General features: G+C 36.0%; 3 protein-coding genes and 7 long non-coding RNA genes across 14 annotated transcripts; 6 read left to right on the top strand and 4 right to left on the bottom strand.

Moving 5' to 3' along the window:
• Positions 1 to 4,531: 4,531 nt before the first annotated feature.
• LOC125384671 lies at positions 4,532 to 5,546 on the bottom strand. Its single transcript, XR_007223312.1, has 3 exons — positions 5,105 to 5,546; positions 4,838 to 4,885; positions 4,532 to 4,763 (listed from the first exon to the last, which is right to left on the bottom strand). It is a non-coding gene; the product is annotated as an uncharacterized LOC125384671 (long non-coding RNA).
• A 9,033-nt stretch (positions 5,547 to 14,579) lies between these two features.
• Positions 14,580 to 16,554, top strand: LOC125384760. Its single transcript, XR_007223520.1, has 3 exons — positions 14,580 to 14,593; positions 14,729 to 16,380; positions 16,516 to 16,554. It is a non-coding gene; the product is annotated as an uncharacterized LOC125384760 (long non-coding RNA).
• Positions 16,555 to 16,688: 134 nt separating this feature from the next.
• LOC125384752 lies at positions 16,689 to 118,629 on the top strand. The gene is made up of 5 exons (XM_048404615.1): positions 16,689 to 16,723; positions 16,952 to 17,033; positions 114,544 to 114,708; positions 116,190 to 116,618; positions 118,267 to 118,629. Exons 3-5 carry the CDS (start codon positions 114,544 to 114,546, stop codon positions 118,483 to 118,485), a joined length of 813 nt encoding a protein of 270 aa, XP_048260572.1. The 5' UTR covers positions 16,689 to 16,723; positions 16,952 to 17,033; the 3' UTR covers positions 118,486 to 118,629.
• Positions 24,487 to 31,276, top strand: LOC125384754. Of its 2 annotated transcripts, XM_048404620.1 has the most exons (5): positions 24,487 to 24,843; positions 25,971 to 26,011; positions 27,047 to 27,350; positions 28,833 to 29,261; positions 30,914 to 31,276. In XM_048404620.1, exons 1-5 carry the CDS (start codon positions 24,604 to 24,606, stop codon positions 31,130 to 31,132), a joined length of 1,233 nt encoding a protein of 410 aa, XP_048260577.1. In that variant the 5' UTR covers positions 24,487 to 24,603; the 3' UTR covers positions 31,133 to 31,276. The 2 variants fall into 2 exon arrangements, 1 of the variants encoding a protein (XP_048260577.1); XR_007223514.1 differs by lacking the exons at positions 24,487 to 24,843; positions 25,971 to 26,011; positions 27,047 to 27,350; positions 28,833 to 29,261 and adding an exon at positions 30,654 to 30,795 and having other exon boundaries at positions 30,914 to 31,096.
• On the bottom strand, positions 35,451 to 37,197 carry LOC125384755. Its single transcript, XR_007223515.1, has 4 exons — positions 37,018 to 37,197; positions 36,241 to 36,365; positions 35,680 to 35,772; positions 35,451 to 35,526 (listed from the first exon to the last, which is right to left on the bottom strand). It is a non-coding gene; the product is annotated as an uncharacterized LOC125384755 (long non-coding RNA).
• LOC125384756 lies at positions 37,356 to 39,241 on the bottom strand. The gene is made up of 2 exons (XR_007223516.1): positions 39,107 to 39,241; positions 37,356 to 37,544 (listed from the first exon to the last, which is right to left on the bottom strand). It is a non-coding gene; the product is annotated as an uncharacterized LOC125384756 (long non-coding RNA).
• On the top strand, positions 39,264 to 41,045 carry LOC125384759. Its single transcript, XR_007223519.1, has 2 exons — positions 39,264 to 39,402; positions 39,596 to 41,045. It is a non-coding gene; the product is annotated as an uncharacterized LOC125384759 (long non-coding RNA).
• Positions 41,983 to 71,981, bottom strand: LOC125384753. 4 transcript variants are annotated; one of them, XM_048404617.1, is made up of 4 exons: positions 46,438 to 46,685; positions 45,995 to 46,349; positions 43,698 to 43,864; positions 41,983 to 42,777 (listed from the first exon to the last, which is right to left on the bottom strand). In XM_048404617.1, exons 2-4 carry the CDS (start codon positions 46,053 to 46,055, stop codon positions 42,508 to 42,510), a joined length of 498 nt encoding a protein of 165 aa, XP_048260574.1. In that variant the 5' UTR covers positions 46,056 to 46,349; positions 46,438 to 46,685; the 3' UTR covers positions 41,983 to 42,507. The 4 variants fall into 4 exon arrangements, with proteins under 4 accessions (XP_048260574.1, XP_048260575.1, XP_048260576.1 ...); XM_048404618.1 differs by lacking the exons at positions 45,995 to 46,349; positions 46,438 to 46,685 and adding an exon at positions 71,843 to 71,981; XM_048404619.1 differs by lacking the exons at positions 45,995 to 46,349; positions 46,438 to 46,685 and adding an exon at positions 56,459 to 56,489.
• Positions 65,736 to 66,633, top strand: LOC125384757. The gene is made up of 3 exons (XR_007223517.1): positions 65,736 to 66,053; positions 66,130 to 66,416; positions 66,584 to 66,633. It is a non-coding gene; the product is annotated as an uncharacterized LOC125384757 (long non-coding RNA).
• LOC125384758 lies at positions 114,709 to 115,302 on the top strand. Its single transcript, XR_007223518.1, has 2 exons — positions 114,709 to 114,847; positions 114,980 to 115,302. It is a non-coding gene; the product is annotated as an uncharacterized LOC125384758 (long non-coding RNA).
• Positions 118,630 to 121,896: the final 3,267 nt, after the last annotated feature.

Here is a 121,896-nt window from a genome sequence, read left to right on the forward strand (position 1 = left end):
AGTATTTCCATATCTCGTATAACGTTGTGCATTATTACAATATAACGTATAACGATATATACTATTACGTAACAACGTATAACGTTATATAGTACTATCATATAACGTATAACGTTGTATAGTGTTACGTAATAACGTTTGACGTTATATAGTATTACCATATTACGTATAACGTTATATAGGATTACCATATTACGTATAACGTTATATAGTGTTACCATATAACGTATCACGTTATATACTATTACGTAATAACGTATCACGTTATATACTATTACGTAATAACGTATAACGTTATATACTATTCCGAAATAACGCATAACGTTATGTACTATTACCTATTAACGTATCACGTTATATACTATTACGTAATAACGTATAACGATATACACTATTACGTTATAACGTATAACGTTATGTGGTATTACCATATTACGTATAACGTTGTATATTATTACCATATAACGTATAACGTTATATACTATTACGTAATAACGTATCACGTTATATAGTATCACTATATCACGCATAACGTTGTATATTAGTACCATATAACGTATAACGTTATGTATTATTACCATATAAGGTATAACGGTATATACTATTACGTAATAACGTATCACGTTATATACTATTTCGTAATAACGTATAGCGTTATGTAGTATTACCATATCACGTATAACGTTGTATATTATAACCATATAACGTATAACGTTATATACTATTACGTAATAACGTATAACGTTATATAGTATTACCATATTACGTATAACGTTATATAGTATTACAATATAACGTAAAATGATATATACTATTACGTAATAACGTATAACGTTATATAGTATCACTATATCACGTATAACGTTGTATATTATTACCATATAACGTATATCGTTATATACTACGACGTAATAACGTATAACGTTATGTATTATTACTATATAAGGCATAACGGTATATACTATTACGTAATAACGTATAACGTTATATAGTACTACCATATGACGTATAACGTTGTATACTGTTACGTAGTAACGTATCACGTTATATACTATTACGTAATAACGTTTAACGTTATATAGTATTACCATATTACGTATAACGATATATAGTATTACCATATAACGTATAACGATATATACTATTACGTATTAACGTATAACGTAAAATTCGTGAAGAGGCAGGACTCTCAGTTTTCCTATTGTTCCAAGAGGGTTTAGGTGGTCCGTTATTAACCATGTGCATCAGTCAATTATGCACTTGGGTTGGGATAAGACGCTCGAGAAACTGTACGAGTATTATTGGTTCGAAGGAATGGCGAAGTACGTTCGCAAGTTCGTAGAGAACTGCCATGCTTGTAGAGTTTCGAAGGCTAGTTCAGGTAAGATACAAGCCGAACTATATCCCATATCTAAGGCCAGCATACCTTGGCATACGGTCCACATGGATATAACGGGCAAGCTGAGCGGTAAAAGCGATTCGAAGGAGTACGTCATTGTGTTGATCGACGCCTTCACTAAATTCGTATTCCTGCATCATACTCGTAGGATAGATTCTCTTAACACCATTAAAGCGCTTAAATCCGCTATATTTTTATTCGGGAGTCCCTGTCGGATAATAGCGGACCAGGGAAGATGTTTTACGGGTAAAGGATTTCGCGAGTTCTGCGAAAGCAAACGAATTAAAGTTCACTTGATAGCGACTGGTGCCAGTAGGGCTAACGGACAAGTAGAACGTGTTATGGGCACGTTGAAAAACATGTTCACGACAGTAGAGACGACCGGGCGGCCGTGGCAAGACGCGATTGGGGAAATGCAGCTAGCGTTGAACTGCACCGTCAACCGCGTGACTAATTCGAGCCCTTTACAACTACTAATCGGTAGATCGGCGAGACCGTATGACCTATTGCTACCCGACAATATCGAAGAAAAAGAAGTCGATATCTCCGATGTAAGACAGCAGGCCGTACAGAACATAGAAAGTAACGCCCAATACGACAAAGAAAGATTTGATAGGAACAAAGCTAAAGTGGTTAAGTTTAACCTCGGCGACTTCGTACTACGCAAGAACGAGGAAAGAAACCAAACCAAGCTAGAGCCGAAATTCAAGGGTCCATTCGTAATAACCGAGATTTTGGAAGGAGATAGATATATTTTAAAAACGTTAGACGGCAAACGATCGTATAAAGACAGTCACGACATGTCACGACAGGACATTGTCACGTCCCGCGTTCCGCACGTGACGCCACGAATCAATAACTTATGAATAATTAAACACGACCAATAATAATAAATTAACTAATAACTAACCAATCAAAATAAAAAGAATTATACGACAGACAATCAAAATGAAATAAATGAATCAATAAGAAGAAACACTACAACCAATCAGCAATGACATAGAAAATACAAATAAAATGAAATAATTAAATGAACCAATAAATAAAACAAGCCGCGAATCAAATGTATGAGATTTCTCTGCGAAAACACATGTATATACACACACGTGTATGCATATCTGTGTGTGTGACCTACTTCGTGAATCTGAATAATTGGTAATCTAATAAAATAAATAAAAGAAATAAAATATACTACACTACATCAGCATTCTAATAAAAGTGAAAATTGTATAGAAGATTGCTCTGCGACACACACATATATAGATATACACATGCGTACGCGTATCTTTCGGAAAAATTCATTATATATATATATGTATGTATGTATACGTTATTACGCCATTAAAACGCAAAGAAATAAATATATAGAATTACATTTCTACGAACCTAGAGAATTATATACGAAATCCACATTATGGAATATTCAACCAATTAACGATCCGAGAAACAATGAGAATAACAATACACGCACATATACATATGCATATATATATTTTACATAATGGAAAATTACATTGTGAAATGTATATATATATATATGTCAGGTTGGCGTTACGATTAGAGTTAGGGTTAAGGGCGTAAACGAATCCCTATTGACACTAGACGTGATCACTATGCAATAGAGGAGATATTTACTAGTGCAAACATGACCATGTTGGAATTGGACAAGTAATCGCGATAAATTGATACTCGAGAAGCTAATGACAATGATCCTAGGCTCAATAACGAATCCACGGTCAACGGAATGACGAACTCTACTCTTCTTTAGCGTCTAAGTTGTACTCAATGTTAATGCGTGGGGCAATCACTACGTATCCGAGAGTTGCTTGAATCGTCGTCGAGATCGTACCGGAGAGTAACTCTCCGTCTCGACGATACCGTCGAGGAAAACTATAATGGATGGGTCTAAGGACATGAGATCCTCGGATTCGTCAAAGAAAGCTTTCGTTCCAAAGGTGAGGGAAATTAGCGCTATTGCTAATTGGTCGATCTCCATATCGGCGTTTTGAAAGAGATGCTGGCCGCCCTTGAGGGGAGGTTGTTGACGGGGGGCAACGCTCGTGGAGGATAGGTTTCTCCTATCTTCCCGTAGTTGCAACAAAGTCTATTTGACGGACTTCGCTTGACTAAATCTTAAGATCTATAGCGGGTCCTCACGTTAGCTAAACATACGCCACAAAGGCATGCCGACACCCGGCGATCATCTTACCCGGAGGACAAAATCTGCGTGTGGCGGGCCGCGGGATAGAAACTATTGAAGTATTTACTGCCACGTGTCGCTACGACTATTTCTTTTAAGGAGAGGTATAGAGTTACTCTGTGCCTTTGTTAGATAGAACGTTCATCCCTTTGACCGCGGCTACGTTCGGCGACTGATTGTCGCCTCGAGCCCAAGCTCATGATCATAAATCTCGAACAATCGGAGCGGCATTTGTTTAATCCAAGTTACAGAGTTGCGATATTCCCGCGAATCCAAGGAGGAGCTCCGGCGTTCTTTCATCTCCGACACATATATACACATATTATTATATCGAACAGCTACTCATCTAATATACAAAACCACCTTGTAAAAATTACATTACTGAACATTCAACTAAACCAACTGAAGATTTAATATAATAATATATAATAATATAATAATATATATATATATACATAGATATGTGAAATAGCGTTGTATATAACCAGAAACAATACAAATGTCACACGACTTCTTCAACAACTTCGACTCTTCGTTCCTGCCGACAACACCTCACACGATGACTGCGTCTTCTAGGGCCACTTACGGATTCTTTACAATTCTTCTTCTTCTTGCACTGAAATATCATATGCAGTGAATAAAACACGAAAGAAGCAGGATGAACTAAATAAAAGAAATCATAACAAGATACACACCGAGACAGTCCGCATGGAAACCTCTGACAAAGATACCTCCGTATCTATCATTAAACGCATAATAATCAAGATGCACAAACCTCATTTGGAAGTCGACACCACTCACAGCGTGCCAATGCAAGGGAGGAAAACGAATGAAATTGTATTTCGTGAAGACGTTTCACTACTTTCCATAGATCAGAAACTGGAGTTACACAACTAATAACCTAATAACAAGAAAGTAATATAAAATATACACGATTTAATATATAACAAATATGGACATATAAATCTACAAGGAGCAAAATATATCTCATATTGTCAAATAAAACCAAATTGTCAAAAGATCATCAGGACACGACGCCAACGAAGGTGCCACTGTGCCTACTTGGGTGGAAAACCGCCACTTCAGCATCATCCTTCGCACATATTCACACACGCACGTCGATCACGTCATCTTGTACCATTCACATATCTTCCTCCTCTTGCGCTAAAACAAATTCACAAGTTTAAGGAAACAAACAACATGCGAAACGAGATAGAATACTAAAAACACATACTCACACAGTTCGCACAGGCGCGGACGCTTTTGTGTCCATGACTCAACATAACCTGTAATCACCAAAAGAAGATAAAAACCCCAATAAACTAAAATACCGAAATAGCGATCGCATATTAAAAATCACTGATCGAGATTCATATAACCAAAGTTCATAGCACGCCATTGTGAATACAAGATAACCTCAAAATATAAAACTATACAACTTTATAATTAAATCAAACCCTCACGATCACACTACAACGACTTCAAAATGATATATTAAAACTTACCATTATGTAAAAATATTTTATTGGAAGAAACAAGAAATAACGCGTGCTACACATACAAAAGCCACGGCGGAACTGCGAGATGACCACCGCTATGAAGGGTTACAAGAGCATCGCAGATGCAACTTCGGCAAAGACACGTTGCTACACGCGTATGGAAAGTCCTTGCAATTTTGACAAAACGGATTGCACGTGCCTTGATCGTTCCCATTGGCATCAGCAGGAAAGGATTCGGAAGGACTGCAGACGCAATCTCGACGAAAGACAAACCACTGCAATATCTATATTTTATCACGTATTTTGAGTGTTTCCATCAGCATCGAAAAGGTATAAGAGAAATCAAGACACGGCGTGGGATGAAGCAAACAAGACATCAGCAATCATCAAAATCCACGTTCTCTCATGGAAACTCTAAAAAACCTGCAGCATTGCGATTCCCACCGGAACGAACTGTCACATGACTGTCATCCCATTGGGGATGTCATTATAAAAAACGTAGCGACACAATTCAAATCAGATTAATTGTTAGCGTTCGGGAGAATTTAGCGAAAATAAGGAGAGTAATTGTTAGTGGTTCAGTTAGAATAAAGAAGAGTAATTGTGAAAAGAGAGTAACTGTCATTAGTTGGTTCAGTTAGAATAGAGTAAGAGTAATTGTTAGCGTTCGGGAGAATTTAGCGAAAATAGAGTAAGAGTAATTGTTAGCTGTTCGGGAGATTTTGGCGAAATTACAGAAGAGTAATCGTTATCAGTTAGAATAAAGAAATTGTTAGCGGTTCAGTTGAATAAGAGAATAATCAGAGTCAGAGAAATTGTTAGCGTTCCGGAGAATTTAACGAAATTAAAAAGGAGTAATTGTGATCAGTTGATTCAGTTAGAATAAAGAAATAGAATAGAGTAATTGTGATTAGTTGGTTCAGTAGAATAATTTAGTTAAAATAAAGAAGAATAATTGTTATCAGTTAGAATAAGAAATAGTTAAATAAAGATTAAAACAAAAAAAAAATTATACAAGTGTCAATCTTTGTAAAACCGGAATCACCCCAGCGGCCTGCCCGTTCATCAGCGGAGGCCAACGTCAGGTGAGTCAACTTTTAATCATTATTAATAATTAATAACTAAAATAATAAATAATATTAATAATTAGTATAATTCGTCATTAATTCCGCCAGTAATAATTGTTTATAATATAATTGTTTATTCCAAACAATCCTCTCCCGTGCTAGTGCTAGTATTCCTGCGCATAGCAGGTTAGCCGAAACGTGGAGATTGTTGACCAGTGGCCTAAACTCCAATCAACGCTGCTTAATCTAACAAGAAATATCTAATTGAAACAGTCCTTAGACTGTTTCTGGTGGCAGCGACTACTATATTGTTTAAAGTTTGAAAATTTAACGATCCGAGAAACAATGAGAATAACAATACACGTACATATACATATGCATATATATATTTTACATAATGGAAAATTACATTGTGAAATGTATATATATATATATATTCACATATTATTATATCGACCAACTACTCATCTAATATACGAAACCACCTTGTGAAAATTACATTACTGAACATTCAACTAAACCAACTGAAGATTTAATATAATAATATATAATAATATAATAATATATATGTCGGATGCACGTCAGGATTGGGGGTGGGGGTGTTCGGTGAATCTTCGTTGAAATTAGCCATAGGTGCGGTGTAACAATAGTTGAGTTTATTGACACAAATTAGGGAGATTACAGCGTCGATAGATAATCGCAAGGTTTCGATATTCGCGGCACTATGACAATGGTCTCGGCTCCGGCAACGTTTCCGCGGTCAACGGATGCTGAACTTTACCCTTCGTTTGCGTCTAAGTTACACTGTATGTTAGAGCAAGGGGTAATTATTACGTATACGAAAGACAGGTCGATTACTGATGAGATCGCACTAGAGAGTGACTCTCCGTCGCGGTGACGCTGTCGAAGAAAACTATGATGGGTGTACCTAAGGGCACGAGATCATCGGATTCGCGGAGAAAAGTCTTCGTTCGAAGGGTGAGGGAAATTGACGTTGCTGTTAATTGGTCAATTTCCATGTTGGTGGTTAGAAAAAGATATTAGCTGTCCTTGGGGAAAGTTGCTAGCGAGAAGCGTCGTTCGTGGAAGAATAGATTTCTCTTATCTTCCCGTAGTTGAGGCACAGGCCATTTGTCTATTTGAGAGACTTTGTGTAATTGAAATTTAATATTCGTAGCTAATATTCGCCCAGCTAAACATATACTGTGAAGATGCGTTGGCATCTGGCAATCGTCTTACCCGAAGGACAAAGTCTGCGTGTGGCGAGCCACGGGACAGAAATCGTTGAAATGTTTACCGTCGTGCCCCGTCCCAAGTATTTCTTTTAAGGAAAGCTATAGAGTTACTTCATGCCTCTGTTAGATAGAACGTTCATCCCTTGACCGCGACTACGTTCGGCGACCGGTTGTCGCCTCGAGCCCGAGCTCACTATCATAAATTTCGAATAAGTACAGTCGGATCGAATTACAACAGTTTCTTAGTGCGGCTATGATGAAATCTGGATTACAGCACTAAGGGGGTCCTCCCACCGCTCCAAAGGGGAGGCTCCGGTGTTCTTTCATCTCCGACACGGCCATTCTGATTATCACACGTCCTCGGGTGGATCTAAAATATTGGGTTTTCCTAACATTAAACTTGATATAACTGGTATTTTGTTCCTTTATAGTTTAGCTAAATTATATTGTATGGGGACACTGAACACGAGTGCATTGTTGTAATAGGCGTGTATGGAGACACTGAATGCGAGTGCAGTGTATGGAGACACTGAACACGAGTGCATTGATGTAATAGGCGTGTATGGAGACACTGAATGCGAGTGCAGTGTATGGAGACACTGAACACGAGTGCATTGATGTAATAGGCGTGTATGGTGAGGTTGCCAGTATCACGTCGGAAACGCAAGAAATCACGAAACCGATAGATCGCCGGTGATCTTGTGACAACGACCATACCCAAATAAAATAAATAAATAAAAAAATCCTACAATGTTAATATTTATAATCTAATATTAAGATTATTATATTATATCGTATTAATTGTTATATTACAATAGGAAAATTAGAAATCAATCTGGAAATCTACGTGGAAGTTACAAGCGAAGCTCCAAAATAACAACTACGTTAAATATTTTTTGGCAGGAAAATCATTGGGTAGAAACTAGTTTTTATTTAAACGAAAGCCAGTTTTCAATTTCTCCAAAAGCGATACGATTCAAGAATTTTAATCGTTAATAATTCTGATTACGAATAATCATTACGAACGATTCGATTTGTTCCTCGGTCGCTCGATAATAATTTTAGATCATGGGAATTTAATTTGAAACAGTAATCAATGGAAGTGACCTGAATTTTTGTTCGGTTATCGAACAGTGTCCATTATCAAGGAAAACCGAATTTTGCTTTAGCTACCGATAACCATTATCGATGACGAAATTGATTTTCGATTATCGCCAAGCAATATCGATGAAAAAAATATTTTCTAGTCACATTCGCCTATCGTCGATATTTATTGACATTGCTGATAATCGGTTTTCACTGGCAACGTAAAGAAGCCTAATTATAAAACTGATATGTTTTATTAAGCAAACAAAAAGATACGAAAATGTACGAAACAAAGCATAAGATAAAAGATATCACGGCGCAACTGTTAATAAAAATATTCTACTGCGATATCTTTCATCTTATTCGTTTCATATATTTTCATATCTTTTTGTTTGCTCGATAAAACACACAAGTTTTATGAATAACTGCGAACACACGTACTATTGGCTTGTTAACTAGGTGATTGCGAGTTTTGTCATTAGATGATATTGACAAAATTCGCAATCACCTAGTTTCCAACCCAATAATTATCAGTGACGTTAATAACGATTGATAACATAGCCAGTGATAATTGACAATGTAGAGCAAATTTTTGCCATCGATAATGGTCATCGATAACCAAAATAAAATTTTCTCGCCACGGATAACAGTTACTCGTAACAGAAAAAAGAAAAAAAAAAAATATTTTAAAAATCCGGTCATTTATGTTGGTTATTGGTAACCAAAGTGAAATTTCTCTCGTCGATAACGATTACCAGCAATCAAAAAAACTTTAATCCGTTTTAACGGTTATTCGCGATCAAAAATTTTTTAATTAAAAACATCAACCTTCATATCGCAACTTTGGAAACTTCTCTTGTAACAGTTATGATGTCTTGTAATTGTAACATTTATGGCAAATATACATTTAGCGAAAAATTAGTATACAGCATGAATAGAAGTAGTCTTAAACATTACAACTGGTGATAAAGATCGTTTCGCTAAATATCGTGGCTTAACACAGCGAATAATTGACTGCTCAAATATTTTCATCGTCTTTGCGCGACGAATATTTTATGTAACTTCTGGATACGGTTTTGCAGAGAAATTAGAAATTTTAGAAATTTCATAATCACGTATAATCGTGGCTCGTCGTGCTGTTAATGAAGTTTCTAAATATTTCGTGTAATATAGGAAAAGTGAAAAGTTTCTAAGAGTCTTCGAGTATCTTCGTGCGTCTCTGTGTGCGTATAATCGAGCGTCTTTAGATCGCGAACGTAGATCGAGGAAGAAATTGCGCGTCTTTGACCGGTTAGGCGGAGCAAAATTGTACGTTAAGAGATTAAAGACTGACACTTGCCAGGGTTACGAGTCATCTAGAAAAATAAGCTCCCGTAGAATATCACCTGAACGCCAATTTTGTCTCCGACTACGAGCACACGTAGTCCTATTACGCTGTTCTCTAGGGGGAGACGAGTGGAGAGCGAAAGAGAAGGCAGAGAAGAGCTGTCCGAGGAGCATCATATTAGTTTGAGAATTTTCTCATAAAAACAGGCTGAAATTTAAAGTTGATTTGAAAGTAGAGATCGGTTTTAGAAAGGCTACCGGTTCGATTGGATCTCAGGCTGAAAGTTTCATCTACAATTATATCTCAAATATTTGTGCAATTTTATATCTTCTTGCGTGTATTGCGTATGCTAAAAATCCGCAATTTTAATTATCGCGTTTCGCACGAGACCAGCATTCGGGCAAATACTTACGAACGAGAATTTATTCAAACAGTATAAATCTTTCGCGTTAAAACTACCTAGAATTTATTTTATAATAATATGGCGTTAATTACCGTCGTTTCGGCACTTGCAATTTTTCGAGAAGAATCGCCTCATGGCGTTGCACAAACGATAAACAATTAACATTGTCGTTATCGAACTCAATTTGTTACGAACTGTCGTCGCATTCGTGCAATTTATATTTAGCATAAATCGTACGCTTAATACAACCTTACGGTTATTAGCAAATTCCTTGTTAGCATATTCCTTATTAACAATTATTTCTAGAAACGAGATAACATTTGCTTGCCGAACTTATCAGAATATTTGTCTCTCGTTCGTTTGCGTTTATTAGCTGAGCGTAATTCTCGCAGTGGTAACGCTTCTCCGGGTTCTCCAGTTGCTGTGTATGATATCGTATAAAAGATAAATGCTTCGGTTAAGAGTAAATTTCGAAAGAAACTATTCGTTAATTTGCCAAGGATTCGTATTCTTCTAATTACACTTGCTAGCCAAGTGTAACTACCACAATCGATGCCAATAGCCCAAGTTCGATCGTAACAGGCGGATCGTTTCTAACTAATTTTACGTAGAACGTTCTGATCGATATTATCGTCGTCCCACTGAACCAGTTGTTCGCGTTTATCGCGTCGCGTCTTAAAATCGGGCAATTGTCTGGTTTGCATGATTCGTTCGACGAACGGTAACGCAGCTGTACGCACAGAAACCGATAAATCGGCTCTACGAACTGATTAGACCTCTCGTATAGAAAGACGGTGTAAATGAACATAAACACGTTTGTACGCGAGAGCCCATAGAAAGGAAATTCCGCGTACGCCGGCAGAAACGACTAGCTTAATTTCAACGACAGCATCGTTTCTGAGAATTGAGCATTCATCGTTAAACATCAAAGCGTTGGCTTTCAGAGATGTACAAGTTTCTGTATGTCACGGTGTACACGTCAAACGTTCCTTGATTCGATGAAATGCAGCCTCTACTTTGCTCGATTTGTCACGGATTAGTTGCACCGTGCAAACAAGGTTTATACTTAGACTTCAAAGTACCAAACATAGATAAAACACAACGCAGGTACGTGTTCTAAACGATGACACGAGCTTCCAAGTTTCCCAAGGAAAAATTGTTTCCCGCTATTTGCGCGGTGGCTCGCGCTGCTATTCCAACGTTCGCAACGGAAAATTTTTTCCAAATGCGCATTACGCGACACTTTCCGAAAGTTTGTTAACGCTGTAACGAGACAGGAATCGCTGCGAGAATTATAACAGTGAAATTTGAAACGAAACCAACAATGCAGATGGAAATTACGTTATTCTGGACATTTACTTGCGAACGTAGTTTATTTAGTATTAGTGAAAAATTAGCACACGGTATGAACAGTAGTTTTAAACGCACTATTAGTCTCAAAAACGATCTCGCTATTTACCGTGGCTTATCGACGTAGCAAACAAAATTGGTTTTTCCAATAATTCGATGATCTTTTTCCCGATACTTGTGTGATACATTTTCAAATCTGTTCCACATTTTGCACGTATAATAATAATAATCAGCATAGTTTTGTCTCGTTACAGCGCCAGTGAAATTTCGAAATTCATCGGTGCGATATACCCAATGGCTTGAGAAAGCGTTCCAACGTTTATCACGGAATGTTTTCACGAATGTGCGATGCGTGTCATGCGAGATATTTGGAAATTTCGCTGGCGCTGTAACGAGACGCGAGTATTGTATTGGAAAAATTTGAAATGGATCGGAAAATGTATATGGAAGTTACAGGACCTTTCTCGAAAATTATCGACAGTTCAAATATCAGGTTGTACAACAAAAGAGTCTTTCGTTTTATAAGAAAATAATAGACGCACGACGTTTCTTGTTTCCTTTATTTTATCGAACTACGTACGTTCCATTTTGTTCTATTAAGGTAAAGACCACGACATTTGACAGATTAGCTGTCGTGTTTATATAAAGATGCATTGTCGTAAAAGACATATTCGTAGAGGAAAGACACTTTTGGGGCAACCTAATATTTGGCTGAACCTGACAAAACTGTACGCTTGTAATAAATAAAAAAAAAGCCTGCTACGCCCTTTCGATCATTTCAGGTCCAGTTATGTGTGGGTCGACCCAATTACGTTCTTACAACGTTAGAGAATACCTTCGTTTTGAAGAAAATGAAAAAAGATCGCACATTTTCGTTTCAATTTTCTTGATTAAACCTCTTCTCCCAACGTTACAAATATGTTTTATTATCGTTAAAATAGGGACAGACTCGAAAGTACAAAAATTGAAGAGTCGCAACTGATGTAACGAACATAATCACGATAGTCGTGTCTCGTTACAGCGTTAACGGGATTTCAAAATGTTTGGCATAATACGCGATCCTACGCAAAATTTCCGCCAGCTCAGTGAAGTTTCGGCTATCCGAGTCTCGTATTATACGATGTGTTTCCAGCTTTCTCCTAACTGCGCGTTTTTTTTTCGAAATTTTAACGCCGGCACCGCGCGAACAAAGTAAGTAGATTAATTGAACTTTTAATCGATCAAATAGTCAACTAAACTGAAACGCACGTACGATGTTAAGTTATCGAAATCAATTTTACGATTTTACCGTACGAACGCCGGTATCATCCGACCTTTCGGTATTTTCCGAGTTTTCTATTGTTCGTGTGATACGCGTCACCTCGGAACGATCAAGATTTTTCGAACACTTTCGCAAGCCATAATTAGATTACAGAAAAAAGTACTTTGCTGTGAATACACGTTTCATCGGAGGAATCGAAATTTGTACAGGACGAAGTAGCGTCGTTCGAACGAAGCTGCGATAGACTTAAAGTTGGGCTGTACAATTTCTAGATTTATATTAATACTATAGAACGAAAAGGCCCAGAGCTCTATGAACGTTCTAAGAGAACGGATCTCCTTCGGCGTAAATGGCGCTCCTTATCGGCGAACGGCTACAATATCCTGAATCTTTCTTTTCGACGGTTTCCACGTCGATCGAGAGAAACTATTCGTCGAAATGGACTATCCGTGGCTGATCTATTACGGTAGAAAGTGAAAAAGAACGTAAACGAAGGAAATGGCCGACATAAAGGACGATAACTGTTAATTTAAACGTAATAGAACGAAAGAATACGACGTATTCGTTAAAGGATATTTAAGACAATTTAAATTAAAATCGATTTTTACACGACGTTCTTCGATTTTTTCCAGAACCAGATTATATCTATGATAACGTTTCGATAATATCGTTTTATGCAAAAGAAAGCCAATTATATGATTGAAAGAAGAAATTTGGATCAACGTATGGATATCCTTCTATTTCGTTGCACGAGTTGCGAATAACCTGTCGAATAATGATAAAGATAGAAACGAATATGACAAAGGCATAACGAAGGAACTAATATTCAGAATTTCGTGCGTTTAATTCCTCGAAAATTGCACTTTTAAACGCATCGGTCTCGCAGTTCAACCTGCCGGGAACAAAGAATTTTATCGGAAACATCGTTCTAACATTTCAATTTTACAAACGTTTCGCTCTGCTTCGTTAAAAGCTGCGCGTATTTGGTAGATAGAAAATTATGCACATACGTTAAAACGTATAACGCGCAACAGGCAAGGATATACGCGTACGCGCTGCAAACGCGTTAAAAGCGAAAAATATCGCTGAAATTATTTTCCCATAATAAAGAAATCGTCGGGCCTCTTACGAATACAAAAGATAATTCGTTAAGATTATAGTGTCTATTAATTTTACCATAACGAGTTTAACAGAGCTTTCGAAACTAAAAGCTTTATCACAGACGATAAACCCTTTGAGTGCTGAATACTCACGGCCTATGTCGTCCATACGGACGACGCGTGTCTAGCGCTGACGATCGCTGTGGACGGAATACTTTTTCGTTAGACTGAACTCTGTTGATTAACTATTCAAAGCGCAAATCGTAATAAGTTATAGTAGTTTAAATGATTAAAATGAAAGAGATTAAATGATTCAAGAGCGTTATTTTTTAGTTATTTTTAATTATTTATTATAAACATTGAAATTTACAGTTAACTAGAATTTGGGTAATAAACTAGAAAACTAAATTTAGTAAATATGTAAAATCCCTAGAGTTCATGTAGGATAGGGATTCTTTTTGTTTTACGGGTAGCACGACAAGCTGTGTTTAACGGAGAGATCGATACGGACGAGCAGTTGAAGAAGTACGTGTTCCCCAGACGGACGGACAGAGAGTTACATTAGAGAGACAGACAAGGTTATAGAATAGTTGTTTAAGATTGTAAAGACTGAAGATTTAAGATTTAAAGACTGAAGAAGAAAGGTCGATAGCTCAGGACGTTCAGGTAAACATTGCACCAAAGACTTATAATTTCCCGTTTAGATAATCATCGTTATTGATTGTTATAGACGCATATTAATTGTTGTTCATTTTTGTATTTTATCAAATCATTTCATAATAAAAAAAACTCGATTTTCAGACTTCAGAATCGATCCCTGAATTATCCCATTATTGAACCTTATAAATCGATTTTCGCCACGTCATGCCGCTGAGAGTTAACCTACGCGTCGTCATGACCGAGAACGCGAAAGGGGAGAAGATAGAGAGTATAGAATCTATCAGAGGACCAAAAGACGAAATGTGCTATATTTTCCCCCCGGAATATCAAGAAAGAAAGTACCATCAACAATTATTCAGTTTACCAACAGTGAAAAAGACCGCAAACAGTCTAACCAAGGTAGGCCAATATAGAAATATTAAACTCACAATAGACGATGAGACAGCAGCACTGTATACCGATATGGATTCAAACTTCGTATTCCGAGACATTGTCTTAGAGGAAGCAGAAATAACCTCCACAAGAAAAACAAAGACGGAAATCGAGAAACTCAACCTGGACATGGAAAAACTTCTAGAGACCCTTCAAAGATGAGATAAGAGGGAAATAGAGGAAATAAACTTCAATATAGAACGATTTGAAGGAACTCAGAAAGCCACAAACTGGATATCAGAGTATGAAGAGGAATGCAAAAAATACAAAATGAAAAGCGATGAGGAAAAAGTCAAAGGTTTGAGAAAGTACCTAGGAAAAACAGCAAAAAGGTGGTACCAGACAAATCTATTGAAAGCTGGAGGACACAACTGGGAAGATTGGAAAGAAGCATTTCTCAAAGCCTTTAAGAATAAAGGTTGGCCGGCAATACGATATGCTTACAACTTTAAATACCTTTCAGATTCATTCGTAGAATATGCAATAGAGAAAGAACGACTAATATTGGAAGTACAAAGGGAAATGGATGAAGAGGTGAGGATACACCTGATTGTCATTGGATTACCTATCGAAGTCCAGGACAAAATCGAAAGGGAAAATATACAGACAACAAATGACCTAATAGGAATATATTTAAATATATTATGCAAACGTTGGACAACGTTATGTTTTGTTAAGCTAACAGGATACACTAAAAGTACATTATCAAGAAAGGGGATGTGGCCCGTAAGCAAGTATGTTCTTCTAGATATGACCAATCAGACAGTACCTGTGATGCGGTTATCTCGGAAGTATATTGCGGAGTCGGTAGAGAGCGTTTCCTGACCTCTCGCCAGGGAGACAATAGATGAGGATTTAAGGGTGTCGAATCGGGATCCATGCAACGCGAAGGCGACTCGTTCCTTCGCCCTTCCTCTTCCTCTTCGCCCGATGTGCTTTCCTCTATGACGATTTGAGGCTCGCCATAGTTTGCCACATTCACATTCGGCCTGTACCATTGTCTTCTCATCTTGATTTAGAAAACTCTCACTTGAACATAAATAAAACGTTTCTTCGTTGAAACCGTATCATAGTGGAGAACGATCGAACAGTACAAAAGAATGAATAAAAATAAGTCACATTTTTATTAATTTTCTTTTGTATCTAAAAACAAATCTGATAGATTCAAAGATACAAGATCTTCCGATCTTCCTTTATTGCACGGACGAGCAGTTGCAGAAGCACGTGTTCCCCAGACGGATGGACAGAGAATTACATTAGAGAGACATACAAGGTTATAGAATAGTTGTTTGAGATTGTGAAGACTGAAGATTTAAGATTTAAAGACTGAAGGAGAAAGATCGGTAGCTCAGGACGTTCAGGTAAACATTGCACCAAAGACTTATAATTTCCCGTTTAGGTAATCATCGTTATTGATTGTTATAGACGCATATTAATTGTTGTTTATTTTTATATTTTATCAAATCATTTCATAATAAAAAAAACTCGATTTTCAGACTTCAGAATCGATCCCTGAATTATCGCATTATTGAACCTTATAAATATAACACGAGTTAATAATTTAGTTGTGTGTGAAAAATTAAAAAAAACCCATACATGCGTCCTTAGTCCATGCCGAGCACTTACAGAAAACGCATATATATGTCCTTAGTCCACACCGATAGCTTTCGCCAGACACCTATATGCGCCCACAGCACTCAAAGGGTTAAAACACTGTTCTTTGTATCATTTCCCTATTTATAGTTGCGATATCGGGAATAACTTTAAACCGTTTTAAACGTCGTTTACTCGATTAAGTCGCGCGTAACGATATTTGTCGTGGAATCTCGCAAAGAACGTAAAGCACACGTAACGATTCATCGATAAATCGATTAACGACGTTGTTACGATTATCACGAATACACCCGTTAACGATATTTTTTCTATTTTCAGGTTGTTCGCGAACGAAAGGGAATCGTCTCGAGAAAGAAAAATCGCTTATAAGTATTTGAGCACATCGAACTTTCAACGCTCGGTAAGTATTCGTAAAATCCTACAAAAGTATTACAGCCATCTCGATCGTTTAATTCGATTAAAAACATTTTCGTTTTTAGAGAATTTATTCAACGGTAGTCGTTCGATGTACTAGGTTGTCCGAGAAGTTTCTTTCGTTTCATAAAATGGTAATAGTTGAGCAACAATTTCTATTTTATATCATTTTATCGAATTAGGTGCGATCCATTTCCTTATATCTCTATTATTATGTTCGTGCATAATTCGATAAACTAATATAAAAGAAAGGACATCGCGCGTCTATTATTTCTTTATAAAACGAACACAACGTATTAAGTTGCCCGAAAAGTGTCTTTCTTTCGCAAAAAGAATTTTTTACAACAGTGCACCTTCGTACAAACGTGAAAGTAAGTCTGTGAAATATCGCGGTGTTTATCTCAACAGAACAAAACGGATCGTACGTAATTCGACAAAATAATATAAAAGAAAGAACGTGCGTCTATTATTTCCTCATAAAACGAGAGAAACATTTCGGACAACCTAATAGTAGCGGTACAGCAAGAATAACCTTTCAGAGGCGAATCGTATAGAACGGATAAAAAGAAAAAATAGGAAACTAGGAAAGTAGAAAAAAGTCGGAGATTTCATGCGAAAACGGAGAAGCGCACTAGTGCGCGACGAGTTTTCCAAGCGTTTTATCTACGACAAATGCAAACACCATTTGGCTGAACATCTGACAGCACAGGCGGTATGACCCATGTTGAACCATGTTGATCGAAACGACGAAAGGTCACGCGTTAGCCTGCGTTGACAAAACGGTGCCACTTGAATGGAATCATGCGATTTCTCTTACCGTATCGTCGTTTGATCCTTCCGTCGATTCTAATGGAAAATTGAAATTTCATTTCTGTTGCTTCTTAACAACACGACATAACGAGAAATCGAACGACTCGTTGTTATTTCATTTCGCTCTATCTCCTCGTTTTATTTATACATCTTTTGAAAAGCTATCGTCGATAGCGTTTTTAAACAGTTAACCGCGTTTCATGAATTAAACACGTCGAGAAAAATGTTAATCTCGGTATGTTTCATCTGTCGTATAATATAAAACATTACCATTTACCATAAAAATTCCAAATTTTAGTAAGAAGCGCTAAGAATGTTATTTAGTGGTACGTTCGCTTTGTCAGTAAAACTGAAAAATTTGATTTGTTCCTTTGTTATATCGGTTATTCCCTGTACAACGTATTCCTTTTTATAAACTCAGTTGATTATTTTCACCGATATATCGGCTATGCCCGAATTGTTTACGCAATTTTGTCTGCTTGCAAATTGAGTGGATGTTTTACTGCGTGTGTCCGGTATTCCCCGATAACGATCGAAATATAATACAGAAAATATAATGCGATTCAGTTTTTTGGTCGAAGGTGTGTTGAATAAATTATCGAATATGCAATTCCACGAACACGAGCTTCGAAAGTTGCTCCACCATCTACGAGTTCAACCGTAAAACCTACGCTTCCTATCAAAAAACATTTCCCCAATTTTATACCAGTTATATCATTGATCGAATCCACTTCACGTTGCTGGTGTTAGATTTGCGAAGTGCCACTTTGTGCGATATTCTGTTTCGAGAAATACCACACTGGGAGGATCCACTGAATTTCTTCTATCTTTTCACATTTTTCTTGTTTACGAATTTTATTATTTTGTTACAATTTTAACATTTTATGTGGGAAATAATTCATTTTTTCGAAGAAAAATGTAAGCCATCGTCATTTTGGTTTAACGTCGTCGTAAAACTTATAACAGGAACACGTAACACATTTTCTTTGTGTTCGACGTGTATACTCGTCGTCGTTTATTTTTATTTGCATTTTATTCACGTTGATTTCTAAAACTAAATTCCACGGTTAACTGGTTAACAGTACATCGCGCTTCGTGAATATTTCAATTCACTCTTCTATGCTAAGGAATCGTACCAGTCATCTGATGCGTCATTCGTCTATCATGTGACACGGACGAAGAAAGGAAGAATTTCTCGAGATTTTACGCAGAACGAAAATTTGTTTTTCGATATACGCTACAATTTTCAGACACTCCTGCTCGGACAGCCGAGGAGGACGGACGTGTCTAGACGGTCGTCCTCTCCAGGTATAAGTGAATAGTGAAAAAGTGCTCCAAAGTAATAGTGCTGCAAAGTGATAGTGAGGAGGAAATAAAATAACAATGCAGATACCAACTATAAACATAGCAACAAAAGGAGAAACATATTATATAAAAACCAAACAAACCAACATGGAGACAGAAGAAACAAAAGAGCATCGGGGACAGGAAGATAGCAATTCAGAACATGAAGGATACTACCAGGATGAAAGCTGGAAGCCAGTGAAGGCTAGCAAAAAACGTAAAACAACCACAGACACAAGTGCCATAGGAAACCCAGTCACAGAAAAGCAGCGATGGCTGCAAGAATTACCACTAAGTAACTCCTTCAACTCACTAACTGAAGAAATAGACTCTGACCCCGTAAGTAAAACCATTACCCAAACAAACCATATTACAAAACCACCACCAATCTTTGTCGAGGCCCAAATAATAGACCCGCTCATTGATCTACTAAATAATCTAGAAGAGAAAAACAATTACACAATAAAGCAAACAAAATTGGATCAAGTAAAAATTCAAACAAACACACCAGAATCATTTAGGAAAGTTATAAAAACATTAAAAGAAAAAAATGCCATCTACCACACTTATCAGCTTAAAACTGAAAGGAGCTATAAAATTGTCATAAGAGGATTGCATCCTAAAACCAACGTACATAAACTAAGCGATGAGTTAGCTAAAATTGGACATCAAACTAGAACAATAAACAATATAACAAGATTCGACACTAAGCAACCCCTACCACTATTCTTAATAGAACTTGAACCCAGAATCAATAACAAGGAAATATATGATATCAAACAAATACTAAACACAATAGTAACAGTCGAACCACCACGACACAAAAAAGATATACCTCAATGCATGCGGTGTCAACAATACGGACACACTAAAAACTACTGCAACAGAAGCCCAGCCTGCGTCAAGTGCGCAAAAAATCACTTAACTGCACACTGCCCATATTCAGGAAAAATAGAAAAAGTTAAATGCTACAACTGTAACGGTAACCACCCAGCCAGCTATAAAGGCTGTGAAGTAAGAAAACAACTACAACGAAAACTGTTCCCGCCCCTACGAAGCAGGACAAGCACTAACCTGACAGCACAAAACCTGAAACATTACCAAATACAGAGCAAGCAATAAACACCAAACCTATCAGCACCAACACCATTGGTGGTCTAAGCTATGCTCAAGTAACCAGCCAACCAACACACACACATAACCAATACCACAGCAATAGTAACAACGACACTGCAGAAATCAAAGAACTGCTCAAACAATCCATAAAGAACACCGAAATGCTAACCAGAATGATAAGCGAACAAAATGCAGTACTCAAACAGCAAACCCAACAAATCACAGTCATGCTACAACTAATTACAAACGTGCTAAGCAAAAAATAAAAACGGACACTCTAAAAATAGCAGCCTGGAACTCAAACGGCCTACAACAACGGGCCCTCGAAACTAAAACATTCATATACAATAATAATATAGACATACTACTTGTCTCAGAAACACACTTCACTACAAAAAGCTATTTGAAAATACCATACTACACCATATATGATACCAAACACCCCTCAGGAAAAGCTCACGGAGGGACAGCAGTGATAGTCAGAAACGATATCAAACATTATCTTCACAGCCAAGTTAACAAAGAATATTTACAAGCAACCACTGTTACAGTTCAAACTAGCAGCAACTACTTCCAGTTGTCAGCAGTATACGTGCCTCCGCGACACAAAATAACAACACAAATGTGGGAAGAATACTTCCAGGACCTAGGGGACAAGTACATCGCAGCGGGAGACTACAACTCAAAGCACACGCTCTGGGGATCAAGAAACATTACACCTCGAGGTAGAACACTGGAAAAATACATTAGAAATAATAACCTCAATATATTATCCACAGGAACACCGACACATTGGCCGACTGACCTGAACAAAAAACCAGATCTTCTGGACTTTGCAGTTACAAGGGGACTAAACACAAATAAACTAAAAATAACACCCAACCTCGAGCTCAGCTCCGATCATACACCCATAATAATTGAATACAGAAACAAACCAATTCACTATAGCAAACCAGAAACACTATGCAATAAAACCACCAATTGGCAAACTTTCAAAGAAATAATAGAAAGCAAAATAAACTGCAACATCCCGTTAAAAACTCCTGAACACATAGAACAGGCAGTAGCAACATTGACAGCAACTATTCAGGAAGCAGCAAGGACAACCACTACTCCCGAACCAACCAGCAGACAAACAATAACAATCCCGCAAGAAATACTCGACAAAATCAAAGAAAAAAGAAAAGCAAAAGCAAAATGGCAAAAATACAGAACCCGAGAAAACAAAAAACACTTAAACAAACTTGCAAAGGAAATAAAAAACAAAATAAAGGAGCACAACGATAACGAATTCTCAAATTTCATAGGGACACTCTCCACACACGAGAACACCAACTATTCACTATGGAAAGCCACGAAAAAAATAAGGAAGCCAATAATACCCGTCCCGGCAATCAGAAAAGCAGATAACACATGGGCAAGAAGCAACGAAGAACAAGCTGAAGAATTCTCCAACCACCTCTACAACACATTCACACCACACATTACCAACAACAGCAACCTCAAAAGTCATACGGAGGAGGATCTACAAACCACTGCTACCACAGCCGACAAGGAATACACCATACCTAAAACATCGGCACAAGAAATTAGAAACATAATTGATAAAACAAAAAACAACAAAGCGCCAGGAATCGACCTAATCAATGGTAAAATCTTAAAAAACCTTCCGCCAAAAGCAATAAGACTAATAACAGTAATATTCAACGCAATTCTAAGAATTCAATACTTCCCCAAACCATGGAAATTAGCACAGATCAAAATGTTACATAAACCAGGCAAAGACCCGCACCAAACTGCATCTTACAGACCAATATCACTGCTTCCAGTATTTTCCAAAATACTGGAAAAGATAATATACGACCGCATAAAACCAATAATAGAGACAAAAAAACTAATACCGGATCACCAATTTGGTTTCAGAAACAAACACTCCACGATAGAGCAAATGCACAGGCTTATAAACGAAATAATAGTAGTACTAGAAAACAAGGAATACTGCACAGCCCTCTTCATAGACATAGAAAAAGCATTCGATAAAATTAACCATGAAAGTCTACTACAAACAATTAGGAAACAACTCCCGGAGCAAATACACCACTTAATAAAATCCTACCTAAGCTGCAGAACCTTCGTAATAAAAATCAAGGACACACATTCTCAAGTTAAAGACATCAAGGCCGGGGTACCACAAGGAAGCGTCCTAGGCCCAATACTATACACATTATACACGGCGAACATACCAACAACTACCAACAGCACAGTATTGACATTCGCGGACGACACAGCTATACTAGTCAGGCATACTAACCCAGAAACGGCAGTCAAAATACTACAAGAACACATCGTAAAAATAGAAAATTGGCTACGAGAAAAACAAATAAAAGCAAACCCCAATAAATGCAACCATATTACATTCACGCTACGGAAAAAGACACCACCAAACATCCTATTGAACGGCACGCATATAACGCAAACAAAGCATGTCAAATACCTAGGACTCCACTTAGATCAAAAACTCACCTGGAAACTACACATCAAATCAATAGTAGAAAAAATACAGAAAACAAGAAGACAAATGCATTGGCTAACAAGCCGAAAATCCAAACTAAGCACAGAAAACAAGTTAAAAATATATAAAACGATCATAAAACCAATCTGGACGTACGGAATACCACTATGGGGGACGGCAGCAATGAGCCATATAAACAAAATAGAGGTAATACAGGCTAAAATCCTCAGGACAATAGTAAACGGACCTTGGTACGTCAGAAACGAAGATATACGAAGGGACCTGGGAATGCCAACGGTCAAGGAAGAAATCAACAGATACTCCGAGAAATACAAATTAAGAATAGCAACACACATAAACCGGCTAGCTGCGGAAACATACAAAATCACAAATATGGACAGAAGACTAAAAAGGAAGCACCCAGCAGACCTTATAAAGGACATAACCTAAGAAACACGAGGATGGTACCCCGCTGGGGATAGCCACCAACATGCTAATTTAACCGTTAAAAAATTCCACCAAATGTCCAAATTGGACAAATTGTGAATTTTAATAAATAAATAAAAAAAAAAAAAAAAAAAAAAATAACGAGAGCGATTCGCAAAAGAAAATATCGACTCGCAACATTCGCTCTGGGCACGTGCTGCGTGAGCGCGTCTGCGTAATCCGTTTTTAACGGGCGAAAAAGTCAGTGTTATTGCTAAAGCGAACGTACTAAGAAAAAAGTAGCGAAGCGTAGAACTTTAAAAATAAAACAACATTTTTCCACGTTATATTCCTTCTGATATTTACGAAGCCTTCGTGTGCCAAAAGAATCTGACATTCTAATGTGACAATAAACAGGAAATCTTTTAAGCAAAAAGAAAAGAAAAATACATATATCTCGAGTTCTCATTGGGATTAGGGGCGTGTAACGAATCTTCATTTGGATTAACCATTGTTGTTATACGATATGGATGATATTTACTGGTACCGATATGATTACAGTACCGATATGGTACAGAGTTTGACAAGTAACCGTGGCAATTAGATACTCGAGATGCCAATGACAATGATCTTAGGTTCAATAACGAATCCACGGTCAAAGGGATAACAAATACGTCTTCTTCCAAAGTCTAAGTCGTACTGAGCTTACTTGTCCACAATTCAAGTGTAACTCAACTTACTTGTCTACAGTATAAGTAGAACTCCCTCAGTCCAAATGGAACTGCACTTATATACTCGTCTCTGTACCCCTCGGGTCAACTATATTTTTAAGGAGATCTATACAATTACTCCATAGCTTTGTTAGGTAAAAACGTCCATGCCATGACCGTGGCTACGTTTAGCGACCAGTTGTGTCACTTCGAGCCCAAGCCTACTGTCATAAATTTCGGGTAAACATAGTCGGATTAAATCATAAACAACTACTTCTGAGTTTTATTATTTAAGTGCAGCTATAATAAAAAGTCTAGACTAAAGTATTGGGGGTCTTCCCAAAAATTCCAAAAGAAAGGCCCCGATGTCCTTTTATCTCCAACATGTATATAGGAGAAATAAAATAGTATAGTAATTTTTTAATTGCACACTAAATTAGTATTAAATTCCATACGATATTTTCAAAGATCTTGTATCTTTGAATCTATCAGATTTGTTTTTAGATACAAAAGAAAATTAATAAAAATGTGACTTATTTTTATTCATTCTTTTGTACTGTTCGATCGTTCTCCACTATGATACGGTTTCAACGAAGAAACGTTTTATTTATGTTCAAGTGAGAGTTTTCTAAATCAAGATGAGAAGACAATGGTACAGCCCGAATGTGAATGTGGCAAACTATGGCGAGCCTCAAATCGTCATAGAGGAAAGCACATCGGGCGAAGAGGAAGAGGAAGGGCGAAGGAACGAGTCGCCTCCGCGTTGCATGGATCCCGATTCGACACCCTTAAATCCTCGTCTATTGTCTCCCTGGCGAGAGGTCAGGAAACGCTCTCTACCGACTCCGCAATGTACTTCCGGGATAACCGCATCACAGGTACTGTCTGATGGTCATATCTAGAAGAACATACTTGCTTACGGGCCACATCCCCTTTCTTGATAATGTATTTTTAGTGTATCCTGTTAGCTTAACAAAACATAACGTTGTCCAACGTTATTATATTATTGCATAATATATTTAAAGAAAAAGATTGATCGTACCTTCTGATCTGAAAAAATAGCTCTGTTTATACATTATACATTATATATGTGTATGGGAATTAACTAGTGTCTATATAGTTTCACACTGACAAAATAGTTTCGAGTTACTTGAATATAGTTGCTTGATTCAAGCAACTGTATGCGTTAACAAAATAGTTCCAACTTACTTGAAAATAGTTGCTTGATTCAAGCAACTGTACGCGTTAACAAAATAGCTTCAAGTTATTTGAAAATACTTGTTTCACTCAACTGCACACATTAATAAAATAGTTTCAAGTTACTTGAAAATAGTTGCTTGATTGAGGTAACTTGACCAATCTGAATCATCATAAAAACTTGGAAGGATATTTCAGGCAAAATTACAGGTTCACATTGGCAAAATGATTTTAACTTACTTGAAAATAGTTGCTTGATTCAAGCAACTGTACACGTTAACAAAATAGTTTCAAGTAACTTGAAATTAGTTGCTTGATTCAGGTAACTTGATCAGTCTGAATCATCATAAAAACTTGGAAGGATATTTCAAGTAAAATTACAGATTCACATTGGTAAAATAATAGGTTCACATTGACAAAATGGTTTCGAATTGCTTGAATTCAAATCGTTTGACGAAGCAACATGACTAATCTGAATAGTTTAATTGTCATCTTTATTCAAGACTCACATAGTCAATCGAGCCATTCGGAAATCACATTGACCAACTCCAAAATTGAAAAGTTGAGAAAAGTAATTACAAGTATCGCAAGTGGTGAGACAATATGCGATAAAAGTGAAAAGATGAGCGTGGCGTTAAGCTCTAAGGAACTAGAGGTTTTGTGAGAATCAATCGTGTACTTGGACGATGAAATTGCGAAATTATGAGATTGTCCAAAGATGAAGTTGGTCAATTTGACTTTCGCCAGGCTCGATTGTCACTACGACAGTTCTCGCGTAGCGAAACTATCTTGATGTTTGTGTGGACAGGTGAGACGAATGAGCGATCGTGGCGGAGAAGGATCAGGACTGTTACGCTGCGCAACACATCTGCAGTCCATCCCGCGCGGCGTGACAGCCAACGGTCTACGTGCCGTCCTTCGAACCTTCCATAGGCCTAAGGACCCACCATAAAGTGAAATCCTAACTGCATTGTTCGCACACATGGTTTGAGTCAATCTGACTGCCAGAAAAGACTTTCTAATTCCAGAAGTGTTTTCAGCTGGTTCTTTAGAAGGGTCCTTGGGTTTATTACGTGCTCTTAAGAATTGCGGAGAAAGCAGGTAGTGGCCTAACGAAAAAGGCGGAGATCTCCCTAACGGAAAATCCGAGTCTCCCCATAAACAATGTCGCCTAGGACCCAAGTTAGTAGGAGGCTTTTTCCTCCTATCTTCCTTCCCAACATTGGTCATAACCAATCAGCATCGCGGATCATTGCCCTCACTTTCCTAACTGAAAATGTAAGCAACGAATCCGCGTTCTTCGGTCAAAGGGCACACCCATACCGAGCTTTCCTCCGCATTCACATTAGAATAAAACTTTAGAGTTTGATCGTCTCTCACGGTGCCTAGAGTTCCTGCATTTCCTACAACTCTCACCGTTCCTACCTCTCTAAGAGTTTGATCGTCTCTCACGGTGTCTAGAGTTCCCATAATCCCTATAACTCTTACCGTTCCTATATCTTTCAGAGTTCCTTCATCATTTCCAAGGTGCCTACACGGCCTAGAGTCTCCTAAGGCTCTCACATTATCCAGAACTCCGACAGTTCCTATAATTCTCAAGGGCCTAAAGCGCCTATAGCTCTCCTTCTCTCATCCAAGACTAACCCTTCTCTCGTTATCTGTATCTTAATCAACGGCGTTACTACTTTGTGTGATTGTATAAAGTGTTGGAAATATACATTATTATAACTCAGTGACTACCAGTGTTATACCGCATCAACCACCCCGATTATCCTAACCGAAATACGGGGATCGAACTATTCGTGGTGTCGATTATTCTAATCGTAACGGGAATTTACGACTCCCGTTGACGCATATTCTAACGACCGCGTTTTCCCGCGATAGCTCGAAAATACAAGGACCATCGCCGAGGGAAGCTACTTTCCTGTCCACCCTCTCTCAAACATCGGCTCCTCAGCTAGGTGGCCGAAGACATTCGGTCGTTACGATTGAAAGAGTGTCACCGACTTTGTTTGGCCGTAATCGTCGCGAATCAATCGCCCGTTTTCCTTTTGGAGTCGTGACCAGAATATTACCGAGTCGTCGAGACCCAGAGTCTAGAATGTCCGCACCACCGAGCGGTAGAGGAAGTACGCACAATCTTCAGTTGGACATTATGGACGACATCGCAGACCTAAAAGCGAGGAAGGTAAGGATCTTTCGTTTATTTTAGCCGCTCTATCTCCGCTAGTTTGCAGACTAAAAAAAACCGAGTTTAAGGTTGACGAACTTCTATACGATCGTGCGAAGTTAAGATTTGAAAGAACCAAATATTCGTTGCTCTCCAGGTATACAATTTTCATCGTATTATTTATTATTTTATTCTTTGTAACTTATAATTATTTACACATCATATCGTTCTTTATAACAATGTACGCATACGTGGATTCATCAATTACTTTTTTTTTCTTCTTTTTTAGATGGAGTTAGAACAATTATTAAATAGGCGAAAATTAACAGTTAAAATTACGGACGAATCGAGTCGCTATGGTTTTCATTCCTTGTTCGTCAGGAGCCTCGCTAAGGAAGCACGTCTTCGTCGGTGAAGCTTATAGCATGGTCGCGAAGAAGCTTATTTTTCAATTGGAATCATAAATTATTAAGCAATAACATAGAAATTTGCTTCATTCCGCGCTCAATCGCCAGGGACGTGTCGTAAACTCGGTATCTCCGCAGGGTAATTTGGAATTATATTACAGCGGTACAAGTTGCCGAACTTCCTCACCCGCAGAGATATCGTGATCTTCTCGGAAAACTAACATCTCGTGTTAGTTCAAGTAGCGACCCATCTTTGCCAGTAGAAGGCGCGCCAAGAGCACGTGAAAGGCTGGTCATGACACTCGCGGCATTCACACCTCGAACACAGAAAAAGATACTTGTTAACGTTCAAGCGGTTCAGATATTGATCAACTTTCGCGCGACACAAACGTTGTTCAAACTTGGAACGCTACAGGCATTTTTCAACTCTGTTACGAGCAAACTTATACATATTCATTGAAGACATACGAAAGAATACGCGCTGTATTCGTTATCATGCGTTTTTTTTTATTAGAGTTCAGACTTTTATGGATCGTCATTATTGGAACAGCAAGCGTTCAGTTCTGTTCTTCCCTACGTGCTCATAATCTTGGCTGATAACCGCCATTCGCTATATACATCGTTGGTATCGACGTCAAAGGATTAATACAGACAAATACGTCCGTACAATCCGATTTGATTGATTTTAGATTTTGCATCAAACAGATCTCTATATAAACAGATAATTTCTGATTCTAAACATTTGTATTGCTTCTTCTTCCGCTTTGAAATCCTCTACAAACGCCTTTTATAGTCGTTCAACTTTTCAGCTTACAGAAAAGAACATTACGCGTATTCCTAGCAATCGCCCAAAGACTCGAACGTGTGCTTCGATAAAGCTCGCTTAACTTTCATCGACACATCGATAACTTTGCGTTCCAAGATGTTATTACGCCCTAGAATCCCTAACATAATTTTAGAACCAGAATTTCTGTGCAAAACAATTCCATCGCTTTGTCACGTTTAACGGCTCAATCATCGAAACATGTATCATAACGCACGAATTATGATAAAAAAGAAACTGTCTTTCGAATAAAAGCAATCCGTTTGCCAGGTGCGCTTAAGGATGTACAGGACGTCGACGGAGCAAGTGTACGAAATGCAGCCGCTGGAGGGTAACAGTTCTGTTCAACGTTACACTGAACAGCCGAAACAACGATTCTTTGAAATGCCTACTCTGTCGGTTTCGCCGACGTCTTCTCTCCGAAAGCGCGTCTCGGAACTGCCAAGAGCCGCGAGAACACCCGTTTTCGGTGCTGCGGGCATGGTCTGCTCTAATAGGGATCTGATATCGATCCTAAGCTCGGTAGGGTCTTCCGCGACGGAAATGTCGAAGAAGCCGGAAGATTTAGCAACGGCCAGTTCAAGTCTTAGGTTCGATGAATTGAAGGTAGTGAAGGCGATGAAGAAAATGTTCGGTAAAAAGTCCCCTAATAGCGAGGTCGTATGGGACAACACTAGTGGAACCAAAGTGGACGCTCAGGTAAGTTGTATTTCTCGTTACGATATCGTTTCTTGTTTAAGAGCCATCATAGGTGAAAGGAGGAATGAAAAAGAAAATCGTAAATCGTAAAATCTCTTCCAGAGAATGCACTTTATCGTAAAAATTAATAAAGTCAACAACAACGTGAAATTAAATAATTGTTGTTTGATATTCTGTATTATCGATATAGGTGAAACGTGGAGAAGATAATTTGCAATCATTGCGGACAATATCGCAGTGACATTATTATCAATCGGTAATATTAAAGATAAAATTCATATGGGATGAAAACAGAGCGTCAAAAGTGGTTATTTTTCGATCTTCTTGCGAAGGGAAAATTCCTGCAAAATGTTTAAGAACGGCTCTCAACAAGGAATAAAAAATGTTATTACAGTTCCATTTTCGTGTTCGTTTTTTTTTTTTTTTTCTACATGATCCATGTGAAATAATTCTTCAGATGCTCTGCTGGTAAATGAATCGACGTTTGTAATAGAGGAAATATGAAGTACAGCGAGATCGTTGTTGGCTATTGTTCTACACCGATATCGACAAAATAATTCTTCGACAACTCTATTGATAAATCAATTGTAGTTTGAAATCAAAAGAAGCTGAAGTACCATCAGTTTGTTGCTACGAGAAAAATAGCCACCAACGATCTCGCAGTAATTCGGATTCGTTCGATTTTAAACTTCAATTGTTTTACCGACAGAATCTCTGAATAATTATTTTGCTGGTAAATTCTGCTGGTATATCGATTAGAGTTTGGAATCGAGCAAATACGAAGTACAAGATGGCTATTGTTCTCACGTAGCAACAGTCTGATAGTATTTCAGATTCGCTTGATTTCAAACTTAGTTCCCTTGGTTTAATTACTGATTTATCAGCTGGATCAAAATTTAAAGAAAATGAAGATCAAGTGTAGCGCGTAAGTTTGACCTCTGCTTAATTTTTTCATCTCTACACTCATCTTTTTCAACTTCCATGTCACATTTCGTATAAATGCTAATAATTCTTTTTTTTTTTTTTTTTGATAAATTCTCTTAAACGTCGCACAAGAATTTTTCGTTCGCGAGGAGGTGCAAAAATGGCCACTTTTTGACTTAGGTCAAAATTTGCAAATTTGGGGTTAGCCCCAACTTAACCACACTTTTAATCCAACATGAATTTTATTTTAATATTACTGATCTCTGATGGTGGATCTGCGATACTGTACTTAATGATTGTAAACTATCTTATCGACCTCTCATCTATATTAATAATATAGGAATATTAAATAACAGTTAAATACTTGAATATATGTTATTTGATTTGTTTTAGAACGAAGCTCATTCTCTGGAGTGAAACTTTTAGTTTCTCTTTCTTACGCGATAAAGGAGAGGTGCAAGGATTTAAATATTTATAACATTATGACCTTTATTCTTTAAGCATGAAAATATTTTAAATACAAGCATATAAATATTACATATAAATATTTCTATTTACATATACATCAAGTAAATTTACATATACATTTTCATCTTGGTAAAAAGAGCATGTAAGTTATCGTATTTACTATTACGTATTTTAACGCGAAATCTCGTTTCATAAAAATTTTCATTCAAATACGTAAACACATAATATTCATAAATTTATAAGAACAATTTTGTCCGTAGGTATTTGGTAGCGCAATTGAGAAGATATTAACGGCGCAGAAGGGAAACGATACGGAGATACCGAGGGCTTCCGGGTCGAGCGGAAAGCCCTCGGTATCTTCGAACAAACCAATGTCAGGTGAAGTGACAAATTTGTTTTGGAATAGCAAGAACCAAAAGCAGACGGAATTCAGCGAACCGTCTCTCTGTTCTTCCCTAAAGGACCTATTCAAGAAGTAATGGGGAAGAACAAATACTAATAAATGTTAAGTGTCTCTAGTTTAATTAACACTTCTTTATCTAAGAATTTCTTCCCTAAAAGACCTATTCATTATGTAATGTAGAAGCACAAATACTAATAAATGCTAAGTTTCTCTCGTTTAATTAACACTTATTTATTTAAGAATTTATTCAGAGATTAACACGACCTAATAGATGACTGACAATCTGGTGTAATTCAAATTAACGAGCTATACTTTCCTTGTACTTTCTTATTGCTATACCTCTACAATATTCTTTTATCGTATCTGTCGATTTTAATCTCACACAAATATCTAATAAATGTGTATACAGTAGTTGACGAAAATATTAGATAGAAGATTTTTGCGAATATATATTATGTGTGTTAGTGTCTTTCTTCACTTCACTTCAATGTAACGAGACGTGTCTATCATGATTACACCGGTAAAAATTGAGACTAATTTGGAAATATATATATGGAAGCTAGAAGTTGCTTATTGCAGACGTACACATAGCAAAAAACTAATGTACAATGTAAAGAGTATTTTTAAACATATGATTGATTAGGTAGCAAAAATGCTCCTACTAAAAATATTGTGACTTATTTATACAATACATAATTAACTGTCCAAATACCGATGGTAATCAATAAGCATCTTATAATTCCTATTTACATTTGTTTCAAAAGTTTCTTTCGTTTCATAAGGAAATAATAGATGCACGACACTTTTTGTTTTATATTATTTTATCGATTTATGTATGAACTATTTTGTAGTAATAGAACAAAACGAAAGAAACTTTTGAGACAGCCTAATGCATCTTGAAATTCATGAAAAGCTTCAACAAAATATTCATGGAAAGTTTCTGTAAGCGTCCGAGTACTTTCGTGAGCCGTTATATGTATAATAATTCGTTACAATGTTAGTGATAGCTTGGAAAGTGAACTATTTTTATTATACATCTTTTTACTTTCCATATTACGCTCATAGATACTCTAAAACGCCGCGATACTAACTCTTATCTATCATGTTTACGAATGCCTATAATTTGTGAAACCGCTTCTGATTTTACGGAAATTTTGCAGTTGCTTGATGAATGAAACAGATTTGTTAAGAGAATCACATGTTATAGATACCTGAACTGTGATTTATTTAATATATCTTTCCTGATTTGTTATCCTGCAACATTTCCATGTTTTACGAAGCTTTAAATTAAATTTCACAAGTTTATTTTCCTTAAGCTAAAGACGATGCTCGTGAAATATTTATTTCTGAAGTAAAAAGTAAAAATATAGCTTACATATTGCTTGTATTTAATCATGTATTACGATTAATCCTGTTGCGATACTCGTATATTTCAGTTAGGCTCTGGTTTTAGTAAACAAGAAAGATTTATAATATCTTAAGAGGATGTTTAGCATGAAATCATGCTAATAAGAAGTTTTTCATGTTTTTCTTCAGGCTTAAAATATTTTTTAATGTTGTGAAAAAATTGGGTTGAAAATGAATAAAAGGGTGCAACAGGGTATTTAAATAACAAACTAATATCTCTTATATGAATAAGTCGAGTGATATGTTGTAAATTATTATCACAAAAAGACACCCATTTTTATTATTGTTTTCTAAACAAAATTCAATATGATTTGTTATACCTGTAATAGGAAGTTTCTTTAACTAACATTTAGTTATCGATCCTATTTTTATTGAAGTTTAACAATACTGTTCAATGTTAATAATTATTAATTTATAAGTGAAGGGTAATTCCAACGAAGAAAGATATCATTTGCAAACAAATAGCTTCCGATAAAATCAGCATTGGTACTGTAAATTTAAGATATTATAAATCTAATATGTATTGTATCGCAAAGCGGGATTCATGACGAAAAATTAAATATAAAAGTCCATGAAATTTCGCAAATTTAAACATCTCAGTTGATACAGCTTTAATAAATGTGGACAAAAGTTTAGTCTATCTCTATATTTAAATAACGCATGATATTTAATTCTACAGTATAATTAAACAAAGATTCGAAGCTGAAAATTTCGAAATATAATTGAACAATATATCGTACAATAAATGTTATATGATGTTCTGTAAAGGAGAATTGCATTTTTATGAAGAGGATCAAAGATAAAAGAGATTTTTGTTGAACGATACGACCGTTTCGAAATTCCATTTTGATTTTGTGTATGTATAGTGTATCTCGTACAAAAGATATTACAACAAGCGTCCAGTGATAATGTGAAACATTATTCAAAATTTCTAATCTCGAGTGTTTCAAGTCCTAGAATTCATCTTAATAAATATAAGAAGGACAGATTAAATTCAATTTGATTTTTCTAATTTTCTCGTTAATAATTAAATATGAGCATCAATCAATCAATAGTTCATAATGCACGGTATAATGCGTGTATAACATTTATCTGATTTCAATTAACTTACGTTTAAGCAAAATAATTATTCGAACTAGTTTATCATTCACATTATTACACATTTTAATTGTATATATATCTAGTACAACAGAAAAAGGATGTTTTAGGATTATGAGTATTCATTTAATTTTTAAGAAGAACAATAAGATTCAATACATGTACACAATAGTTAAAAATATGAAATCCAGTCGCTTTTACATTAAGTACCATTTCCTCGTAAATGAACATACAAAAGATAAATGTCAATAACTATAAATGCCTGTTTAATGTTTCTTTTTTGTTACGATTATATATGTAAAATTAGTTCTTGTAATGAATACTGCTTATAGAAATAAGGATTATTTTTCACTTGAAATAAGTTTGCTTTGATATTTTAAATGACTGAATAAAATGCGGACAAAATATTTTAACCATACACGTAAAGATTCAAGTACGTTACATACAATAACTATAAGAATATATTTTTAAAAACGTAAGAATTTGTACTTTAGATAGCAATGCGTTTAAAAGTTATTTTATGAATTCACTTTATTAATTACTGATTTAAAATCTCCAGCATTTTCAATAAAATGTCCAGAAAGTAGAAGAAAAGTACAACAAAAGTAGAAAACAGTTAATTTTGTAATATAAATTTATAGTCTACCGAATTAATACTCATATTTCTAAAACAGGGTCTATACACTTTCAAAATTTCAATCAAATCATATGCATAGTATTTCTTTTATCTCATATCCTAATTTCACCACATTGAATTCTCTAAAGGAAGATGAACTATTTATTTTAGATAACGCAAATCCTTTATTTTAGATATGCAAAGTCAAATATATTTTTGTCAATAAAGACACAAAAAATCTTAGATGTCAAAATGTCAGCTTTAAGAACAGTAGACTTGCCTGCCTTCAAACTTAAATGTCCTTTCCAGTAGTAAAACTTAAATAACATTAACAACGGCAGTAATATTTACGCCTACAGATGGAGGATATTAAACTTCGATTAAAATACAAGTAGCTCAATAAATATGTGTCTAAGTACGATGGTTAAAGAATAACGATTCGTCATTCTTTATTCCAGCGCTTAATGCTATCCATCTTTCAACAAATACAATCCTAGAACAATGCCGCTGAAGAGAAATGTTATGCGTGAATTTATTTGCCTTTGCGGGACGAAGGTTTATTAAATTATTAAATGAAAATGAAAGTTTATTAAATGATTGTAATATATTATATAAATATATATATATATATACATACATATATAAATATGTATAATTGTGTGTATAAAAATTGATATATGTATGTATGTATAAAATATATATATGTATGTATATATATATATATGTCGGTTTGGCGTTAAGATTAGAGTTAGGGTTAAGGGCGTGAAACGAATCCCTATTGGCGCTAGACGTGATCGTTATGCAATAGAGGAGATATTTACCAGTGCAAACATGACCATGATGGAATTGGACAAGTAATCGCGATAATTTGATACTCGAGAAGCTAATGACGATGATCCTAGGCTCAATAACGAATCCACGGTCAACGGAATGACGAACTCTACTCTTCTTTAGCGTCTAAGTTGTACTCAATGTTAATGCGTGGGGCAATCACTACGTATCCGATAGTTACTTGAATCGTCGTCGAGATCGTACCGGAGAGTAACTCTCCGTCTCGACGATGCCGTCGAGGAAAACTATAATGGGTGGGTCTAAGGACATGAGATCCTCGGATTCGTCAAAGAAAGCTTTTGTTCCAAAAGTGAGGGAAATGAGCGCTGTTGCTAATTGGTCGATCTCCATATCGGCGTTTTGAAAGAGATGCTGGCCGTCCTTGAGGGGAGGTTGTTGACGGGGGGCATCGTTCGTGGAAGATAGGTTTTTCCTATCTTCCCGTAGTTGCAACAAAGACAAGGGATCGTTCACGGTTGTCCAATTTAACAAAATGGAACTCGTTGCATTTTATCGATCTAAAACGTCATGCGCAGATATTTTGACCTATATAATTTATATACCATACACTGTACAGATAAGTAGAAAATAAAATAATTGACACTCGCATATGCGTATCTCAGATAGTTACTACTTTACTTAAATGATTTAATTTAATGGAAATCGCTTACCATACCGTCTCGTTTTTCCGCGTATAAAATCATTCGTACGATCACTAGAATCATGTTGGATTCGAGCGATGGATCCATGTAAATTGCACTGACCTAGGATTAAAATACGTACGAAAATGTAACAGGCGTTAAAACAGTATTACAGCCTTACAAATAAATTATTATTCAAAACTCTCGTAAATACATCGTATCTTATATAATTTTCCTAAAAAATTAATTTTATTCGTTATATTTATCTTAGGAAATGTACGTTATTAATCTCAACAGCATTGGAAAACCAATTACCGAATGGCTGAAATTAATCGATTACAAAATTCCATTACGGATAAATTATTCGCTGAACTTTTTAAAAGATACGTGTAAGCTTTGAACAATGTAAACAGAAAATACAGAGCTTCCATCCGAGTATACGATCGAGATGTTTGAAAGCAAGTAGCGTACCTTGAAAATACAGAGATACGCATAACTCTGCCCTATGTTTCCCGGTTGCTTGCGTACATATGTAGGAGGAGGTATTCTATATCTAAATATAATAACAGAATTTCGTTTGGTATTACTTACGATGTTTAAAAGAGCCAAGATATATTGTTGTACTCGAATTCCATGAAAATCTACCACGGAGTAATCAGCAGCTATTCCAAGCTCTAGCCATCGTGGCGGCGAATCCTTAGCAGCTGGTCTTTTCTCTAGAAATGACTTATCTTAGAAATCGACTTATCTTCCACGAAATTAGAAAGTCTACTCGACTCGACTTGATAGCTTAAACGCATGATTATTAAAAGCATAAATTAATATCTACGAGCAAGTATTCATGGAATAATTATTATGATATAAATAATTATTTCAAAAGTATAATTTCAAAAATATCAATTCGGTATCACCGTGAATTTCATCCTGCAAATTTCTTTAAAATTCTTGACAAATTTTGGTAAACGTATTCCTCCAGCAAATTTTTCTATTTTTCTATTTTTTTACATTAAATTAGGCAAGATAGATAAAGATTCGTGCAATGGACAATATACATATGTATAATAGACAGGGAATAATAAAATAAATTAAAAACAGCGAAATATAGATGAACGTGTAGAAGATCAAGCGAGAGTGGAACGCAATAGGGAGAATAATTGTAAACCGAGTTCCTTTTAAGGCTGAAGATAAGCTATTCTTATATTACATGCTGTTATTATTACTTTTGTACACGATAGATTGGAATATCAGTACAATTTCTTTCTTTCAGTAATATTCGATGATTCGTTAATTTATTAACCGCTATATTGTACGTGGTAAGTAGAAAAGCAACGATTGTACAAGAATGGCATTTGGAAAAATAATACTTACTTGATAATCTGTTCCTTTGCCATTTAGGACCAGAGAAGTATCCAATTTCCTCGGGATTTGTTATTTTATATAGGTTGGGGTTGATAATCAAGCTGATCCACTCGGATTGGTTATCACACCTTTTATTTTCTCTCTTATACAAAACACCAAATCACACAGCAAACGCCTAATCTTTCCCAATGCGTCTTAGCAATTAAGACGTGGTCGACTCCCAAGACAAAAGAGCGTCGTTAGGAGTCGTACCAACATAACCCTAGTAACCTTTTAGTAACTAGCGGTCATACCAACTGAGCATTTCTCAACAGGATTTACGTCGATCGATAATTCTTCCGCTATTGTATCGTTGTATTCTGTGGAGACATCGTCTTTTTCATCGTACAGAATCAATTTCTCAGCTTCTGGGTATTCCACGTCGAAGACGTCACCGGAAAGATTATAAAATCCCTGAAAATCGTGGCTTAAGGAATCGCGTTTGCTTCGTTTCCACTTTCTCTTACTTTCTTCAACTTCAAATTTATTCGATTTCCCTGTAACCGAATTATCAACGTTTTATCACATTTGCCTGTCTTATCTTCGCTATTCTCGTTACGGATAAAATGAAAAAATAGTTGCAAAATTTCTGAAATTGTAAATACGACCAGACTGGAACGTATCAACGACATATACGTTACATTGTCATGTAACGCCGTGTCATATAGACGCGGATGCGACGATACTCTCGCGTTCTAACATTTTCAATGTCTCGCGCTTTATCACGTAGCTCGCGCGGAAGTAATACGAAGATGAATCGTTGGTTTTAATACACAGGGTGTTGTTTAATCGATCGTATAATGGAGAAGGGAACGATTCTACGGTACACCAGAGATGAAATGAAATCATAGAATGCAGTGGTTTTGTAGGTAGTGCTTTATCGAAAAGATTAACCGTGAATATTTGCTCGACCTATTTATACCAAATTGATACAGAATCTTAAAATACAGACGAATCTTTCTCAATTTCCTTCGATCATCGTCTCTAGGCGTACGAAACTGCCTCGTTGAATTCGAACGTTTCTCGATTTCCTTCCACGTGTTTCTTCTTTTTTCTTCTTTTTTCAATCGCCGTTCGCTTTCTCAAAGCTGTCTTCGAACAGAATTCTTAGAACGACTTCCAATTCCTTTCGATTCGTCCAATCGTTTAGCTTTACGAAACTGTTTCGCTAAACTCCTTTTTCCACTGTACTTGCGTATCGTAACAAACTCGTCGGCGGTAACTCGCGTCGATTAACGATTCACCACCAGTGAAGTAACCGGGAATGCAGCAAACTAGTAGTCGATAGAACGAAGCGGAACGTAAGTGGAGCGAGCGATAAGAGCGATCGCGACAATCGCACGGCTCGCCGTGCGATTCCCACGCGAACGAATCATCAAATTCGAGCCAAAGATTCTCACTAACTCGAAGATTCGCGCCAGTATTTTCCACGCGCGCGTCACAGAAATTCGAACGACTTTCGCGAAAAGGACGGAAGGATAAGACGATCGAACGGATCTCGGGTCGATCGCGATACCCCCGGACAGAAGGTTTCGACGAAAAAGTGGAGTAGACGCGACGAAGGAGCGTCGTGCAGCAACTGGTGGCCAATTTATTCACCACGTGCCGTAGGAATTTAAAATTTTTCTTTCGCGCAAGAACGATCCACCATTGGAGAAAGTAGAATATAATTAATTTCGATCTCGTGTCGATCGCGACGTTCCGGATGGAACGTTTCGCCGAAGAGGTGGAATAAACGCGACGAAGGAGCGTCGTGCAGCAACCGGTGGCCAATTTTTCCATCACGTGGCACCACGTGGAAATTTAAACGTTTCCCATGAAAATGATGCACCATCGGTGAAAGTAAAATACGATAATTAATCGGTCGTCGAGTCGAACGTGATATTCCGGATAAAATTTTTCGATGAAAAAAGTGGAGTAAACGCGACGAACGAGCTTCGTGCTACGACTGGCAGCCACATGGACGGATGAACGCGGCTGGAAACGCACGCGATTGCAGCGGCGAATTGTGCGCAAGAGTAAGCGCGAACGCGAGACTGGAAAAAGCACCAGCGCTTACCGCTCACTGAAGTTCTAATAATGGCAGCTTTATGTGCAATCACCGAGAAACGAGGATGCTGGCGAACGCATTGTTCGACCCCGACCGAGACGATTTAACAAGGGCCGAGGATTTCATCTTGAACGTTGCTCTCGACCCCACCAGAATTCTTTGCTTTCCCTTGAACCGCGAACTCGAGAATATCGTATTCAGTAAGGCGACGAATCTAATGAACGGGAATTAAATCTGTTCCGACAGCTTCCTTTGCCTGGATGAAAGAATAAGTACGAGAGATAAATTATGTCAGATAATGCACAGTGAGTGATTGGCAGAAAAGTCATATCTACTTACGTGTATGAATTCTAAGTAAAATTTATATTAAACATTTCTTTTTTTGCCTATTACACACTTTTTTTTCTATTCTACGATATCTGTCACACGTTTACTCGTCTCGTCGATTAGAATTCAGTTTTATAAAATTACAGCATTTCTTCATCAAATTTTCTTCAGGGCTTTCGATATTTGCGATGCTGAGTGCGTGGTGGCTGTGCAGCTACAGCTAACAATATCCTGTATATCAGTATCTTTTATAATCTTATACAGTGGCTGTGAAAAGGTATTTATATGCGTTAGGTTGTCCCAAAAGTTTCTTTAGTTTTATAAGGAAATATAATGTTATTATTAATGAATTCTGTACGAATAAAATAAAATGGATTCTATTACTACAAAATAGATCATACATAATTCAATACAATAATATGATACAAAAAATGTACATTTATTATTTCCTCACAAAACGAAAGAAACTTTTATGCCAACCTAATGCTAATACTTACGGTATCTCTATCTTTTTCAATTTTTTTTCATCAGCCGTTACATTTCACTTTCAACTAGTGTCAATAGTTCGTAGTCATACGATAGTACTATCAAGTGACGCGAAATTTATCTGTCCATCTGCATAGTGGATGGTTTTCGACCAGTGACTTTAAGCGATTTTCCACTTTCTTCATATTTTTGCTTAGATTCCGCTTCGTTTAAAAAGATTCACATGTATCGATATGAAAATTATTGGAAGATATTCTAGCAACTTGCAAGAGTATTCAAGAATTTTTGAGCACAGTTTTTAAAACACGAGAACGTAAACAGATATTGCATGATCCTAAACGATCCAGCGTGTAAATGTCGGTAAGGCTTTTGCAGACAGAGGACAATTAATATGCTTTCAATTAATAGAATTGATTAACACGCTGGGATAAACACAATAGTAGAAATAATACAGAAATACTTTTTGTAGCCACTGTAAGTAGCTGTTGGGTACAGTATTGTTCAAAAGTAGACAGTCGCTCGATTACTTTTGGCAAAATGTACTTTACTCGCAAGATTATGCGTAAATGGACTGCAAAATTTCATAACAGTTAAACGTAAAACGGACAATAGCCTACGTTTTGTAAAATGGTTTATCGAAATTAGGAGATAAAGAATTTCAGATAAGTAAGAGTGTAAAAAAGAAGAGAAAGATGGTTTTAATATTAATTTTAAAAATATTAAAAGGGACATTTCTGATTTTCTTATCCGTTGATAAATTGTTGTTTGAATAATTGCTTCTTGGAATAAAAAATATTTCTTTCCATTTTATTTGCGTTTTACACGACGAGATGAATGGCAACGAACGAGATGCAAAATGAGAGATGCTTAGCATCGAGGCATTACGCGTGGGCGATAGATTAGTATGACTCTTTAGAAAGAAATTACATTACGCTTAACGACGATCGTTATTCTTTCCTGGAATGGTTTTATTTCCTCTTAACAAGGCGATGTCGTCTCACGTTTTCTACGAAAACAAAATAATTCCATTCTTTGCCTTAGTTTTCATTATATGCTATCGCACGATAAATCATATCCCTTTGTTCACGGATGTGGAAATTTAATTAAAACCGATTCCTAGAAACGAATATGCGTTTTCCATTGGAACAAAACCCTATATCCCGTTAGAACCTTCCAGGAATTCAAGAACTTTGTAATTTTCCGTTTGACGATGTCGGATCTACATTCAACCTAAGCTCTCTCGATTTCTACGAAAATGATAACACGCAGATTTCCAGGATGCTGTTGAAAGAACAGAATGCACGAGTATAAACTGAATGCTTTCATTTAGGCAGTGTAATTACGTTAATTGGTTACAGCTGTAAACGCGCTGGTATAAACTATATAGTTTAAGCGATTTAGTAGATACCTGATCTCGCGTTTCCTTGTTTCCAGCGAAATTTTAGTATTATAAACGGAATGCGGATGTTTGTGCGTTTGAGAGAAATGTGAGTGTGTATAAACGTCCAGGTTGTACACTCTTGTTCACGAGTATCGAAAAATATGCCGATCGTTAAAATTGTTCGCTTCCTGCAAAATAATCAAAATAATTGGAAACCAATCGGAGGATACTTAAAAATTAAAGTAAAATAAAAAGAAAATTAAGGTATAATTAATAAAAGAATATTGTACAGAGATCGTACGAAGGAATTTAAATAAAAGTTGTGTACAATTTTCTAATGTTATGTGTCCACGAGAAAATTCCCATTCTATTGGGTTTTCTCAAAAGTTTCTTTCGTTTTATAAGGAAGTGACAGATGCACATCATTTTTTGTTTTACATTATGATCCATTTTGTTCTATTAGTAGAAAACGGACCATACAAAATTCAATAAAATAATATAAAAGAAAAAATGTTGTGCATCTATTATTTTCTTATAAAACAGACAGAGACTTTTGGAACAACCTAATATGTTTCTCATTGACATCCTTGGGAATTAAGTAGAGGATAATGGAAAAATGGAAATCGATAAAAAGTATTTATTATTATATCGAGATTAATGAGTTTTTTTTTTAGAAAAGTTTGTCACTTTATACAATTTATTGGTAGTGTATTGCTATAACAATTTTTCTAAAATTTACAATTTAAATTACATTGGTTCGTTGAACGATCGAGTAATAACTTAGCAGTGTTTTAAATCTCATTCTCGTAGATTTGATTGTATTTGTAATTATTATAATTATGAATTATTATATTCTTAAGAACATCCCCTTTCTATATTGTCAATTGTTCTTTGATTTATCGACAGTAGAACGAGAACATCATTATTATTTTCTTATTTCTGAGCTTCGTATTATCGATATCGTCGTAATTTTATTGACTTATTAATCAATATTCATCGTAATATTATTATGAAACACATAAGGAATGAAACTCCATGTATACATTTACAAAATGAAAACAGCATTTTCATTGGTAATGCGACAAATCTTATGTATCGTGTTGTTGTGTAATATTACAGTATATGTTACAATGTACGTATAAACGCGTTAATGGAACCAATTATTCTCATCGGTGACTAAAATGATTCACGATCGTGTGTTATTTCGTCTGCAATGTCAGGACGGATACATGATAATTGTTAATGTAATTTGTAATATTAAAGCTAGAAACAGATCGATCCCTCTTATCGTCAAGTCGTTCGCAGCACCGGTACCGATATTGCAAAACGATTTCTCGCAGCAAGTGGTGCAAGCGGAGAGTTTTGTTCGTTCACCGACCACTATACATCCGGAGTCGCATTTGTTAGTACACTTTCTCTCCACCGACCAAGTTTGTGGACTAGACGTTGAATCTTCGGTGCTGGTAGTGTAAGAAAATCGCTTTACCTGAAGAGAAAGAAGCAAACGTGAAAGGAATATTTGCAGATTTTTAACTTTCACGATGTTCGTTATATGACATGTCCTAGCGGATCGCAAGAGACACTCGTACGCTAAAGTATAGTATTTCTTTTAATTTTGTCCGAGTACGAGCTCATTTTGGGCGGCATTAAACCACGAACTTGATAGTATCGAGCGAAAAGAGAAAAAAGAAGACTGAAAAGAAAAGATGAGAAAGAATTCTACATGTACGTAGAATGATTCTTGATACTAAAATTAAATTAATATTTGCAACAATTCCTTGTTTCACTCTGTATGACATTTCACATTGGAACTTGTAACGAACACGAGTGAGTGTGAACGTAACATATTTTTAGTCAAGGGAATATCAATTTTCCAGAATATCTCGCATCATTTCCAGAGAATACGACTCGTTCATTGTTAATTCGGTCGGTTAATATCGATTACGGATTTCGTAAAATTTTTGCCGTGTATGTGCAAATTGTACAATTATATCATATTCAATATCATTGTTGATTATCAATAAATAAGAAGAACAAACAAAAAATTGCATTTGCATATTCCCTCAAATGTGTACACCATGTACATATGTTCCTATAAAGCGGAAACAATTTCAATAAAGTACGTAATTATTATGAAACTGAATTGATCGACTATATTGAACATTTCCAAACACTAAAATCGCGTTATGAACTAAATGAAACTGTGAACTTGAACTTGAAACTTGAACAGTCTTCTTTCGCTCTCGTGTTGACGATAACTAATATCGCTTTTAGCTAGCTGTTTGCTATATTCTGTTTGCTTTAAAAGCACGCGATCAAAGCAAAATATCAAACATCTGCTGAAACACGTGCGTGACCTGTGTATAATCAACAAGCGTTTGAATCTCTGTTATCATTTGTCATTACCATACAGGTCCTTTTGTCACCAGTGCACTTGTGCCCGAAAGTGGTGAAGTTTCCGGTCAGATTGGCGCATCTCTCTCCATCTTCCATTGTATCACACTGATGACACCATAAATCGTTTGCTCGTTCCGACGCTGCGTGAGTTCGATGTTCCGTAGTTAACAGTTGGCCTGATCATCGGACACAATCAACCGACAAATACGTATTAATTAATAGAAATCGTGATTTATCCTAGATTTCTAAAGATTATTAAAATCGACGTAGGAATCGGACGTAAGACGTTGGGCAAATCGTTGTCTACTTTTTAATGCTTCGCATCTTTCTCTCTTTTATTTCTTAGAAATTACTTCCTTCTACTTCTTCCTTTCTTTCATTTTTCAAACAAATGTGTCGTGCTTTCATTAACGTCAGACTTTTGTACATTTTTGTAAAAATAAATAGATATTAGTCTTGACATTTACAGACACATCGGTGATATGCGTAAGATGAAATTTCGTCGCGTTCGTTGACAAGATTGCTAGGAAGATTGCGGAAAGGGATATCATCGAGGAAATCGTCTAATAAGGTGAAACATCGGTTTAGGTTTCTTATTTACAACGGAATTCTTCGGATGTTTAGCTTTTCCGTCGAATAGCGTCTCTAACGATATTTCGCCAAATTTTCCTGCTGTTCTTGCGATACGTCCGACGGTGAGACTTGGCAAGCAAAATATCGTAAACGTATCTGGAAATTACGAAAAATTTATTTCGATTTATTTCAATTAAACGTATTCCGAGAGCATTCAACGATTTCATTTTAAGGCATTATTAACGCTTATCCACTGACAGGTAATCAACGAAATCATACACGGGTACTTAAAAATACCTACAGTTATGAAAGATATTTCCAAGTTCGGAAAAACGCTTCCACGCAAGTTTGACCAATCGTACCAATCCTCTAGAGTTTCAGCTTCTTAACAGATTGGATCATCTCCGAAGACTAAACAGACGGTATACGACTACGTTTGCATCTATACGACAATTGGATCTACGCAAGACTGCAGATTCGATATCCACGAAATATTCTATGTATATTTCATGAAGTTAAAAATTATACTGTTTTATTTCACATCTGGTTCCAATAGAATAAGATGGATTAAACGTAATTCAATAAAATAATTTAAAACAAAAAATGTTGTGCGTCTATTATTTCCTTATAAGATAAAAGACACTTTTGGGACGATCTAATGTTAAAAATTCTCTGTGAAAGTTGATTGTAATATTCTTCTTATCTAAAGAAAAAGAGAAAATAGAAATAGATGTATTCAGTATGAATTATTTATTTTATACATAGGAAACATAGGCAAGACGGTAAATGAAAAAGGTAGCCTCGAAATGAGAATTCATCGCGAAGCTTATCACGGAAGAAAAGTCAATTAAATGCACCGTGTACGATGATCGTTGTTTACACGATTCGTAACACAAATGGCTAACACCTACGAGTGAAGGCTTCAACAGGTGCACTTTCCTCTATATGCAGTTTATATGTAGAGGAAGATCTTCGCTATAAATCGTTCCTTCAGACATCTAGTGAAAACTCCCTCAACGAAACACGCTCCTAAAACGCAACTTGCTCGTAAAACAAATAGGGCCATGTAACTGAAAGGAACCTCGAGAAAGAAAGAGGAAAATGGGAAGAAACAGAAACTTCCATTTTCCATTACAGAAACGCTCTTTGTTGAAAGAAAAATTCCTCAAATTAAAAATTCTCAAAGACGAAATACCGCCATTGTCTATCCTGGCAAATTATCTTCCGTCTTAACCAGTTACCTACTCTTGACGAGTATACTCGTCACGCGTAAAAAGCAATTTTTGCTGTTTAAACTGCAATTTCAGCGAAAACTAAAATATATTCGTAAATTTGAAGACGTTTCGACCATTTGGAAGCCAGGACCAGGTAAAACGAACAAATGAAGAGATATAAATAATTATTATGAAAAAACTATAATACAGCGTGAACAAAGTAGTTGTTCTGTCCTTTCTAACGCATTTTAGTCGCATTAGTCGCAACGGCTAACTGGTCAATACATTGTCGAGTCGATCAACTTTGGTATTCCGATCGACGTGAAAATCGGCGTGACGAATAAGGCGCAAGAATCGTTTTCTTCTCTCGCAAATACCGAAGATGGACAACGCGTATCGGCGAATTTTTAATTTCAGAAAAATGTAATTTGATTCGTGGCGAAACGTGTGAGAAACGCGTCGAATTAAAGAGGCGAAGGTTTAAGCAGCCCGACAAAGCGAGTGAAATGCGAGGCTTACCATTGATGCTTACGACCATGGAGATAGACGCGACGATCAGGAAGTACATGACAGGGTACATGTATCGGCCATGTTGATAACGTCTAGCGCGTCACATTCGAAAATAAATTCGGCTGTTTAAATTGCGATCGGCTGATGTCCTTGGCGCATTGATCGCATGCTGGTGTATGGCGGCGAGCGCGTTGCAACGCAAAACGGGCGGATTTGGGTACAATAGACAGCCATATTGAGAATAGCCGGAGTCTGCGCTGGATGGGTACAGCTGCTCCAGAAACCTTGAAGCCCAAGGAAAATCAATATCCATGGCAGCCGGAAGGTCCTGTTCGTTCAGCGGGAACGTTTGACGTCAAAGTTTCTGCGCATTCGCATCACATCCAGGAAAAAGAAAATTCACTGTCACTGAATCAATGATTTGTCGACACCGCAACTAAAATTCAACTTACAATGCCTCGAAAGCTAAAATAGTCCGACACTCGCCGTAAAAATATCTTTCGTTTCGTACGTTCATTCGAACGAAATAACTCGTCTGCAACTGTGGACCGAATCATTTGAATTTTGCTCGACGAGTTAGAGGAAATCTTCGAAATGTGTTATTTAAATCTTCGTTACAGGTCCAGCTAGAAAAGTTGTAAAAAGCTACCTTTACTTTCTTCTTCGCTATTCCGACTAATTGTACTTCTTTCAACATTTCTTTACACGTCACCTATTGTTAATCTTTCCAATTCTTCTAACTCGTAAAAAAAAAAAAAAAAAAAGAAAAAAAGGAAAGAAACAAATTGTTTGACTCAATTTTTGAAAAGTTATTCTGTTTTAAAGAACGCACCAACGCCTCCTATAGCCCGTTACACGAGACTTCGGGATTTTGTTCGTTTTGTAACGAAACACGACTATCCCGATCACATTGGTAGAATTTGAAATCATCGTGAAAGTGCAAATGTAAAAGACAGAAAATAGTTGTGGCGAATATTTGGGGGGAAAAATAGTACATAGTATAGATAGGTATTTTGAGCGTACAATAAATATCAAAAATTATTCCATTGAATATCAAGACGTATCGGTACAACAGATAATTGACTGTTTAATTAATTTCGTGAAATTAATTTCCTCCACGAGATACACCATAAAGAGCTATCTTCAACATGTTATAGACGCTAAATACTGTCCCATTGAACATTGAGATGCATCGATGTGATGGATAATTGACTGTTTAATCACTTTTGGAATCTCTGCGAAATATACATTCGCACTAAATATCTTGTTACTTAAAATACAATATAATATGTAATATGCGATATGTAATATAATATGTAAAATACACGTACACACGCGATATATTTATAAAGAAGCACGTATCAGAGTTGGAATAATTTCGTGAGCAACAGTAGACGGTAAATGTAATTTGCAAACGATCTCTTTATCAAATATCGATAAACGCGATCGATATGGAAGGGATCAGTTCTGTAGCGGCACTCGACAACAAATACCGCTACACGACACTGACTAAGCAACGGACACGGTAGCGAAGTGGTTAGCGCTCTAGGTTTCGAACGTTCGGGACCCGGGTTTGATTCCCGGCGCCCGTGATCATCCTATTTTTCTACCACGCATCAAAATAAAAGAATAATTAGCAGCGTTCCAGCAGCGACATCTACAGCCGGCAACTACTACTATCACCGACGACAACAACATAACGCCATACACGCCTCAGTTCTTATGCTGGCCAAATATTCCGTCATCATTCAAACATCCATCGAAACTAATCCCAGTACATACCATTCGAATAATCGAGTAACTTCGTTATCGCGTATGATACAGTGCACTTACTTGATTGCAATGATATCTCAACGATTATTAACAGATACCAAGATGTCTCGACAGTTGCAAAAATCTTTTATAAATAAATTACACGTGGCTCGCGAAGCTGTTTCAACGTTGCTGGAAACTTTTTGCGTATATGATATACGAAGCATTTCGAAATGATCATTGCAGCACTGTAGCGAGACACGCCTAACTTGATCGTATCGGTGAAATTTCAAACGGATTTGGAAGTGTGCATAGAAGTTATATTTATCAGGGACACGTACTTTCCAAAAATCATCAAACTATTCGAACAGTCAATTATTATTTAGTATGTTAATAAGCCACGATGTAATACTCTTAAAGAGTTAGAAAGAATAAATTTTCGGAAAATGGAACAATTTGACTTTCAAATGGCTCGTACGTGATGTAATCATCTGTTTGATGAACTTTTAATTGCTATCGTAGATAGGATCGTAAAATACTACGAATGTTACAGACATTGTCGTGATTTTCCTATAAAGTAACACACGACGCGTAGTCCGTTTGATGTTCGATTTGCTTGGCTCTTGTAATCCAATTTCAATAAAATTGTACAAAATGCACGTGATACGAAAGAAAATATAAAATATACAAAATACTCTTTACTTCTCTTTTTTTTTTTTTTTCTTTTCAATCATATTCTCAAAAATATGAATTTGCATCAAAATCTACAGTCTAATTAGAATATTAGAAAGAATATTCAGACAGACGATGTATATAAAGGAGATACAAATTACGACGATGAGAGAACTCGCAAGATATTTGTATCTGTGAAATTGCAACTGTTGCGTCGATAAATATCTACGCCGATTAAATTTTCGATACACTTCGGATTCTCATCGGAAAACCAGTAATAACATATTTCTATTTCGTAATATATTTCTGATATACAGAGGATGCTCTCAAAAAAATATACACCCACTTTAATTAAATGGTATCGTGAAATTGCTGCATCGTATTATTACAATTTTTATACAAATCTTCCTTTCCTTCAATTTTGTGTACATTTCGGATGTATTCCTTTCTTTTAATCCTATTAATGGATCGATAGATTTAATTTTATAAAATTGATTTTTTGAATATTTATACATTCCATATCTTTTTAAGCACCACGTCAAATGATTCTTTCGGTAGAAATAACTGCGTAAAATTACATTTTCTCTGTACCTGGGAGCTTTTGCGCGGTAAATTTTATACGATCGAAGCCCCTTTTTCGAGTGGCATGGATGCTTCGGCATGGGAAAGTGCCTCTCCATTATCGTTTTAGCTGGCTGTTTCCATTTGTATAAAATCGTCGTTATTATCGTCTTTATCACAACGAAACCATCCCATTACATCAGTGTATTTAAGGTTTCCCCACAGTTACCCCATCATTCGAGCAATCCACGTGCTTTACATAATTCTCAATATCACGTTTCCATTTTCTAACATCCGCGACTGTAGCTTTTCCAATGTCACGTACTCTTGATGAATTCTATCGCCGATTCTTACACCACCTCCCACGTTTTTAATTAAATTGTATTTTCTTTCTGTACGACTGGAACGTTGTTAGTTTCATACCAAATTCTTATTTATCGGAATTCTATTCTATCGAACAGAGAAAAGAATGTGTAGATTTTTTAAAAAGAAACTTATCCGTCACTGAGAAATGTTAGGTTCGACTGATAAAACGTACAGACACCAGAGTATTCGTGGGAGCAGTCGAACATCAACGATTCTACGATCTCGGCATATTCCACCTCAAACGCGATTCCGTAAAATTCAAACTAATCGTCCAGCGAGCTGTTCCGTGTTTTCCAAACTGAACAGATCGTGAGCATCGGCCAGCGATATGGGAAATGAAGATAATTTCCAATTGTTCGTAACATCTGACGATCATTCGACTTAAAACATAGTTCTCGCGGTCGCGGCAAACAAGTTACGCAGGCAATTTGTCAGCTGTCGAACGAGAGAGCTGGCTGGTTGTACTGCGTTGAAGCAGAGCGATTCGAAGAATGGCAGAGACGCGAAAGGGAAGCGTTCACCGAGAATACGTCCGTTTCGTCTTTCTCGTTAGACGGTGGAAATGAATTGGCGATTTCACCATGAATACTACAAAGCAAGTTAACGCTGTAACTGGCGCGAGTTTCGCGTGAAACGTAGCCTTTGACGAGGTGAAAGCCGGTTTGTTTGCGGTTTGTTTGTTTGCGCGTCTCGCCGAACAAATTCGATAACTAAAATTGTCTGGCGAAATTGTTTTACACGGGCCGTGTTCTCGGTAACGCTAACGGCTATTTAATCAAAATTGTCGGCCGCGTTTCTCGTTGGCCGTTCGATCAACCAACGTGTAATTAAAATGATAATCTTAATAGATTCTCATGGACAAAGCTAGCGAGGCTGGCAGTTGGCGAAGCGAGCTAAGCAAATAGCGAATTATATCGCGTGTTATAACTGGATCGTGGAAGTTTGCGCATATTTTTACACTGATAAATTAACCCTGCTGCTGATCCTCTAATATTTCTCGTTCGATCTCATCTATTACAAATAACAGATACGTAAGACAACATAGAAAAATATATAAGTAAATAGTATCGCGAATAATTACGAATAATTGCATTCATTTTCGTTAAAGGTAAATTATATTGTATTTACGTGCCAAGGATAGAACTGAAATTGCCGCTGATATTGATTTATTCTTGTTAAATTTCAATGTCAGAATAAAAAAGTTTAGCAGTTAGCCGTTGCGACCTCTTTGAAAAGCGTGTACCTAAAAGTGTGTCGCGAACAGTAAGCGATGGCGAGTATACTCGTCGAACACGGAGTACGGGTGACTGTTATAATACAGAATTAAGTTGTTACGAAACGACTGTTTTATTTTTCAATTTAGTACTGACGGGGCTCGTCGTAACGTAAAATACTGCCATCTCTTCGTGACGAGTATACTAGTGGAAAACGGCCAATTGGTTAAACCAGGACCAGATCACGATACCGTTTAAAGATGAAATTTGTAGAATGGTTAGAGTTAGAGAATATCGGAACTTTGTATTATTATAACGTTTACCATCGCTGCGCTCTCGATATTAACCCTTAACTGCTGCTCTGGGACTCCCAGACGATATAAACATCCGCGTAACTTCGCTCTCGAGCAACGCGTGATGTCAAGTGTATTGGTAATTTTCAATTAAGTCGCCCCTTATGACTATAACTTATAACTTCTGATCTTTGTTCCGTATAGGAGTAATTGAGAACGTACAACTTTCCTTTCGCTTTGTTTCGTCTTGTCCATTATGGATGAAAATGCGATTATAGTTACGAAACGAATCATTCTTCGTTGATCGCGATACAATGGAAATGTTTACAGCTAACGTTCCCGAGTGCTTCGAATAAAGAAAGAACGATGCAATACGATACTCTTTGACTTATAAATAACTTTCCTTTGAGACCAATCCGTGGATCAATTTTCTGGCTCCGCAGACGCAATGTTACACGTAATCCTAGGAATCGTGAAGTTTTCAGTCTTTTCTAATATTATTTTTCAAGTTGAAATTCAATCTATTGGACGTAGGAATATTTTTACTGTAAACTATTAGAAAAATTTTTTTTTTTTATTTATTAGAATATTTACAATCAATTCTCGTTGAGAATTTTCAGTAACTTAGTTTGGCGTGATACAATGACATGGATTATAATAGTTTTATATTGTTGGTTCTAGTAGAAACTAAGGATTTAGTCTAGAGGGTATTTTCTTTTTAGTCTGCGGATCTGGTCCGTCGTGTCCAGTAGTTGGGTGACTAGTGGGTTGTGGTGGTTGTTGACTCTTGTGTTATATCTGCTTCTGGACTTGTGTATTTCATCTTTGACTGTAGGTATCTTGAGGTCGCGGTGGATTGTTTCGTTGGTAACATACCAGGGTGCATTTAATAGGGATCTTAGCGTTTTCGATTGGAAGCGTTGGAGTATTTCAATGTTGGAGTTACTTGCTGTTCCCCATAGTTGGATTCCGTAGGTCCAGACAGGTTTTATTACGGTCTTGTAGAGGGTTATTTTGTTCTGTATGTTTAGTTTGGAGCGTCGGCCCGTGAGCCAATAGAATTTTCTTAGTTTTTCCTTTAGTTGCTTTGTTTTTTCCGAGATATGTTTTTTCCAGGTTAGCCTCCTGTCCAGGGTCATGCCCAGGTATCTTACGGAGTCCTTGCTTGGGATTATTGTGTTGTTAATGGTGACCTGGGGGCAGGTTTGTTTTCGGAGCGTGAAGGTTACATGGGAGGATTTTTTTTCGTTTATTTTAAAACCCCATTTTTGGAACCACTTTTCCATGGAGTCGAGACTTCGCTGGAGAGTGGATGAGGCAATTGCCGGGTCTGCGTGGGTAGCTAATAGTGCTGTGTCGTCGGCAAATGTTGCTATTGTTACCTCGTTTGGTACGGGTAAGTCGGCAGTGTAGATGGAGAATAGTAGGGGTCCGAGGACACTACCTTGCGGTATGCCGGATTCTATTGGGAATGTTGCGGAAGTGGCGCCTAGACATTTAACTATGAATTGTCTGTTGGTTAGGTAGGATTTTAAGATGGAGTAGTATGGGTGGGGTAGGATTTTTTTAAGCTTGTAGAGTAGCCCTTCATGCCATACTTTATCGAATGCCTGTTGGATGTCTAGGAATACGGCTGAGCAGTATTTTTTCTTTTCAAAGGTTTGGCTGATCATGTGGGTTATGCGGTGGATTTGCTCTACTGTTGAGTGTTGTTTTCGGAAGCCGAATTGGTGATCTGGGAGAGTTTTCAATTCTTCTAGGAGTGGAAGGAGACGATTCGTGAGCAGCCTCTCGAATAGTTTAGACAGGGTAGGTAAGAGACTGATTGGGCGATAGGAGCTGGCTTCATATATTGGTTTACCGGGTTTGGGGATGAGGGTGATTAGTGAGATTTTCCACGCCTTAGGAAAGTGTTCAAGGCGGAGGATGGCGTTAAATATTGATGCGATGAGTGCAATCCCTTTTATGGGGAGTTCCTTGATTGCTTTATTTCCTATTAGGTCGTGACCTGCTGCTTTCTTGGGGTTTAGGCGACGGATAGCTTCTATGATCTCTGCAGAAGTGAAGGGTTGGATAGGAGGGGACATTTGGAAGGGAGTGTGCAGGTATTCGGTGACGTCCGCTGCAGCTATGGAGGAATGGGGTTGGAATACTTCAGTCAAGTGTTTGGCAAATAGGTTGGCTTTTTCTATAGGGCTACGCGCCCATCCACCCTGCGGGCGGCGGATTGGAGGTATTATTTGTGGGGGGCGCGTGAGTTTCCTGGAGGCTTTCCATAGTGAGTAGTTTGAGTCGGCTGTGGGGGACAGGCTGGCGAGATATTTGTGAAAACGGTCATTATTGTAGTTCTTTATGGTTTTGGATAGTTTTCTAGTTGCGTTGTTTAGTTTGCGTTTGTCCTCCGGTGTTCTATGGGTCTGCCATATCCTTCTTAGTCTACGTTTTTCTGCTATTTTTTTTAATATGTACTGGGGGTATTCGTGGTTGCTGATGGACGTTTTTGCCGGTGTGGAGACGCGGATAGCGTTTATTATGCTCGCATTTAGGTATTCCGTGGCTGCTTCGATTTCGTCATTGGTTTTTAGTGAGGTTGAGGCTGAAGTTGTGTGGGTAAAGACTTCTCTAAAGAGCTGCCAGTTGGTGTGTTGGTTATGAATGGAGCCATTAGGTGTATTCTCGATGATAGTTGAACTGACTGTTACTATCACGGGGGAATGATCAGAGGAGAGATCAGCCGAGGAATTGATTAGGACGTGTCTTGGCGAGATATTTTTAGTTATGAAGAAATCAAGGAGATCGGGTATTTTGTTTGTGTCGGTGGGCCAGTGTGTGGGTTCGTATGTGGTAAGGTAGTTGAGGTTGTTGGATATTATGCTGTTGAGGAGGTTTTTGCCTCTTACTGTAACCAGTCTGCTACCCCATTGGGTGTGTTTAGCGTTGTAGTCTCCTCCGGCTATGCATCTGTTGCCCAGGGTGTCCAGGAAGTGGTCGAAGTCTTCTTTGGCGATGGAGTGTCTGGGAGGGCAGTATACAGCTGAGGTGGTGATTGTACCATGACAGTCTTCTATTGCTACGTTTGTTGCTTGGAGGTAGTCTTTCTGGAATGGTGGAAGTTCGTAGTGCTTGATGTTTGACTTGATTATGATTCCGGTGCCGCCGTGAGCCTTTCCGCTGGGGTGTTGGGTGTGGTAGAAGTTGAAGCCGTGTATTTTGAGGTAGTTTTTGTCGGTGAAATGGGTTTCGGATATGAGCATCACATCGATTTGCTGTTGTTTTAAGAATAGTTCTAGCTCAGATTTGTGCTGAGCTAGACCGTTGGCGTTCCACAGAGCTATTCGCATTGGTTTTATTTTGCTTCTGTGCTTATGAATTTGTCCATGAAGAGTGTGAGTAGTGACAGCAAGTTGTTAATTTGCTCAGTTTGCTTCTCGATAAGTTTTTCGAGTCTGGTAAAGTTGTCTGTGCTTTGTGGGGTGGGAATTCTATTTTCTGTGTGTACACTGTGTGTTTTCGAGTTGTATACGTTTCCTTGCGTTGCCTTCGCATAGGATACTGTTGGTGAGGTGAGTTTTTGGGGTTTAGGTTCTTGTATGTTTGTGTCCTTGGGTCTCAGTTTTGGATACCTTATATTATGTAGCGATTTGTAGGCTGAGCATCCTTTGTAGTTCGCAGGATGCTCTCCTTGACAGTGGATACACTTGGCGGGGGTTTCCGGGGGTTTAGTGCATTGGTCAGTGGGGTGATTACCTGCACATTTTACGCACCGGAAGTTGTGATTGCAGTATTTCTGCGTGTGGCCGTACCTTTGGCACCTTTTGCATTGTATTATTTCTTTCTTTACAAGAGGTGGCTCGAACTTAACTATGGAGTTCATCAGCCGATTGATATTGTAGATTTCTTTGTTGTTTGTTTTTTGTTTTAAGTCTATAAAGAATAAGGATAGTGGGTTTTTTGTGATTCTGTGCTTAATGTTGCTGATATTAGTTACTTCGTGGCCGTGGTTTGACAGTTCGCACTTTAGTTCGTCTAGATCAACTGAGTGATGGATGTTGCGTAGCACCACTCGAAATGGTCTTTCTTGTTTGAGCTGGTATGTGTGGAATTTAGCGTTTAATGTTTTTAATAGCTTGGTTAACTTTCTATAGGCGTCTGGGTGGGTCGGCAGTATTTTCACGTGGTTGTTGTTAATCTTTAACTTGTAGTCCTCTTTGCTGATTTCTTTTTCGATAGTCTTAATCATTGACTGAATGTCGATTACGTCGTTTATGAATATCGGTGGGGGAGGGGGAATTCTTTGATTATGGAGATTGTTTACCTTTTCGGTTGTAATCATGGAGTCTTCCGTGGACTCCAGTATTGAGAATCTATTGTAGGTGGTCACTTGGCTGGCTGATGGTTTGGTTTGATTCTTGTTTACGTTTGTCATGGTCGGTTCGAGCTTCCGTTTTTTCGTGTGCTGGTCGTTTACCAGGATGGATGTGTTGCCCTCTTGCCACGGGGGAGGAAAAATGGCGGTGTGATAATTTAGCTCCGGGGAGCCTGTTGGAAATGATAGAGCCATCATCGAGCTAGTTAATTCAGTGTGAAAGAACTAGTCGAGAGGCTGTTAACCCCTGGCTAGGTTAGTTGGATTCGCTTTCGACAGATGGGCGTCACGTGGAGTTTTGTGAACTTCACAGGGCACTGGGCACACGTCTGCACGTCTCGGCACTCAGCAGCAACTGGATGGTCACTGCTGCTTTGTGGACTTTGCCGGGCACTGGACACACGTCTGCACGCCTCGGCACTCACGAACGAACGCTATTAGAAAAATGTCCATCGTATAATCGACGAGCATCGCGAGAGTAATATCCAGGCTTTAAATTCTAAAGCTCGTTACCGTACAACTGTAGTAGGCAACGTCGTTGCTCTAAACACGTACGTAATTTTGTTCACATTGTATAACCGATAACTATTTTCTTTTTATTATTTCTTTTTATTCGAATGTCCTTCAGCTTTCGCTTTACCACCGTACATCATCCCTACGTCATGCACCGATACTATTGTAGTATCGTGGGCAAAAGGCCCAAGATATCGGCCGAACCGTATACAAAGTGGCGAGAGCCGTGGCGCCGTCGAGTACATCAATGTGTCGTCGGTCCTTTCAAGTGGACAGTTTTGTGGAAAGAGCCTGCGTGACCCTGGCCACGGGGTTTCGGGACACGTGTTCGATGGGACGAGAAAAGACAAAGAGACGCTAAGGGTAGAGTTAGTTGAGACGCCAGCGAGAACGAATGCAAGAGGCGTGCAGTATGGGTTGAGAAGCGAGAGCGTGCGAGTGCAGATGCCGAAGACGAGAGTTGTAGAGTTGCTAGCGTTGTAGAGAGATCGAGTTGTTAGTTATAGAGTTGATTTTATAGAGAGTGATTATAGTTAGTTATAGAGAGTGATTTGAACGGAATAAGACTTTAGTGTTTTAGTTCAAGTTGAACATTTATCGTTCTCTGTCCAATTAATCTTTGTTATTTTTATTTATCTTAATAAATAGTATTAGGAGAATTTTACAAACCTAAATTATCCTAATCCTATCCTTTTTTCGATACTACACTATTTTTCTTTTACACTGTGACACTTACTTCTCTGCTTGACCATGCGATCCTGATCATCATGCAAATGGTCTAAGACTGTTGTCGTAATACTCTACGGAATAACTAAAATTGTTGTATCGTTCTAACACGTTATAGATTTTATTAAAGAGGAACGTTTACTCGATAGAAGACTCAGATTCATGAAATAAGACACCGGTTTTCCCTGACGCCACTTTACGATATAAATAATTAAATTTTTTCTCCCTCGTATATGGAAAGCTTAAAATACTTTTCCTGTATTATCTATGCCAAATCTCCTGTCAATTTCGTTACTAAAATAAATGTTACAGTTATCAGCAATAATCGCCTGCACTCGACTATACGTTTCTTTAATTAAAAATTTATCAAAGCGAAGTCTTCGATTCTTTAAATTCTGCAAAATTTGATGAAACGCGCAATGACTCGAAACTTCTGACGAGTAATGTACGCGAAAGACTCTGTATACTCGTTAGGTCGTTCCTTAAACGAGAAACAGATCGAACTGTTTGCGTTCGAGTCAAACGTAAAGGGAAAAGATTAAATTTCCTAACTTTCCGTCGATAGGATCTTCATCGACGTTTATGACAGTTGACTTCTCTTAATTAGCGAAGCTTCAAGCTTTCGATATTTCCAAGTTTCAATAATTCTCATTCTCCGTTCGCCTTTCAATGACCGTTATTAGCGTGAGCGTGTGTCAATAATCAAAGCGAACGATGCTCTTTTGAACCTTCCTTTCCTCTTCCATTCGTCTTCCTTTTCAGAACGGAATAATGGCTAGATCTACTTTACTCGTTGCGCTGATTTAACGAGCGCGTGTTTATTCTCTCTTTATTCTTCGTCTGCTTCTGCCCTCGCATCTGTTGAACATCGATTCGATTGCTGAACTCGACTGTGTGATTCTCCTATCAGGAACGACATTTGCGTCGGGATATACATGTTACGGTCGTTCTTTAAAATTCTTCTAAATTAAAAGTTCCTTAAAACTCTCCTAGCTGCAAAGTTCTTCTCCTGAAAGAGTCGCGGTAAACGTGGATATCTGACGTTACGCGTTCGTTAACGAGCATCTCTTATGTCAAATATTACAAAGCAACGATTTACCCAAAATATAGAAATATCTTCCGAAATAGCGGACTCATCGTTAGATTATTAGATCGCGGATGTTCGTGCATTTGTGGGAATTTTAAAAATGCAAAAGTCCATGAAACGTTTAGGAAACGTAGAGGATGAAATAAATCTCTATCCGTTTCGGTTTATTCAGTCGTATTCGTGAAAGTAGCAAACTGCACGAACATACGTATATTATTATTATTATATCTTGTTTTTGCGAGAAGCATTTCTCTTGCAAGCATTTGTCTTTTATATTTCTTACTTTTGGCGTTCCGCGTACTTATAGGAAATTGCAGCTTAATCGTTGCAATAAAACTTATCGCTTTCTATTTTCCGTTTCTGCACATCTTCGTAAATTTATCGCATTAGCGACGTGAAGTATAACGGACGATTGATCGTAAATTGAAATCACAAATTCCCCATCGACCATTTCACAACAGACTGCCGCAGTTGCATGTTTTATAGGGGTGAATAGCCGCAGAGAAATCGATTCCAGTTCTACAAGGGACAAATGTTATTGCTTTCATTTGAGCGCTCTGCCTAAGTATATTGTTCGTGGATTTACTGCAACTATGTTTGGGATTCTGAATTGCAACCTCCCAAGAGAAAACTTCGAAATGCTCTAAATATCGTATCGGCTACTTTCACGTAATGATATATTTGTTTTTTGACAAATAAATAAAGAAAAGAAAAGAAGAGTAAAATACACATCGAGAGTATTTTACCTCGAATACGTATTCAAGGATTATTTGCAGATTTTTCAGACCAAAGATACTTTTGTAAAGTGTATAATCATTTATCTGGAAAGTATTAAAAGTACTTCGTTTCTAGTAGGATTATATAATATCAATATCGTATTTAGGAAGTTGTGAAATTGCGAACTTATTAATAGGAAACACCATATAGATACAGAGAATGAAATTACTGATCGATACAGAGGATATTAATTCATTTAATATCTTGGCGATAGCAGATGATCGCTTTGCAATTAATCAGTACTCTGCAATTTATAATTGGATATAATGCAGTTAATTATTTAAATCAATTGTTACGTGTATAAAGATTGATAGCAGGTATTTATAACTTTTCTGCCATTTTCACATTAAGCATGATGAAGCAGTTGAATGATTAATTGATTCTCTTTAACATAGCCATGAGGGAGACGAATTTTTTTAAAAAGAAATATTCTCTTACCAACTACCGTCGGTAAAATACCGAGCGTAGGATTAAACTGTTAGTTGTGAAAACTATTAATATTAAATTAACGTTCGTTGGAATTATATTTTCAAAGTCTCATCTTTATGTATACTACCTGAAGTATAATATTTCTCCAAATAGTGAAATATAAAATAGTGAAATGACGATGTTACAGTAAAGATTGTTTTATCGTACAAAATTGAATATCTTTGTGTATTTGCTACGATATAATTATTAAAAAGAAGAAGAAACTTTCAATCATGAGAAAGATAGAATATAATGAAATATATTCAGACATTGAATAAAAATTTTTATTTTCATTTCGGAAGATGGAACGAACACGAAATATGCAGCAAATTTTGCGAATATTTCAAAATGAAGGAACTGCGCAAATATAAATATTTGCTAGTTAATTGCACTTAATATGGAACACCTGACTTTAAAAGCATCCCAAAAAGAGAAACATGCTTTTCTTTTCAATTGCTTTCGAGAAATTAATAAGTCCTTTCTGTGTCGCTTTATAAATTCTTTTAACATCGATATTACGTTTTTTCCTAATATTAAATTCTAACAATTTCTTACAATTTTTTAGCTGAAAGTTGTATTAAAATAATTTTGGCAACTGCTGAAAATTGTTGAAATTGTTGCACCAAGAGCGTAATTTCTGGGAAAAAAGGGCCGATGAGAACTCAAATCCTTCCGGGACTGTTTTACTCGCTCTATTAAACAAACATGTTTAATGATAAATTATGCAAAAAGTAATATTTTTTACGTTCATTATTTAACACGATTCTCAGAAAAATTTTATAGGCTGTCAAACGTAACAATCAACTGCATTCGATCAACATACTTTCATTTTTAAGGAAATATTTCATTTATTATTTGCGTTATTACTTTAATAAACGTTTGCTATACCATTAACGTTCATATCATTGTATTATGTATAAACCAACGTTTACTTACAGCTTTACCCTTACATAACGTCAATCTTCGAAAGAATTACGGATTTTTATTACACAATATATTAATCTTAGTTATTATAACGTTAAGTTATTAGCAAAATTACAAAATTGAAGTTACCAGAAGAAAAAAAGCGAGGTGTTCGTTTCCTCTTTTACAAATATAGAAGAGGAAGGTTGCTTAAGAATGATTAAAACGTAAAATGAAATTCTAATTAAATAAACGCCGTATTACCATTTTTCTACTATAGTTTCGAGTAAATTCCGCGCACTAATCGTATTTCTCTACGGCACAATAATAACATTCTGTTAATCAGCCTTTGAAATGTCACCGCAAATGTTCCATGTGCAACGTGACGTGCATTCCGTGATAATTTTCTTAAACTATGTGAAGTTAACGTTTATAACATTCTATAAAGTAATAAGCAAACTAAATGAATAGCCTTCATCACGCTGTATATCCTGTTTGCATATTTAATATTAATATCAAAGCTTCCATGCAAAAAGATGTTGTATTTTGCAAGCGTATTTTATTACCGAGTGCATAATAATTCATTAACAATCCCCACGATTTATCGTCACAGTACGAAAGTACGTTCAATAATTTATATTCTGTTTTTAAACAGCCTGTTGTAGCTATACTTTGTTTTCACGTATTTCAAGTAAACATATCATCGATAAATACACCAGTACAAACGCTATTATATCGATGCAAACGTTAAAACATTTTCATCATGGTGAAATGTATTTGGTACATCAATTTTAGCGAATTCAATTAATGTATGACGAATGTTAAGCATTTACTTTGATTCGTTGAGTTTTAAGAATGAAATTAATTAAAATTTCCTTCAATCAAGGTAGATGTAATTTTAACAGAAAATTCCATTAAATTTCTATAAGTATTTCTAATGGTTACTCTTATGCCTATAGATAAAAATTAAAAAGCAAACTATCCTATAAAAATTAACAGATAAGATTATTTTTTCCTGTTAATTTCTATGCCATAATTGCCTCTTCGATTCCCTATTTCTCTACGATTTATTCGTCTCGTACACAATTTTAACCTAATATTTGTAACAACAGACAGAGATACTTAGTTAGATTTAACACGATTCTTTTTTTCGCCTTTGTTAAAAAATTATTCGCAGACCGCAGCTCCTCCTTCGATAAATTTTAATTCTCATTACGTGTACGTACATAAAACGTAGCGAGTACGAAACAATCACAGAATAACGTGATCTTCGATGAGATGCGATGTTTTAATAAGTTCTGATAATAGATGCATCATTAAATATGTAATTGGAAATGGTTGTTAATCGCGAGCATTAAATAATAATGTAATTTGAAAATAAATTAAATTCGATATATTTATACCGAATATATTAAAGACGTTTTAACATCGACATATTCAACATTTACTACTATTTTCCAGGCACAATATCTTCTTGTCGTTACGTATTTGAAACCTCCATAATATCTGAATTTATTTTAGCGGACACAGCAGTATGCAAAAGTTACATTAATAAATAAAAAAAAAAAAAAAAAAAAAAAAAAAACAACAAATCGCGAGTATCTTCGTTAACTTACAAGATACGTATTATTAAATATCCAAAGAACAATTCTAAACAATTTTGCAGAAATAACATTCCAAACAAATATAATACTTATTAATTGATATATTAAATTTCTCATTTCGTTGAATTGTTTTCTACATTTAAATTATTCTTGGATAGATAGGAATTATACGAAACTCACGAAATAAGGAAATAAGCAAAATAAAAAGAAAAAAAGAAGAAAAAAGGGAAGAAACTGGTAGATTTTACTTATCGTTAAATTTATATTCTTAAACCAAGTTAAACTTAGTTCGCCATCTTCGTGATATTACGCAATTCAACAAACTGTCAGATGCAAATACAACGTTAACATATAATTGTAACGATAAAAGTTATATTCGAAGTTATGGTAATCTCTTCTGCTATGACTCATCATTGTGCAACTGTAACTTATACCATTAACAAATCTGTATTTTCAGCCACGTTTCTAACTATAATCGTACATTCCATGTACATAAGTAATGTCCACATTGAGGAACGTATAACGCTTAGTTAATAAATTCGAAACCACATCGTTCGCGTGTAGTCCACGTGAACTATATTTGAATTGTGTTAAAATGGCAATTTGTAAATTTTATACGTCATATCGAAGGGATTAAGGATATTGAAGGAGAATACATTAATATTCGAGTCGCGTACATAAGTCTTAATATTACGAGCATAAATCTCCAAAATCTTCCGAATCTCCGTCGTATCTCAGACACGTGAAATTATTTTTCATAATCTTAGTACGTTATTGATCTACGATATAGTAAAAGTTCTATACAATAAGTAATAAGCTTTATACAATAGCTCGTGGTTGATAACTCCGCGTTAAATACAATTTATGGCAACAAAATTTTATCCTATTCTAACAGTTCGTGGAAATAAAAATCGACGGACTTATGTAACTTCCAGTTGGCGAATCGATCGAATCGACTGTTATTCATTGAATTTTCCAGGATCGCTAAAATAGGCTAAATCTCACGGACCAAGAAATTTCCGACGATATGAAGGAATTAGGTAACGTTGTCGGAGAAGAGTGCGCGAATGTAATACAATACCTTGGAAAAGTAAAACGTTTCTTTTAATAATGTAAATGGGCTGAAAAATATTGCGGCAGAAGCGAGCAATTACTGATTCTACGTGAAAAACCGAGTGGAAAATGTGGAATAAAATTTTGTAAAAATTTAAGTACACCGGTTAAATCCTCAATTTCGATCCTCGGATGAAAAAAAATTAATTGTAATAAATCATACCAGGTGTTTTTCCTATCTTTCTTATTTTTCACGTAGAATCACACTCTGTGTTTCTATTCGATCTATTGGCCAAAATCTATAAATTTCACGTGGCGATCAACGTATTGATGCATTCTGTCAATTAAAAAAAGAAGATATAGCTTAACGTAGAATAATCTTTTTTATTGCGATAGTGATGGAAATTTCATTATCGAGATTAATCGTGACCTTGTTGAAAGTCTGATCGGCGCTATAACGAAAGAGTAGTTAGGCGAGCGGAATCACGGCGTGGAATGGAAAAGCGTGAGAAAGTAGTCTCATAATGTAATTAATGATCGAGGAATCGAAATTCTGTCGTATTTTACAGCGAGGATAAGAACTACTCAAGCGACAATCGAATGTCACTTAAGCGCTCTGGAGATGGAATCAATTAGTACTTGAGTGGCGTTAATTCTTGCGCGAAAATCAATTCTCGCAAACTATTCGAAAAATAAGGATTAAAAGGTTTTTACATAGGGAAGCGTAGGATTGAAGCTTAGGATTTAATTTTGACGCGAATAAATGAAAGTTTAAGAATCGAGATTTAATTGAAATAAAAGTAGGATCGTTAAATTAAAAAACGTGAATAATTCTCAATTTTTGTCGCATATGAAGTATAGCCACAAGTCTTTCAAATAATAAAATATTTAACCAACGTTAAATATTTAACTATAACGTGAAAGTAATATAAATGTAAATGAATATCGAACATTCTGAATTATAACACCAATTAATCGCATGCTAATTAATATTTATGAATCATAAGTGAAACACGATGGAAAATCGAAATTCGATATATATTTCGAACCGTAAAAATAAGATCAGTAGAATGAACATGAGTTGGTGTACACTAGTTTTTTATTAAATGAAAAATAATAGATACGAATAGTAATAATAATAGAATATTTCTTAATTAACTTTTTCATTAATAGATATTATGTTTACATATATACAAATAAATATAATTTTCTACAAATAATATATATGTTATCAATTTAGGATATGAGTATAAAATTTCTCACCATGTCACAAATTTTCCCGAACGTTATTTTTCGCATTTGAACTTGCAGTTGGATACTACGACTATATTTCTTATATCTGTTTACAAGTTTAATAAAACTATTTTACGCCATGGCTTCGCTTGTTACTTACGGCTTCTTCAAACCAAGCGATTAACAGAAGCTGAACAAAGCTGAAATTACGTGATATAATATGCGCGTATACTTCGTGTGCCTGACATTACGAGCATCACACTACTTACAAAGAAGATTTTACCTTGTATAAATCATACTTTTACTTTAGCAGCATAATAAATTTTATCCGATTACTTGAAAGCTGTTTGTATTCCGAGTTATTAAGCATCGTTATAACAACGAATGGTGTTGATAATTCTCTAATTTATTTAAATTTCCAAATTAACATAAAGTGTTACGTAATCATTTTATAAATGTCTTAAAACGTTATGAAAATTATTTTATATGAAATCTTCCCTTAGAGAACGTGGGCAGATGAATATTAAACTTTGATGGAACGCATCTAACGATGAAATATTACATATCTATGAAATTCATCTAAATGATTAAATATCAGATATCTATGGTATTCATCAAACGATTGAATATCAAATAATATAAAATAAATATAAAATAACAGTTAGCAACATTTCGATATTATGGATTAATTGAATTAACTTTTAAATCGAAACACAAACGTGTTAACTACAACCTGCGGATTAAAGCGATTACAACTTACAAATTAACATAAAGTGTTACGTAATTATTTTATAAATGTCTTAAAACGTTATGAATATTAGTTTATATGAAATCTTCCCTTAGAGAACGTGGGCAGATGAATATTAAATTGTGATGGAACGCATCTAACGATGAAATATTACATATCTATGAAATTCATCTAAATGATTAAATATCAGATATCTATGGTATTCATCAAACGATTAAATATCAAATAATATAAAAAAAAATATAAAATAACAGTTAGCAACATTTCGATATTATGGATTAATTGAATTAACTTTTAAATCGAAACACAAACGTGTTAACTACAACCTGCGGATTAAAGCGATTACAACTTTTTCCTTTTTTTTTTACTTTTTTTTTTTTGATAGGAAAACTTCAACCAATACTTTTGTGTAAGCCTGTGAGGTAAGCCTCGACTTCTAAACTAACTTCGTAAGCTATAGAACTAAAAGAGCATAATCGTAATGTGATACGAATAGTCGGAAGAAATTTAACATTTATTTAAAAACTATATATATGTATTTAAAAACCGCTATATTACAAAGTCTTTAACTATATTTTTATAAATCTGTATAATTTTTTAGAATTTTAAAAGGATACATATATATATGCAAGCTCCCTAGATTTCATGTAGGATAGGGATTCTTTTTGTTTCGCGGGTAGCACGACAGGCTGTGTTTCATGGACAGACCGATCTTCCCTTGTTTTACGGACGACCATTTTAAGCACGTTTTTCCCAAACGGACGGACAGAGAGTTACATTAGAGACAAACAAGGTTACGGAATAGTTATTTAAGATTTTAAAGACTGAAGAAGAAAGATCGGTAGCTCAGGACGTTGAAAATCGATTCTCAATTTTCAGGTAAACATTGTACTAAAGACTTGTTATTTCCCGTTTATATAATTATTGTTATTTATTGTTATAAACGCATATTAATTGTTGTTTATTTTTGTATTTTATTATTTACTTCATAATAAAAACTCGATTTTCAGACTACAGAATCGATCCCTGAATTATCACCAAATTACGATTTTACAAATCGATTTTCACTACGCCATGCCGTTAGAAGTGAAGCTACGTATCGCCATGAACGAGAACGCAAGGGGGGGGGGGGGAGAAAATAGAATGCATAAGAATCCATAAGAAAACCAGAAGATGAAGTATGTGATGTCTTTCCTCCAGAATATCAAGCAAGAGATCATCATCCGCGGTTATTCAGTTTATCGATAGTGAAGAAAGCCGCAAACAACTTAACCAAGGTAAGCCATTACAGAAACATTGCACTCACGATGGATGACGCAACGGCAGCGTCATACATCGGTACAAGTTTAAACTTCGTGTTTCGAGATATTTACTTAGAAGAATCGGAGATCATCCCCACAAGGAAAATAAAGACCGAAATCGAAAAGCCCAATCTTCAAACAGAAACATTATTAGAGATCTTCCAGAAACAAAACATGCATGAGAGAGAAGGCACATACTTTGTCATAAAACAATTTGATGGAACGCAAAAAACCACAGATTGGAGTATGAAATATTCATATTTCACATATGCATCCCTTCCATACTCTAATATGAGTATGAAACCGAATACGAAATCCAAACTGATGAAAAAAGGATCAAGAATTTGAAGAAATATTTGGGAAAAACAGCATCAGAATGGTACCAGACAAATCTGCTGAAGGATGAAGAATACAACTGGGAAAATTGGAAGGTGGCAGTTCAAAAAGCTTCTGGCAATAAAGGTTGGTCTGCAGTACGATACGCTTATAACTTTAAATACATTTCAGGTTCATTCACTGAATATGCCATAAAAAAGGAATGATTAATATTGGAAGTAAGGAGGAAGACTTCTGAAGAGACAGGGATAAATCTAATTGTTATTGGGTTACCCATACACATTCAAGATAAAATCAATAAGAAACAGTACAATCAACAAATGGCTTAATAGGATTCTTGGGGCAATATCAGACGAAGGGAAGAAAAACACAAGGGAATAACACAAGATTGGACAGAAAGCCAGAGCCACCGCCCAAGAAACAACCTTGTGTGATTTATGAAGCACTGAATTTCCCAGGTCAATTTCACCCAATAACAACTCACCAAAGAAATACATGCACATACTCATCAATCATTTTTCAAGGGCTGTTTTTATGTCCACATCTAAAACACAACACACAGAAGATATCATAAAACTTATAGACTCGACAGGAGAAACTGATTCCATAAAAATTATCCTTGCAGACCGATACCCAGTAATGACATCCAAAGAAATTCAAGAGTATAGGAGGAAAAGGAACATTAAATTAATTTTCACCTCGACAGACTGCCCATCCTCCAATGGACTGAACAAAAGGGTAAATCAAACATTAGTAAACAGGATCAGATGTAATTCAGACAAAAATAAGAGAAACTGGACAAAAATCACAGAAGAAAGCATAGAAGATAAGAACAATAAGATAAGAACAATAACACCAGACACAGTGTAACGGGGTTTGCCCCAAATCATTTACTGAATGGAAAAATGATTGAAATCATAGTCCCTAAGGAAATAATGGAGAATAAGATAAACCTAAAAAGAGACAGAGAAGAAGCATTCAAAAACTCACCAAGAAATTTCGAAATCAACAAACAAATCAACAAATAAAAAAAGAAGAGAACACGAATTTAAAATCGGTGATATGGTCTTCACCCATAACGGAAAAAAAATGAATAGAAATAAGCTGGAAGAAATTAGGAAAGGACCTTTCATAATTCTAAGAAGGATTTCAAACTCCATATATGAAGTGGATAACGGTAATCGGAGATCTGAAGGGAATCTGTTCCACTCCCCATTCGAGGGGCGGTGTAAACTCCCTAGAGTTCATGTAGGATAGGGATTCTTTTTGTTTTACGGGTAGCACGACAGGCTGTGTTTCACGGACAGACCTTCTTTTGTTTTATGGACGACCATTTTAAGAAGCAAATTTTTCGCGAACGGACGGACAGAGAGTTACATTAGAGACAGACAAGGTTACAGAATAGTTATTTAAAATTTTAAAGACTGAAGAAGAAAGATCGATAGCTCAGGACGTTGATAATCGATTCTCGATTTTCAGGTAAACATTGTACTAAAGACTTCTTATTTCCCGTTTATATAATTATTGTTATTTATTGTTATAGACGCATATTAATTGTTGTTTATTTTTCTATTTTATTATTTACTCCATAATAAAAACTCGATTTTCAGACTACAGAATAGATCCCTGAATTATCCCCGGATTGCGATCTTACATATATGTACATATTTGTATATTTATATATATATATAAATATATATATATATATATATATAGAGAGAGAGAGAGAGAGAATGTTACAAGGAAGTAATCTAAAACTTCGTAAATTTGTAGTACATGTTTAATGAGAGAAGTATAAAATATCTGATAAGCGTAGATCCAAAAATTAATCCTATTTATTTGATATACCGTACTTTTTATTTAACATTTAAATCGAACGTTTAAATCGAACCCTCGATAGAATAGATAGAATAAACGTGTCCAATAAAATAATCTCCTCCATCATCTGATTTGAATTCAACGAATTTTTTTTTATGAATACACATAGAGAGAAATCTACCTATTGTGGACACACGTACAAATCAATAAATAATGCATGTCGTGCAATATCGGCTACAGAAGGAATAAATAGAGAATTATGTATTATCCACAGATGGCAGTTATACAGTGACTACGAAAGGTATTTAAATAATATGAATATAAATACATGATACATGTATTAAACTTGGTATTATTTACTGGTACTTTCATACGATTATAAGGATTTGATTTGAAATATAAAAGCTGATAGGAAAACGGTTCATTGGAAAATATGGACACGCGCAAATATTTTCTCGTGCCCGCAGTATATTAAAACAGAAAGTCAAATGAAATATTTCTTATCAATGGCGAAGGATATTTTTCTCTTCTTCTTGACCCAGCAATTGGATTTCAAATATTATATAACGTTGATTAAAATTTCCTTTTCTCTCGAGTGAGTACTATAAGATCACAAAATGACATAGATCTTTTCTTTGCAACTTGCTGAATATAAAACTGCGTCCTTTTACAGGCAACCATGTATATTCCAAGCGTGATGAAGGGATTAGATCATCGTATCGTAAATTATGCTTACTTCCAACCGCAAAGGCAGACTTTCTTTTTGCTTGTCTCTTTGCTTCGAGGGCCAGCGAACTCTTCACTCTATATGACAGAAACAGCCTAGAATCCAGGGGGAAATTTGAAAGTCAATCAAGGAAGGAACTGCAAGATGGACAGAGCAAGGTCTCGTAGAAATGTTGAGATTCGTTTCTCGCAAATTACGAGATACGGAAACGTTTAAAGTCATCTACAGGCGGAAATCTGTTCAAGACAGTCGCGGTAATGTTTCGACGTTATATTCCATACGTTAAGCCAGCTATTATTTAAATATGTTCTTTGAAATTAAGTAAAATCAAAGTAGCTGAAAAAGTACAGCTGATAAAATTACGTTCAAAACGTGAATGAACAATAATTTTTACTTTCGTTACGCTGTTGTTATCGATTATCCATTATTTCTTATGGCAAGAAATGGGAACGTGCTTAATTTACGATAAAAACGAGAAACAATACGTAAAATATTTTTCACGATAAATTATTTTCATATTGTTTGAAATAATTTTACGCTTCCGCGATATAAGTGGCGAATGTAATTGAACAAGAATCATTTTTGATAAATGTAACAGATATATACCGTATATATATGCAAAATATATTGTAACGTGTTAATCCATAAAGTTACGTAAAATTATTGGAAATCTATGTACGTAGGTATGTTTAAATATTTCATTCATGTTTTTATTCCATTGAATTGCAAGTTATATAAAATCATTTCATTAATAGTATAGTTCAATGATATAAGAATTGCGAATTAAGAATATTGTTTATTAGTGATATAAATAATTAAATTAGTAATAATGTATACTTAACACGTTCTTGTATTTTGTTATTAAGGTAGAGTTAAATGGTTAAAGAATTAAAATTATTTGGCTCTTCTTTCAAAATTATTTCAATCTCAATCTCATGTTTTAGAAGGGAAAACTATAATTTTTGTTCTTAAAACATATCATCCCCTAATAGTCTGCGTTCGAATCATGATTATTCTAAAAACCACTATGATTGTGTTATTGAAACAACGTCATCAACTAGTTTCTTAAAGTACGTAGATGCTATTGAAACAAACTACGTACATGCATAGTAAGTTTATATGAATATTAAATATAAGAAACTTCGTTTGACTTGATTTGGCTGAAATCAGCTTGTCGAAGTGCATCATAGAAATAAGTCACGTCGATCAAAGTTGTAGCGCAATATCTATTAGACTGTCATTAAAGTCATCGTTGGTACATTAATAGATGGTATCATACAGTTAAACGACATGTCATAATATTCTTTCATCTAAACCATAGTAGCAACAGACTGTTTCCTACAGACTAGAGGTATTTCATGGGACGATCATATAAATTCTTAAATACAATAATGTATAATACACATACATACATACATGAACCAAGTCTGTAAGCATAATCTATAGACTATAATAAATACGTGAAACATTTTGAATTCTGTATTAGATTTGAAGAAATCTCGAATAAATCAAAAGATATTAAATACTACAAAACTGTGAGCATTATTAAGGATTAGGATGTGATTTTTTGAAAGATATAAATATAATTTATGAATAGTTTCAAAGATGAAGGTGAAAGAAATCTGTAACAAGAATTAGTCCCTTAAGGAAACGTTAATTACTTTGTTACTGTGGAAACACTTGTGGATTCTTCGTTATAAAACTAACAATTATCTTTTATCTAAAGGATATGTTATAATACAAAGATTCTTAAAATTATTCGATGGAATATCCTATTGATATTAATGCTGATTACCTACTTTTTAACCTATCATTTACAAAGAACAGTTTATTTATCGAAGCTATAAACTTTTTTGTCCACTTCAGAGCTTTCATCGACGATTTATGACGTACATGGTGCAATAATGCCTAATGCGATTTTCTTTAATATCCCATATTGCATACATTCTCGTACCGATTACACAAATTGTTTGAATTCAAGAAACATGAGATCACTATACCGGTATAAATTTGTTATTTACTTGATCTGAAATATCCTTTCAAGTTTGAAGTGAAATTGAAATTCTTTCAAATAATCTTTGACTTAAAGATGTTATTTATAGTTTCGCGTTTATCGATATTGATTCCCTAAATTTAACTGATTTTATATGTATATTTATTTTACGACTTAAGCATTACATGTTAGTTTAAGTATCATTTACATACCAGCTACTTGAAATCCATTTAATTTCATGTAACTTAACTAATTACAGAACAAGGTTTAACTTTTACGCTAATTAAGCTCAAAATGTCCATGAAGCATGATTTGTTTCTGGAAAGTCATTTAACTATTTTAACTAACGAAATGTATAACGAAAACTATCGATTTTCAGAACTTTATAATATAATGGAATCGTTTTACATATTTGCGGACAAACAACACAACACAGTTTTCGTCTATAAATACGAAATAAAAAATTTAAATAAAAATTATATTAATCCTTTCGATACGAGTTGTTTTTTAACATCGATGGTACGTATAAAGCAGTAAAGCATGTGCGTGACCTGAATACATTTCCGGTCTTTTTATAACGATTGTGAACAAATAATGTAAAAATAACCTTCAAAACTATAACGTATGTTTCCAGATAAAGAAAATAATCACAGACTTCGCTGGATGCATAAGCATTCATAGACAGCATCAATGGAATTTTTTCTGATGAATATGTACTTCTCCTGTAGGAAACTATGAGATGACTCGTTTGTTTGTAAGAAATGTTCAAGAGCAGTTATGAAATCATTTACGGATTTCACTACGTTTTACATATTCGAAACTTTCCATCTTTGCATTTCTTTTCTGTCTCCCCTTTCTCATGAATACTTGAATACATGATTTTTTCAAATGCAAAAAAAAAAAGAAAAAAAAAATGCTAATTCGTATATTACAAAACTTCACAAAAATAATCGTAAGAATCTGATCTATTTTTTCTCGTATATTTCCTTGTTTGGAAAAAGGAATAATTTATGACTTGTAATTTGTAAAATTACGCTAATAATATCAGTTTACTTGTACAAGATGGCCACCATACAGATATTTGTCACATTAGAAAATGTAGACCTAACCAAACAGGAATATTACACATTACAAGTTAACGTACATATATATGTAGTATCTATTTACAAGTATCGCAGATTACCTCTTGAAAAGTAAGAAAACATAAAGACTAAAGTAAAGTTGTAAATCTAAACTACAGTTCAAGTTATACAAGGCATGCAAAGCTTCTCTTGAAACGTTAGGTGCGTACTTCGATATACAATATAAAGAAACATAGTCCGCGAGAAAAGCTACATAGTACATACCATACAGATCCCTCGCCATAACTTTGTCAATATGCGCAACGAAATCGGTAATTTTCGCGCCACCACTCAAACACCGTTTCTCTCGCTTTGGATAATTGAATCAAATCCAGATCGTCCATGTTTACAGCGAAGCAACACGTGATACCGCCAAAAGTGCTTTCCACCCCCTCACATAACTGACATCGGCCGTCCGTGGATCCAACGGAAGGATTTTGAACGTTGGAGAATGCGTAACGCTGATTGGCTATTGAGCTCGGGGGTCGATCGTATAAAGGGACGCCGGGTCGCAACGAGCCTCACAGTACCGCTTCGACTGTGAACGCGATAGGAATTGGATTGTCTATTTTACAAAGCTCCTTTATCTTTTGCAATAATTACATTCGAATGTCTTTTCAAGCGCTAACGATATAATCGACGTTTGGTAAGCGATTAGTAACTGCGAATTCGTAGAATTCGTGGATAATTCTCGAGCTGTTTCGTGCGTACGCGATATTAAGCGGCACGCAAACAGGTGCATCTATTCGCGTAGCGCAAGAAATGTATCACGGAAGTTGTTGCAGGTAATATCCATCGACAAACGGGACAATTCGGGTGTACAATCTACGCCTATAACTGCGCAGTAGGGCATATTGTCTCGCAAAGGCCAAAGCTGTAAATCTTCGTTACTTATACCGGTTTCATGGTGAGTGTTAATTTTTTACTTATTCGATGGTATAATAATACCGTTATTACGAGGTAAAAGTTTTTGGATGCGTGATTTCTTGATTGAAGAGACGCTATCATTATTAAAAGTTTGAATATCCCGCCACTAGCGAGGGAAACATAATACAGAATGATTCTTTCATTTGCTTACATTCGATTTGTTAATTTTACTCCTATTCTCCTTTTTAATTCGTAATTTAATTGTGAGGACATATGCTATGGAGCAATTTTTGTTACTTTTAGCATCGTTGCTTTATTTGTTAAGACTGTTGAGCAATACGATCGTTTACTTTATTTACTGCCTTGTTTGCTATTATTTTACTTTTAAAGACAGGTATTTTGGAAATATAAACTTCTACATATTGGTATAATATTGATATACTTGAGATAAGCTCGTTTATGCTGTTACTGTTTAGGATCGTTTATTCATTAAGGTTATTGTAATCATATGACAACGAGAACTAGTGTAAAATATATAAAACGTATAATTCTATTTTAATAATCAATTTTTAGTGTCTTTAGCGAAACGAATTGATTCGTATTAAAAATGTCGTTTAGTGAATAGGAAAATAGGACACTGAAGATTTAACTAATTTAAAACGATTTAGTTATTGAAGATAGTACTTGCTGAGCAAATGGATCGCGAAGTTGTCATAACGCTACAAATGATACACGCTTGTTAAATGAAAATCCATCGACTTTTCATTTTTCCATTTGTTTAAGAAATATGTTGTCCTATTAGTTTATTCCATTAATTTTTATAATGATATATGCAAACAAAAGTGTATAAATAATAATATACAAATAATTTTTTAACTTAAATGTCACTTATTTAATGTGAATAGATAGAATGCTATAAGTATACTACTACTTTGTTTCTTATATTCTCGTGAATAATAATTCTTTAATCGATAGTTCCATGGATATTTAGAATAATATCTACGAATTATTTAGAAATGCATAAAAATCCACGGTTTGTTTAATCGTATAGATACATACATAGATAGGTTGAAGGTTTATTTTGAAAATTCATTAGAAACCTAAGAAGTGAATTTACGAACTGCACAGGCGGATAAGTTTGAACGCGAGAAAGAGTGTGGTTCTTGAGTTCGATGATTTTTCCAAGTAACAGTCTTAATTCACGTGCGAATGTTAAATTGGAAATCTTTTAAGCTTTACGCAAATTATACACACGGTTTACACAATAAATATTTATAGAGGTGAAAATGATCTTTAAAACAATCCTTCGTATTAAAACCAAATATTTGAGTAATTCTTAAGGCGAAGATCGCGAATATATTACATAGAGAAAACGTTGCAGAGTAACGTAAAATAATGTTCGTGATACAATTAAAGGCCGCGCTTAAACTAACAGTTCGATCGGGAAAATTCATTACCTTTTAAAAATTCAAATCCAATTAAACAGAATCCAACGAAATTGAATTTCCGTTTAAAAATCTTGTACAAGCCTTTAAAAATCAACGTATGTACCTACTTGTCGCTCTACAAATCCTCGCCGCTATAAATTTCCCTGTCTTAAAAGAAGTAGAAGATACAAACTATATAAACCACATAATTTTTATCGCTTTATATCACGTTGCTATAATACGTTTTATATCACGCGTAATATAGTTTCCCAGCCACAGTGGCGTTACAAGGGCGAGACCATACGTGTCTTAATGGCGTTGTTTCGTTGATATCGAATAATATCGCGCATCGACGATAGGCGACGCGAAAGAAACGCGCCGAGCAAAATCTCAAAGAGACGCTGACAATGCCTTCGTGTAACGTAAGGGATGAAATGAAAAGTCGAGAACAAGTCTTTTTTCCTTTCCTCGTTCTTAGTCAGTTAAGAAGAAAGCGAGAATGAAAGGGACAGCAGCCATGAAGTATGTACGTTTTCACGTGGGTGCCTCTCATTGTCTGCTGCAACGTTACACTGCGTTTCGTTGAAGATACTCTAGTATTGCGAACCTTTATGGTCAAAGCACGTCGAATAGCCATCAAGCGGGTGTATACGACCTATTTGTGACCCAACAACTAAGCTCGATATTAATTCTAGACCCTTGATCCTTGGCCAATGAGTTCACCTGATTATCGTAATTAAGCAGTTATGATTTTAATCGGTTTACGAACGCTTCGATTTTAAAGTAAGATCGGATATCAAGAACAACAGATTTTAAACTGTCGGATTGCATCCGACGGGACTCGTATTTTCTGCTTCGTCGATCCCGTTTTTATCGATGTTTTGATTCGAAGTTTCATAAACATTGCAGATCGTTACGTTGTCGATTATGATAAATCCTGTAAGAATATATTGTATAGATTTGTATTAACATAATGATACATACATAATGATACAAATATTACGCAATACGTGTATCGTACGTATTTCATCTGGATGTTAAAATCAATGGAATTGTGTTTCTACTAGAAATCTTCGTCTCTGACGTATACAATGGATAGAAAGGCAGGAAATTTGTGAGATAAATTATAATACGTATCCGAATGTGACAAAAACGTCTCGTATAAAAGCAAGTGTTTGTTTATTAGGGCGAGAGCTGTGCTTAATTGCGGAAAAACAGACGCGGGGAATATCTCGTCCGTGGGAATGTACGAACGGTATTGTGTTGCGAAATAACGCATTCGTAGCGTCGTACAAACGTATTGCGTCGTGAAATAACTTGTCCGTGGCCATCGTACGGGCTGTGTATATGCAATGTCGTGAGATATCTGTACCATAATTGCGATGCGGTTAAACGAATATATTCAATGATTTCATCGTCGTTATTGCATAATTAGCTAAAGATGTCGACGGTATTTGTTGATCTGCTTATTAATCTGCTTATGAAAGATTATGATACACGAAGAACTTGTCGTTAGAATCAAATTATTTCTTTCGCTAAGTTTCGAATCTCAAAAATTTAACGTAGATATTTCCATCAGGTATTTTGGCATCGGAAGGAAAATTCCACGAACTTGAACCAATTTTTATTACCTTTCCGTCAAAACAATTCCCTGCTTCGTCTGATATTTATTAACGGATCATTCGTTTAAACTCGCGATTTGATCACATTGTGGCTGTTTTAAATATTTTGAGGCTGTCGGCGATATTATGCTTCCCGTCGCTCCTGTAGAAGTTTCATTCGTACCCGAACGAAGTTCCCAATTACACGACGTACAAGATCTCGTAAAGTTTCGTTAATTCGTTATCAGCCAACGTCGTACTTTTTGCGAGAAGAACTCGCAAGACTATTATTTCCGCTTTGCGAATCTATTTATCCGACGTGGGAATGTCTAAACTCTAACTAAAGCGAGAAAGCTTTCTTCACCGTATCCGTAGTCATACAACGAACAATTTTATTTATGAATATCCGCCTTGACAGTTTGTCTAAAAGATGTTCGTCCTTCAATTTTGTTACAAACGCAAAACGTTTCTTATATACTTTAAGATAGCAGTTGCAGCAGTTAATGAAAAAAGTTGTTTGCAACTATACCTCGATTAAAATCGCTCGAGATATCGTAAGGTTCTTCTTGCATACGATAAATATTGGGTTGGCATCTATGTGATTGCGAATTTTGTCAATACCACCTAAGGACAAAATCCACAATCGCTAAGTTGCCAGCCAACCCAATAATAGGCAAGCGTCTAATATTAAAAATAACAACTTATAACGTTGTTTTCTTGCAAATTCCGTTCGTTTTTCATTACCAATTTTCAATAAATTATCGTTGCTTGTCTGTCGGATTCGTATTATTATAGTATTTTAACTGTCTATGTTTTTAACGTTCCATGGCTAGAAATCCACGAACAGTATACAAATTACCAATTGCTGTTCTTTTATCTGCGCGACGTTTAATTTCCGTTAAAAATAAATTACGTTTAAAAAATTAGTTTAAAAAATGACTCGGTTAACCGGTTAATATCGGATTCTTGCTATAGTTGTTACATGACTTTTTACTATTTTTTGTCTATTGCCAAATAACCTTTCTCATGGTAGGCGGATCGTACACGATTATAACGCGGAGAAAACGTGAAGGGTAATCGTTTTACTAACTCGTTGCCTTAATTGGTTTACCTTAACTATGTTGGCTGTGTCAACCGATGATACGGGTTACGCTTATTTCGTTGTTCACGCAACACGGTATAACGGTACATATCTCGAATCTGCATAGATGATTAGGGATGAATGTTATGGAAACTTCCAATTTAAACAACCCAGTCTTCAATGAGTATCGATCGATCGCATTTTAATGTCGTTAATTACGCGCAATTATATTAATGAAACTATCGTAAACCTTGTACAAATAAAAACAAAAAAGGATCAAGAAATTAATATTATTGTTACCATCGTTGCGCGCAAATATTACGTACAGTGGGTATTTTATCGTAAGAAGGAACATATTACTTTGTCCCAAAAGTTTCTTTCCTTTTATAAGGAAATTATTTAATTGTTAGTACATACGCATCTTCTAACGAATGGGAACAACTTCGAGTCACCGTAATCATCATATCGAATGGAGAAAAAAAAAGATCGAAAAATATATTGGAAACTTTGCATCTAAAATCTGATATTTATACGAACGTTGTAGCACGAAATTTAATTTCTCTTCTTTTTCCGGCTTCCGTAAAACGATTGCGTCTAAAGGACTTTCGAAACTTAATTATCCCGGTTGAATCTTTAAAGTAATATACATGGACTAACTTTTCATTGAGGACACCGGTAAGGAAGAAAATCCCCAGGAACTGGTAATTATCGAGCGCTTCCACAATGAGTAGACGGTCAGTTTGTCTAACTCCTTTATTCAAGGATAGCGCATACTTGAAGTGTTTCCTACTCCGGGGACTGTTATTGAAATGCTTGGAATTGCACGTATAGTTGCGCAGTTTAAGGGCCATTTCTGTCATCTCGATTTTTTTATTATCGTTGCACACCACCTTGCATGATTGTAATAATATTTAGACAGAAGAAAAAATATGAATAAGTATTCTTGTTATTATTTGCGTTATTAAGTCAAAATGGAAAATACCTTCGGTTCGAACAGTTGATTTTAATCAACTTTAGTTGAAATTCGATTTGTACTTTGGAAATTTTAATCGGTTGCAGAATATATAATATTAGAATATATAATAACGGATATAATGTGCAAAGTTAAATGTATTCTACGTCATTGTCATTATTGTTATCGTGATCGGAGAATAATATTTCAAAAGACATGACGAATATATGGCATAGAATTTGTATTATGAGATCGAAATGGAAAATACTTTTAGTTCGAAGGTTTGATTAAAATTCAAATTTCATTGTGCTTGACGAATTTCCATCGATCGTAGAATATACAGCTAAAACATCGATGTAACATCGAAAATCAAGCAATATTCTACTTTCTCGTTTCGCTTGTTATCGTCATGTACAGCCTCGTAATATTTTTAAAACCATAGGACACATATAAATGAGATATAAATACGTAAGTGCGTTATTGAATCGAAATGGCAAGTACTTTCGGCTCGGATATCGATCAAAATAATATTGAGAGTGAAATGCAAGCTATGTGTATCACGCGTTATTTCAGCGCGAAGTTTCGGTGAAGTTGAACCGAAAAATTTGATTTCAACGCAAATCAAACGCTGGTTGGCCGTGTCAAACACATATCGCCGTATCCACTGTTTTGGTCCGGTTATATCATGCGTGATGACACATATGCAAAATTGAAAGTCCTTTACAACGTACGTACACAAGTGTCCCGTGTGCTTCTTATCTCTCCTTACGCATAAAACGCTATGTGTATATTTCGAAATATGAGAAACGGTTGATTTGCTGTACAAAGTGCAACGTCACATAATACAAAATGAAATTTATTTTCTTACAATTGAAACGGAGACTCGGTTTATTATCTGTGATTTTTATCGAAAGGTATAACCATACCAGATATAACGTTACAGAATAAAATACGTCGCGGAATACCATTACAGTGTGCTTGGTTTTATTTTCTAATCTTTTTATCCTAACTTTGTCATTTCGGTCGTGCGTGTGCCTTGTAACGTAACGCTAGTAATACAGTTTTTACGTTCACTCGCATACGTAGCTTGCAACGTAGTATACTTTATGTTTAGACTGCTGGCCATAAACTCGATTTACAATAATTATCCTCCCTCTTGCCTTGTATTCTCGCTTAATCATACACACACACGCAAAACCTTATTTTTATTATTCTTTTATTTTATTCTTTTTTTGTTATTTTACCCTCAGTTGCGATACGTAAAAGATTCTTGTAATTACGCTCCATCTAAGTGTTAGCCTTATACCTCTAACGTTATAAATAAATTCTTAATATCGAATCGACATCGCAGAAAAGGTAAAATATGGAACACTCACATCGGTTAACAGAACAGAAATGTAGTTGTTCGCAATCATCGAGATCCGAGCATCAAATTGTTTGACTACTCGATGATCCACATTTTGCCACCAGAATAATAAATCTAAAATTTAGCGAAAATAGTTTCTGGCAAAATAAACGTTCAGAAAATGAACGACTAACTGAGTGAAGTAGCCTATAGTCGTTTGGCAGACATTCATCATCGATCGGATTAAGAAAGAAAGGGAGACCTGTTCCATATTTGGCCACTTTCCTCTATGTATGTAAAGTGTTCATAACGTAAAATGCTAAAGTCGAACCTTGTTAGCTCGAAGCCCAAGGGATGAGCAAAAATTTCCGAGTTCTAGAGGTTTCTTCTTATCGAAAACGTCGAGCAAATGAGGTTCGACAAGCGGAAATTCGAAGGAATACGAAGGTTGAATTGCGTTCATCTTTTCAGGAAACGTTTTAAGCTTCCTCTTCGAATTCGTTTGATTCGACGCAAAAGATCAACCCCTGTCATTTTTGCGACTTAATGCGTCTCTCGTTTCAAATATGTCAAATTGACAGAATAGTAGAACATCGACTACGCGAAAGGATAAACAATTAATTTTCCTCTTTGTCATTTGCACGCATTCTAATTCGTTCTTTTTTTTCGGAGATATCGGATTTCGTTCACCCGTGATGGTCACAAACTTTCAGACAAATCGTTGCAATCTCCTTTACATCTTCGATGTGTAATACGAATGGATACGATGGATACGATGGATAATACGAAATCGTTATCGATATATTAGCTATAATATCGGTTGGTCGGAAAGTTCGTTCCGATTTTTAAGGAATTTAATAAAATAAAAGCTTTGCTTAGTACCTTTCCATTGAGGAAATTTCAAGTATGTTTTCATTTATGTTTTTAAGCATATCACGCTGAAAAAACGTTACTGTAAATGTTTTTAAATATGCTCGTTGATTTTTAATAAAATATTACACGTGTTAAACGCTGCTGGGAAAGTTCGTTCGGATTTTTAACTCTTTGGACGATGTAAAAAATCATATTGAAAAGTTTCCCGCCGGAAAGCCTGAGAGGTTCTGGAAGAATGGATATTCAAGTTGCGTGAAATATGGGAAAAGTTTGCGGAACAAAAAATCGTGCCTGTATAATTCGATAAACGTATTTCGAGTAGAAATGCAAATTAGAACCAAAGGATCTTTTCAATGGTTCGAAAAATACGTGGCAATTCAGGCTATATGCTTGTCAGAGCATCCGTGGAATATTAATTCTGTGTTATAACAGCCACGCATACTCCACGTTTCACGAGTATACTCGTCGTCGCTTACTTTTCGCGACGCATTTTAACACGCTTCTCAGAAAGGTCGCAACAACTAACAGCTTCATATCGTATAAATAAATTAAATCTTTTTTAAGAACATTTTGGCCATTGTATCTTTGATAGCTAAAACATTTTATTCCAGACAAATCCCTTGCTTCGTGCAACCAACACCGAATTATTTTAAATTAGATTGGTCGTTTGGAAAGAAGATACGCGTTTTCCTTTGCCCGCCAATTTGACAGGTGTTGGTAAAAACACGGTGGAAATGACTGGCGCAATGACGAAAAACCTTTAGCTTCCATCGATATGCGTCTGACGTCGACCTTCGAAGAAGTTGGGATACAACTTGCGTCTTACATTTTTCGTCTCGCGTTATTTCCGTAAATATACAAAGAAAGACAGACGTTTGTCTCAGTGTGGTTCCGATCGTTCGGGATCTAAATTCAGACCTAAAACTGTAGGTTCATACTTCGCCATCCGCACGCAGTTCTCGTGATTCTTTGCCCAGAGTTTCATAAGACAGTCGCTAACGAGCTCGCTAACCGAAAGGTCTGCGACTGCGACCAAATGCTCTGGAACCGTACGACTTTTCAAACGATAAGGATCGACGACGACGAAGACTGAAAATGCGAAATATATATATAATGCGTTCGTCTAATAACGCACGCACATTCGTACGGTAAATACGTGAGGTTATTTGGTGCAGGATGTGTAGATGTTTAATAGTATATTTATTAACAATTCTCGTTTTCGATTCTTTACGTACAACTCTCGATTCAACAAATGTTTTCTTGATCCGATTCGTTTCCTTTTGTCGCCCTTTAATATCCCCACTACGCACGCGGTTGGTGGGCGTCCGTGACCGTTGTCACGTAACAACGGTCGCGGACGCCTACCAACCGTGTGCGTAGTGGGGATATTGAGAGGCGACAAAAAGAAAGGAATTTTATTTTTCAAACGTCATTTTCGTCCACGACCATTGTTACACGACAACGGTCACGGACGCCCACCAACCGTGTGCGTAGTGGGGACATTGAGAGACGACAAAAAGAAAGGAATTTAATTTTTCCAACGTCATTTTCGTCCGTGACCGTTTACACGTGGCAACGGTAGCGGACGCCTACCAACCGCGTGCGTAGTGGAGATATTGAGAGGCGACAAAAAGAAAGGAATTTTCCTTTTCGAACGTCCTTTCGTCCTTGACCGTTGACACGTGGCAATGGTGGCGGACGCCTACCAACCGCGTGCGTAGTAGAGATATTGAGAGACGACAAAAAGAAAGGAATTTTATTTTTCGAACGTCATTTTCGTCCTTGACCGTTGACACGTGGCAACGATAGCGGACGCCTACCCCAACCGCGTGCGCAGTAGAGATATTGAGAGACGACAAAAAGAAAGGAATTTTAGTTTTCAAACTTCATTTTCGTCCACGACCATTGTTACACGACAACGGTCACGGACGCCCACCAACCGTGTGCGTAGTGGGGATATTGAGAGACGACAAAAAGAAAGGAATTTAATTTTTCCAACGTCATTTTCGTCCTTGACCGTTGACACGTGGCAACGGTAGCGGACGCCTACCAACCGCGTGCGCAGTAGAGATATTGAGAGACGACAAAAAGAAAGGAATTTTCCTTTTCGAACGTCCTTTCGTCCTTGACCGTTGACACGTGGCAACGGTAGCGGACGCCTACCAACCGCGTGCGCAGTGGGGATATTGAGAAGCGACAAAAAGAAAGGAATTTTATTTTTCGAACGTCATTTTCGTTCGTGACCGTTGACACGTGACAACGGTCAAGGACGCCTACCAACCGCGTGCGCAGTGGGGATATTGAGAGACGACAAAAGGAAACGAATTTTCGTTTTCGAACGTCATTTTCGTCACGCCTTTTTCCAAATATTTGGTGGAGGGATTGTAGGGATATCGATGACTGGTTAGGCCTATTGGCACTTACGCTTCGATGTTATACTTGTATCGACGAAACCGTTGGAAAGTTTTGTTATCGCAGTTACATACGTAAGTGTGTACAGATTAACCATCGTACCTGATTAACACTAACTCTTACCAAATCTGACAAAGTCAAATGACGAGTTTGAAGGTTTCGTTTAAAGTTTCATTTAAAATTGTACATTAGTCGTTATTTTTTCTTCTTCTTTTTTTGTTCATTCAACTTTATGTAAATTCTCGTATTGACAAAAATTGAGAAATCGAAAAATATAAGAATGTGCATAAAGTTAGACGAACGAAATGAATAAGGGCAAATGCACAATTTTAAATAAAATTTTCTATGTCGTTTCACCGGGCTTGGTAAGATTAGCGTTGAACAAGGACAAAAGGCGCCTTTATCCGTCTAACACGGCATTCTCTTCCCATTCTCATATCGCATCCATTTACACGGTAACGTACGACTCTCGTACTCTGTATCTCTATATCTTTATGGTTATTCCAGACAATGCCAACAATAGAAAGAAAGATTGGTTCCTGACGGCTCGTAACGTATAGCTGGAAAAGTTAGAGTTGCAGAGAGCAACTTGTTAGAGTAGCGGCAATATGGAAGTTGTACTCGCACAGGTAAACTTGGCCATGTAGAAGTCTGGGCTGGGTTAGATCGTGTTCTAAACTCGAGTTACAGAGCTAAAATAACGTATCCGGACGTGTAGATGATTCGAGTTAAAGCAAGCTTTATTTTTACTTATAGGAGGCAGCGAAACGAAAGGAATCAAACAAAATTGTTGCAGCCTCGTGCAGGTTTTTGAAGTCATAGGGGCTCGATCGTAAAACAAAATTCGTCGAACGAGCGGGTATTCTATTTACTTGATAAAGTTAAATATTATCGCCCGCGCTACAAAAGAAAAAATCTATTATCCATTTGTTCCTATCTCCACCATTTACATACACCGTTTTTGCAACGGTAAAATTCTTTTCCAAATCATTTTTTAACGAAAAGTACGAACAATGTTTTCCGCGTTACTCTGACGCGCTTTTATTTCGCCGTGCTTCATGCGGCTTTTGTCGCAGCCGCTAGCATTGAAATACGTGTCGCGGAAAGGTCGTAGTTGAAGCTGCGCAATAGTAAACGAAAAAAGGCGCGATATCGGTTCATGTTGTAGGCGATTCGGCGTAAACGCGTGGGAGAGATACCCTGCAACGATTGCCGCGCTTTATTAACTAGCGTAGAGAAGTTGAAAGCGAGAGAAAATTTCAGTGACATCGATGAACACCCGGCGGTATGGAATACGGGTCACGCTTATCCCGGGCATCGGTTGGAATTACTCGCACGAGATACGACCACGGATAAACGTTTCGAGGAACTTTTCCGTTGTTCCCAGCGTCGTCTCCTCCGATTTGCGAAATCTTTCGTACTTTTTCCGTCGATGTAACGAGCGTAGTTTCGGTCCAATTGGAACAAGGGTCAAAGAAAGGAAGCGAAATTGCTTTTTGACTCTCGATGGCTCGCTAAATCGCGACCTAGCAAACAACGAATCAGCTTACGCGGAAATGCTGCATTTATGCATAAGAAGCGCGCAAGCCAATTTCTTCGAAGATAACTACGTTCAATTAGCATAGAATTAATATCGTAAGGTCGGAATTTTTTTCCTTTTTATATAAAATGAAAACTGGTATTTTTAACGAGACTTTTTACTCGAGCAGAAAGAACGAGATTGGTTGTTGGTTGAAGTAGCAATAACGATGTGACGAATATCATCATTCGTTCGTTTCACTATTAATTTGATGACGTTTTAACGACCAGGTATACCGGTTTCATGTTCTGTGCGAAACAATCAGATTGTGACGCGTATACGAGATATAAGCGGATCATAGAGTTTTGTACGTTTGTGTGGGAAATGTTTAAAGATTCGGAAGATAAAAGAAGCGAGTAATAGAATTTAAGGATGCATAGAATTCACAGAATATGCAACGATATATAGGACATTCAAAGTATAATCTTCGTTAGGATATTTAAGAAGTACAACAAATATCTGTCCGGGTTTTAACACTTTAGTGTGACCGTAAAAATATAAATATTCGTATATCCACAATGTAAATATAAAAATTTCAAATAATATTTCTAAGTGATGTGGAATAATCGACGAGGAAGTAACAGTCGAAGACTGTTTGATGTACCCTTCTTGCGTGTCAGTATTGTTTCATAAAAATGAATTTAAAGGAAACTATTTGGAAATTGAGGTGGAAGATACCCTAAACTACGATAAAAAATACACACGTACACACTATTTATACATACGTACTGAGAGTGTTCCAAGGATGAAATGTTAAACAGCGTTGAATATTAAAAATTAGATTTTAAAAATTTAAAATTTTAAAAATTAGAATTTTAAAAATTAGAGGAAAATTAAGCCAGCTTACTGCTATTACTATTAGGACCGAGTATTATGTTGATATTAGATGTTACTAATCAGATGAATAATGAATGAACGAACAACGCAACGACAAGAACAAATTCTTTTTTTCGAATAAAGTCATCACACACACGCGCGCTTGTACGTTCACCTGAAGTATATAATAATTTATTATATTAATTAATAAGCCTATATACTCTACAATGATATAATTAGTTAATCGTTGAGCGTGGTATCGCAGGAAATGCGTGGACGAAACGTGCAAGCGCATGTTTATGCTCGAACGAGAAACTAAGTTTATCGAATAATTGAAAATATTCCGCGAACCTATTCCATAGAATTAAATAAAACGTGGCTTTAAACGTTATAAAATTCCTTCTTCTTCTCGTCTATTCGATTTAAACCCGACTTTTTCGCGCCTTCTTCTCGAACGACAGTAAATTAGAGTTGGAAATATTTAACGTCTCAAATAAATAAATAAATAAAAACTAATCGAAATTCTGGATTGCGTGATTGTGGGAATAATTTTCCCAAGTATTGAAAATTCAGGCAACATAAAGAAAGAGCTTAATACGTAAAGATCGAAAGAATGATCGAAAAGTAAAATAGAATTACCTGTCTGTATTATTTATTCCCGAAACTAATGAACTAAATAGAAAGCGAATGAAGGTGAATTTTCTTTTGAAATTTTATCTCGCATGGGCAAATTACTCTATACTTTGTAGTACGTATACAGGAAATTCAATTTTCATTTAAATGCAGTGCACGTAACCTCTGGTCTATCGAAAGGAGAAACCTACCTGAAGAGTTCAATTCTGCCATGTGATATTTAGACTCATTCTTCTTTCATACATTTTTTCTATATTTCCATTTTAACCTCGTTTCTCCTTTCTCCGCTACCGATAATTTCGCGTTTCTGTCTCCTCCAATGTTCCATCTGTCCACGATCTGTGCAGTGTACGGGTGTCTCGTAGAATTTGAATTTCAATGCGCCGACAATGAGTTACCTACCTGCGGTTTGGAAATTATTTTTCATCGTCCTATTCGAGAGAGTTTACGCAATAGGTAAATTTCGTTTGTTTCGATAAGTCGGTTAAATTAGAAGCGATGCATAATAAAATACGGGTAAAATGTTTCGGGCGAGAAAGACTCCGTGGAACAGCGATTAACCTTTCGCGATTGCATGTAGATTCGATGACGAACTCGAAGATTCTTTATATCGAATAACCTTTGAAGCCACCATCTATGTTTATTTGTTAAGATTCAGATTCAAGTGATCGACCATTTCTGATTTCAAAGAGATGGCTTGGCTTTCTTATTTAGAAGTTTTACATTCGATCTTATGTACGAAGGGAACATGAATCTTTATATTACTGCAGGGAAAGCTTGAAAGTTGGGGAAAAGGTAATTTCGTATTCTACATTCACCTTTGTTCAATTCATTTTTATGTAAATCATTCCGCGACACAGATAATCGCAATAGAAAAGGACTGAAACTTCGATAAAAACGTCCCGACAATCCGATAAAAATTGTCTATGCAAAGATATTTAATGTTTTCCACGGCTTTCCTCGATCCAATGTTTGTTATCTAATTTTCTATTCGTGCATTTATTCTTCAGACTCGACGAAAAGATTCGCGGACATATATACACGTGGTTTCACGAAATTCTCGGGAAACCGTCCAATTTTCCAATCGTCAGAAAGATTCAGTCATTGATATGAAAATTGGTTTTGTTCCGCTTTCGAAATTTTTCAATTCGTCGTACTCGGGTTTTTGAATCCAATTGGTCTGCCCCCAACAATCTTACGACGAATCGCTCGCTAGGAGACGCCTCCATAGATGTCGGTAGAATTCGTCCAAGTCAAAAATATCCGTGGATCGTCTACCCCCTGCGGAGCAAAACAGATTTCAAGAAAATTCTCTCCGCCCATTACCCAGCAGTGTTTCGTCTTAATGAACAGTTCAAAAGACTATTAATCAGAGGATACGCCGCACGAAATCCTTTTTACGATCCGTCCCACAGTTTGCTAACCGTCGCCAGTAACAAACTCCAATCTGTTCCACAATCAACTCTAATTTCGAGGCAATCGGTCGATCGCACGGCTGGCGGACGTAAATCTCCACGCTAATTTCATTTTGGCATTCCAAATCGTATCTCGAAATGGAAATCACGTCCGAATACCCGGAAGATATAGTTCGCGGACCATCTCCGCGGGAAACATCGACTTTCTTTATTAATTCGTAATTGAGACTAATTTGTGTGGTTCGCGTGCTGTAATTCTCCGTATGTGCGTATAGCGCACGCGTGTGTGCGAGATACGTGAGGGGGGAAAAAATGTGTGGGCGAATGGGAAAGACAGGGGCGGAAAAGAAATGTAGACGCACAGTGGTTGCAAACAGTATCCGTACGTCGGTGTATTTACTGCTTCATCTACGTTGGCGGATAAGGTGAGGCAGCTTCAAATTGATACATCACGAATTTTATTAAGTTTTCTTCTTTCTAAAATTTGTTCAAAATCGTCGACGATGGTCGTCTATTCTGTGGCACGTACGTGCCGGTGGCTGTGAAATTGCAGCAAGTCGTATACGATGGAGGACGAGAGGAAGTTTAAAAAAAAAAAAAAAAAAAAAAGGATAAAAGAAACGCGACAGTTTTAGAAACAAAGAAAAGTTGTAATTGATAAGAAGAATTGGATTGCGAACAAGCTTGATACGGATGACTGTCTTCAACGTTGTTGGTGATGAAAGTTGCAATTAGTACGTAAGGTGCAGTTATCGTACACAGTTTTGTGAATTTTAAACTTCCCTTCGATCGCCGCTGTATCTCGTTTTTAGACGCGTTTCGACGTTCGGCGTTCGAACACGTTAAAAAGTATTTTTCCGACACGCAATAAAACGTTTCGTAAAATATACGATCTTCTAAAGTGAGATTTACGCGTCGTACAATTTTACGAGCAGTTTGTTCGAAAATGTGCCTCTTAAATGCTTAAGTCACTTGCACTATTTTTAGAATTAATCGTATATTCTAGCTGCTGACTTACGATAATAAAAGATAATGGATTTTGTTGAAAAGACAAGTGAGAAACGAACAGATTTATCTTTTTATATCGCATATATGTATTGTAATTTTGCACCATTACATTGTTACATTCTCATCTGCTTCGATAACGAAATTTTCTGTTCCGTACGCTTTAAAGGCTCCAAGATACTTCGTGGTTCGATGGAACGTAGAATATAGCAGATCCATCGTGTCTTTACATTTTATCTTTTATCACTGACCTCTCACCTGCATATAATGTGAATTATAACGTCATTTCAGCATCCGCCTTTTCAGCGAAAGGTGTAAAACGCGAAACTCCTCTTCGAGATCCATCGATGTTTCCATAAAACATTTTGTATGGGGTATTACCTTACACGACACTTTAAGCTTTATAAACAACGTTTTCTCACTCAGTTACATCATACGAGTTACGCCATTGCCAAATGTTAGTCCGACATTAATAAAATTACAAGATAAAACAGTCGTTTCGTTGCAATTTCATTCTACGTTATAACAGCCACACGTACTCCGTGTTTGACGAGTATACTCGTCACCGCTTACCTTTTGCGACACATTCTAGGCACACGCTTTCAAAGAGATCTGGAAGAGCTGATTAATCGTATCATAAATTCACTTATCACTCTTTCGCTTTTTATCGAGCAATTATCACAATTTATTAATCACTGACAATTAGTCGGCTAAATGGTAACATGGACCGTTAGCATGGAAATGTAGAAGCATTTCAGCGTTCGCTGCGTACACGGGATTTATCGTAAAATACGGGATTTATCGTAAAATACGGGATGTATCGTAAAAATACAAGTAGAGTAGAAATGCGTTTATTGAAACAAAACTTTAATTAACGCCCAATTAACGGAACGTTTGCTGGTATTATTCGAGCAAAGAGCGATACGTAGCGAGAAAAATTGGTAAGCTTCCATTATACGAACTCCAATTATATAAACTGTTCTCGTTTTCTGACAACTTTAGATAAATCGTCTTCCGCCATATTTGTCGAACGCGGTTTAACATCCGCAGCGGTCTCTCTGAATACCGTAAAATCTGTGAAATGGAAGAAACGCATTTTGATCGTTCGCCTGTGCAACAGAACGAACGTTTCTACGTCGCTTTTGTTATTAAATGGTTTCGTAGAAAGTATTACGTGTTTCGTAGTATAGAGCCTTTTAATACAGTGAAAATACGGTCAGTTGGAAAAATCTGCGTACATCTCTTGGATAGAAAAAATATTTTCTACGTAAAGACGCAGGCAGAGAGGCGTGTGCAGTTGTTTAAGCTGTAAGCTGTTTGATAAATGTATTTTTAATATCTTTCTCGATAAATCCTCGTACATAGAAATACTCCGAAGTGCTTTCACGTTTCTCTGCTAACGATTGATATTACATTTAGCCGACTAAAAGATTATGACGCGTCAGAACGCCTAGCGTTGCAGCGCGTGAAGTAGATGCGACAGGAACACGTTTACGCGTATACGGTAATAACTTTTAGTTAAATATCAACGTTTTCCTGACTTATCGCTCGTACGCAGAGACGAGCTCTGTCACGAAGCTGATCCTCGCTTTAAATTCTTACGTACTTCGACGATATGATTATTTAACGGGGTGTCCTGAATTAGAATGTTCTAAAACAGCGTCTCTTTGTGATTTTTTTTAGAAGGGAAAGAAAGAAACGAAGTTATTGAATTTTGAGGTGTGGCTTTATATATATTTAACGAATGCAACAAATTTTTTTTAATGTTAACAAAAAAATTATATCAGATTTCTAATCGTTTTCAGTCGGCGTGAAAGATTCACCTCGTAATTCTTGACTGAAACGGAAAAACTAGAAAGGATTAAATTATTATATATTTTTCTTCTCGATGAACTAAAAAAGTTTGTCAAAAAGTTGATTTAAATAATTGTTATAGCACCTTGAAGTTTATTCTTTCTTCTTAAAAAACACATTTTTTTATTTTCCGCCTTCTTTTTTTTTAGTCCATAAAAGAAAGATATAAAAGAAAAGAAAAATATATAATAATTTAATCCTTTTTTGGTTCTTCGTTTCAGTCGAGGATCACGCCGATTGAAAAATGCAGCCCATGAAATAGGCTTAGAAATAATTTTACGCTGTTATAATTTTTCTTTTACTTTAAAAAGAAATTTTTTGTATTCTTTAAATATATATAAAAACATACCTCAAAATTCAATAACTTCGTTTCTTTCTTTTCCTTCTAAAAAAAAAAATCACAAAAAGACGCTGTTTTAGAAGTGATTAACTTGCGATTTATCGTATATTTCATCTGTTGAAGTAACTTCATGAAAAATTCTACATCTTTATTTATGTATATCCATGGCCTGGAGACTGCTATTACGCAGATATATTGCAAATAAGGAGCGGCGCATATTATCCTACCCTTGAATGTATATTATGTTCTGGGTTGCAAGGTCTAGGAACAAAGAAACTAATAAACAGATTTCTCTTTATGTTCCCTGTAGCCTCTAGCCAAAGCCAGAAGCTTACCTTTTTTGGTAATATTCTTTTGCCATAAATTTATGAACGTGCTCCCTATCCTTCCATTTTCTAGTAATACTAAAAGATTAAGGATCTGAATCAATATTATATTATATTTATACCTTTAATCATTTCAGTATACTTTTCTATTACAAATTCATCCACTCGTTCTTCGATCAGTCAACGTCAAACTCAACATCATTCAAAACACGAATTAAACGACGAACGAGAAACGCCAGTTCTACGAAACATAGAAAAATAGAAACATTCCGATTTTTCTGATGAAACGTTATCGTTTCGAGTCAGGTGTTTCCGTTCGATGCGTAACATTTTTTACAATTGAAAGTGAAATTGTCGAGCATCGTTGAAAAAAAATTCTACGTCGCAGCATGTACGAGCAATTTCAGATAAACACAGTTTATATTTTAATCGATGAACGGAGGCTCGATCTCGAGAACGTTTGTCGAAATTAATATTTGTAATCGTGGATTTCGATAATCCGAGAATTAGCTTTTACCTGATAGAAAAGAACTTAATGGTAAAATATTGTTTTGTCAAACGAGAGGCTGTCTTTAAGTTTCAATCATATCGGATACTTCGATTTCTTTAGGTGACTTTGATATTAACCCTTTGCACTCCGAATTTTATTTCAATTTCGTTACTAGCAGCTCGCAACGCTTTTAAATTCAATTTGAAATTTACTTTAACTAAAAAAGAAGACAATTTAAATAAACAAAGGAAGAAACAAATTCATTTAAATACCAGTTTTATTCACACTATTGTCGTACCTTGTAATTTTTAAGTGTATGGTATATCTTGGAACAACTTCCAGGATGCAATCCTGGCTTTTTTTCGCGCGTTTCACAAAAAAAGGTGGGTCTGAAAGAATGTCTAGTGGGACTCGACAAAGGAGTTCCTGAGGTAAAAACTGATGTCGAGTCACACTCCACACAGGAATACAAAAGGTTAAATATGCCATGTATCGTTCGTGTACATACATAATTTTCTAATGTAATTTGATTAAATCCGCATGTTGCACGGTTGCACTTGATTGTCCGTGCGTTAAACCACCAAGATCAATTTACTGCCGGTATCGACATTAGTACTGACATTGCTAGTATTACGCTTGACGCTTTACGCCATCAAGATCATGAAAATCTATTTCGTCTATTTTTTGACATATGCCATGCAATTTCACTCCTTATCGATATATTTCAATTTAACTTTATTCCAACTTGATCGTGGCGTTTGAAATTAGAGAAAAACGTAAAATAATAAACAGAAAATAATTCTAGTAGTTTCTTACAATAATTTTCTAAAACGATGCTACGCTATTGATAAAAATATATAAAATAACGCGTAGGGCAACTGCTGTATCATTTTACCGTGTTGCTGATTTTATCGATATAGATGTAAATTCGAAATATCAAATATCTTGACAGGATATTCGACCGGTGATCAAGCTCCTATAAACTCGATGGTATAAACTCTTGGCAAATTATATCGTAAGCATTAAGAATTTGCTATAAATCGTTCGTCGTGCCGTAAAACGTATCAGTTACAGAGCTGATAAAATTTTTCCATCGACGAACGAAATAGACACGCGAATATTTATTCACTCGACCGTGTAACACTGGCAATTTGCAAGTCGTGCCAAATCCGCCGACACGGTTTTGCCTCTTTCTCGCCATAAAACGCACGTGTCAAGAGATTCGTGTGACAATCGATTGCGTTGCTCTTGCTTGGTGATGTTAATCGTAATTAGAAATATGTGCGCACGAATAAATTTGCAAATAAAGCCAAGAGCAGCTTGCAGCTTGCAATTTCCGTTCCGTCGGGCGATACTGCGCGAACAAATCGAAGAGGACAACAGAGTCTCATAAACAAGCGAATCTGCTAAACAAGATCTAAAATGTTAAAAACACGTCGCTGATGGCCACGAGTGGTTTACTGGATATCGAAACTTTAAACTACGTTTCTAATTCGCGAGATGCGCGGGTTACTCGTGAGATAAACGAGATATAGTGGAAACTCATTGTCTAACTCGCTACAAGTTGCAAAGAAGAAGCCACTGATCATTACTACGACGTCGTGCACTGTGCACATTGATTCGTTTGAAACGAGGTCTCTTTATTTTTAAGCGAACTCTATTTATTACCGAACCGAGGTTTTACCAATCTACGCAATTAAATTTTTGCGTTTGCACGCGAAAATTTTATCCGTCGCTAGACCCTTGACCCAGACTAGTCGACCAAACTCGCGTTTCCGCAGGGAGAGACTTACTCAAATTTCTCATCGACCGCTCAATCGACCCGTTTGTACCGTAACTACCCTTAGGTAACACGAAAACAGAGGTCCTTGTGTCCCGGAGTACCACAGCACAGCTATGTGCCTGACGATATACGCGTTAATAAGCCACGACCCATGCGCATTCTTGAACCCGATAACAGGATAGTTGCGTTCATGCGTAACATTAACATTCGTCATTTTTTCGATCAATTTACTTTATCCAATTCTATGGGATTCACGTTGCAACTATGAAAAGAATTTGCGACTGTTTAGTCGGTATTTTTCTTCTTGCTATTTATTACTCTTCCACCTTTTTCTTTCTTTTTGTACGTGAAGAAATCCTCATGAACACTCCGCTGCTGCTAATAATCGGTAACAGTAGAGTAGTGTCGGACTCTTACCGACTAAAATTTCACGATGATCATCCTACGCGTACGACAGGAGTGCTCCAGGAACCTCTCATGAATTGTCTTCAGTTGCACCCTTTTCCGTCGTCCTCTTGTTCGAGCCAATCCTAATAATTCTCCGACTGTTGAATTTGATGCTAGGATGGGGAGGGGGGGCATTGCCCCTAGCGTTATCCCCTGTTTTAGTCGTGGGTCCGTTGGGACGGCGATGAAGCGGTTCTAGGGCCGCCTGACCACCATCCCCCTGCATGCGTTATCCTACAAGGGTGAGAGTTCTTCTTTCTCTCCCTTTCTGCTCGCTCGCAAAAGAGGCGGATAGCCTCGTATTCCTATGGTTCGCTCTCAACATCGTTTTTAGAATCGCCCAGGGTGTGTCAATCTTTCACCTATGACGTGCCGCAGGAAGTAGCTGTGTAGCTCCCACGCCGGACAAAGCTCCAGCGCGTGCTGCGCCGTGTCCCTGCCTGCCCTTCCTGCTTTTTAAAATTCGCGATTTAAAATTTATATTAATTTATATTATATTTAAAATTTTCGCGATTCAACGTTCAAATTGAAATCTTTTTCGTTCTTCATTAAGTTAAGATTACTAGAAAATAATCGTAAATGCTGCTTTATAATCATATAATTCAAGTTAGAAGTGTGCACATACCTTACTATTATATATAGAATGAGCAAATACTGTTTACTAATATCTTCTACACGTTTCAACGATATATTCTGGACGTTTTGCTTGCGACGAAATAACGAATGAGACTGGTTTGTTGAAATAAACGAAGCCTTGTTATAATGCGTCGCTATCAATTGTTACCAAGGCGCCACAGTGGCCTCCCCTGACCACCAATAAGATAAATGGTCCATTGGGGAACAATGTTGTCTTACATCGTCATTTTATTATTATTTTGCCATTATATGCTTGGAACAATAAAAATATTCCCGTGGCGTGCTGAGTGAAACATGTGATTTCGGCGTGTCAGTCAAAGTGTTAAGGAAATTGAGCTACTTCGTAGTAATACGTCGAACTATTTTCTTTTAATTACACAACTTCCGTTTGTGTCTTGAAGTTTCGTAATAGACCTTCGTGGCCTGTTCGTGGTCCGTCGTGTTGATACGTCTTTTGCATATTCTCACACTGAGTTTCACATCTTGTACGTCTGTACGTTGTCGAAGTTTAGGCGCAGCGATAGTACAAGTAGTTAGAGGTACGTTCGAAGGTGAAGTTCAAGTTTCAAGCTTCGAGCGTAGATGTTCAGTAGGAGAGACGCGAAGGTCGTTGGTTGAAAGAGTAGACCATGGACGTAAACCAAGGAGAAACGTAACTGAAATTCTGTGCTACCCAGGAGAGCGAGGATAATGAGAAGCGAATATAAAACAAACATATAGGTTGCTGGCAAACTCGAGGGAACAATAACTCGCCTCGTTCGCGTCAATGTCGCGATTATTGGTACGCGATTATTCCGCTTTTTGATCCTCGAATCGAATTAACGCGAAATAGCAGCCGGAAGCCTTTGTGATTGACGTGACTTTGAATAACAGCGAACAACAAAAATTCGATGCGACGCTCGAGCGCGTGGCAATGGGAGCAGAGGACGCAAGTACGTCAACAGCGGTACAATTTAACAATTCGAATGTGGTGAAGTGCATGGAAACCTTTAATCCGAATAATAGCAAAGAAATAACTGCTGTTCCTTGCACGATTCTCGAGTGGCGTCATCGACCGTCAGTTCTATCGATAGCGTCCGTCGCGAAACAACAGTTTGCGTATTGTTCGTTGATAAAATTGCCGAGTATCGATTATCGTTCAACCCGGCGCGGCAATCTTTGACCCGCGGCCGGCATTATTGTCCAATTATTGGAAGAATTCGAGAATCGACGCAGCTTCCTATTGGCTTTGTTCGAATTCACATCCAATTCGCGGAGTTAATTGGATTCATTCCTTCAAACGTATCTTCATTTACCTTCGATGTGCGAACGAGTTTCGCAACGTGATGGAACGTACCTTGTGCTACTTCGTTTACCCCAACAGACACAAAACAGAACGATTCTATCGATCAACGAGGATGAGGTGCCTTTATTTCTTTTTTTTTTTTTTTCCTCCTCGGTTTGAGCAGAGTAAAAACAGTGCGCGTAGAGTGCGTTTTGGCACTCGGTTCGGGGATCGGCAATCCATTAACGCTTCTCTGGCTCGTGTTGCAGTTGTTTGCGATTCAAAGTGATTCGAGTTATCAAGCGACGTATAGTTTGGCGGCGTAGCCTGTACAGCTCTTAACGTACCAAGCTAAGAGTTCTCGTAGAAATCACCTCGAGTGCCAAGAAACAAGTTTTTTCGCCAGCAGGAGAAAACTTGATGTAGTTCAGCCTTAACATATTCCAGATTCACGAACGAGGGAAGCGTACGGGTAGAGAGGCGTGTGTGTGTGTGTCGGCTGTTACTTGCAAAGGAAATTCTATTCGTCGAGATCGATGGCATAGACGAAAGCTAAGAAACGATCGACCAATGTTTATTGAAATTTATATTCTTTTTTCACAGAAACGACGTTGCGACACAATCTTCCAGTGTTAGTGGTAGCTTATTCGGTAAGGGAAATCACAGTTAAATTTCATAATACGGTATTTTTATCGGTACGTAGAACGTTCTCCGGTAAAACATCAAAATTATTCAATTTTGCAATTTACAATGTTTTCTTCGCGCAAGTACCCTTCAAGTAAATTTATTAATTTACTGCAGAGATACTACTCGCGTGTTTTTATTCTTCGAAAGAATTGCAAATTAAGCGTCTAACGCAATTTTACGTCGTGCATATTTATATGCAACTGTGATACGAATTCAGAGGTTCGATAAGGAAAAAAAAAAAAATGAAAAAATAATGTGTATTCTGTGCAACCACGGAGAAAGGAATATCCGTTGAACAACCAGTTTGTGAAATATCGATCGAATTTTTTACCGAATAATTTGCTGAAAATAACGCCAATTGTTTTAAAATTAATAAAATTTGTATTCCATGCAAAGATATTAAACCGATAGAAATGCTGATTTTATCTTGACGTTTTCCATTATTTTCAAAACAACTTTTTCAACAATTGTGGTCTGACCTTTTACGGTACACAGTTTAACCTTTATACGGTAACGCACTGTCGTAGAACGTATTTCGCGTCGTATAAGAAACAACAGAGAATAGATTTTCTGTTCGAAAACAATGAAAGAGATTTAATAAAAACAGTTTTATTATCGTGCAGGTACGAGAGACTTTTATCGTGAAAGCTATTTCACGAACATATTTACCATGGTGTACAAAACGGTGGAAAATTCAGGAGATAATTTTCACGAAAAAGAGATATATCACGTAGAAACGTATCATCGAGAAATATATATTAATTATCGTTTGTTCTAATAAATAATTAATAATTCAATTACGATACGCTTATGGTCGATTACAACTCATTCGAATATCTCGTAATGATTTAAACGAAGACGTTTAAAAGACATGCATTGCTCCTTCTATCAGCTCGACCATCGTTAAGATTCTCTGAAAAAGATCATTCCGCGAGTATAAAAAATTACCTTCGTTAAGTCCACACCGTTCATCAAGTCCGTTAAGAAGTTCATCCTCCGAGGAAATGTTTAAGACAGGGGACCGAGGCAAAGCGTTCGATGAAAGGGCAATTAAAGCGAACGCGTCCAATGAAAACATATCAAATCGAATTCGTTGTTAACTAATTTCTCGAATTATCGAAAAACATCGCTTTAATTGATTTTCGAACGAAATACATCGGTTCGAGGGTTTCAGGGTTTCAATTAGACTGCCGATGTTTATATATTTATGGAAATTCGTGTAGCATGAAAAAAAAAAAAAAAAGAATATACGCGAAACGTGAGAAGCGGAAAACACATTGTAGATGTGGCAATATCGGTAGTGGACGAAACAAATTTTAATTTGGCTCGCATATTTTTATGGAAATTCGTAATTCCATCGATCCGAAATTTTATTAAAAAATATTTTTTATCGCTTCGATGAAGGTACGAATGAATTTACGCGTGAACACCAGCGATCTAGGTATCACGCAGTTGTAAGTTAGTTATGCTCTTAACGGGACCCAGAACTTGGCAGATTTGTCATCTATTTTAAAAAACCTTCCATCGTTCGATTTGATAGGCTGTTTCCCTTTTTGATCTGGTATTAAAATATTCCCTTTGCTCAGCCTGGAAGTGATCTCCAAGTCACGGAAATAAAACGATAAAAGAAAAACAGAGCGCAGATAAAATTTTCCACGAAACGTTGGACATGTCTTATGCCGTTAAAATTACTGAACCTGCTCGAACGAGCTGAATAGCTTTTTTCGCAGCTGTACGACAAGTTGCACATCGTTGCACGCCATTTGTCGCGATTAGCTGCCGCCGACTAATGTGGAGAATTTCGTACAAGTCGTTGACTCGCTGCTAATTAAGAAGGCAAAGTTGCCGAGTATGACGTCCGAATTATCTCCCTTTCTTTTTTCCCTTTTTCCATCCAAACGAAACTGACAGTATTAAAAATGAACGTTTTGGCGGCGAATAAAAAAGCTGAAACTGCGTTCCTACTAACGTGATTCTTGTCGTGATAACAAAACGCAATCAATTACTATGCACGCCGATTTATTTAATTTTGCTTCTCGTTGGAATTTCTGAGAGAAATTTTTAGTGATAGTGAAAGTAGCGCAGGATGACAGCTAAAACAACTTAAGGCAACTTCGACGAGTTAAAAAAAGGGCAGAAGTTTATTCTACGTCGAGGATAATACCGAGCTTAAGCGGGCTTTATCGCGATATCGTTTCACGTCAAAATATTTTTCTCAATAACGTCAAAGTCTTACGTTCGTTTTTAAAATCCTACAATTTCGATTTTCTTAACGTCTCGGAAGATCGCAGAGGAGAAAAAGCGCGACAAGAATATTTTCATTGACCTTTCCGCTTTGTGACCACCTTGTAATTAAACGGAAAGATTTTAATACTCCATTTATTCCATTCCTAGGATTCCTGAATTCCATTCATAGGAAATTCGAAATGGAACACGAAAAAATATATAAAGTAGCGTTTTCTACAGCAATTGGTTGGTAAGGCAATTTTCAACCGAGATTCTACCTTTTTACATTCTCCAAAATATGGATCCGCGGTTTAATTAGAATTTATTGGGAAGAATATGCAGAAACACGATGCAAGGACGAGATACAAGTTACGAAAGGATTTGCGAGTAATTTACGAGTAGCTTAGCAGCTACGATCTGTGAAATTTTAACTTAGTAAATCTTCTACACGAGGAATAGCGAGAGACAGGAATTTTGCGGAATTGGTCTTGTCGAACTTGGATTCGGCTTGGATTATTCGATAGAAAGAGTGACGATCTGTCGTGTGTAGCGGAAAAGCGTGTGAAGCTTTTCACAGAATCGTCGCAAAGGGAAACGATTATCGCGTGAATCGCTTCTCCGGGAAATCGAAAGCTGCATCAGACCTGTTTCGAAGAAAAAGAATTTAACATACCGTGTCCCTTATCGATCCGGAGCTTTCACGGGCATTCATCCGCCAACAAGAGAAAGCTTTCGCTTTCGATATTTCTATCGGGCGCGGTGTGCGTTGTCCTGGAATACGGCCACGAGTTTAAAGCGTCGTTGAAAGGCGTATTCGCAAGAATTGTAAAGATCAGATGGCAAGCCGAAGGCAACGGGAAGCCTATGCTGACAAATGATGTTCACCGTAATATCGTAACACGACGTATTGTACGGGATATCGACGACGTTGTGTTCGCTACCGATGTTTTCCACTTAGCTGTAATTAAATAAAAGCGAGGATGATCTGAAAGATCAACGACGACAGTCAGTGGCTCGTTCTTCAACGTTACAAGTTCTTGCGATTATCGTTCATTTTCAAAAAACGAGATGCATAGAACAGTCGTCGCGTACGTTTTCTCTGCGTTTATGAGAAATTCGAAAACGAGTACACAGAGTGTACGAAATAATGCAGAAGCGTATAAAATATTCAAAACAGATATAAGCAAATTTTCTACTTACAAGACAAGTTTCGAAAGATTATGAAACTTCCGAGACGCGTACAGGACATTCTTTCGCTGTCCAAAGTTGCTCTAAGGGGATGAAATTCACCTCCGAGAATCGGCCTACTTTCCGATTTTCCGTTATAGCTTTCAAGCCACAAGTATACATAGAAAGAAACTTTTCGGACGAGAGTTACATCTTTCGATCAGCGCCTATCGTTCGATAAAAGTATCCGACAATGTTACAGCAATAGCGGGAAATTTTCAGAGGTAGATTTCACTCTCCGAGGGTGAATTGTGGCAGAAAATAAAAATTGCGCCATACGCATCCACGTATTCTCTGCGTGCAATTTCAAAGTTCCACAATTTGTTGAATTTACGCGTTGACGTGTGCCTGGTTAATGAAGCGCGTTTTTATTTATTTTCGTTGGAATATGTATATCGTGGTCGTTTTATACGTTCAAGAGAAATCTGAAATCATGCAGAAATGGATACAACGTGCTCATAACGTGTAAAAACGTATCGGATGTCGTATACGTAAACGTATAAAATATCTAAAGTAGAGTACCTGTTGCTTGTAACAACAGCAGGTTGTCCCCTAATCGTCTTTGTTTTACGAACGTATCTTTTACGACAACGCATCTTTATACAAACACGAAAATTCAGTCAAACAATGCGATCTTCATCTTAATAGGACAAAATGGATCGTACGTAATTCGATAAAATAATAGAAAACAGAAAAATGTTGCGCGTCTATGATTTCCTTATAGAACGAAAGAAACTTTTGCCACGATCTAATATAATATTTAACAAATAACGGCAACTTCCGGTTCAAGTGTCTCTCTTAATTATTTTCGTGGAAATATGAGCGCGCAATAAATATTCACAGTCTAGTTAGACACAGTACTGTGAGAAGAAAGTAATAGAATTTTTATCACTATAAATAATAGATGCATATCCTTTAACACTGGTGGCATCCTAAATCATGCTAGTGGCTTTTGTCGTGTGACACAGCCTGGATATTTCTCTTCGGTTATTATCTGTTAGTCTGTATGTCCGGAGCAAGCTACATATATAAATGTACGTACATATATACATACATACATAGTATATAGCAACGACAGGAAAAAGACTCGCAGCGATTAATTTTCGTTTGCCACGAGTCTATGAATCATTGGCGTTAGTCTGCTTGTTCGACTGCATTTTCCGTGGTAGTTCGATGTGATTAGGATAGCTCGTTACATGGTCGAAACATTGTTGAAATTGCTATATGACCATGATATTACACAATGAGTGTGTAAAGATGAGAGAAAAGAGAGCGCGATAGGGAGAAATTTTGGATCTTTGTTTTGATCTCAAAATGGATCTTTGTTGAAACGACCTTTTTCGTTTAAATAATATGTAAGTTTTTTATTTATTCAAAGATAGCTACGCATCTTTCCATTTACGTAAATCGATCTCTTCCATCTTCGTGAGTTAGATCTGTCGAAAGTTTTTTCGCTTTCTCGAGTTGGCAAGTTGGAAAAAAAAAGAATCCCTGACATCGACGTGAAAAAATGATCGATTTGCCATAGAATGGTCATGTACAGTGAACGGCAATACTATCGCAACATCCTTCGCAATTGAATAATTTCTTCGTAAGGTCAGATCAAACGACTTGAGTTTTTGCGATGAACAAGGTAGAGGTTTATTTTTCAAGCTTTCTTTATCTGGGTTTAGAGCAACGGAAATTTGAACATCTTTCGAAGATTCGCACACGTACAGAACGTTAAAAAAATAATTTATTCCGAAATCTTTCAACTTTCGATTCGCCTTTCATCTCTTCGATTCGCCATCTGAACAAATATTTTGAAAAATTCAAATCAATTTATATGCTCGTCCTTGCTTCTTTCATAACACGGATTACTATCATTTTGAATGAACATGTGCTTTTTTCGTGATTCGAATTAAAAGAATTAAACAAATCGGAACGTTGTTTTCCTTGTTGTAGCATTAACATTTTTATTGCGCTCGTAATTCACGATACTTAGGCTGCAACATACCGAAGCTCTTCTCATACTTGTATCGCATTAGGGGCAAATGTTACATGGTTGCAGAACCGTACAAGCAATATGCTGGAGACAAAGTGGGGTGGGATTTTATGTACCAAGTTAATGCTACATTCCGTTCTCGTTCACCCTAATGGGACGGCTTAATAAATATCATTCGATATATCTTGAAGGTTCCGCCATTTCTATCTGAAAGTTGTTCACCAAGGGTAGAAGGTAAATTATCGTTGACATTCCCTTCAATCTGACATAAGAGACACGAAGGGGACGAAAAGATTGAGAATTAATGGTCAATATGATCTTGTAGATGATTTCTAAAATGTTCTGAAAGGGAGATAGCGACTGAACCTATACTGAAGCTATACAATCTTTACATTTTTTTCGTGTTTAAAATTACCAATTTCTACATTTTACGTTTCCTTCATAAAATTAGAAACTTTCTTGACGAAGTTGCTAATAATCTACTTGGCCAGTCGACTGTTGCCACCTGTTTGGAAAACGTTTTCCTAAAAAGCGATGACGAGTATATTCAAACACAGGGTATGTACAACTGTGTAGTATGGAATTAAGTTGTCAAATAAACTAAACCAGAATAACTAGTGAAATTGACTGGTTTTACAATTTTATTTTAAAATTCCTACTTCATGTTATATTTTTTTCCGCAATGATGTAATGACTTTTGCAACGATAACTAAAAGAATAATATAATGAATCTTGTTTTGTTTTTTATGTATTCAAACTCAAAATAATGTATCAAGGCTACCTATACCAATATCAGTTAAAATTACCGGTACTTGTCAAGGTGTAAAAGAGTAAAAAGGTCCCACAATCTGTTTCCCACAATCTGAATCCCAATTAACCAGTTGCCTCGTTTTGTACAACTTGCCACGCGTTCTTAAAATTTTTACTGCGTGTCATTCGATATAATGATAACATTTATCAGGAAGTGTATCAATCCTATTATAAGTGTATCAATCCTAGTTCAGGGATGATGGTCCCAGATGGATTAATAATCCCAAAAATGCACTACATAACATGGAATTCCTTCTGTAAGAAAGTAATAAATCACTAAATATAAAAATATTCCATTGTTACGTATTTTTTAAAGACCAGTCATTTTCGCTGGTTTTAGTAGAAATAGCTTCGTGTCAACTATCGGTAGTTCTAGCGTTAAGTTGTAACGAAACGACTTTTTTATTTTTCAACTTTATTGCCGAAATTTATCGCAATTGAAAACAGCAAGTTTTAACTATTTTTTACGCACGACGAGTATACTCGTCAAAGACAATTAACTGATTAAGATATTCTGTATGAATTTACCATAGAATCTAACCGGACTGACATCGATGATAAACGTACTGTCTTTTTCACCTTAAAAATATCTTCTTATTAGGTCTAAAATAATGAAAAGGGCAGGAAACTTGTGAAACTGCTTCCGAGGTATAAAAAGAAGAAGATATAGGGGGGGGGGGGCGTTAAAGGTTTTTAGCAGGGAGCGTTTCAAAGTCCCCAAATAAAAACTTCGAATGTGGTAATTTTTTTTTTAATAATAAAAGTTTTATCGATGCTATATCGTTTCTCCCTGGTGTCTTCTGTACGCTTTGAGACATTTATGACCATTCGTAGGTGAGAGTGAAAGTTAATGATATCTCGCTTACATCGGAACAGCGACTTTATCCCTTCAAATTTACGATTTCGATCTTTTATTTTATCTTGTGAAGTTTTATGCTTCCAGCGTGTAGAGAGGTGTCTTTGCACTTCGTCTTCGACTTTGCTTTGATCAACGATCGAGAATTTTATCTTCTGCAATCAAGTTTATTAAGTTGGATCAACAGAAGAGTTGCTCCAGTATTATTACTGTTCCTTTGCAAAATATTCTAGATTTACTTATTCGTTTATTTTTATAATTATTATTTATCGATTATGTCTTATTTATCAAAATATTTCTTTGTAGTCAACAAGCGACACGAAGGTCATCGAATGAACAAACACGAACTTATCGTATTTGTGGTTTTCAAGTATGCCGCTAATATTTATACGTTTGTTAGAAAATTTGTGCGTTCCGCCAATAATATTTACAATTATATTAATGTATACAATTATATTAATTTGTACGACAATCTGCGGTTTATTGATAAATTCTCGTTTGATAGATTTTGTATAATCGGACAGAAAGCTGGCAAAGGCAACGGAGAATTCGCAGAAGCGTTCAAAAGGGAATGTTACCCTCGTTCGTCAGTCTGCTTGTTAGCACCCCCTGTAAAATTAATGAGGAGATCACCCAATAAGAAATAACTGCAAATTTACAGATAGGGTTCCACCCACGCAGTGTTTACCTTCTAATGAAATTTCCAAGAGATAATGCTTTCTTCAGACAATTCCTCGGACTATTCGCGCGTTCAATTTGTATAATTGCTTCCTATCAGCCAGGACAATTTATTACGACGCAGTTTGCTAGCGATTAGCTATCAAACTTAAACGAAACTATTCAGATCGACGCTTTGGTAATGACATTATCGATGATATATCATTCCATGATACGTGATATAATTAATTTATACGTTATATCAACGTATTATATTATTTTCATCGCGTTGCTCTACCTATTATGGTTGTCGGAGCATCCCATAAATAATTCGATTGATCGAGGAGCGAAATTTGCGACAATGGAACTCGTCTCCGTAGAAATTTTATAAGAGAAAAGTAGAACATTTCATAGGAAGACAGCAGGCAGCTGTGGAAAATGATAAGTACATTAAACGGATAGACTTAACCAGTTAGCCGTCTTCGACGAGTATAGTCGTCACGAAGAAGTGGTAATATTTTGCCTCACGACGAGCCCTGTTGGTAATAACATTAAAAAATGAAACGGTCGTTTTATTACAACTTAATTCTGTATTGTAGCAGTCACTTTGTGTTTGACGAATATACTTGTCGTTTCAAACAAATTGCAACAGCCTAATGTAACAACATCCCTGTGAGTGGAAACTTATAAGCGACTATTATTATTATTATTATTATTATTATTATTATTATTATTATTATTATTATTATTATTACTATTATTATTATTACCTTATTTCACGTATATTTATGTGCAACATAATATGAACAAAAGAAAGAAAGTTTAAAAACATTATCACCATTGCCAGTGCGTTATGGTTATAGCGTCATAAGAAGCAAAAAAGGGGAATAAAAAGCGTTAAAACGTCCTAACTTCAATTTCCACGGCAAATGAAATTGTTTACTAAAAGGTATAATCTACATCTCATGGCTAACATGTGTACATGCTCGTTAATGAACGTTGCAACACCTGCTGGTTTTCTATAACATTAGAAAATAATTGATCAGGATTACTAGATAAATGATATGATAAAATAGAATTTTTCGGTATTCGTACGAACCAAGGATAGACGAAACGCTGAGTGAATGTTTCTGAGTGATAATTTCATTTATTGTAATTTCTGTTTCATAAAAATCAATCTAACGTGCGTTTACTCGTTAAGTTTTTCCTTTTATATTCGGACGTACATGAACGTTAAAGATTCTAAAGTTCTCCGTTATACCGTGATAACCGAAATGAAAATTCAGATTTCAATTTCAGAATCGAATGGCCTCTACTGTGTCTATTTATTGAAGGGTTAAAAATATGTTGACGATCTGTTCGGTTTATTTCGTATTTGTAAAATTAAATTTCCCTTTATCGAAATGGTTTGTGATTACGTGTAATTGCAATTGAAATGATCAAATGTCAATTCTCTTCCTTCCTGAAATTCATTTATCTTACATCGATCGACAACGTAAATGTCAGAGACCGTCGTTATAAATATCTATGAAACGTCAATGTAATGTAACGAGCGACGGATATATAGAAATGTAGTTCCCTGTTATTTCTAGTTTTCCGAAACAACTGATAATAGCGACAGCGTGTAACGGCAATAAATAAAATAGCAGGCTATTGTATTTCGTTCTAAATAAAAAAAAAAAAAAAAAAAAAAAAAAAAAAAAAAAAAGGATCATTGCAGCGGAGAGTATCGTTGAATTATTAATAAGTTGAAATGTTAATTTAACACATGCATCGAATTTAAGCTTGGCTCAAGTACGTTGTTGATTGGATTTTTAATTTGGTCCTTTATGGAACTAGGCTAATTAACCTGCTCAGTTTTTAATTATCTTTCCTGATTACATTGTAACAGATTAGCTCTGACGATTTATGAAAGTTAATGTTCGTGTACTAAAATTAAAACGTTGAACGAAGATATAAAATATGCGGAAGGCGGCGAAGCTATAAGAAGTAAACAAGCGATGCTCTTTAATATTGATAATCGTTAGATTGTATTCTAATGATTAACCGATTACTTTAACGAAAGTGAATATAATACCTTTACTTTCGTTGCATTCATTATTACGTTTATATATAAAATTTGCTGCTATTAAATTCATTATGATAGTGAAAGAATAATTCCGCCGGAATATTATATCGAATTTCAACGTTAAATGATTATTAAATTATAAACGATGATAAACCATAATAATAAATTATGTCTACCACGTAGTAGGTACGAGAAACGTATAAAATTCTGTTCAACATACACATAATAAAATAATAGAATAAACGAATTGCTAGCTAATTGTTTCATTATAATTCGATGAATAATATCGTAAGTTAATTTCGCGTATATTCAATTACTGAAACACATTGTGTATAATAAGAAATTTTAACATCAAATTACCAAGTAATTTAATTTCTGATCTCGAGATAATCCGCGTGATATCCTCTTTATCCTATCGATATTAAATTTTCACGAAGAAGTTAATTTCAAGCGAATGGTAATATTAATCGAATGTTAAGCACGTATTCTTTGCTACGCTGTCACAATGCTATGTTAATTTATCAAGTCGATAAACTTTTCGACCGGAACACGTAATACGCAAACTTTCACCAACTAATACGAGTTGCAAATTATTAACGCGCTATTCGTTTCTCTAACGTTATTAACTAAGAACTTGCACAAATTTCTATTCAATTTCGAGCAATATACGCTGGAATAACGTTTGAGACGTTGTTAAAAGTGGAAATTGCGATAAACGAATCGTTGACTTTTATCGCTTTCCTACTTACGTGTTACGGGTTTGTATTTGTCGAAAATTTCGACAATGTTCTGTCTATTAAAGAGAAATTACATTCGTCGTTCTCACATGTAAAGTTACTTCACCAATTAACATGCAACGCGCGTGTTTCGTAACACAGACAGCACTATCCTTTAAACCTTGCTGCGATAAATAGGTAATAATAATAATAATAATAAACCGATAATTAATACAATGTTTATGCTGTATAGAGTGTACTATATATCTATATAATAATCTATGTTTAATCTGTGCATTGAGGTTGAATGATAACTCCGACAAATGTGAATGAGAACTCCACGTGCGTAAATGAATTTCATTTTGTAGCCGACAGATGAAATTTGATAAATTATATATATAATTATATATATACTGACAAAATGTTATTTTCTATCTACTTTCTATTATCTAATTTTTATTTTAAAAATAACATTTTGCTAGTTTTAACTCGACTTAGTTGGCGAAAAAGTCGAATTTGCAAATTTATCAAGTATACTTAAACGACGGTATGTTCCGGAATAAGTAGGACTAGATAATCGACAGGAGGTGGTTTCACGTGTGAAAATAAGTCGAAAACGTAAAATAACATTTCTTCGTAGAACGCTTTGTTTCCCAGAAAAATAAATTTGAAAATTTCTCATTTAATCGTTAACATTTATTATCTCGAAAATGAAGCCTTAAACGGGAACATGTTACTCCACATTTTCGACTTGTTTCCACACGTAAAATGACCTCCATGTCGATTATTCAGTCCCGTCCAGTCCGGAATTACCCACGTTCCGGTATGCTTGATAAATTTTCAAACTCAATTTTCTCGACAACCACGTCGAGAATGCAAAAATTTTTATGCTATATATATTTCATTTATATTTCCACGAAGAATCACGCGGTGCTTGCTTCTTCGTATCACTCGGCCCGGGCACCGTACATCAAACTTGCACGTTGAACTATCTCCGCTATTTTTGTCTTTCTCATATCTATCTACATATTAAAACTACGCTGAGACAACGTATTAATAAAGAAGTATGTTCGCTTTTATAGGCAATATCATATTAATTATTAACGGAACGAAATATCAATGAAATTTATTTCCAATTATTATTTGGCTGATTCGTGATGGTTGATGAACAGATACATATATAATACATTATTGTTAAACTTTTCAACAGGTAGTTCAAACTTCGTCAATCAACGTGTTTATTTACTCGTTTTGATGAAATTCCTATATTATTACGAGAAATTCGTTACATTATCCAATGAAACAAGCGATAATGTATTTTATATTCAATTAAAATTTTAACTAAATTCAATACGCGCGTATTCGAATCTGATAATGAAAACCGTACATATATCATTTTTAAGTGCTGTGCCAGGGAATAAATGTTTCAACTATGAAACTATCGCATGCAGGTTGTATTAAGAAGGTTAAAATTATTAAAACGACAACTGCTGGAAAAGCAAGAACTAAAACTCTCGTTCTACTCGCAGAATTTCCACCCGAAATACTTAAATCATTTTTCTCTTCAGAACGTAAAAACAGCATAAAGCTGGAAAGCGCACTACTCGAACATAGTTGGCGTAATTTTAATTTGAGAACGTTCAACTGCATCGAAGTTCTTCGTTTAAAGAGGAATTCTCGAAGCATTACCCGCCTTGCGGTTCAAAGTTTTTCGAACGTTGTTGTTGTTGTATCCTCGTCATTTTTCACTGCCGGACGTGTATCAAATGCACCGCATTGGAACTATCGTTGCTGTAATATTGTAATATCGGGGAAAACCTTGATTAACTAAGAAAGTCTACTTGACCATGGGTCATCCACCTCTGTGGAACGTGTGTATACCGGAGCCATGGTACAAGAGGTTGCCTGTGTCACGTCGGAGACGCAAGAAATCACGAAACCGATAGATCGCCGGTGATCTTGTGACAACGACCATACCCAAATAAAATAAATAAATAAAAAAATCCTACAATGTTAATATTTATAATCTAATATTAAGATTATTATATTATATCGTATTAATTGTTATATTACAATAGGAAAATTAGAAATCAATCTGGAAATCTACGTGGAAGTTACAAGCGAAGCTCCAAAATAACAACTACGTTAAATATTTTTTGGCAGGAAAATCATTGGGTAGAAACTAGTTTTTATTTAAACGAAAGCCAGTTTTCAATTTCTCCAAAAGCGATACGATTCAAGAATTTTAATCGTTAATAATTCTGATTACGAATAATCATTACGAACGATTCCATTTGTTCCTCGGTCGCTCGATAATAATTTTAGATCATGGGAATTTAATTTGAAACAGTAATCAATGGAAGTGACCTGAATTTTTGTTCGGTTATCGAACAGTGACCATTATCAAGGAAAACCGAATTTTGCTTTAGTTACCGATAACCATTATCGATGGCGAAATTGATTTTCGATTATCGCCAAGCAATATCGATGAAAAAAATATTTTCTAGTCACATTCGACTATCGTCGATATTTATTGACATTGCTGATAATCGGTTTTCACTGGCAACGTAAAGGAGCTTAATTATAAAACTGATATGTTTTATTAAGCAAACAAAAAGATACGAAAATGTACGAAACAAAGCATAATATAAAAGATATCACGGTGCAACTGTTAATAAAAATATTCTACTGCGATATCTTTCATCCTATTCGTTTCATATATTTTCATATCTTTTTGTTTGCTCGATAAAACACACAATTTTTATGAATAACTGCGAACACACGTACTATTGGCTTGTTAACTAGGTGATTGCGGGTTTTGTCATTAGATGATATTGACAAAATTCGCAATCACCTAGTTTCCAACCCAATAATTATCAGTGACGTTAATAACGATTGATAATATAGCCAGTGATAATTGACAATGTAGAGCAAATTTTTGCCATCGATAATGGTCATCGATAACCAAAATAAAATTTTCTCGCCACGGATAACAGTTACTCGTAACAAAAAAAAAAAAAAAAAAAAAAATATTTTAAAAATCCGGTCATTTATGTTGGTTATTGGTAACCAAACTGAAATTTCTCTCGTCGATAACGATTACCGGCAATCAAAAAAACTTTAATCCGTTTTAACGGTTATTCGCGATCAAAAATTTTTTAATTAAAAACATCAACCTTCATATCGCAACTTTAGAAACTTCTCTTGTAACAGTTATGATGTCTTGTAATTGTAACATTTATGGCAAATATACATTTAGCGAAAAATTAGTATACAGCATGAATAGAAGTAGTCTTAAACATTACAACTGGTGATAAAGATCGTTTCGCTAAATATCGTGGCTTAACACAGCGAATAATTGACTGCTCAAATATTTTCATCGTCTTTGCGCGACGAATATTTTATGTAACTTCTGGATACGGTTTTGCAGAGAAATTAGAAATTTTAGAAATTTCATAATCACGTATAATCGTGGCTCGTCGTGCTGTTAATGAAGTTTCTAAATATTTCGTGTAATATAGGAAAAGTGAAAAGTTTCTAAGAGTCTTCGAGTATCTTCGTGCGTCTCTGTGTGCGTATAATCGAGCGTCTTTAGATCGCGAACGTAGATCGAGGAAGAAATTGCGCGTCTTTGACCGGTTAGGCGGAGCAAAATTGTACGTTAAGAGATTAAAGACTGACACTTGCCAGGGTTACGAGTCATCTAGAAAAATAAGCTCCCGTAGAATATCACCTGAACGCCAATTTTGTCTCCGACTACGAGCACACGTAGTCCTATTACGCTGTTCTCTAGGGGGAGACGAGTGGAGAGCGAAAGAGAAGGCAGAGAAGAGCTGTCCGAGGAGCATCATATTAGTTTGAGAATTTTCTCATAAAAACAGGCTGAAATTTAAAGTTGATTTGAAAGTAGAGATCGGTTTTAGAAAGGCTACCGGTTCGATTGGATCTCAGGCTGAAAGTTTCATCTACAATTATATCTCAAATATTTGTGCAATTTTATATCTTCTTGCGTGTATTGCGTATGCTAAAAATCCGCAATTTTAATTATCGCGTTTCGCACGAGACCAGCATTCGGGCAAATACTTACGAACGAGAATTTATTCAAACAGTATAAATCTTTCGCGTTAAAACTACCTAGAATTTATTTTATAATAATATGGCGTTAATTACCGTCGTTTCGGCACTTGCAATTTTTCGAGAAGAATCGCCTCATGGCGTTGCACAAACGATAAACAATTAACATTGTCGTTATCGAACTCAATTTGTTACGAACTGTCGTCGCATTCGTGCAATTTATATTTAGCATAAATCGTACGCTTAATACAACCTTACGGTTATTAGCAAATTCCTTGTTAGCATATTCCTTATTAACAATTATTTCTAGAAACGAGATAACATTTGCTTGCCGAACTTATCAGAATATTTGTCTCTCGTTCGTTTGCGTTTATTAGCTGAGCGTAATTCTCGCAGTGGTAACGCTTCTCCGGGTTCTCCAGTTGCTGTGTATGATATCGTATAAAAGATAAATGCTTCGGTTAAGAGTAAATTTCGAAAGAAACTATTCGTTAATTTGCCAAGGATTCGTATTCTTCTAATTACACTTGCTAGCCAAGTGTAACTACCACAATCGATGCCAATAGCCCAAGTTCGATCGTAACAGGCGGATCGTTTCTAACTAATTTTACGTAGAACGTTCTGATCGATATTATCGTCGTCCCACTGAACCAGTTGTTCGCGTTTATCGCGTCGCGTCTTAAAATCGGGCAATTGTCTGGTTTGCATGATTCGTTCGACGAACGGTAACGCAGCTGTACGCACAGAAACCGATAAATCGGCTCTACGAACTGATTAGACCTCTCGTATAGAAAGACGGTGTAAATGAACATAAACACGTTTGTACGCGAGAGCCCATAGAAAGGAAATTCCGCGTACGCCGGCAGAAACGACTAGCTTAATTTCAACGACAGCATCGTTTCTGAGAATTGAGCATTCATCGTTAAACATCAAAGCGTTGGCTTTCAGAGATGTACAAGTTTCTGTATGTCACGGTGTACACGTCAAACGTTCCTTGATTCGATGAAATGCAGCCTCTACTTTGCTCGATTTGTCACGGATTAGTTGCACCGTGCAAACAAGGTTTATACTTAGACTTCAAAGTACCGAACATAGATAAAACACAACGCAGGTACGTGTTCTAAACGATGACACGAGCTTCCAAGTTTCCCAAGGAAAAATTGTTTCCCGCTGTTTGCGCGGTGGCCCGCGCTGCTATTCCAACGTTCGCAACGGAAAATTTTTTCCAAATGCGCATTACGCGACACTTTCCGAAAGTTTGTTAACGCTGTAACGAGACAGGAATCGCTGCGAGAATTATAACAGTGAAATTTGAAACGAAACCAACGATGCAGATGGAAATTACGTTATTCTGGACATTTACTTGCGAACGTAGTTTATTTAGTATTAGTGAAAAATTAGCACACGGTATGAACAGTAGTTTTAAACGCACTATTAGTCTCAAAAACGATCTCGCTATTTACCGTGGCTTATCGACGTAGCGAACAAAATTGGTTTTTCCAATAATTCGATGATCTTTTTTCCGATACTTGTGTGATACATTTTCAAATCTGTTCCACATTTTGCACGTATAATAATAATAATCAGCATAGTTTTGTCTCGTTACAGCGCCAGTGAAATTTCGAAATTCATCGGTGCGATATACCCAATGGCTTGAGAAAGCGTTCCAACGTTTATCACGGAAAGTTTTCACGAATGTGCGATGCGTGTCATGCGAGATATTTGGAAATTTCGCTGGCGCTGTAACGAGACGCGAGTATTGTATTGGAAAAATTTGAAATGGATCGGAAAATGTATATGGAAGTTACAGGACCTTTCTCGAAAATTATCTGATAGATTCAAAGATACAAGATCTTTGAAAATATCGTATGGAATTTAATACTAATTTAGTGTGCAATTAAAAAATTACTATACTATTTTATTTCTCCTATATACATGTTGGAGATAAAAGGACATCGGGGCCTTTCTTTTGGAATTTTTGGGAAGACCCCCAATACTTTAGTCTAGACTTTTTATTATAGCTGCACTTAAATAATAAAACTCAGAAGTAGTTGTTTATGATTTAATCCGACTATGTTTACCCGAGATTTATGACAGTAGGCTTGGGCTCGAAGTGACACAACTGGTCGCTAAACGTAGCCACGGTCATGGCATGGACGTTTTTACCTAACAAAGCTATGGAGTAATTGTATAGATCTCCTTAAAAATATAGTTGACCCGAGGGGTACAGAGACGAGTATATAAGTGCAGTTCCATTTGGACTGAGGGAGTTCTACTTATACTGTAGACAAGTAAGTAGACAAGTTACACTTGAATTGTGGACAAGTAAGCTCAGTACGACTTAGACTTTGGAAGAAGACGTATTTGTTATCCCTTTGACCGTGGATTCGTTATTGAACCTAAGATCATTGTCATTGGCATCTCGAGTATCTAATTGCCACGGTTACTTGTCAAACTCTGTACCATATCGGTACTGTAATCATATCGGTACCAGTAAATATCATCCATATCGTATAACAACAATGGTTAATCCAAATGAAGATTCGTTACACGCCCCTAATCCCAATGAGAACTCGAGATATATGTATTTTTCTTTTCTTTTTGCTTAAAAGATGTCCTGTTTATTGTCACATTAGAATGTCAGATTCTTTTGGCACACGAAGGCTTCGTAAATATCAGAAGGAATATAACGTGGAAAAATGTTGTTTTATTTTTAAAGTTCTACGCTTCGCTACCTTTTTCCTAGTACGTTCGCTTTAGCAATAACACTGACTTTTTCGCCCGTTAAAAACGGATTACGCAGACGCGCTCACGCAGCACGTGCCCAGAGCGAATGTTGCGAGTCGATATTTTCTTTTGCGAATCGCTCTCGTTATTTCGTTGGAAGTGTTACCGTGCGGATATCAGACAGCCATTGGAAGTTATTAGACGTTAAAATTTGGCGACAGCTTCGCGTATTCCACCAGTTTCTCGATATTCCCCTTCGAACCTACAAATTGCTTCCGTATCTCGCCAACAGCTAGTCCTCGTATCTTACGCAGACGTCGATTAGAAGTAGAATTTTCGATAAAATTTAAATTTCCCTTTTCAGTTCGTACTTCGATTTATGGACTCGTACATACGTTTTTCTCTTATATATTACGTGCATTTGCATATATATCTGTTTCTCTATCCCATGCGTCGTAGTTTTTGGATGAAACCAACAGCTTGTACACACGTGCAAGATTTTATTTTTCGCGATAAATCGAACAAGAATATATTCTTTCGTGCTTCTTAATTGAGTGACATTACACCAGGTGAATAATGTACTCGAATAAACGATTTTTCTTAATACTTATAAATTACGCGACGCGTTAACATTCAATTAATTCATAAAGGAAAGCATGATAATTATATGAATCAACTTTAAGAAAATAAGTATAATTTTTAATATTAAATAACGAATAATAGAAAAGATGGAATAAATAAGTTAACAATAAAATGATAAACAATACGCGTTTGCTTATTTACAAAAATCAAAATATAAGCAGCTTAAGTAACTCAATATTTTATGGAACGTTCTTCAAAATCAATAACTACATTGTGTTCTTTCCATTCGAAAAAATTCTGTAACGTAATTTCCGCACTAAAGGACCTTCTATCGTAGCATTTTCGTCAGAGAATTTCAAATAATCTAGTTCTGCTTCGAAATCTTTTTATTACCTTTTTTTATTACGCCTTTGAATCCATCGAAAGATTTACATTAAAATTTTTACTTTGCCACTACTTTCTTTATGTCGCTGCATATCAATTATTTATTGAAGCTACTTCGTTCTAACGTGGCAATCATTCTGAAACATCATAAAAACTTGGAAGGATATTTCAAGCAAAATTACAGGTTCACATTGGCAAAATGATTCTAACTTACTTGAAAATAGTTGCTTGATTCAAGCAACTGTACACGTTAACAAAATAGTTTCAAGTAACTTGAAATTAGTTGCTTGATTCAGGTAACTTGACCAGTCTGAATCATCATAAAAACTTGGAAGGATATTTCAAACAAAATTACAGATTCACATTGGTAAAATAATAGGTTCACATTGACAAAATGGTTTCGAATTGCTTGAATTCAAATCGTTTGACGAAGCAACATGACTAATCTGAATAGTTTAATTGTCATCTTTATCCATGACTCGCATAGTCAATCGAGCCATTCGGAAATCAGATTGACCAACTCCAAAATTGAAAAGTAGTGAAAAGTAATTACAAGTATCGCAAGTGGTGAGACAATATGCGATAAAAGTGAAAAGATGAGCGTGGCGTTAAGCTCTAAGGAACTAGAGGTTTTGTGAGAATCAATCGTGTATTTGGACGATGAAATTGCGAAATTATGAGATTGTCCAAAGATGAAGTTGGTCAATTTGACTTTCGCCAGGCTCGATCGTCACTACGACAGTTCTCGCGTATCGAAACTATCTTGATGTTTGTGTCGACAGATGAGACGAATGAGCGATCGTGGCGGAGAAGGATCAGGACCAGCTCCTCAGCTAGATGGCCGAAGAAATTCGGTCGTTACGATGGAAAGAGTGTCATCGACGTTGTTTGGCAGTAATCGTCAGTTGGACGTTATGGACAACATCGCAGACCTAAAAGCGAGGAAGGTAAGGATCTTTCGTTTATTTTAGTCGCTCTATCTCCGCTAGTTTGCAGACTAAGAAAAACCGAGTTTAAAGTTGACGAACTTCTATACGATCGTGCGAAGTTAAGATTTGAAAGAACCACATATTCGTTGCTCTCCAGGTATACAATTTTCATCGTATTATTTATTATTTTATTCTTTGTAACTTATAATTATTTACACATCATATCGTTCTTTATAACAATGTACGCATACGTGGATTCATCAATTACTTTTTTTTTCTTCTTTTTTAGATGGAGTTAGAACAATTATTAAATAGGCGAAAATTAACAGTTAAAATTACGGACGAATCGAGTCGCTATGGTTTTCATTCCTTGTTCGTCAGGAGCCTCGCTAAGGAAGCACGTCTTCGTCGGTGAAGCTTATAGCATGGTCGCGAAGAAGCTTATTTTTCAATTGGAATCATAAATTATTAAGCAATAACATAGAAATTTGCTTCATCCCGCGCTCAATCGCCAGGGTCGTGTCGTAAACTCGGTATCTCCGCAGGGTAATTTGGAATTATATTACAGCGGTACAAGTTGCCGAACTTCCTCACCCGCAGAGATATCGTGATCTTCTCGGAAAACTAACATCTCGTGTTAGTTCAAGTAGCGACCCATCTTTGCCAGTAGAAGGCGCGCCAAGAGCACGTGAAAGGCTGGTCATGACACTCGCGGCATTCACACCTCGAACACAGAAAAAGATACTTGTTAACGTTCAAGCGGTTCAGATATTGATCAACTTTCGCGCGACACAAACGTTGTTCAAACTTGGAACGCTACAGGCATTTTTCAACTCTGTTACGAGCAAACTTATACATATTCATTGAAGACATACGAAAGAATACGCGCTGTATTCGTTATCATGCGTTTTTTTTATTAGAGTTCAGACTTTTATGGATCGTCATTATTGGAACAGCAAGCGTTCAGTTCTGTTCTTCCCTACGTGCTCATAATCTTGGCTGATAACCGCCATTCGCTATATACATCGTTGGTATCGACGTCAAAGGATTAATACAGACAAATACGTCCGTACAATCCGATTTGATTGATTTTAGATTTTGCATCAAACAGATCTCTATATAAACAGATAATTTCTGATTCTAAACATTTGTATTGCTTCTTCTTCCGCTTTGAAATCCTCTACAAACGCCTTTTATAGTCGTTCAACTTTTCAGCTTACAGAAAAGAACATTACGCGTATTCCTAGCAATCGCCCAAAGACTCGAACGTGTGCTTCGATAAAGCTCGCTTAACTTTCATCGACACATCGATAACTTTGCGTTCCAAGATGTTATTACGCCCTAGAATCCCTAACATAATTTTAGAACCAGAATTTCTGTGCAAAACAATTCCATCGCTTTGTCACGTTTAACGGCTCAATCATCGAAACATGTATCATAACGCACGAATTATGATAAAAAAGAAACTGTCTTTCGAATAAAAGCAATCCGTTTGCCAGGTGCGCTTAAGGATGTACAGGACGTCGACGGAGCAAGTGTACGAAATGCAGCCGCTGGAGGGTAACAGTTCTGTTCAACGTTACACTGAACAGCCGAAACAACGATTCTTTGAAATGCCTACTCTGTCGGTTTCGCCGACGTCTTCTCTCCGAAAGCGCGTCTCGGAACTGCCAAGAGCCGCGAGAACACCCGTTTTCGGTGCTGCGGGCATGGTCTGCTCTAATAGGGATCTGATATCGATCCTAAGCTCGGTAGGGTCTTCCGCGACGGAAATGTCGAAGAAGCCGGAAGATTTAGCAACGGCCAGTTCAAGTCTTAGGTTCGATGAATTGAAGGTAGTGAAGGCGATGAAGAAAATGTTCGGTAAAAAGTCCCCTAATAGCGAGGTCGTATGGGACAACACTAGTGGAACCAAAGTGGACGCTCAGGTAAGTTGTATTTCTCGTTACGATATCGTTTCTTGTTTAAGAGCCATCATAGGTGAAAGGAGGAATGAAAAAGAAAATCGTAAATCGTAAAATCTCTTCCAGAGAATGCACTTTATCGTAAAAATTAATAAAGTCAACAACAACGTGAAATTAAATAATTGTTTGATATTCTGTATTATCGATATAGGTGAAACGTGGAGAAGATAATTTGCAATCATTGCGAACAATATCGCAGTGACATTATTATCAATCGGTAATATTAAAGATAAAATTCATATGGGATGAAAACAGAGCGTCAAAAGTGGTTATTTTTCGATCTTCTTGCGAAGGGAAAATTCCTGCAAAATGTTTAAGAACGGCTCTCAACAAGGAATAAAAAATGTTATTACAGTTCCATTTTCGTGTTCGTTTTTTTTTTTTTTTTCTACATGATCCATGTGAAATAATTCTTCAGATGCTCTGCTGGTAAATGAATCGACGTTTGTAATAGAGGAAATATGAAGTACAGCGAGATCGTTGTTGGCTATTGTTCTACACCGATATCGACAAAATAATTCTTCGACAACTCTATTGATAAATCAATTGTAGTTTGAAATCAAAAGAATCTGAAGTACCATCAGTTTGTTGCTACGAGAAAAATAGCCACCAACGATCTCGCAGTAATTCGGATTCGTTCGATTTTAAACTTCAATTGTTTTACCGACAGAATCTCTGAATAATTATTTTGCTGGTAAATTCTGCTGGTATATCGATTAGAGTTTGGAATCGAGCAAATACGAAGTACAAGATGGCTATTGTTCTCACGTAGCAACAGTCTGATAGTATTTCAGATTCGCTTGATTTCAAACTTAGTTCCCTTGGTTTAATTACTGATTTATCAGCTGGATCAAAATTTAAAGAAAATGAAGATCAAGTGTAGCGCGTAAGTTTGACCTCTGCTTAATTTTTTCATCTCTACACTCATCTTTTTCAACTTCCATGTCACATTTCGTATAAATGCTAATAATTCTTTCTTTTTTTTTTTTGATAAATTCTCTTAAACGTCGCACAAGAATTTTTCGTTCGCGAGGAGGTGCAAAAATGGCCACTTTTTGACTTAGGTCAAAATTTGCAAATTTGGGGTTAGCCCCAACTTAACCACACTTTTAATCCAACATGAATTTTATTTTAATATTACTGATCTCTGATGGTGGATCTGCGATACTGTACTTAATGATTGTAAACTATCTTATCGACTTCTCATCTATATTAATAATATAGGAATATTAAATAACAGTTAAATACTTGAATATATGTTATTTGATTTGTTTTAGAACGAAGCTCATTCTCTGGAGTGAAACTTTTAGTTTCTCTTTCTTACGCGATAAAGGAGAGGTGCAAGGATTTAAATATTTATAACATTATGACCTTTATTCTTTAAGCATGAAAATATTTTAAATACAAGCATATAAATATTACATATAAATATTTCTATTTACATATACATCAAGTAAATTTACATATACATTTTCATCTTGGTAAAAAGAGCATGTAAGTTATCGTATTTACTATTACGTATTTTAACGCGAAATCTCGTTTCATAAAAATTTTCATTCAAATACGTAAACACATAATATTCATAAATTTATAAGAACAATTTTGTCCGTAGGTATTTGGTAGCGCAATTGAGAAGATATTAACGGCGCAGAAGGGAAACGATACGGAGATACCGAGGGCTTCCGGGTCGAGCGGAAAGCCCTCGGTATCTTCGAACAAACCAATGTCAGGTGAAGTGACAAATTTGTTTTGGAATAGCAAGAACCAAAAGCAGACGGAATTCAGCGAACCGTCTCTCTGTTCTTCCCTAAAGGACCTATTCAAGAAGTAATGGGGAAGAACAAATACTAATAAATGTTAAGTGTCTCTAGTTTAATTAACACTTCTTTATCTAAGAATTTCTTCCCTAAAAGACCTATTCATTATGTAATGTAGAAGCACAAATACTAATAAATGCTAAGTTTCTCTCGTTTAATTAACACTTATTTATTTAAGAATTTATTCAGAGATTAACACGACCTAATAGATGACTGACAATCTGGTGTAATTCAAATTAACGAGCTATACTTTCCTTGTACTTTCTTATTGCTATACCTCTACAATATTCTTTTATCGTATCTGTCGATTTTAATCTCACACAAATATCTAATAAATGTGTATACAGTAGTTGACGAAAATATTAGATAGAAGATTTTTGCGAATATATATTATGTGTGTTAGTGTCTTTCTTCACTTCACTTCAATGTAACGAGACGTGTCTATCATGATTACACCGGTAAAAATTGAGACTAATTTGGAAATATATATATGGAAGCTAGAAGTTGCTTATTGCAGACGTACACATAGCAAAAAACTAATGTACAATGTAAAGAGTATTTTTTAACATATGATTGATTAGGTAGCAAAAATGCTCCTACTAAAAATATTGTGACTTATTTATACAATACATAATTAACTGTCCAAATACCGATGGTAATCAATAAGCATCTTATAATTCCTATTTACATTTGTTTCAAAAGTTTCTTTCGTTTCATAAGGAAATAATAGATGCACGACACTTTTTGTTTTATATTATTTTATCGATTTATGTATGAACTATTTTGTAGTAATAGAACAAAACGAAAGAAAATTTTGAGACAGCCTAATGCATCTTGAAATTCATGAAAAGCTTCAACAAAATATTCATGGAAAGTTTCTGTAAGCGTCCGAGTACTTTCGTGAGCCGTTATATGTATAATAATTCGTTACAATGTTAGTGATAGCTTGGAAAGTGAACTATTTTTATTATACATCTTTTTACTTTCCATATTACGCTCATAGATACTCTAAAACGCCGCGATACTAACTCTTATCTATCATGTTTACGAATGCCTATAATTTGTGAAACCGCTTCTGATTTTACGGAAATTTTGCAGTTGCTTGATGAATGAAACAGATTTGTTAAGAGAATCACATGTTATAGATACCTGAACTGTGATTTATTTAATATATCTTTCCTGATTTGTTATCCTGCAACATTTCCATGTTTTACGAAGCTTTAAATTAAATTTCACAAGTTTATTTTCCTTAAGCTAAAGACGATGCTCGTGAAATATTTATTTCTGAAGTAAAAAGTAAAAATATAGCTTACATATTGCTTGTATTTAATCATGTATTACGATTAATCCTGTTGCGATACTCGTATATTTCAGTTAGGCTCTGGTTTTAGTAAACAAGAAAGATTTATAATATCTTAAGAGGATGTTTAGCATGAAATCATGCTAATAAGAAGTTTTTCATGTTTTTCTTCAGGCTTAAAATATTTTTTAATGTTGTGAAAAAATTGGGTTGAAAATGAATAAAATGGTGCAACAGGGTATTTAAACAAACTAATATCTCTTATATGAATAAGTCGAGTGATATGCTGTAAATTATTATCACAAAAAGACACCCATTTTTATTATTGTTTTCTAAATAAAATTCAATATGATTTGTTATACCTGTAATAGGAAGTTTCTTTAACTAACATTTAGTTATCGATCCTATTTTTATTGAAGTTTAACAATACTGTTCAATGTTAATAATTATTAATTTATAAGTGAAGGGTAATTCCAACGAAGAAAGATATCATTTGCAAACAAATAGCTTCCGATAAAATCAGCATTGGTACTGTAAATTTAAGATATTATAAATCTAATATGTATTGTATCGCAAAGCGGGATTCATGACGAAAAATTAAATATAAAAGTCCATGAAATTTCGCAAATTTAAACATCTCAGTTGATACAGCTTTAATAAATGTGGACAAAAGTTTAGTCTATCTCTATATTTAAATAACGCATGATATTTAATTCTACAGTATAATTAAACAAAGATTCGAAGCTGAAAATTTCGAAATATAATTGAACAATATATCGTACAATAAATGTTATATGATGTTCTGTAAAGGAGAATTGCATTTTTATGAAGAGGATCAAAGATAAAAGAGATTTTTGTTGAACGATACGACCGTTTCGAAATTCCATTTTGATCTTGTGTATGTATAGTGTATCTCGTACAAAAGATATTACAACAAGCGTCCAGTGATAATGTGAAACATTAATCAAAATTTCTAATCTCGAGTGTTTCAAGTCCCAGAACTCACCTTAATAAATATAAGAAGGACAGATTAAATTCAATTTGATTTTTCTAATTTTCTCGTTAATAATTAAATATGAGCATCAATCAATCAATAGTTCATAATGCACGGTATAATGCGTGTATAACATTTATCTGATTTCAATTAACTTACGTTTAAGCAAAATAATTATTCGAACTAGTTTATCATTCGCATTATTACACATTTTAATTGTATATATATCTAGTACAACAGAGAAAGGATGTTTTAGGATTATGAGTATTCATTTAATTTTTAAGAAGAACAATAAGATTCAATACATGTACACAATAGTTAAAAATATGAAATCCAGTCGCTTTTACATTAAGTACCATTTCCTCGTAAATGAACATACAAAAGATAAATGTCAATAACTATAAATGCCTGTTTAATGTTTCTTTTTTGTTACGATTATATATGTAAAATTAGTTCTTGTAATGAATACTGCTTATAGAAATAAGGATTATTTTTCACTTGAAATAAGTTTGCTTTGATATTTTAAATGACTGAATAAAATGCGGACAAAATATTTTAACCATACACGTAAAGATTCAAGTACGTTACATACAATAACTATAAGAATATATTTTTAAAAACGTAAGAATTTGTACTTTAGATAGCAATGCGTTTAAAAGTTATTTTATGAATTCACTTTATTAATTACTGATTTAAAATCTCCAGCATTTTCAGTAAAATGTCCAGAAAGTAGAAGAAAAGTACAACAAAAGTAGGAAACAGTCAATTTTGTAATATAAATTTATAGTCTACCGAATTAATACTGATATTTCTAAAACAGGGTCTATACACTTTCAAAATTTCAATCAAATCATATGCATAGTATTTCTTTATGCATAGTATCTCATATCCTAATTTCACCACATTGAATTTTCTAAAGAAAGATGATCTATTTATTTTAGATAACGCAAATCCTTTATTTTAGATATGCAAAGTCAAATATATTTTTGTCAATAAAGACACAAAAAATCTTAGATGTCTAAATGTCAGCTTTAAGAACAGTAGACTTGCCTGCCTTCAAACTTAAATGTCCTTTCCAGTAGTAAAACTTAAATAACATTAACAACGGCAGTAATATTTACGCCTACAGAT

This window comes from Bombus terrestris, chromosome 3, assembly GCF_910591885.1.
Source record: "Bombus terrestris chromosome 3, iyBomTerr1.2, whole genome shotgun sequence".
NCBI lineage: Eukaryota > Metazoa > Arthropoda > Insecta > Hymenoptera > Apidae > Bombus > Bombus terrestris.

Coding starts and splice junctions, on each gene's coding strand:
- LOC125384754 (XM_048404620.1), top strand. CDS start 24,604: ATGAGAAGACAATGGTACAGCCCGAATGTGAATGTGGCAAACTATGGC. Junction 26,012..27,046: donor GGCGGAGAAGGATCAGGACT/GTTACGCTGCGC, acceptor TTCCCGCGATAG/CTCGAAAATACAAGGACCAT. Junction 27,351..28,832: donor CAGACCTAAAAGCGAGGAAG/GTAAGGATCTTT, acceptor TCCGTTTGCCAG/GTGCGCTTAAGGATGTACAG.
- LOC125384753 (XM_048404617.1), bottom strand. CDS start 46,055: ATGTACCCTGTCATGTACTTCCTGATCGTCGCGTCTATCTCCATGGTC. Junction 43,865..45,994: donor CATGGTCGTAAGCATCAATG/GTAAGCCTCGCA, acceptor TCCGATGATCAG/GCCAACTGTTAACTACGGAA. Junction 42,778..43,697: donor GTGACAAAAGGACCTGTATG/GTAATGACAAAT, acceptor CTTTCTCTTCAG/GTAAAGCGATTTTCTTACAC.
- LOC125384752 (XM_048404615.1), top strand. CDS start 114,544: ATGAGACGAATGAGCGATCGTGGCGGAGAAGGATCAGGACCAGCTCCT. Junction 114,709..116,189: donor CAGACCTAAAAGCGAGGAAG/GTAAGGATCTTT, acceptor TCCGTTTGCCAG/GTGCGCTTAAGGATGTACAG. Junction 116,619..118,266: donor GAACCAAAGTGGACGCTCAG/GTAAGTTGTATT, acceptor TTTTGTCCGTAG/GTATTTGGTAGCGCAATTGA.